Raw genomic sequence first — 144,179 nt, 5'->3', positions numbered from 1 at the left:
TGGGTGCGAGTGTGTCATGCAAGAAGATGGGGTGCTCCCGGATACCGGGTTCCCACGGGTCGACGGCATGGCAAACGAGGGGAGACGTGTAATGACAACTCAGACACGGTGCGAACGCGGGCATCACATACAACATGCATTTGTCCATGGTCGTTGGTCCGACAGTTATACCTTCCAAGGGTGCATTTCGAGGCGGAACGAGTCGGTGCAAAGTAGAGGAAGTAGACGTTCTCGCGACGGTAGAGGAAGTAGTGGTACACGTCTCGGAGAAGGACTTGACGCATTCGATGTTTCCGAGGGCGACGGTAGGGGAACTTGGTGTTAGTGCTACACGGGTCTTCGGTGACGGTCGATGTACATGGCAAACGTAGAGGTACTATGCTTCGGTCGTCGTGGTACTTGGCGATAGTAGTGGTACAAGGGTTGTAGCCGGCCTTGGCGGTTCATTGTGTAGTCGTAAACGTTCCGTAGATGTTCATGCCGTCGTAGCCGTTCGGATCTTGGAGCGATGGTAGTCGTTCGCTTGACGGTCTTGAAGGATTCGAAGGGGTACTTGGCGGTCTGTCATGGTACTTGGCGTTGTTCCCTGTTCAGTGGTCGTTGGACTTGGCGTCAATAGCAATGGCAATTTGAGGTGCATGCTGACAGCGGTGCGTCGTGGTTCGGCACGAGTGCAGGAGGCCGGGGCGGATGATGCAGATGGGCCTCGCTGGGGGTCCACAGCAGAGGCGAGCACTGGTGGTGGATCGACCCTCTGCCTGCTTGAAGCAGGAACACGGCGGCGCAGCAGCAGCTAGCGAGGCGTGGGGGAGGTCTAGCGCGGCACCGGAGACGGGGAACGGGTGCAGGAAGATGGACCCGGCCAGAACTGCTGCTAGTGGCGCTCGGCAAACCTGGGGAAGCGGCGGCCGTGGACTTGGCTGGAGAGGACGGCTCAGGCAGGAGCTGCATCGGACGGCGAGGTCGCCGGTAGGAGAGGCTGCGACGTGGCTGGTGGAAGACGGGTAGCAGCGGAGGTTGAAGGCTGGCGAAGGGCTCACCGGAGCATCCAGTGCTCGCGGAGGCCGAGGCATGGTGCAGGGGAGCGACGGAGGCGTCACATCGGACGACAGTGATGCACAGGAGGTGGCCATTGTTCTCCATACGAACTCGAGGAGGGATGACGCGTCGGGCAGCGCGCGGACATAGAGGAGAGGGAAGGCGCGGCGGCACTGAAGAGAAGCGATGAGGGGAGGAAGGGAGAGGCCATGGATCGGGCGAAGGAGCTCCTCTCCCTCGGCTCTATGCGTGCGGGCGACAGGAAGATGCAGGGGATCGAGGGAGAGAAGAGCGAGGGGTCGGGACGAAGGGTCTCTGGCGGTGCGAGGGAACGAGAGGGAGAGGTAGCGATCGGCTAGGGTTAGAGCAGTGGGCTGCGAGAGGCCTTGGACCAAATGGGCCAGCGCGGTGGAGGTCTACTGGTTGGCTGGCCTGGGCCTTAGGGAGGAAAGTGGGGAAGCAGGCCAGCCTGGCACTGAGGCCCAAGTGGCCAACTGGACCTCTCTCTCCCGCTCATATTTCTTTAGCAGAAAAGACAATAGAGAGAGGAAAAGAAAAGGAGGTTTAGGAAAAGATTTTGGACATGGGGATAATTTTCCCGAATTCACAAAAATACGCTTGTTCCGATAAAATAGAAAAGGCCAAGATTGGAAGATGTAAATTCAAACTCATTTGAATTTAATTCAAATGGGTTTGAACTAGGACTAGGTTTTAGGAGTATCCAACAATGTTGAGAATTTTGGTAGAGCTCCGGAAAATGATGAAAGAATAAATGGCAAGATCAGAGAGTCAACACTTGAAGAAGAAAAGGCTAAGGGATTTAATATGCAAGTGTGTTAAGGTGAATTCCAAATTAAAGAAATATTTACTATAGCTCCCTAATATCGGGAGGATATGTTATAAAGAGAAGTCACCCTTCCCTCGATTTAAATGGATCGAAGATCCATGCCATTTATTTAGTTGAGTTAAAAAATGACATGATGACATGATGCAATGCAAAAATAAAAGGGCAGGCACAAATGAAACACACGGCGAAACCCGGAACATATGGAAGTCTTCTTGAGCATCGGTCTCGGGGCGTCACAACACTCCACCACTACGAGAGGATCTCGTCCCGAGATCTAGGATGACACCGGATAGAAAATGGAAGAGGAAGAGGTAAAACAAAGTTGCTTCTTTGACAAACGAGTGAAACCAATGAACCTTGAGAGGTTAAACGATTGGAAAGAAGAATACAACGGAGATGAACGAAGTTGAAAACACTCCGTTAGAAAAGAGGAACAAGGAACATCACGAGAACCCTGTAGGTTGAAAGACATGAGAAAAGGGTTGCAATGGGAAAGAAGTACATGCAAGCACTCCGGTAGAACGAGATGTACAAGGAACGATAAGGATCAATTACGACAACACTCCGATTGAAAAGTGATAAGGAACTTGATAAGATGAAAAAGAACTTGAGCAGAGGGCACACCACTCTGGTTAAATGGATAAGCACGAAAAGAACACGATCCTGACAAAATAAGAAGATGGGTTGAAGAGAGCAACATCACAATGCCTCCGGAAGAAATGAGAGGATGGAATGGAATGAACAGAGGAGAAAACAATATCTTCTACCTCGAATGAGCTTGAAAGCATCTTTAGGAGAAGGGTCGAACGGAGTTGTTGGAAAAAAACAACAACGAGAGGATAAGCTTGATGTGGGCTTATGGAAGACATCTTAAAATTTGAGGTGAAATTCTGCCACTCACGGGAAAAAGATTTGATTGAGAGCTAGAAAAGATAGAAAGCTTCTCCCATCGAGGTGATAAGAGAACTTGGATCATAGGTAATCATCACAAAGAGCAACATTCCCAATGGAAGGCTTTAGGTGAAATATAACCCAAGATAACTCCAAGGAATAGAGTGATGGGTTGAAAAGATGTCCTAAATGAACTAAAAATTATGGATTTAAGATATGTCATTTCGAACAACTTGTCGATCATGAAACATGAAGGGAAATTGTCAAGAAATACATAACACCATCTCAAAAGATAAGTTAGAAAGAATTGCACTTTGAAATGCAAGATGCAGAATACTTGAGCTCCTCTGAAAAGAACCTCGATGAACAATTCAAGAAGGAATTAAATCCTTGCCGAACCATCATGTAGAACCTCCATGAATAACTCCGGTAACAAAATGATAATAAAAAGAAAGGAAATTTGAAAACACCAGGTGAAGCCTTGTAATGATTAGATGAAGCTTTGAAATGATATAACCGAGAAAACTTGGAACTCCGGAAAGAAGATAAAGCATCTCAAACCGAGAATGTGATATGATGAACCACTCCGGAAACAAGAAATTAGATCACTTGGATGAAACAAGAATAAGAATTATGTTATGCGTATCCTTCACCAATATAGATTGATGACAAGCAACAGATTTGGCATACTACTTATTCTCGTAGAAAGGATTAAGATAGATATGGCGCAAACTTGGGAAGATCTTCAACGAACCACCGGTAGAATTTGGAAAGCACGAATGCATCGATATGATAAACGAAGGAAGAAGAATCTTGGAAGAACCACCGTAAGAATTGAACAAGGAAATAGCAAAAGCACAAATCACCGGAAAGAATTGGAAAACGAATGAAGATACTTGAGGGAATTTGATACAAGTGAACGAAGAGATCGTGAACTGATTAGATAATACTTGAATGATGCACCGGTAAGATTTGGAGAACGAGAGCTGAAAGCTGGAATGAATAATTCTGAGATGATGGGCTCCGAAGAATCAAACTGAAAAGACTCCTGAATTGTTCCAGCTGGGTGAAAGAATTCTCACAATTTGAATACAATTATGAGAGGATGGCGGTAAGCTAGCATCATGAATCTTCAAGAGAACGGATAAGGATTTGAGAGGAACTCTTCTTCGGTCTTCAAATGTTGAGAATGACGATGAGAAACACCACCATGAATTGTTGAGACACTCCGGGATGACGAATAGAAAGGTTGAGCCAACGATGAAAAGAATTTGAAAATGATCTTGGAGAAAAGGCATTTGACTGATGATAACTCATTCTTACGTCAAACTTAGAAAGAATTTGAGAAGCTCTGGGAAAATTAGAAGAGTCATGTAAGATCCTGGGAAAAAGACCTGTGGGTTAGGGCCCACTCAAAAGAAACACCGTTGAAATGATTTAAAAGAGAGATTGCACCGGTTGAATTAAATAGCTTGAATGAGATAACATCCTCGAAAGAGCTTGAACGAAAGCAGAGTGGAAACACGAATCTTCTGAGATATCTTCCGCACTCCGGAACAATATAATAGCGAGAGGTGAAAGATTAAGAGGTGCAACGACATGAGTAAAAAAACATTTGAAAAGAGGAAAAAGGATGTGATCACCATCGAAAGATTGCATTGAAAACACCGGGGAAGATAAAATAACAAAGAATGATAAACTTGAAACTTCCTTTAGTATCTTCCTGATAATCACCGGATAAGGATATTGACGAAAAAGAATGGGGATACTTCCCATCAATAAGATGGATACTTGATTAAGAGATCTGAGTCCTTGAAGAAAAAAGGTGGGTGGGCGGGAAAACAAAGGCTACTTGGGATGAATGAAACAAACACCGTTGTGAAGAACTGATAATTGATCTTGCTGATGTTGAAATGATCGGATCCACTTGAATAGAAACACGCCGGTTGAAAAGGATTGACATGACAATCTCGATTATCATGAAGGATCAGTATTCCCATAGAAATATGAGAATATCGCTTAGGCAAGGTATGGAATCAACACTTGACCTTGAAGCAACTCGAATAGCACAAACCAAAACAAAACAAAGGATTGGCTTGCAGAATAAGTTGGAACAAACATATGATAGAGATTTCGTCCGAAGTTTTCATGGTGGGGCCCACACGGGCTCGATCGTACAGCACCATCATGTACAAGGCAGTGCACATGACATACGAAGTGTCCTCGAGTCAACATAGACAAGGACTCTTTAAGACACAACGAGACCATTGTAAAACCAACCGTGAATAGGCGGACCACTAGACGTCAAACCCCAATCTCATATCATACATCTGTCAAAAAGATATCCTAAGAGCTACTTGAATTCCCAGTTATAAACTCCCAAAACTTTCTGGTTATACAATCAGGTGTTGGGGATACAGGGGAAGCATAATATCTCACCCAAACTAGCAAATCCTACATCAAGCTGTATCCATCCTTCAACACATAACCAAAAAACCTTCGGAAATCATTTACCTCAACCTTCGAAAAGCATCCGTTATACGAGTTACGGCAATAATCCTGAACTCCCGAACTCCCGCCCCAGTACTGGGTGGCGTCGAGGTTATCTCACCAACAACTGCATAAAAGAGATTTTCGATGTCGGCGAAACTCAGGTATTCCAGAACTGCAACGATAAAATTGTGACGACAACACCTCGGAGCTCAACTCCCCGGGACACTGCCACAACCCGTAAATGTCAGGAGGCACCAAGAACAATGTTCTCGTCACAAAACCATTGGAACGATTCCAAGATACCCGCGTGATCCTAAATTTTTTTAGTGAAATTTGAGAAGAGAAGAGTCAAAACTCTACGTCAGGAGGCCTCACCAGAGCGAGGAAGGGACTAAGGAGTAAAAATAATCCTACTCTCCGATATATATAATCCTATAAGACTCAAAACATATTTCTAGACTCAACAACGCCAGCGATTCGATCAAGCAGGGGGGCTCCTAAGTTGAGGAAGGCTCTGATACCAACTTGTAACACCCACGATGCGGCTATATCTCCCACGTGTCGGAGCACGACTTAGAGGCATAACCGCATAGTAGGCATGTCGCAAGAGGGGAAATCTTCACACATCCCATGTACTGAATAATAAAGAGGTACAGAGTTGGCTTACAATCGCCACGTCACACAATACATGAATATAGCATTACATCATCCAGTTACAACCAAGGTCCGACTATGGAACCAAATAAAAAAGACCACCCCTAATGCAAAAGATCCCCGATCCCCCAACTGGGCTCCACTACTGATCGAAAGGAAAATGAAACAACACAACGCACACGATCTTCATCGAGCTCCTCCTTGAGCTCGGTTGCGTCACCTGGACGGTTATCATCGGCACCTGCAACTGTTTGAAGTAATCTGTGAGTCAAGGGGACTCAGCAATCTCACACCCTCGCGATCAAGACTATTTAAGCTCATGGGTAGGAAAAGGTAGTGAGGTGGAGCTGCAGCAAGCACTAGCATATATGGTGGCTAACTTACGCAAATGAGAGCGAGAAGAGAAGCAAAGCACGGTCGTGAACTAGAAGTGATCAAGAAGTGATCCTGAAACTATTCACGTTCAAACCTAACACAAGAACCGTGTTCACTTCCCGGACTCCACCGAGAAGAGACCATCATGGCTACACACGCGGGTGATGCATTTTAATTAAGTCAAGTGTCAAGTTCTCTACAACCGGACATTAACAAATTCCCATCTGCCCATAAGCGCGGGCACGACTTTTGAAAGTTGAAAACCCTGCAGGGGTGTCCCAACTTAGCCCATCACAAGCTCTCACGATCAACGAAGGATATTCCTTCTCCCAGGACGACCCGATCAGACTCGGAATCCCGTTTACAAGACATTTCGACAATGGTAAAACAAGACCAGCAAGACCACCCGTTGTGCCGACATATCCCGATAGGAGCTGCACATATCTCGTTCTCAGGGCACACCGAATAAGCTAAGCGTACAGGAGCCGACGTAACCCAAGTTGCCAAGGGATGGCCCTGCAGGGTGCTCTAGTTTGAACCAACACACAGAGGAGCACTGGCCCAGGGGTTTAAAATAAAGATGACCCTTGAGTCTGCAGAACCCAAGGAAAAAAAAGGCCAGGTGGCAAATGGTAAAACCAAGGTTGGGCCTTGCTGGAGGAGTTTTATTCAAGGCGAACTGTCAAGGGGTTCCCATTATAACGCAACCGCGTAAGGAACGCAAAATCAAGGAACATAACACCGGTATGACGGAAACTAGGGCGGCAAGAGTGGAACAAAACACCAGGGATAAGGCCGAGCCTTCCACCCTTTACCAAGTATATAGGTGCATTAATTAAATAAGAGATATTGTGATATCCCAACAAATCCATGTTCCAACATGGAACAAACTTCAGCTTCACCTGCAACTAACAATGCTATAAGAGGGGCTGAGCAAAAGCGGTAACATTGCCAAACAACGGTTTGCTAGGACAAGGTGGGTTAGAGGTTTGACATGGCAATATTGGAGGCATGATAAAGCATGTGGTAGGTATCGCGGCATAGGCATAGAAAAAGAGCGAGCAACTAGCAAGCAAAGATAGAAGTGATTTCGAGGGTATGGTCATCTTGCCTGAGATCCCGCGAGGAAGAAGAATGAGTCCATGAAGAAGACAAACAGACGAAGTCGAACAAATCCTCACAAACGCGACGTTGTCGGAACTAACCCGAAGAAGCAACACCTAAAAGAAGCAAACAACATAGTAAACAACCATCACATAAACATGGCATGATGCACAACCAAGTATGATGCATGTCCGGTTTAATGAAGCATGGCATGGCAAAGTGCACAAACAACACTACAAGTTAATTGGAGCTCAATATGCAACAAGTTGCATATTGACGGAACACCACAACAAGTTATTTAGTTCGATCTCGTTTATGTACTCAACAATATTAAATGTTGTTAAGCATGGCAAGAGGTGAAGCAAAAGTAAACTACACAATCTAAGCAATTTAAATGGGGCCGGATATAACAAACAACGAATCCGGTAAATCCCCATATGCATTTAGCAATTTAATGCAAACAACAATTTTAAACATTTTAATTGTTGTTATCATGATGCGGATGACATGTGCAAGTTTAATGCAATTTTTATTAAAAGTTGACATGAGCTTGATGAGAGCATTTGTGTCACCGTGGTAGAAAGAAAGTGGTGCCACGACGACGAAACGAAAATGATGCCGTGACAACATTTTGATGATCCGATAGCTCACGGGGATACTGGTGCAAAAGGAAGTGGGTGCGAGTGTGTCATGCAAGAAGATGGGGTGCTCCCGGATTCCGGTTTCCCACGGGTTGACGACATGGCAAACGAGGGGAGACGTGTAATGACAACTCAGACACGGTGCAAACGCGGGCATCACATACAACATGCATTTGTCCATGGTCGTTGGTCTGACAGTTATACCTTCCAAGGGTGCATTTCAAGGCGGAACAAGTCGGTGCAAAGTAGAGGAAGTAGACGTTCTCACGACGGTAGAGGAAGTAGTGGTACACGTTCGGAGAAGGACTTGACGCATTCGATGTTTCTGAGGGCGATGGTAGGGGAACTTGGCGTTAGTGCTACACGGGTCTTCGGTGACGGTCGATGTACATGGCAAACGTAGAGGTACTATGCTTCAGTCGTTGTGGTACTTGGCGATAGTTGTGGTACAAGGGTTGTAGCCGGCCTTGGCGGTTCATCGTGTAGTCTTAAACGTTCCGTAGATGTTCATGTCGTCGTAGCCGTTCGGATCTTGGAGCGATGGTAGTCGTTCGCTTGACGGTCTTGAAGGATTCGAAGGGGTACTTGGCGGTCTGTCGTGGTACTTGGCGGTCTGTCGTGGTACTTGGTGTTGTTCCCTGTTCAGTGGTCGTTGGACTTGGTGTCAATAGCAACGGCAATTTGAGGTGCATGATGACAGCGGTGCGTCATGGTCCGGCAGGAGTGCAGGAGGCGGGGTGGATGGCGCAGATGGGCCTCGGTGGGGGGTCCACGGCAGAGGCGAGCGCTGGTGGTGGATCGACCCTCTGCCTGCTTGAAGCAGGAACACGGCGGCGCAGCAGCAGCTAGCGAGGCATGGGGGAGGTCTAGCGCGGCGCCGAAGACGGGGAATGGGTGTAGGAAGATGGACCCGGCCAGAACTGCTACTGGTGGCGCTCGGCGTCCCTGGCGAAGCGGCGGCCGTGGACTTGGCTGAAGAGGACGGCTCGGGCAGGAGCTGCATCGGACGGCGAGGTCGCTGGTAGGAGAGGCTGCGACGTGGCTGGTGGAAGACGGGTAGCAGCGAAGGTTGAAGGCTGGCGAAGGGCTCGCTGGAGCATCCAGTGCTCGCGGAGGCCGAGGCATGGTGCAGGGGAGCGACGGAGGCGTCACATCGGACGACGGCGATGCACAAGAGGTGGCCGTTGTTCGCCATACGAACTCGAGGAGGGATGACGCGCCGGGCAGCGCACGGACACAGAGGAGAGGGAAGGCGCGGCGGCACTGAAGAGAAGCGATGAGGGGAGGAAGGGAGAGGCCATGGATCGGGCGAAGGAGCTCCTCTCCCTCGGCTCTATGCGTGCGGGCGACAGGAAGATGCAGGGGATAGAGGGAGAGAAGAGCAAGGGGTCGGGACAAAGGGTCTCTGGCGGCGCGAGGGAACGAGGAGGAGGGATCGAGAGCGAGAGGTAGCGATCGGCTAGGGTTAGAGCAGTGGGCTGCGGGAGGCCTTGGGCCAAATGCGCCAACACGGTGGAGGTCTACTGGTTGGCCGGCCTGGGCCTTAGGTCGGAAAGTGGGGAAGCAGGCCGGCCTGGCACTGAGGCCCAAGTGGCCAACTGGACCTCTCTCTCTCTCCCCTCATATTTCTTTAGAAGAAAAGACAATAGAGAGAGGAAGAAAAAAAGGTTTAGGAAAAGATTTTGGACATGGGGATAATTTTCCCGAACTCACAAAAATACGCTTGTTCCGAGAAAATAGAAAAGGCCAAGATTGGAAGATGTAAATTCAAACTCATTTGAATTTAATTCAAATGGGTTTGAACTAGGACTAGGTTTTAGGAGTATCCAAAAATGTTGAGAATTTTGGTAGAGCTTCGGAAAATGATGAAAGAATAAATGGCAAGATCAGAGAGTCAACACTTGAAGAAGAAAAGGCTAAGGGATTTAATATGCAAGTGTGTTAAGGTGAATTCCAAATTAAAGAAGTATTTACTATAGCTCCCTGATATCGGGAGGATATGTTATAAAGAGAAGTCACCCTTCCCTCGATTTAAATGGATCGAAGATCCATGCCATTTATTTAGTTGAGTTAAAAAAATGACATGATGGCATGGTGACATGATGCAATGCAAAAATAAAAGGGCAGGCACAAATGAAACACACGGCGAAACCCGGAACATATGGAAGTCTTCTCGAGCATCGGTCTCGGGGCGTCACATAGATTGTTGAGACTTTTTGGAATAGTATCTTGGGATGCCTTGAGCATCCCCAACCTTGAGCTCTCATGTCTCCTTAATTCCTCTAATACCACGGTTTCCCTAATTCTCAAAAACTTCATCCACATAAAACTCAACAAGAACTCGTGAGATAATTTAGTATAAATCAATGCAAAACCTTACCATTCTTGTCAGGACCCCAATCCTAAGTCACACCGATCTAGCATGTAACACATCATATCACTTTGCGGTCTCACACATGGTATTCCCACGGCTGCAGCCTTACCTTGGTCGGTTCTGTTTGCGCCTTTTAGCTCACGTATATGATTGTGTCGCTAGAATCCATATGACAGAGAACCTGAGCTGACATGACTAGTTGTAAACCCAAGGTGGCACAAACTTATAGGGACAGGCATACATGACCCAACAATGCACGTGTCGATCAACAGCGAGTGTGACCAGGCTGTAGCAAGCTATCAGGACTCTGGTAAACATCATGTGACATTTCCCCATAGGGACATACACAGGAGCAAAGAAGGAGATATGCCAGTCAGCCCATGTGTTCCGGAGCAGTAGCGAACTACCATGGCTTAGTGGAAGCGCTAGGAGACATTGCCCCATAAGGAAGGCTACCAAGAATAAACAACTAGGTGTCGAATCCCACACATACTGTTGGTGATATAACCCCTTAGTGCGACCCGCCCAGGAGGGGCCGTGTTACACTGTTGGTGACTCAAGGATGAAAGACTTAGATGGGCATGAGAAGACATGAAGACTAGAGGTGGCTTAAGCGGCGGGCATGTTGAAGGCCCGAGACCCGGAGGTGTGAGCCGCAGCATAGTGACTTGCCTAGCAAGGCAAGGCGACTTAGAAACCGAGTTGGTCACATTGTGTGATCCGACTTGGAATCTTGTAAGCCCAGGGCCTTGACCTGTGTATATAAAGGCGAGACCCCGCGGCGGGTTAACAAAGAAAAACAATTGACCGAGAGCTAGGTTAAGCGATTCCGCTCCCTTGTAATCGATATTCAAGCAATATTCAACAAAAGCAGGAGTAGGCTTTTACCTCATTGTGAGGGGCCGAACCTGGGTAAACCTTGTGCTCTTTGTCCCGTTCAACCCCTTCAAGCTAACCTACATAGTGATGGCTCCACACCTAAGTCCTTTCACAAGGGCATATGCCGTGACAAAACCACGAAAGTTGGCACCCACCGTGGGGCCTGCGCATGGTGGTTTCGAGTTCTTGCAGGGCTCCTTTCCAGGGATCGAGGGGTACGCCATTGGCAGGATGACCAAGAGTCACTGCAGCAAGCTCTACATCGACGACGCTGGCTGGGGCCTCGAGGCCGACTCAATCAAGCACGGGTACCGGGTCCTCTTCGGTGGAATACATGTCTTCATCGGCAAGATCGGTGAATCTGAGCCTGAGCCTGGCATTTGCACTGACATCGTCGAGCCGGTCGGCATGTGCAACGCACCAGGGTTCAACCCGGTCGGAAGCGTGTTTTCGCCGGGTGTGTGCATGGCACGGACCTTGCGGAGAATTCTGTGTCCGTAGGAGAGACTCTCATCTACTCAGGTGATGAGTCCTCGACCGGAGAAACCGAGTCAATCTATCAGCTTCAAGACGGATGGCTTGGGGGCTATTCCGATGGTGACAGTATTCCGAACCCTTATGAGCCGCCGAGCAGGGCCCCTATTTTTATGGCTGGTATGCAACCGGTTCTAAACACGTCAACAAAAGCTGCTATGACATCCGGTTCAACTGCTGCTGCGACAGCTGGGGTGAGCGGCTAAGCTCAGCCGCCGGCTCAAGTTGTATCTGAACTCTTGGGAAAGTTAACAACTTTGTTGGCAACAGAGGTTACCGCAGCGAATCAGGTACAACATAATGCAGAGGTGGCAAAGGTGCGAGATGAGGTGGCCAAGGCCCAGGAGGATTTTAATGCAGAGAATGCTAGGATGGTGACGGAGCGAGCTCTGATGGATGCCGAGTCACAGCAGATAAAGGCATAAGATTTTCTATTGAGTTTGGATCAGAACATGTCCAATGCTGTTCTTCGAAGGAGGCACCGGAGCCGCATGCCTTTGCAGTATGAGGGACTAAATCTTTTTAACACACATGGGGCAGGAACAAGTAACCTGCCCGGTGTAACCCGGGCTGTAGAGGCGCCAGGGAGCGGGGCGGCGACTCAGCCTCATTTGACGGACCCACCTTGTAGGGATCAGACCTCACCTCGACGGGTTCCAACACCCTCTGGCCATTATTCTAACCCACTGGATAATATGATAGCAGCAACAACATGACTGGTGGCTATCCTGATCAAGGGCGAGTCTCCGGCTGTAATGGAGACCCGGAACACCATGGAGCTTCTTCAGACGGCCGTAGCACAACAGGCGGCTTATTCGTACAGTCGTGAGCATGTTCATTCAACCCCTCGCCCAAGTCGAAGGTACATCCGGCGCATTGAGTCGCCGACGGTTTCCAACAGTGAATGGCATTGTAACCTGCTTCACAATGATGACCCGCCCCATGGGTATAACCCGTCCCGTGATGATAATCTACTGAACAATGCTCAGGCGGTTGTAGATCATGCTAGAGCCCGTCGTGATGCGGAATTGGCGGCACAATTGGGAGCTCATCAGCAGCTTCCAGTGAACCCTTCGACCTCCATTGAAGCTGGGACGACTTCCAGGATAGTTGGTGTGCCGTGTTTGGTACCAGCCCTGCGTAATGAACGTCTGCCCAAGGATTTTAAGGGCCCTCACAAGGTGCCTAATTATACAGCTGATCTCCCCCCTGAGGCTTGGATTGAGAGCTATCAATTGGCCATGGAGATGCTGCATGTTAATGATGCTATATGTGCCAAGTACTTTAGAATGATGTTGGATGGGCCGGCTCGAACCTGGTTAAAAGGATTGCCTGCCAATTCCAGCAATTCGCGGGCTGAGTTGAAATCACAGTTCATTCAGAATTTTAAAGGAACGTGTAAGCAGCCTCTGACGATTATCGATCTGGATAACTGTGTGCAACGGGAGGATGAGTCGGCCCACCATTGGGTCCGCCGGGTCTCAGCTATTATCCACTCATCTGATAGCATTGCGGTGGGTTCAGCGGTCCTGGTCCTGGAGAAGAATTGTCATTTTACCCCTCTTAAGCAAAAGCTTGGACAAGTTAAGCATCATTGTAATGACATGGGGGTGCTCATGGCGACTCTAATTAAGTATGCCAATTCTGATACCACCAAGGACCCTGGATCCGATGATGAGAGGTCCAATAAGGGCAAGAAGAGTAACAATGGTAAAAGTCAGCAGCAGAATATGGCGATGACCAATGGCAACTACCAAAGTAATGGTGGGAAATGCAGACACCCAGATGGCGGGTCAGATCTTGTGGCTAACACCAACACTGGATATAAGGGCCAACACCGCAACGGTAATGGTAAGCCGTCCTTTGGTGGGAAAAACTTTAATCTCGAGGCAATGTTCAATGAACCTTGACCAAAGCACAGTCTGCCTGACAAGCCTGTGAGTCACGCCTGGAAGGATTGTTTCATCATGCTCTCATGGATTCCATTTAAAATCAGAATCACGGTAACAATCATGGGCCACCCGGTGGGACAGGATCCAGTGCACAGGGGTGCAGCTTTGGTGGCGGTGGCTCTAATTCTGGTTATCAAGGCCAGAGCAATCAGGGTAGTTATCATCAACAGTCTGGTCAGGGCAACCAACAACAGGGTAATTAGTCTGGATACTAGAGTAATCCAAAGCAGCTCAATGGTGGCCAATACCATGTTTTTACCACCAGTCTTTGCAAACGAGATTAGAAGGATCATAAGTGTCCTGTCAATACTGTTGAGCCGGCCATACCTCAGTACTTGCGGTGGTTAGAATTTCCAATCACATGGATTCGGGAGGATCACCCGCCCCAGGTTGAAAATCCGGGTCATCTGGCTTTGGTGGTAGCTCCTCAGGTCGGGGGCTATAAATTTACTAAGGTGCTTATGGACCGAGGAAGCAGTATCTGAAAGCGCAATCATGCCCTTACATCATGTTTTGATGTTGATGACAATATACATGTAGGGGACTAACAGTGGTTGTCAAGTAAGTTTCAGGCATTAGTCCCCGGTTCATCGAAGTGTGTGGATCAAGAGCATACAAAGTGATTTTACTCAAGGATGAAGCATAAAAAATGATTTCATATTTGTTTTCTTGAGTATAGGATCCCGGACTATTAAGAGGGGATCGATAGGGTTAGTTAAAGGCTTGCTCTTGTCACAAACCTCCTTGCCATAGATGCACATGATAAAACCTTCATGTTTCTGCCTCTTGGCTGCCGGATGTCCGGGCTTCAAGCCGGATGTCTGGGCCTCACGCCGGATATCCGGCCTACCTGCCAGATATCCGAGCCTAGCCATCCAGAGAGTGCTTTTGTGCTGTGCTGCACGCTGAATGTCCGGGTTATACCCTGGATGCCCGGGCCTTCCTGATACGCCGGATGTTCGGGCCCCATCCCGGATGTTCGGCCTCTACTACCCGTGGAACAGCTGAGGTTCTATAACCTTTTAGTGATCGCGCCGGATGTCCGACCATCTACCGGATATCCAGGCCCTCCTGATATGCCGGATGTCCGGGCTTGGCCCCCGGATGTCCGGCCCCTTTGTTTTCTGTTCTGTTCTATTTGTGTTCCTCGTACATTGCCAGGCCGGATGTCCGGCCCCTTGCCCGGAAGTCTGGCCTGCTCATTCACTTACACTACACCAAGCATATTGTCGAGAATCCCAAAGATCATACCCACACCAAGCATATTGATATTAGGTATCACTTCTTGAGAGATCATGTGGAAAAGGGTGATATTGACATTGCTCATGTTGGCACAGATATGCAACTTGCATATATTTTCACCAAACCATTGGACGAGGCATGGTTTTGTCAACTTAGGCGTGAACTTGGTATCTTGGAGCTTGACAATATTATGTGAAATATAGTACCCATTCATGCATGAACTTAATGTCTTGTCTTGATGTAGGCATATATTTAGGGGGAGACATTCAATTCATGAGTATTCTCACCCTACATAATGCATAAATAGAACAAACAGTCTCAAAGTTATAGTGGCTCGAACTATGTTGCTTTAACATGATGGAGTCGAGAATATATGCCCAAAGTCTACATCTTTGCGGTACTATATTCCATATGCTCAAACATGGTGACCTCGGTCATCGCTTGTGCATTGCTCATGTGGACCTTTCATTACTTATTTTGGTTGGGTTGTTATTACATCTTAGTATGGCCTTAGATTACTCAGGTTTCCCCCCATAATTCTCTTAAAAACCCTTGGCAGAGTCTATATCAAATCATATTTGTTGTCTCCTTTCAAATCTGTACCCTGCATGGTCTTGTTGTCCAGTGGCCGGACATCCAGCTCCTAAGCCGGACATCCGGGCCCTGGAGCAAATCCTTCTGAGCTCAAACCACAAATCGTGCACTTTCAGTGGCCAGACATCCGGGCTCTAGCCGGACATCTGGGCTCTAGCCGAACATCCGGGCCCTGAACATATTGCTCTTTGACCCCCACACGCTGGATGTCCGGGCTTATCCCAGGATGTCCGGCCCGTTGGCCCCTGGTTCGCTGCTCTTTGACCTCCGCTCGCTGAATATCCGTGCCAGGCCCTAGATGTCCGGCCCGTAGCCCACATCCACATATAACAGGGGCTGGACCTGGGATTTGGGGGCAGTTCCTCACTCACCCTTTTCTCTCCCCATCTCGTTTGACAGCCGCCGCCGCTGGGCCGTGCTCCGGCGCTGCCCCGGCTATCTCCTCCGACCTCCGGCCCCGATCTCCTGCCCATGGATTCTCCTCCTCCCGATCTATGATTCTATCCAATCCATTTCTTGGGTTGTGGTGTGAATCTCTCGGGAGGGACCGGGGTACTGTGGGATTCATTACAGGAGTTCTTCATGGCACGTACCAAGAACGTCGGCCCCGAGTGCCCCGAGCCTTCTTCTAGGGGTATGGATGCTATCTTTCTTGCATCTTTATCTTGTTATGACCAAGGGTTTCATTATCTCATGAATATCTTGACATATATATCTCTCTAGTGTCTTGCTATTTCTTGCCTAAGCCTATACATCTCTTTATGTACTCGGCTAATCAACTTAATCATGGGAATGCCACATTTATTGATCTATCACTTGGCCTTGTCCTATGTTCATGATCGAAAATGTTCATTCCTCTGTTTAATTTGCTTTATCCTTGTTCAATACTCTTTGACTCCTCATCGGGACTTATTATTATCCATTTCAGTCGCTCGCTGACAAGGCTCAACCGACTCCGATGAACATGCTCGGCCTAAGAAGAAAAATACCACTACCAAGAAGAAGAAGCGAGCACCGTCCACAAGTCCGTCGGCCTTGGATCCGGATGATGCGGACTATGTTGGGGAGGAAGAGGATGACATTGCAATGTGACATTCCGTTGGGCAGCCCAAGCCTGGTACTAGGAGGGCGCCGGTGCCTCAAGTACGTGGTTCTGCCATGCCGTTGTCCATGGTCATTGCATCTCCATGGAGCTTCCTGACAGTGGGGATCGCCCCATTCACGACTTCACAACTGTGGGGGAGGGTCAATATCTTGTGTTCCGTCGGGATGTCAATCAATATGAGATGGTGGCTGATGCCGAGGATCCTCAGTTCCGTACTCATATGCAGCAAGATCTCTATTCCAGTTTCGTCCATGGGAGAGGACTTGCTCCTCACAAATTCGTGGACCTCAAATTCCTGCGTGACCATCCTACCATGTTCCCTAACAACCCGATCAAGATCATTGATGATATGACTCTAGGTCCTACAATGACCTTCACGTGTGATTGGAATGAAGCTGCCATTCTTCAGTTCTACGCCACCTGTTTCTTTGGTCCGGACAACACTCTCACATGGAGGACTGATAGAGGCAAAGGTGTCCCGATGTTTCGATGAGATGGTGGCTATCGTTTCTGTGGGAGTCGACCTTGACGATCCGACTACGAACGTGCGAGACGTCGCGCCTTAGCAATCGCTAAACCAACTTCCGAGGGTTATTGACCACGCCGGAGCACGATCAACCTGACCACGAGGGTCTGTTTCCTGCGAACAAATGAAGAACAAGCAAGAAACTGAGATTGCAATCAGGATATTGCGAATATAAGATGAAAGCTTTATTGATTAAGGTGGGGTTCTGTGACGTCTTGGTCTGGTCGTTGGACACAAACGAAGTACGCGAAGTTGCAGCTACGGCGAACTTTTAATCTAAACAAAACCCAAAGTCTAAACGATGCCCTAAGGGCTGTATATATGGAGGAAGAGGGGGGAATTTCATGGCCCTTGAGGGTGGGGTCCGAAACCAACCCTAACTCTTGTTTCCCCGCACATACGGACTCTAAAAATAGCCTATACTTAAGTATTTCGAAATTACATGGGCCTGGCCCATTAATAAGGTGACGCAGCACCTAGAATAGCCTATGGACGAATATTATGAAGTGGCATCTTGTATATTTCGTCCAATGCTTCATGCACTCCTTATGGCGGCTTCAAAGTCCTGAAATCATCACTTGTAACTCCGTTCTTGATCCCCTTGCGCATGCCATCAACTCCATGCATGTTCTTGCTCCAATGTTCATCCTTCTCCAAGCTAGGCCCTGGTAATTTAATTGGCGTGCGCGAGCTCTAGTAATTGGTCCAGTATATGTAACAGTAGGGGCTGTGGGTGTAACAATGGTATTGATGTCCTCATCAAGGACCGATGATGCTACACTGAGTATCACCTATGATCGGTTTGTTCAGATTTTGGGCCTCTCTGGAGTTGGACATTGCATTCACAATATGGATCCAGAGTATAAGCCCAAAGGGATTGATGCTTGCTTGCCTCTTGTGAAGCCTCCCTCTTAGCTCACCGATGAGGAACGTGGATATCCACTCAATGAGGTCTCCATCTTTTGTGCTCCTTACTACATCCTCTATCAGTGTGTGCTTCACACCCTCTATCCTAAGAAGGGAGATCGGTCAAGAGCTCGCAACTACTGTATTGATCTGATGGTACGTATGCATGATGCACCTATTGAGCCTCTTGACACCGCTCACTATATTTGGCATGAGATTCGTCTCGCTAGCTTCATTCAGACGCGTCAGTTTCCATATGCTCCATTCATTCAGGCCATCATTGATCACACTGCTCCGTTTGAGGTTGTGAAGACCATTGGGCATTCCATTTGGACGCCACCCGTTCACATGCGTGTGGCTGCTACTGTACCGGCTGCTGCATCTCGACTACCTAGGAAGCCTACTAGTGGGTCTAGGCCCGCTGCCTCCTCCGTGCCTTCTTCCTCGTCTGCTCCTCGGGGACGTCTTGCCTCCTTCTTCGGCAAGGCTCAGTATGCTATTATGAAGGCAATCACATTCAGTTGTCAGCAGAATCATGATGTTCAGAAGCGCCTCATCATCTCCAAGAATCAGCTCAAGCAGCGCCTTCGTGACCGTGGGAGTCCCGTGAGTGATGATGATCCTCTTCCCGCGGCTCCGTCCTCATCCACTTTTGGATTTCCATCTCGTGACGAGTACGCCGAGTTCTTTGATGATGATGACATCCGCCAGGAGTGATAGAGTCCGTTTAGTTCTTCACCCCTTTTTACTTGTTGCTGTTAAAGGGGGAGAAGTAGTATCTTAGGTCATGCTATGTTATGTCATCTAGTTGTGTTAACTACTACTTGTTATGTTGCTACCTATGGTACTTATTCGTGTGAGACTATGATCTTATCTTGTGGCTATGAAATGTTTGTTTCATATGTGCATGTCTCTCACATTTATATCTCTGACTATGATTTATCTTGTGGCTACGAGATGTTGGTTTCATATGTGCATGTCTCTCACATTTATATCTCTTTGAGGTACATATGCTACCATACGAAGATATGTTGTACATCCTAACATATACATCCCATGCACACATTGAGGGGGAGCTAAAAGCAAATAGAAACATATACTTATTTTGTACTTTTGCTCTCATGATTGTCAATGCTAAGATTATTTATTGCATCCATGATACTACATGTATGGTTGCCATCAACAAACAAAAAGGGGGAGATTGAAAGCGCAATCATGCCCTTACATCATGTTTTGATGTTGATGACAATATACATGTAGGGGATTAACAATGGTTGTCAAGTAAATTTTAGGCGTTAGTCCCCGGTTCATCGAAGTGTGTGGATCAAGAGCATACAAAGTGATTTTACTCAAGGATGAAGCATAAAAAATGATTTCATATTTGTTTTCTCGAGTATAGGATCCCGCACTATTAAGAGGGGATCGATAGGGTTAGTTAAAGGCTTGCTCTTGTCACAAACCTCCTTGCCATACATGCACATGATAAAACCTTCATGTTTCTGCCTCTTGGCTGCCGGATGTCCGGGCTTCAAGCCGGATGTCCGGGCCTCACACCGGATATCCGGCCTACCAGTCAGATACCCGGGCCTAGCCATCCAGAGAGTGCTTTTGTGCTGTGCTGCATGCTAGATGTCCGGGTTATACCCGGGATGTCCGGGCCTTCCTGATATGTCGGATGTCCGGCCTCTACTACCCGTGGAACAACTGAGGTTCTGTAACCTTTTAGTGATCGCGCCAGATGTCTGGCCATCTGCCAGATATCCGGGCCCTCCTGATATGCCGGATGTCCGGGCTTGGCCCCCGGATGTCCGGCCCCTCTGTTTTCTGTTTTGTCCTGTTTTTGTTCCTCGTACATTACCAGGCCGGATGTCCGGCCCCTTGGCCGGATGTCCGGCCTGCTCATTCACTTACACTACAATGACCATATTTGTGCTCACACTATATATAGCCCCTTTCCCCCACGGGATAAGGTTGACCATTCACTTTGAACAAACCCTAGAACACATTTCACTCTCTCCCTCACTTCTCCACACCAAATCTTAGATCCCCAAGGGATTTGAGAGCTTTTGAGAGGAGTTGTCCGGTCAAGTGATAGATCCACTCATTCCCCTTCTTTGCACCAAAGGAATTCGTGATTTGAGCAAGTCTTGAGCCTTTCCCCATCGTTCTTGTTACTCTTGGAGGTTGGAGACTCCTAGGCGGTAGGAGTCTTTCGGAGAGGAATGGACCCTTGTGATTACCCCCGGAAAAGTTTGTGAGGGTTTGGAAACCACCCCAAGGTCTACCACTAGTGGTTGAGAAACGCCTCCGTGGTGTTGTCTCAAAGGGAGAATAGGGTGAGCCTTCGTGGCGTTGGTGTGCCTTCGTGGTAACATCCAGCTCTCTAACGGTGACGTAGCTTCCCTCCAAGGAAGTGAACATCGGCATACATCCTCGTCTCCTAGAGTTGTGGTTATCCCTAACCCTAACTCTCTACTTGTGGTTACTTGTCTCTTAGCTCTTACTCGTTTCATATTGTGCTTGCTTACTTACATACTTGTGATACTTGTTATCTTGCTTAGCCCTTAGTACCACACTTGCAATTGTTAGGCTCACTTTTATATTCCGCATTATTGCCTAAAATTGCTAAGTAATAATTAAAATTTGTTATTGTACCTATTCACCCCCCTCTAGGTCCATTTCGATCCTTTCAGTATCAACATCCGATATTATGACACCTTTCGCCGGATGAATTCAATGGATAAGGATCTTAAGCCGTCCTCTACGGTATTCTATGGTGTGGTGCCTGGTAAGTCGGCGTATCTTGTTGGAAAGATTTCCTTGGAAGCCGCCTTTGGTAACGATTACGACTACAGAGCAGAGACACTATGGTTTGAAGTAGTTAAAATCAAAAGCCCGTATCATGCCTTGTTTGGATTGCCAAGTTTATGGCTCGACCTTGTTATGTTTATTTGCAGCTTAAGATACCAGGGCGTAAGGGCACAATTACGGTCCATGGTGACTGAAAAATCGCTTTGGAATGTGAGGAAGGTGATGCTGCTTATGCCGAGTCGACATGAGCCACAGAAGAGCTCAAGTTTTATAAGGACAATGTTGACCCGGCCGATATGACTCCTTTGAAGAAGCCCACTACTGAGTAGGACCCTCTATTGATGTTTCAGGCTGATGACACTAAGTAGATTGATTTTTTCCATGGCGATTCATCTCAGCAGTTCACAGTAGGGGCTAATATGGATCCTAAATAGGAAAGCACGCTCATCGAGTTCATCTGTGAGAATCGGGACATCCTTGCATGGAAACCTTACATGCCGGGTGTACCGAGAGAATTTGCTGAGCACACTCTTAATGTGGATCCTAAGTTTAAACTGGCTGAACAGTTCCTTTGTCATTTCAATGAAGAGAGACGTGAAGCTATTGGAGAAGAGGTGGCCTGACTCTTAGCTGCTGGGTTTATCATTGAAGTCTTTCACCCTGAGTGGTTGGCTAACCCGGTGCTTCTACTCAAGAAGAATGGCACCTGGCATATGTGTGTTGATTACACAGATCTTAACAAGGCTTGTCCAGCTGACCCGTTTGCTCTCCCTCGTATCGACCATATTATTGATGCTACGGCGAGTTGTGAGAGCTTATGTTTCCTGGATGCTTATTCTGGTTATCATGAGATCAAGATGGTAGTTAAAGACCAAGATAAGATGGCTTTCATCACGCCTTTTGGAGCTTTTTGCTATGTTTCTATGACTTTTTGGCTCAAGAGTGCCCAAGCGACTTATCAGTGTTGTGTCCAGAGTTGCTTGCACAGTCAGATTGGACGCAATGTTCATGCTTATGTGGATGACATTGTGGTTAAGTCTCGGAAGAAGGAGACTCTTCTTGATGATTTGAAGGAGACATTTGACAATCTCTGGGTTTATAAAATGATGCTTAACCCGGCCAAGTGTGTCTTTGGTGTGCCTGCAGGTAAACTATTGGGTTTTATGGTTTTAGAGAGAGTATTGAAACTAAACCAGAGAAGATCAAAGCCATTACTTCATTTGCTAAGCCGGCATGTGTAAATGACGTCCAACGTCTAGCGGGTCGTGTTGCGGCGTTGAGCTGGTTCATAAGTCGTCCGGGAGAGAAGGAAATCCCCTTACATCAGATGATGAAGAAGATAGATCATTTTTTCTGGAGTGATGCTGCCAATGAGGCATTTGAGACACTCAAGAAACAGCTAGTTGAGCCACCCATCCTTGCTTCTCCCATTGAGAAAGAACCCTTGCTCCTATATGTGGCAGCTAATAGTCGAGTTGTCAGTGTGGCGATAGTTGTGGAGCGTAAAGAGGCGGGTAAGGAGTACCCTGTTCAGCGTCTGACTTATTATGTCAGTGAGGTGTTGATTGAGTCCAAGCAATGTATCCACGTTGGCAGAAATTGGTGTATGGAGTGTTCATGGCGAGTCGTAAGCTGAAGCATTATTTTCTTGGTCACCATATTAGTGTGGTCATTTCTGCACCTTTGGGGGATATTATTCAGAACATAGAAGCTACAGGCCGGGTGGCCAAGTGTGCAATTGAACCTGGGCCTCATGGTTTGAAATATGTTCCAAGGACAGCCATCAAATCTCAGGCTTTGGTGGATTTCATAAATGACTGGACCGAGTTACAGACACCCGAGGAAAACCCGGACAACACGTATTGGACAATCCACTTTGATGGGTCCAGGAAATTAGAAGGCTCGGGGGCTGGAGTTATTTTGACTTCCCCACCAGGCGATAAATTTTGTTATGTGTTGAGGCTAATATTTCCTTGTACTAAGGGGCTGTTTGGTTCTAGGACTAGCATTGCCACACTTTGCCACACATTTTTGCCAAGCTTGCCTAAGGTTAGTTCATCAAAATGAGAGCCACAAGTTGGCAAGCCTAAGGGAATCTTGCCACACTTTTTGTGTGTATGCTATGTGGGGCCCAATTGTGGCTTGCCTAAGGTGTGGCTTGAACCAAACACTCACCTAAGTTGGTCAAACTTGCCTAACCTTAGTTGTGGCAATCTTTGGCTAAGTTAGTCACAAACCAAATAGCCCCTAATAATGCAGCTGAGTATGAAGCTCTACTCCATGGCCTTCGTATGGCCAAAGAGATGAATTTAAGCTGGGTCAGATGTCTAGGCGACTCAGATCTTGTGGCTCAGCAAGTCTCTGACAAGTGGGACTCTAAGGAGCCGCTCATGGCGGCTTATCACCGGGCGATTGATAACATTGCTGGTCATTTTAAGGGTTATCAGGTGGATCACCTTGACCGACGAAAAATGAGGCGGCTGATGCCTTAAACCGGCTTGGTTCTCAATGTAAGACGGTGCCTCCTAATGTATTCCTGGATGCACTACACAATCCCTATGTCAAGTTACCATCTGAAGAAGACCTTATTGTTCCTGACCTGGAGGCGCAATTAGTGGCGAATCTTCATGCTATTCCAGATTGGACTTTGCCGTATCTGACTTATATGACCCGAGGCGAGTTACCAGAGGATGAAACTTTGGCAAGGCAGATAACCCAGCGGTCTAAGTCTATGACTATCGTTAACGGCGAGTTACACCACTGCAGTGTGACAGCTGTATTCCAATGTTGCATTTCTCATGAAGAGGGTCATGAAATCTTATGAGAAATTCATGAGGGTGATTGTGTTCATCATGCCGACTCAAAATCTTTGGTGGCTAAGGCGTTTTGTCATGGGTTTTATTGGTTGACGGCTCATGCTGATGCGGAAGATATCATCAGTAAGTGTGATGGATGTCAGAAATATTTTCGATGAGCTCATGTGCCGGCTCAAGAATAATAGATGATTCCAATAACTTGGCCATTTGCAGTCTGGGGGCTTGATATGTTGGACCTTTCAAGAGGTCTAAGGATAAGAAGACCCACCTTTTGGTGGTGGTTGAAAAATTTACCAAGTGGGTAGAAGCAGAGCCAGTTAGCAAGTGTGATGCAGCGACTGCAGTTCAGTTTATTAAAAAGCTGATCTTCCGCTTTATAGTGTCATCACTGATAATGGCACTAATTTGTCTAAGGGTGCTATGAAGGAGTTCTGTCAAAGAGAGCATATTCGTCTTGATGTTTCTTCTGTGGCTCATCTAGAGTCCAATGGTCAGGCAGAAAGGGCTAACCCAGAAATTTTGAGAGGCATCAAGCCCCGGCTTATGGTTCCTTTGGAACGAACGTCAGGTTGTTGGGTTGAAGAATTACTCCCTCCGTCCGGAAAAAGTTGTCCACAGCGTAGTGTAATGTTAATTTTTCAAAAACACCCTTATAACTTCAAATTTGTTACAAACAGGTCACCATACAAGTCGCGTCTTCTTCCTTCTTCCTCCGCCCATCGCCGGCGCGTGTCGCCAGGGCCAGTCGTCAGCCCAAGACCTGCGCCGCCCAATTGCTTGCTCCGCCACCGTACTGGACGTGCTCCTCCGCGACCCAGGACCCGCGCCGCCCTGCTTGCTCCGTTGCCGCACAGGACGTGCTGCTCCGCGGCCCAGGACCCGCGCCGCCCTGCTTGCTCCTCCGCCGCCAAGGACCTGCACCGCCCTGCTTGCTCCGTCACCGCACAAGACGTGCTCCTTCGCCGCCCAGGACCTGCGTCAATGATATCCCCTCCTTCCTCGCAGGGCCTGCGCCGCCGCCGGCCAGGACCCGCGCGCGCCTGGGTCTCAAGCGCCTGGACCACGAGCTCCCACCACGCCTGGAGCACGAGCTCCCTCAAGCTCATCCTCAAGCTCTTTTGCGATCCTGGACCTCAAGCTGGAGCCCCTTCTGCTGCTTCTCTGCAACTTTCTGCTCCTCTCCTGCTCGTGCTGCCGCCCGGAGATCCCCTTCTCGTGTGCTGCCGCTTGAGGTCCCCTACTCGTGCTGCTGCTGGTGAGAACAAGTACAGGGTTCTGTAATTTGTTCATCTCCAGTGCCTTGCTTGCTTGCTCTGTAATTTAAAACATAACTGATCTGTGTACATTGCTTGCTTGCTCTGTAATTTGAAAAAATTCAGTTAATATTGATGTTGATTTCTGATGGACCAATCTTTAGTACTGCCAAAAATATGTTACAGAGGGGCAGAATCATTCATGGCAGTAAAAAATAAGTCATGGGCAGAATCATGAGATGATGAGAAAGGTTATAGAGGTCAGAATCATTGACAAAAGAAGGAAAAAATCATGTACTAAATTACAGCAAATTCAGGCCAGATTTAGCCAAATTGGAAACATTATTTGGAATTCTTCTTCTTCTACTCTTGCTAGCAGTGAGCAGTGAGATGGGAAGACAGATTATCTTCTTAGTTGAAAGCATTTTATTCACATAGTCCTAAAATTTATAAGCTGAAAATACAAGCTTCTTCTACTAATTCTTTGAACTTTGATTAGTCCTAGTCTGAACATGTCACAACATTTCTGTCAAAATCTCAGACTTGACAATAAATCTCAGATTATTTAGGAACACACTATTAACTGAATTTACACTAAGATTTCTTGTTAACCTAATTTACACTAAGATTTCTCGCTCCATTACATAATTCTGATTGTTAACTGAATTTATAGAATAATAATTTCATTTGCATAATTACAGTGAAGTTTCAGTAACTACAGTAACTGAATTTATAGTAAGATTTCTCACTCCATTACTCTACTATTAACTGTATTATTCTGCTGTTAACAATCAGAATTGACACTATATTATTCAGTCAAGTTGATGTTCAGATCCTGTCATTTTGTTCCAAAACCTGTCAATTTCTGTCAGGTTTTGATCTGTCAAGTTGATGTTCAGTCAAGTTGATGTCAAACTTGACACATAAATAAAATTTGACATCAATGAAATTTAGACAGTGAATACAGTTTGGACAGTACTCCACTGTCATATTTTCAGTGAGTAAAATTCAGTTTTGACAAATTGAAGCCTACTCTATTCTACAGAAAATGTTGTAGAGGATGTTATTAACTTTTCTGATGTTGTAGAGGGAGTAATAGATATTCATAGTTCTATAACTACTGCCATGGTCTACTAACAGAAGATAATTTCAATATTCAAAATGTGTACCTGCACTAGTTGTCAACAAGAAATACAGTAAAAGTTGAGATGTACTCATGGCCCCTGCTTTTGTTTGCTTTTTAATTCCTGCCCTGGTCCCTGCAAAAAAGAGAGATGTAGTAGGACCTGTAGTTGCTTATGAACAAGGAGTACTTTTAATATCTACTTTTCTCTTTCTTGGTTTCTTTGCTTTTTGTCTAGGATTCTTCATGGTTTTCTTGTTATGATTATATGCTCACCATTCATCTTTTGTATACTCTTGTTACGAGATCAGATAGGAGCACACAACTATGGATTTGAATTTGATGCTGGAAAAGGAGGACGAAGCTCAAGAAGAAGAACAAGCTCAGCAGGGTGATGCTATTGATTTGAACTTGATGCCGGAAGATGAGGACGAAGCTCAACAAGAAGAACAAGCTCAACAGGGTGATGCTATTGATTTGAACTTGATGCCGGAAGATGAGGATGAAGACATTGAATTGAATTGGTTTCCTGAAGAGGAAGAAGCTGAAGAGGCACAAGGAGATGCAGAATTGGAAGAAGCTCAAGAGGCACAAGGAGATGCAGAATTGGAAGAAGCTCAAGAGGCACAAGGAGATGCAGAATTGGAAGAAGCTCAAGAGGCACAAGAAGATGCAGAATTGGAAGAAGCTGATGCACATGGCAATCCAAGAGGCAAGGACTTGACAGACAAGGAGAGACATGGTGTTTACTTTGCTCTGCGAGTAATCGAGCTTAGCGATGGACAGGTTCACGTGTATGACAAGGTGCTCATTGCGACGATGCTGAATGTTCACCTGCGAACAATTACAAGAATATGGAATCTAGCCAAACGACAACTTGCAGCAGGCCAAGAAGTTGATGTTTCAAGCAAGAAGAACAAAAGTGGTAGGAAGAGAAAAGAACTAAATCTGTCGAGAACAGCCACAATCCCCTTGAAAAAAAGAAGAACAATCCGGTATCTAGCAAGGTGTTTAGGTGTGCCCCGATCAACCCTACATGACAGATTTCAATTGCAAGAGCTGAAACGCATCACAAGCACCACCAAACCCACCCTCAAGCCACAGAACAAGATAGCGAGAGTAAAGTTCTGCCTATCCATGATGGATGAAAGATGGATATCAAGTCCTTGGCCCAGTTTCAAGCCAATGACAAATATGGTCCACATCGACGAGAAATGGCATGACATGACCCGAGTGAAGAGTAGCTACTACGTACTGCCTGGAGAAGAAGAACCGAACCGAACTATGCACAATACTCATAGCATTGGGAAGGTAATGTTTCTAACAGCTGTAGCCAAACCTCGCTACAATGAAGATGGGGAGATGATATTTGATGGGAAACTTGGCATTTGGCCGTTCGTGGTACAGACCGAGGCACGACGAACAAGCCATAATAGAGATAGGGGGACAATAGAGTTGAAGCCGGTCAAAGTTACTAGACCTGTGTGCAGAGATTACTTGATCAATAAAGTAATCCCTGCCATTCAAGACAAACGGCCGGACGGTGACGATGACACAACGATCTTTATTCAACAAGATAATGCAACACCACATGTCCTCCCTAATGATGCTGGTTTTCTAGAAGCCGTGGCACAGACAGATCTGGATATTCGATTATTGCAACAACCACCAAACAGCCCTGAGCTCAATGTTCTGGATCTTTGTTTCCACTGCTCCCTCCAATCCCTAACCGACTGCAGAGCGCCTATGAATATACAGGAACTGGTACAGGGTGTAGAGGAGGAGTTTGAGAACTACGATCCCCATAAGCTGTTCAAAAGCTTTATGACGTTGCAAGCAGTCATGGTGGAAGTGATGAAAGATCAAGGAGGAAACAACTATAAGCTGCCGCATCTACACAAGGACCATCTACAAAATGCTGGAGAGGAAATAACCGGTGTATACTGCAGTCCGGAGCTAATTACTGACACCAAGGCCATTATTGAACAAGGAAATGAGTAGATAGAGAAAGCTCAAAAAGAAAGGGAAAGGGAAAAGGAAAAGAAAGGATAGGAGTATGTGATGTGTATGTCTTGTGTCATGTGTATGTCTTGTGTCATGTGTATGGCTTTGTGTCATGTGTATGTCTTGTGTCATGTGTATGGCTTTGTGTCATGTGTATGTATTGTGTCATGTGTTCAATGAGAAAGGATAGGAAAAGAAAGGATAGAAGTATTTGGATTTATTTGAATAATAGAAGTATTTGGTTGACGCCAGCTTACTGGTATAGAAACAACATACTGATGTACCTGAACCCATGCAAGATATGCCAAACTTGCAAATAGGCAAAAACCTACTACACCTACATTGTACCCATGGGAATTTTTCAAAAATTGTGATGTTTTCAAACATCAGAAATTTATTTGCAATAGTAATTCCGATCCTTTAATTTTGTATGGGAGCTACAACCAAGAGTAATTTGACGGAGTAAGAGAACTCAATACACTGTGTACTCCAAATTTTCTACTCCTGTTAGTCCAACAACGCAAAGTTTAATTTTCCTTGCAAAATTCAGTTAACATGTTAACAAGATCAGTTAACCGCGCAACCAAGAAAAGGCTTGCCAAAGAATAAGAAAATGCTACTGATACCCTGGACTTAGTAGACTAGTGAATACCCTTACCAATAAATCTCAGGTTCATCAAGAAAAATTCCTGGAAGTAGGATGATAAAATGTGTGGTTCTGAACTCGAAAATTATTCAGGTGTGGTTATGTCCCTTTTTTCAGTTATAGCAGAACTTGAATCTAGCAGTCTGAAGAATTTTGAAACAATGACAGAAGACTTGATTGCAGTCTGAAACAATGACTAAATTACTTGCCACATCATGAAACAAATGGCCTAGTGAGATTTTCTACCAGGTTTTGTTAACTGAAGAAACAAGTGTGATCCTCGCAGTCTTAAGCAAATGTCAGAAGCAGCAAATTTCAGTAAAAAAATCAGTTTTGACACATAAATCATGGAGGGGAATTGAAGGAGGGAGGCTTAACCTGCCAAGAAGACGCCACCACCGTCGTCGAGCTCGCAGTACAATATGTGCAGGGATGGTGGAGCTCGCAGTACAGAAGACGTCTCCGCCGACGTCGAGCTCGCCATCAAGCTTGCTGTCGTCGGGCTCGTCGGTTACGTCTCCTGCCATCTGGCCTCGCAGCCACCATATCAGCCTTGCCGACGCCGGATCTGAAGCAGCCGGAGCAGAGCACGGCGGTCACTAGGGAAGCTAGGGGAGGAAGACAAGCTGGAGCTGCGTGAGCAGGAGAGAGCCGCGGAGGAGGCAGTTACGGCGGCGGCAAGCTGTGGCGGTGGTGGAGCAGGGCAGGTGCGGCTTCTGTCGGAGGAGGTCAGAAAAATCGATGCTTCTCCTCGCCGGGGAAGCAACGCGGCGGAGGAGGAGGGGAGCAAGGAGGGGGAGCAGAGCAGGGATCTTCTTGCGCGAGGAATCTCCGACGACGCCAGCAACAGCTTCTTGGGGAGCCGAGCAGAGGGCTCCGGCAAGGGAGGAGACAAGCAGGGGAACCAGCGGGGAGAGGAGCGGAGGTGGGGGAGTGCATCGTTTGTCGGGAATACATTGAGGAGGTTTTCGTAAAATTGCCACGAAGACAACTTTTCCCGGACGGAGGGAGTACCTTCAGTACTTTGGAGTATCGATACTACCCCCAACAGGTCCACAATCTATATGCCTTTCTTCATGGTCTATGGTGCAGAGGTGGTTCTCCGAAGTGATATCCATCATGACACACCCCGAGTGGAGGCTTATGTTGAAACTGATAATGAGATAGCACGACAGAACGCACTTGACGCTTTCGATGAAGAACGTGACCTTGCGGTGTTAGTGCAACAAACCCTGGGTCTATTGCCCAAATTGTGCATAGGCACGAGAGAAAGATTGAAGCACCAACCCAAGACAGGATACAAGAAGTCAAGAGATACGAAGAACCAGCATGCAGCTCAGAGAGACTAAGGCCAAGCCAGAGAAGCAAGGTATCGCCAAGAGAAGGGCCTCCCTTGCTGGATAGGCGAGCTCGACAAGGGTGTCGGTGTCAAAACTGGTAGATCTCGGGTAGGGGGTCCCGAACTGTGCGTCTAAGGATCGAAGGTAACAGGGGGCAGGGGACACGATGTTTACCCAGGTTCGGGCCCTCTTGATGGAGGTAATACCCTACTTCCTGCTTGATTGACTTTGATTAGTATAAGGGTTACAAGAGTGGATCTACCACGAGATCGTAATGGCTAAACCCTAGATGTCTAGCCTGTATGATTATGACCACCTCTACGGGCTAAACCCTCTAGTTTATATAGACACCGGAGGGGCCTAGGGTTGTACAGAGTTGGTTTACAAAGAAAGGAATCTTCATATCCAAGCTCCAAGCTTGCCTTCCACGGCAAGGAGAGTCCCATCCAGACATAGGGGGGAAGGTCCTCGATCTTGTATCTTCATGGCCCATCAATTCGGCCCATGCCGCATAGCCCGACCATCCGAGGACCCCATAATCCAGGACTCCCTCAGTAGCCCCCGAACTCTCCTTCAATGATGATGTAGTCTTCGGTCTCACGTTTTCGGCTTTGAAAGGTGGGTTCTTCATTACAATCCAGACTGTCGATAATCCGGCGACAATCTTAACATTTTTTACAATTACCCCCGATGGCGCTGTGACTTTCGCGCGCAGGATGAATACGAACGGCCCATGTTCTTTTTGTAAATAAGGCCTTTACCACGTTCGGATGGCATCTATATAAGGTGATATAGACCTCCAAATGACATCCCCCATCGCGTAGAAAGGAAATCGCCAAATCCAGCCACGACCAAAGCCTTCGACCATGGCCAACACTCCAAGCTCCTCCTCACGTTCCCATGGCCCTCAAGAGGGCAATTGGCAGAGTTGCTCCGTGCCTCATCTTCAGTTAAGCCGGCCTTGTCCGAACAAGAATTCACCGCACTGAATTCGACGGATGCCTATATCCGGGCCGCTCGAGACGGCCTTGCCGGAATTATTCAGCTGTTCTCATAGAAAATATAGGTGAAATTTGACACAATTTTAGCATGGTCATATGCCCGTAGCCCCCAAGCCTTGAAGCAGTTGGCTCAATTGATTGAAGGATTGTTATATCGTCAGGTACTTATGGAGAAGAATAACACATTGTCCAAGGAGCTTGAAGGGTATCAGACCAAGCTAACTGTTGTCACCGCTGAACCGTGGAGAGTTTGAAGAATTCCAGAAAGGCATCCGATGGTAAGCACAACAGTGTCCGAGAAATACGATTCTGCGCCAACAATGATGTAAAATATGCATTGTTTTCTTTTCAGCGACAGGATCGACAGAGCAGTTGGAGGAAAGGCTAAAAGCTTCTTAGGCAGACAAAGAGCATGCCAAAGGGCATGAAGCCGCTAGTCAACGTATACTAACGCTGACCAGGGATGAAAAGAACAAGCTGCAAGATGCCAACAATAAGCAGGTTGAGTAGCTGAAGGACATACGAGCCCAACTGGCAGATGCCCTAAAGGAGAACATGAAGCTAAAAGGTGGCATATTCAGTATGCTTTGCAACCTTACTTCCATACAGTCCCCTAATGGGAAGTTTAACAAGTTTATTTCTGTAGGTGTGCTGACTGGGTGGCCCGAGGGAGAGATGTCCGGATTTCAAGGCGATCTGCTACAAGAGCTGTCCAAAGTGCATGATTGAGCCTAGAAGGCAATGAGGAACATTGCTAAAGCTTTATGGCCAGCTGATTCTCCTCCAGGAAGTATGGAGGAACTCGTGCATTTATTCAAGGGAGCTTGTCACTGCTTTGGACTATGGAAGATATCAGCATGCCGAGAAGGCACACGAGAGGCCTGGGCCATTGTGAAAACACGGTACACCGGACTTGATCCAAATCATATGGCCTGGGTCGGGCTTCGGGGACCAGGTGGACAGGAAATTCCTGTTAGCTTAGTATATGTAACGTCAATCACCACCCATTGAACAAGAAGACAATCAAGAATAAGTACCCACTTCCCAACATCAATGAGCTATTCGAGCAACTCAAAGGTGCGAAGGTGTTTTCCAAGCTTGACCTCTGAATGGGGTATCATTAGATTCACGTTCGTGAATGAATGTGCTGTTTGTCAAAGGGTGAAAGTAGAACATCAACGACGAGCTGGTGTCCTCCAACCTCTTGCTATTCCAGAATGGAAGTTTGATCATATCGAAATGGACTTTGTCACTGGATTTCCAAAGTCCAAGCATGGGAATGATGCTATCTTCATTGTCATTGACAAACTTACAAAAGTGGCTCATTTCCTTCCAATCAAAGAATCTATCACGGCAGCTTAGTTGGCAAAGCTATACACCTCCAGAATTGTCTCATTGCACAGAATTCCACAATTGATCTCTTCAAACCACAGAAGGATTTTCACTTCAAGTTCCGGGACTTCTTCCAGAAGGCCATGGGCACCAACATTCATTTCAGCACGGCTTTCATCCTCAAATAAGTGGCCAAGTCGAGAGAGTCAATCAAATCCTCAAAGACATGCTCAGATCTTGTGTCATCTCTTTCGGTATGAAGTGGGAAGATTGCCTCCCATATGCCGAGTTCTCCTACAACAACAGCTTCCAAGCAAGTTCGGGCAAGGCCCCATTTGAAATTCTTTATGGCAGAAAGTGCCATACTTCTCTCAACTGGTTCGATATTGCTGAATGCCAACTTCTTGGAAATGACTTGATCACAGAAGCTGAAGAAATGTGTAAAGTCATCCGTGAAAATCTCAAAGCCGCGCAATCGCGCCAGAAGAGTTACTATGATAGCAAGCACCGTGACTTGGCTTTCGAGACCGGAGACTATGTCTACCTCTGCGTCTCTCCAATGAAAGGCACTCGACGCTTCGGTATCAAAGTGAAGCTTGCCCCAAGATACGTGGGTCCTTTAGATCATTGGCAAAAGAGGCGACCTCGCCTATCAACTTGAGCTTCTATCCAACTTGTCAAATGTGAACAATGTGTTTCATGTGTCACAGCTTCGCAAGTGCTTCAAGACGCCCGAGTGCACTATCAACTTAGAAGAGATTGACCTCCAAGAAGACTTGTCTTATCATGAGCATCCCGTTGCCATTCTTGAAGAAACCAAGCTCAAGTGGGAGTTCGATGAAGACCTTGGCCGTTTCTATGTTTCCTTTCCAGATGATCAGTAGTGGTGCCCAGTAGGGACGATCGGGACTTAGCATTTGGGGTTGTCTTTTTTTCATTTGGATCCGTCCATAGTCGGACCTTATGTGTACTCTGATTGATGTATGAATTATTTGATTATTTTGTGACGTGGCGATTGTAGGCCAACTATTTACCTCCATGTTTATTACATGGGATTGTGTGAAGATGACCCTTCTTGCGACCATACCAAAATGCGGTTATGCCTCTAAGTCGTGCCTCAACACGTAGGAGATATAGCCGCATCTTGGGCGTTACAGTATATGACCAAGTAAGGATAGCCGCCAAGTTTTCGCAACAGGATTGTAAGCTAGACAACTTATTAGATGGTCTAGAGGAAGAGGAAGTTTTCAAGTCCAAGTAGTAATGTACTTTTATCGACAAACGTATCTCCAGCCGAATTATAAAATGTTTGTCATGGCAGACCTTCCACTTTAACCTCTGAAATCCAAAGTTTGGAGTGTTTCCAAATAGTGTACCGGTGGTAAACACCGAAGTATGTTCGGAGACCAGGCAGTCCGGTTATAGTTGCTTGAACAGACAAGTTGTATTCGGGGAGTTATGTCATATTACACTTGATCGTAAGAAACATCTTCCAGAGAGAATAGTTCCATTAAGAGTTCCCCTCCCTGGGCCAGCATGCGTTGTTGTGCATGCCTGAGCTGTGATGCCAAAAATCATACTACACATTGTATTTTGGGGGCTTGTTTCGCAATGAGGGCAGTTCATCTTTTGTTAACCGACCTATTATTCCCTTAAGAACGCTAGCTTTTGGCTTCACCCGTCTGAGGTACACGTCCAGATAACCCGGCTGTAACACTCGTAGAGGTGCTCCCTTTATGCTCTAGCCGAAAAAGCGGGAACGTAGGGCATAAGAACAGGAGCCAGGCAACCCAGCTTGGCAAAAACTTAAGTCATAAAGGTGCATATAATGGTGGATAAAAGACATATATGAGAAGATGACACATATATATGGTGAGCTTGATGCTCGATAAATAATAAGCTTTTGTGACTAGAAGCCCCCAGTTATTGGGGTGATGTACATTTAAAGATGTATACCCCTTAAGTGTGCGGTTTATCCGAACACAGGCTAGAAGTTGTATAAAAATGAAAAGAAGAAAGAGAAAAAAAGAGAAAAAGGTAACAAACAATGAGTCCGGGCTTAGGTGTAGAATCTTCGGAGTCTGGCAGCGTTCCTTGGGTTCGGCTCTAGGCGATTGTCTGATGCATTACGAAGGCGGTAGGCTCCTCCAGTGAGAACCTCATCTATAATGAAGGGACCCTCCCATTTGGGCTTGAGCTTGTCCTTTTTCTTCTCTGGTAGGCATAGAACGAGTTCACCAACATTATAAGTCTTGGCCCGCACTTCTCTGCTTTGGTATCTTTGAGCTTGTTGTTGGTAGAATGCTGAACGAGCTTTTGCGACATCGTGCTCTTCCTCCAGGCCATCTAAGTCATCTTGCCGATCGAGCTCGGCCTCTCTCTCTTCGTACATGCATACTCGAGGTGAGTCATGAATAATATCGCAGGGCAAGACGGCCTCTGTGCCGTACACCATAAAGAACGGTGTGTATCCGGTCGTGCGATTGGGCATGGTCCGCAACCCCCACATTACGGATTCGAGCTCCTCAACCCAGTGTTTATCTGACTCCTTTAAGGATCACACTAGTCTGGGTTTAATGCTGCTCATTATTAGGCCATTAGCCCGTTCGACTTGACCGTTTGTTTGAGGGTGATAAACGGAGGCATAATTGAGCTTGATGTCCAGATTAGCACACCAAGTTTTTACCTCATCTGCTGTGAAGTTAGAGCCGTTATCGGTAATGATGCGGTGTGGGACACCATAACGGTGTACGACACCGGATATGAAATCTATCACTGGTCTGGTTTCGGCCATTTTAACTGGTTTGTCCTCTATCCACTTAGTGAATTTATCCACCATGACCAGCAGGTATTTTTTTCTTATGGCTTCCCCCTTTAAGGGGTCCAACCATGTCAAGCCCCCAGACCGCAAAAGGCCAAGTAATGGGGATTGTTTGTAGGGTGATAGGCGGCATATGGCTTTGATTGGTGAAAAGCTGGCAGCCTACACAATGTAGGACGAGGTCTTGTGCATCTGCTCGGGCCGTAGGCCAGAAAAAACTGGTACGGAAGGTCTTACTTACAAGGGCCTGAGCTGCAATGTGATGACCGCCAAGACCAGCATGGATTTCGGCCAAAAGCTGCCGCCCCTCTTCTTCGGAGATACATCTTTGAAGGACCGCGGTGGTACTTTTCTTGTAGAGCTCACCTTCATGAACCTTGTAGGCTTTCGAGCGTCGAACGATACAGCGTGCCTCATTCTGGTACTCAGGGAGCTCTCGCCTATTAAGGTAGGCCAGGAAGGGTTCGTTCCATGGGGCGATCACTACCATGATTACATGGGCCGATGGTGTTATTTCGGTGGCCGAGCCCCCGATGATATCAGAATTATGTTCGGAATCTGGGGGTATGATCGGCTCCAGACTGGTGTTGCTGCTCTCGTCCTGCCATACCATGGATGGCTTGAAGAGCCTTTCCACAAATCTATTGGGTGGGGAGGGGTCACGCTTAGCGCCCATGCGAGCAAGGATGTTCGCTGCTTGTTTACTCTCTCGGGCCACATGATGAAACTCGAGCCTCATACCGAGCTGATATTTTAAGTACGACGTTGCGGTAAGCCGCCATCTTCGGATCTTTGGCATCAAATTCTCTGTTTATTTGGGATATTGCAAGGTTTGAATCCCTACGCACCTCGAGGCGTTGTATGCCCATGGAGACGGCCATCCGACGACCATGCAATAGGGCCTCATATTCGATTGCGTTATTAGAGTCTGTATACAGTATTTGGAGCACATAACGGACTATGTCTCCTGTGGGGGATGTGAGGATGACACCGGCCCCAAGTATGGCTAGCATTTTAGAGCAGTCAAAGTGCATCACCCAGTTGGAATATGTGTCATACTCTTTAGGGAGTTCGGCCTCTGTCCATTCGGCAACGAAGTCAGCCAACACCTGTGATTTAATGGCTCGGCGTGGCATATATGTTCTTTCAAACAGTAAGAGCTCAATGGCACATTAGGCAATCCGGCCGGTGGCGTCCCGGTTGTTTATGATATCATTAAGTGGTACTTCAGAAGCCACCGTGATCGAACACTGTTGAAAGTAGTGCCACAGCTTCCGGGATGCCATGAAGACCGCATACGCTATCTTTTGATAATGTGGGTATCGAGATTTGCATGGTGTGAGGACCGTCGATTGATACATCTCCAACATATCTTTAATTTTTGATTGTTCCATCCTATTATATTATCTGTTTTGGATGTTTAATGCGCTTTATTATACACTTTTATATTATTTTTGGGACTAACCTACTAACCCAAGGCCCAGTGCAAATTGCTGTTTTTTTGCCTATTTCAGTGTTTCACAGAAAAGGAATATCAAACGGAATGAAACCTTCGGGAGAGTTACTTTTGGAAAAAACGTGATCCAGGGGACTTGGAGTAGACGTCAAGAAAGGAGCGAGGAGGCCACGAGGCAGGGAGGCGCGCCTGCCCCCTGGGCACGCCCCCACCCTCGTGGGCCCCTCGCAGCTCCACCGACCTACTTCTTCCTCCTATATATATCCATATACCCCAAAAACATCCAGGAGCACCACGAAACCCTATTTCCACCACCGCAACCTGATGTACCCAAGAGATCCCATCTTGGGGCCTTTTCCGGAGCTCCGCCAGAGGGGGAATCAATCATGGAGGGCTTCTACATCAATACCATAGCCTCTCCGATGATGTGTGAGTAGTTTACCACAGACCTTCGGGTCCATAGTTATTAGCTAGTTGGCTTCTTCTCTCTTTGGATCTCAATACAAAGTTCTCCTCGATCTTCTTGGAGATCTATTCAATGTAATTCTTTTTGCGGTGTGTTTGTCGAGATCCGATGAATTGTGGGTTTATGATCAAGATTATCTATGAACAATATTTGATTCTTCTCTGAAATCTTTTATGTATGATTTTTTATCTTTGCAAGTGTCTTCGAATTGTTAGTTTGGTTTGTCCTACTAGACGGATCTTTCTTGCAATGGGAGAAGTGCTTAGCTTTGGGTTCAATCTTGCAGTGTCCTTTCCCAGTGACAGCAGGGGCAGCAAGGCACGTATTCTATTGTTGCCATCGAGGAAAAAAAGATGGGGTTTATATCATATTGCTTGAGTTTATCCCTCTACATCATGTCATCTTGCCTAATGTGTTACTCTGTTCTTATGAACTTAATACTCTAGATGCATGCTGGATAGAGGTCGATGTGTGGAGTAATAGTAGTAGATGCAGAATCGTTTCGGTCTACTTGTCGCGGACGTGATGCCTATATACATGATCATGCCTAGATATTCTCATAATTATGCACTTTTCTATCAATTGCTCGACAGTAATTTGTTCACCCACTGTAGAATTTGCTATCTTGAGATAAGTCAATAGTGAAACCTATGGCCCCCGGGTCTATTTTCCATCATATAAGTTTCCAATCTATTTTATTTTGCAATGTTTACTTTCAATCTATATCATAAAAATACCAAAAATATTTATCTTATTGTCTCTATCAGATCTCACTCTCATAAGTGACCGTGAAGGGATTGACAACCCCTTTATCGCGTTGGTTGCGAGGTTCTTATTTTTTTGTGTAGGTGCGAGGTGACTTGCGTGTAGTCTCTGAAAGTGCGTTATATCGACTAGAGGGGGGGTGAATAGGCGATTTTTATGAAAGTCTTCAAAACGTGGGAGTTATGAAGACAAACAGCAAAGATTATGCCTATTACTATGCAGCGGAAGTACACTAGGCAAGCCATGGTCAAGTATTCAATAGAGTGAAAGCACGAAGACAAACAGCTGCAGTGTAATAAGGATCAGGTAGGAAGAAGTTGTGAAGCCAAACAAATCATACATTCACGTTGTGAAGACAAAAGATATAGCAAGCATGCAATGGCTTCACAATGTGTAACAGTAAGAAAAGGAAGTGAAGATGAAACCAGTGACTCGTTGAAGACAATGATATGTTGGACCAGTTCCAGTTGCTGTGACAACTGTACGTCTGGTTGGAGCGGCTAGGTATTTAAACCTTAGGACACACAGTCCCGGACACCCAGTCCTGAACACACAGTTCAGGACACCAAGTCCTCACCGTATTCTCCTTGAGCTAAGGTCACTAGTCCTCGCCCAATCACTCTGGTAAGTCTTCAAGGTAGACTCCCAAACCTTCACAACTTCGTTCACTGGCAATCCACAATGTCTCTTGGATGCTCTGAACGCGACGCCTAACCGTCTGGAGGATTCACAGTCCTCAAGTGTAATAAGTCTTCAGATCACACAGACAAGAAGACTTAAGTGATGCCCAATTTACTCTGGCTCTGGGTGGTTAGGGGTTTTCTCCTCACTAGGAATTTTCTCTCAAAGGCTTCGAGGTGGGTTGCTCTCAAACGACAAAAGCCGTGCACTGAAATCTGAGCAGCCAACCGTTTATGGTTGTGGGGGTGGGCTATTTATAGCCACTTGGCAACCCGACCTGATTTGTCCGAAATGACCCTGGGTCACTAAGGAACTGACACGTGTCTCAACGGTCAGATTTCAAACTCTCATGGCAACTTTACTTGGGCTACAAGCAAAGCTGACTTGTCCGGCTCTGGACAAGATTCGCTCTCATTGTCTTCACTCGAAGACATAGGTTTTTGGATTTAGGCATCACTTCAGTCATTCTGACTGGTTCTCCTGGACCCCACTTAACAGTACGGTGGTTCCTATGACTCAACACAAAAGAAAAAGAACTACGAAAGATCTAAGTCTTCGAGCTCCATAGGCTTCATAACGTGTCTTCTTTTGTCATAGTCTTCAATGTGAATATCTTCATATACCACCTTTGTCTTCAATGTCTTCATACATTTTTAGGGGTCATCTCTGGTAGTAAAACCGAATCAATGAGGGACTTCTTCCTGTGTTTTCCTGCAATTCTCACAAACACATTAGTCCCTCAACTAGGTTTGTCGGCAATACTCCAAAACCAACTAGGGGTGGCACTAGATGCACTTACAGTCTCCTACTGGATTGATACCTTGGTTCTCAAAAACTGAGGGAAATACTTAAGCTACTTTGCTGCATCACCCTTTCCTCTTCAAGGGAAAACCAAGGCAGTGCTCAAGAGGTAGCAAGAAGGATTGCTGGCGCCGTTACCGGGGAGATCTAGGCACAAGTCAAGACATACTAAGTACCCATCACAAACTCTTATCCCTCGCATTACATTATTTGCCATTTGCCTCTCGTTTCCTCTCCCCCACTTGACCCTTGCCGTTTTATTCGCCCTCTTTTTTCCGTTCGCCTCTTTTTCGTGTCTTCTTTTTGTCATAGTCTTCAATGTGAATATCTTCATATACCACCTTTGTCTTCAATGTCTTCATACATTTTTAGGGGTCATCTCTGGTAGTAAAACCGAATCAATGAGGGACTTCTTCCTGTGTTTTCCTGCAATTCTCACAAACACATTAGTCCCTCAACTAGGTTTGTCGTCAATACTCCAAAACCAACTAGGGGTGGCACTAGATGCACTTACAATCTCCCCCTTTTTGGTGATTGATGACAAACTAGTTGAAGTTTTCAACGGGGAATATAATGTGTGAAATTTGTAAAGGATAGGGAATTGTCTTCATAAGTTGCAAGGGCTCCCCCTGAAGATGTGCATATAAGTTGATACGCTTTTGGAATGCAAATGCACATGGCAGTTTGTACTTGTGGAGATCCACTTCAGCTTATGATGACAATCCACTACGCATGTGCAAGTATATGAAGATAATGACATGCATAATGGAAAATGGACGTCTGCAGAATGAGATAAGTGCGGAATTTATCATCGCACATGCGGAATTTATCTTCGCAAACAGGGTGGCAAACGACCATCGAGTCTTAGTGTTACAACTCAAAGAACCAAATGAAGCAAAAACGAGAGTTGTAAGCACGAAGCAAAATGTAGCAAAAATATAGCACCCGCCCATATGGACCCGCTTGAAGACTATCAACCCATATGCTTCTCCCCCTTTTGTCAGCAAGGACTAAAAAGGTTTGAAGACATAGGGTATCTACTCGTTTCCAGAAGCAGCAGGGTCGTTGGAAGTGTTTGGCGGTGCAGACGAGCTTGGAGGTGCTGAAGCAGGTGGCGGTGATGTAGCATCATCGTCTTCATCAATGATCCTTGCAGTAACTGTGGCAGCAGATGAAGAAAACTCAGAGTCTTCAAGTGATGGTGTGTTGCGCATCACAGCCCTTCTGGGGGGTGTGGTGTCAAACTTGAAGCGCTCAGTGAAGCCATCCTCTTCAAGTTCAGCTTCAGTACATATCATTGAGAGCCCTTTCCATGTACGACGGCAGGTTTCATGTGTAACGAAGGCATTCTTGGTGGCAAGGTTTCGAAGACGATATAGATCCACCAAGAGGCTTTTCATCTGAGCTTTAGCCAGTCGTGATGCCTATCTTGTTTTTGGTGAAGGGCCACAAGAAGCTCTCGGTCAGTGAGGGCACGAGCGCGCTTCTTGGGTCTTTGAGCATTTGTGCTGTCTGTGGCTCCAGTAGATGCTGGGCGTGGTGCACGTGTAGTGCCAGCCAATGGATATACCCTGGATATGGCTTCAACACCTTCAACATTCTGTGTGAAGCTCTGGTGTTCTGCATTCTGAAGATTTAAAGGTTGCTTGGCAGGTTCAGGATATATGGCTTCAGCAGAGGTATCCACATCTGGCAAGAAGATCCGATGGTTTCGGGCTGAGGGTTGATACAAGATCGCAGAGTGCAGTTTGATCAGCCTCATCACCCAAGGAGCATAGAACTTCAAACCAAATAATTCTGAGCCTGACGCTGCAAGTTGGCGTATGAAGAAATCCTGTGCGTTGAACCATTTGCCATGAAGGATACAAAATATCATAGTCTTCATTGCACCTTCGACCTTGGCATTTGGAGAGTGCCCTTTAATAGGCCAGAGAGTCCATCGGATGATGTGATATATGGTCCTGGGCAGGAACTCAAAGTCTTCAATGAAGAATTCTGTTGGATAAGGAGCATCATGGGGCAATGGCTTCATCATTGAGAGCATCTGACTCATATTTGGTTCAGGCCTCTGGAATATGCTCTCAATAGCTTCAACATGTAGTTGACAGCCTTCCTCGTAGTATTCTCCAGGAGTGGGCAGGCCAGTGAGCTCAATGATATCAAATGCATTGGCTTCATGATGGACATTTCCGGTCATCCACTCTAGTACCCAAGTCTTCGGATCTCTGTTGTATCCTTTAATGTGGAGGGTGGCATAGAACTGAAGCAGAAGCTCTTCATTCCAGTGCTCTTCATCAGTCACAAACGGCAGCAGACCCACTTGCCTAAAGCAATCCAAAGCTTCCTCAAGACAGGGCAGACCAGCAATGGCTTCAACCTCAAGGCGCTTGTGCGGGAAGATGCGACCTTGGTTGTATAGGATGCTTGAGTAGTAGCTGCGCTGAGGATAGCTCCAGAACCTATCTGATACAATCCTTTCCCTTGAAATAGGGGTTCTTGGAGCTGTTGAAAAATGTATTGTCTGCCTTGAAGCTATTTATGTCAAAGGAGCCAGGTGCTGATGCAGGACCTGGGAACCTTGGAAGCCTTGGGACTGGCTTCTGGACATGAGGCCTGTGCTCAACATGATAATCAAATTGAGGACCTGCAGCAGACTCAGGAACAGAAGTGTCTGGCTCAGTAGCTTCGCTGTCTGCTGAAGCATTTGGTGGGGCGGGCTCCTCATTGGCTTCAGTGTTTGTGGTGGCAGCCTCAACATTTTCTTCCTCCGCTTGTGTAGTTGGAGGGACAACCTCAGGCACGTTCTCCTGGAGAACTGCATCTTGATCTAGCGGGGAAGTGGGTTCTGGTGGTGCTTCTTCATTGGCTTCGGCTGATGCAGCCGGAATTTCTTCAGTATGGACTTGAGGCCTTGGACCTTTGCGAAGCCTACGGAACGCAGACGACGCTTGTGGGGTCGGAGTGGGCTGGGCCTCAAAGTCTTCTTCCTCCTGAGGGCGATCCGCCCATGACTCATCTTGTGCCATTGGCGTCAGAGGACGACCAATGCTGATGAGTTCGCTTGTTTCAAGCTGAGGAAGGGCTGCATCATCTTGTACATTGTCTTGGTGACCAATGTCTTCAGCAGCTATGGGGTCGGCTGCTGGAATATCTTCAGCTTCAGGAGCCTCTGTGGGAGCAGGCTCATGAACTGTCAGTCGTCTTTCTGCGTTGGGGTGAATGACAGAGAGGGGTTCAACCATCAAGGGCTCTGTGGGAGCAGCCCGAGCTTTCTTGATCTTGCGCTTCTTCTTGGTGGGGTCAGAAGGAGAGGCTTCAGAGTGTTTCCTCTTCCTAGCTTCAGCCTCTGCATTCCGTGTCTTCTTAAGCTCTGAGGCGGTTGACCGGCTCTTTCGCTTCGAGCCAGTCGTGGCGGTTGGGAAGACAATCGGAATAGCTTCTTGTCTTGGTGCCTCTGGTTCATTCACAGCAGGCTGCTTCTTCTTCTTCGCGGCCATCTTGGGGTCGATGCCAGGACGCCCAAGTGCCTTGCGCTTCTCGGCCTCATTGTAGGCCTGCACACATCGTTCTGCCAGTGACTTCATCCGCTCTAGAGCGTCATCTCCAAGATCTTCATCGCTAGATAGATCAATGGCTTCGCTGCGCAGAATGGCAGCGGCAGTGAGCTCTTTGCCGGTTTGTTGCTGGGGCTCCTTTTCTTTCTGTGGCTTGGAGACGCGGGATACGTCTTTAGACTGCACACTGACTTCAGGAGGTGCAGTTTTCAATGGCTTCGCCCTTGAGATTTTTGAGGCAGGGGCTGGCTTTGAAGCTTTTGGCTTCTTTGACTGCTTTGGCTTCGGCACAGCAGGAGCTTCATCAGACTCAGAGTCAGCTGGAGGGTCATTCACGGCAGTCCCTTGGACTAAGATGCGGGTGATGAGGCCCTCAAGATTGGCATACGGAGCGATGATGTTGGGTTCTGCGTAGCGTGTGCCATCCGCCCTTGGTGCGGAGGGACCAGGGTTGAAGTCTAACCCAAATTTCTTCTTGTTCAGCTTCGCTGATTGTTGGGCAAACTGGTAGTTGCGCTTGAACAGATTGTCGTCACGACACCAGAGGAGTGACGACGGATGCGCATCATCAGGCTGTGGTCCTCGGACCATGCATGGGTAGAAGCCTTGAGCAATGGCTTCATCTCTGGTCCTGGGTATGAGATTCTTGAAACGGATGTCCCCCCATGGTCTCCTGATGGCATTTTTCTCAGCATACTCCTCGGTGACGAAGCGGTATTTGAACCATTGTTCTGCCCAATAGCGTCGAATCCATTGGATTCGAGTCTTGCGCTGCCCATAGTTCTCTTCAGGATCTGTTTTGTACATTTCTGCCAGGTCTTCAGGCAGATCTTTGGAAGTTCCTTCACGTCTCTGTCTGCCCCCCTTCCTTGCTGCTGCTTCTGAAGCCATAAACTTTAACTTGAAAGGCTTCAAAGCTTTCAAAGGCTTTCTTTTGCTGGACCAACAGGAACTGGCTTCAGGAGAGTTTATGTGATGCTGTAGGAATTCTGCAAATGAATGCAGACTATGAGAACCGAAGGATTCTCCCACGGACATGTACCTGTGACAGCATTAAGGTGCGAGGGAAGGGGAAGAGGTCATATGCATTCTCAGAAGTTTTTGAAGATTAATCAGTTTAGAAGACATTGACCTCATCGTGCGAAGACATTCACTCATAGATAAGAAGTTGGTTCCAGATTTGTACGAACCCACAGATCAGTACAAGTGAGGCATCTAACTACTTCATGAAGCACAAGTGAATATACTAGGCATGTTATGAGATGTAGATTGAGAGATCTATCTTATGTGAAGAGAAACTTCTTATGGTAGAAAGTGACAGAACCATGAGATCAAAAGAGGCAGTAAAAAGAAGTTTTATTTACCACACTTGGAACTGCTAGACGGAAAGGAGTTGATGCCGAGCAGTTCAGTCCTCCGTGCCCTAACTTGGCGACGGAAAACACCTACGGCGACGGCGGAGAGGACGATGTCCGCGGTCGGCGTGAGGACGGCGTTGGAGAGGTTGCGGCAGCGAAGCGCTTCGTCTCCGGCGTCGTCGAGAGCTAGCGGTGGCGCTAGGGTTCTTGCGAGGGTGGAAGAAGGAGATAATGACCGCGGTAAGTGTGAACTTATAGGCGCAGGGGCGGCACTGTGCTATTACTCAGGTGCCCCTGGCGATTCGCATTTGAGTAGTACGTGGCCATCATGCGGTATTTTGGGGGCAGTTCCACATCCCACGCATGCCTGGATTGTCGGGCGGTCGTTCCTACTTCTCCGGATTTTATGTGGAGGAATGAGCATTGAAAACGGACTTTATGGTTGTCTCTTTATCTTCTGCTGACAAGGACGCAGTGAAGACATTCGACAGTTTCAATAGAATGCATATGACTTGGAGAGATAGAGTTTAAGATAGAAAGCATAGAGAAGTTTGCGGTCCGATCACATTCACTTAGTTCAAAAGATTCAACACGAAGACATAGCTATAAGTGAATGCTGTAGAGGACAGAACACTAGCATATATATATATCTATACAATCAACGTAGTGAAGATAATCATGATGAAATATTCGAAGCCAAACCAAATGTGAAGATATTGCAAGGTAACGCCATGAGTGAAACACTTCAAAATAGAACGTTTGGTGGTGGCGTTACCCACCGTATAGGAAGTATTAGACCCAGACACGGCGCACAATTATCGTGGCGCTCCAAAGTCAAATTCCACATTAATGTATTCACACTTAGAGTGTATGTCTTCATTGAATGAAGATATACTTTACTTTGTGTGTTGCACATCTAAGTCATCAATATGCATAAGTGTTAGGATGTGTGCCTGATCACAGGACATTTGAGGATTCCAAGATATTTAGCTCACACCGTAACTTGCAAAATCTCTTCTCATCCAAGGGCTTGGTGAAGATATCTGCCAATTGCTCTTCAGTGTTGACGTGTATGATATCAATGTCTTCCTTCACAACATGATCTCTGAGAAAGTGATGACGAATTTCAATGTGCTTTGTCTTCGAGTGCTGAACTGGGTTGTTGGCAATCTTGATGGCGCTTTCGTTGTCGCAGTAAAGTGGCACTTGCTTCAGATGAATGCCATAGTCCTTGAGTGTTTTCTTCATCCACAGAAGCTGAGCGCAGCAAGATCCAGCAGCAATGTATTCAGATTCAGCAGTGGAGAGAGATACACAGTTCTGCTTCTTTGAAGACCAACATACAAGTGATCGTCCCAGAAAATGACATGTGCCTGATGTAGACTTGCGATCAACTTTGTCACCAGCATAATCAGCATCCGAAAATCCAACTAAATCAAACTCTGAGCCCTTGGGATACCATAATCCTAGAGTTGGGGTGTGAGCCAAATATCGAAGAATTCGCTTCACAGCTAAGTGATGCGACTCCTTTGGTGCCGCTTGAAATCGAGCACACATGCAAACACTAAGCATAATATCTGGCCTAGATGCACATAAATAAAGCAAAGAACCAATCATGGAGCGGTATACCTTTTGATCGAACTCTTTACCATTGTCGTCAGGACCTAGATGATGTTTGGCTGGCATTGGTGTTGTGAATCCTTTGCAGTCTTGCATACCGAACTTCTTCAGGCAATCTTTGAGATACTTCTCTTGAGATATGAAGATGCCATTGCGTTGTTGTCGTATTTGAAGACCAAGGAAGAACTTCAGTTCCCCCATCATGGACATCTGATATTGCTCTTGCATCATATATCCAAACTCTTCACTGTACTTCTGATTGGTGCAGCCGAAGATAATGTCATCCACATATATTTGGCACACAAACAGTTCACCATCATATGTCTTCATGAAAAGAGTGGGATCCAGGGAACCAGGTATGAAGCCTTTGCTCTTCAGGAAGTATTTGAGTGTGTCATACCAGGCCCTAGGGGCTTGTTTGAGGCCATACAGAGCCTTGTTGAGCTTGTATACCATGTCAGGATGTTTTGGATTTTCAAAGCTAGGTGGTTGTGCAACATACACTTCTTCTTCAATCTTGCCATTGAGAAAGGCACTTTTCACATCCATTTGATATAGAAGTATGTTATGATGATTTGCATATGCCAGCAGTATGCGTATGGCTTCAAGCCTTGCCACATGAGCAAATGTTTCATCGAAGTCAATGCCCTCCACTTGAGTATATCCTTGAGCAACGAGACGAGCTTTGTTTTTGACAACTTGACCATGCTCATCTTGCTTGTTGCGGTATATCCATTTGGTGCCTATTATATTGTGCTTCCGTGGATCAGGACGCTTAACCAGTTCCCATACATTATTCAGCTCAAACTGTTGAAGCTCTTCTTGCATAGCTTGAATCCATTCAGGTTCCATGAAGGCTTCTTCAACTTTCTTGGGTTCTGATATGGAGACGAATGCGAAGTGCCCACAGAAATTTGCTAGCTGAGTTGCCCTTGAATGAGTGAGTGTACAGGGCGAAGACTTTGCTCTTGCTGATCTGTGTTGTTGTTGGGAGGAATGTCTTCAGGCTGAGCATTGTCTTCATGTTGATCAGGTGCTGAGATGATAAGTTCTTCTTCAGGATGAGCTTCAGAAGGTATAATCTCTCCAGTTCCCATAAGCTTGATTGATTCACTAGCTGGAACTTCATCTAGCACATTTGGCAGTTGCTCTCTTTGTGAACCATTTGTCTCATCAAACCGCACATCCACTGTTTCAACCACTTTGTAATGGAAGAGATTGAAGACAATGTAGGGGTGTGAATCCTTTCCATATCCAAGCATAAAGCCCTCATGTGCTTTTGGTGCAAACTTTGAGGTGTGGTGTGGGTCCTTGATCCAGCACCTTGCGCCAAATACTCTGAAGTAACTGACATTTGGCTTCTTGCCAGTTAGGAGTTCATAAGATGTCTTGTTTAGAAGCTTGTGAAGATAAACACGATTGATTGTATGGCATGCAGTGTCAATGGCTTCTGTCCAGAATTTTCTTGGAGTCTTGTATTCATCTAGCATTGTTCTGGCCATCTCAATGAGTGTTCTATTCTTGCGTTCGATGATGCCATTCTGCTGTGGCGTGTACGGAGCTGAGAATTCATGTGTGATGCCCAAGGTATCAAGATATGTATCAAGGCCAGTGTTCTTGAATTCAGTGCCATTGTCACTTCTGATGTGCTTTATCTTGGCGCCAAAATTGTTCATTACTCGATTGGCGAAGCGTCTGAAGACATCCTGCACTTCAGTCTTGTAAAGGATTATGTGCACCCAAGTATATCTAGAGTAATCATCAACAATCACGAAGCCATAGAGGCAAGCAGTAGTAGTAAAAGTTGAGTAGTGAGTGGGACCGAAAAGATCCATGTGGAGCAGTTCGAAGGGTTGAGTAGTAGTCATGATTGTCTTCGAAGGATGTTTTGCCCTTGTCATCTTCCCTGCTTCACAGGCACCGCATAAGTGATCTTTCTTGAACTTGACTCCCTCGATGCCTATGACATGCTTCTTCTTCGCAAGGGTGTGGAGGTTCCTCATGCCAGCATGCCCAAGCCTCCGATGTGAAAGCCAGCATTCTGAAGCTTTTGCAAGAAGACATACTGCAAGTTGTGGCCCTGCTGAGAAATCTACCACATACAAATCACCTTTCCGATACCCTTCAAACACTAGAGACTTGTCAGATTCCATTAGTACCAGGCACCGATATTTTCCAAACATTACGATCATATTCAAATCGCAAAGCATTGATACAGACATTAAGTTGAAGCCAAGGGATTCAACAAGCATGACTTTATTCATGTGTTGATCTTTTGAGATTGCAACTCTACCTAGACCCAATACCTTACTTTTACCAGTGTCAGCAAATGTGATGTGGCTCTTGTCAGATGGACGTAAGGTTGAGTCCATAAGAAGGCTTCTTTTGCCAGTCATGTGATTTGTACACCCACTGTCAATAATCCATTCTGAAGACTTTGAAGTCGTTGGTGTCGTACCCTACAGTGCAGTTAGGGGGATAGGCTTCACGAAGAGAATTGTGAAGCAAAAACATTTGATGAACCAGTGGGTTATGAAAACTTAGATCCAGATTAGGACTAATAGGGAGAGTAGCATGCGATTCAGGAATGAGGTACATAATGATGCCATTCGGGCATTTTATCTTGCGCCCTACAAGATTTTAAGGTCCCCAGCAATAGCGTCAGAAGATTTTGTTTTTCTGCTGGAGACCTTTCCCTGCAAAAGAGAGTTAAGCTTTCTTAACCACCCACATTTTCAAGGGTGGCTTAGAAGCAATAAGTCTAAGTGCAGCATCTGAGAATTTTGGCTTTGAAGCCTTAGCAAACAGTCTAGCAGGTGGACAATAATACTCATAGGAATAAGCAGAATAATTTTTGGTCATATGAACATGACGATTCGAAGAACCGCTCTCATATTCATATGCCTGAGTATGGTTTCCCTGAAAAACATTTGCGTTAGTGTGACTCAGGTGAGTCTTCTGTTTGTATGAAGCCTTTGGACCGTATGAAGCCTTTGGTCTGAGGTTTGTCTTCTTCAAGTGAGGTGTCATGAAGACATTCACAGGAAGATTTTCCAGACACTTTTTCGGAACCCAGATCTTCTTCATAGGCGGTCCATTCCTGCAGTTAGTACCAATGTACCTAGCAAACACTTCACCATTCTGATTCTTAAACAGTTTATAGTTTGCATCAAAGGATTCATCAATGATAATGGGGTTAGCACAAGTGAAGCCGGATAAATTGGATGGATCTGCTGAAAGTTCCTTTGCATCAACCCATGTGGTTTTGGGGTACTGCTCAGGTTTCCAGTAAGAGCCATCTGCATTTATTTTCCTCACGAACCCAACACCCTCTTTCCTAGGGTTTTGGTTCAGAATCTGCTTCTTGAGGACATCACATAATGTCTGATGCCCTTTAAGACTTTTGTACATCCCTGTTTCAAGCAATGTCTTCAACCTAGCATTCTCATCAGCAATAACAGTGGTATCCTCAGCAGAGGGGTTAGTTACCACATCAACAGTTGAAGACATTGCAACAGCAGTAGCAGTGGAACATTCAGCAAGAGAAGTAGCATTATCACGCTCAATGCATTTAAGACATGGTGGTTCAAATCCTTCCTGAGCGGAACTGATCTGTTCGGCGTGAAGTGACTCGTTTTCCTTTTGAAGATCTTCATGAGCCGCTCTCAATTTCTCAAGTTCTTGCTTCCTTTGAAGATAATCATAGGAAAGCTTTTCATGAGTTGTTGAGAGAGTATCAAGACGATCTTCAAGTTCCTGATACTTAACGTGAAGATTTTTTATGTCTTCAATTAAGGATTCAGATCGAGACATTTCAGCACCCAACAGATCATCTCTTCTATCTAACAGTTTTTGAATATGTTCCATAGCTTTCTGTTGTTCAGTTGCAATTTTAGCAAGTGTTTTGTAGCTGGGTTTTGAATCACAGTCAGAGTCATCGTCACTAGATGTTTGATAGTGAGTAGTGCGTGTGTTTACCTTGGCACCGCGTGCCATGAAGCAGTAGGTAGGAGTGGAGTCGTTCCTGTCATTTGCGTCGGTGTTGGTGATGCAGTCATTGTCTTCAGTGTTGAAGATGGACTTGGCAACGTATGCTGTTGCCAGACTCGCAATGCCAGAATCAGACTCCTCCTCAGACTCCACCTCTGCCTCCTCAGAAGTAGACTCCTCCTCTGAATCCATTTCCTTGCCAACAAACGCACGTGCCTTGCCAGATGAGCTCTTCTTGTGTGATGAAGACTTTGAGGAAGACTTGGAAGAAGACTTTGAGTATTTTTTCTTCTTCTTGTCACCGGAATCATATTCCTTGCTCTTCTTCTTCCTTCTATTCTCATTGTCCCATTGTGGACACTCAGAGATGAAGTGTCCAGTTTTCTTGCACTTGTGACATGTTTTCTTCTTGTAGTCATGAGCAGAAGCTTCATCATTCCTTGAGCTTGATCGTGAAGATTTTCTGAAGCCTTTCTTCTTGGTGAATTTTTGGAACTTCTTCACTAGCATTGCAAGTTCTCTTCCAATGTCTTCAGGATCATCAGAACAGCTGTCAGATTCTTCTTCAGATGAGGAAACAGCTTTTGCCTTCAAGGCACGAGTTCGCCCATAGTTTGGACCGTAGATATCTCTTTTCTCAGAAAGCTGAAACTCATGTGTGTTGAGCCTCTCAAGTATGTCAGACGGATCGATTGTCTTGAAATCAGGACGTTCTTGAATCATCAGGGCTAGGATGTCAAACGAACTATCAAGTGATCTCAGGAGCGTCTTGACGATTTCATGTTTGGTGATCTCAGTGGCGCCGAGGGCTTGAAGCTCATTTGTGATGTCAGTGAGCCGATCAAATGTGTGCTGGACATTCTCATTGTCATTTCGCTTGAAGCGGTTGAAGAGGTTGCGAAGAACACTGATTCATTGATCTCTCTGGGTTGAGACGCCTTCATTGACCTTGGAGAGCCAGTCCCAGACCAGCTTGGATGTCTTCAAGGCACTCACACGGCCATACTGTCCTTTTGTCAGATGGCCACAGATGATATTTTTGGCAGTAGAGTCCAGTTGGTGAACTTCTTGACATCAGCAGCAGTGACACCTTCTCCAGCCTTGGGAACGCCGTTCTCGACGACATACCATAGGTCGACGTCAATGGCTTCAAGATGCATGCGCATCTTATTCTTCCAGTAGGGATATTCAGTTCCATCGAAGACGGGGCACGCAGTGGAGACTTTGATTATCCCTGCAGTCGACATAGCTAAAACTCCAGGTGGTTAAACCGAATCACACAGAACAAGGGAGCACCTTGCTCTGATACCAATTGAAAGTGCGTTATATCGACTAGAGGGGGGGGTGAATAGGTGATTTTTATGAAAGTCTTCAAAACGTGGGAGTTATGAAGACAAACAGCAAAGATTATGCCTATTACTATGCAGCGGAAGTACACTAGGCAAGCCATGGTCAAGTATTCAATAGAGTGAAAGCACGAAGACAAACAGCTGCAGTGTAATAAGGATCAAGTAGGAAGAAGTTGTGAAGCCAAACAAATCATACATTCACGTTGTGAAGACAAAAGATATAGCAAGCATGCAATGGCTTCACAATGTGTAACAGTAAGAAAAGGAAGTGAAGATGAAACCAGTGACTCGTTGAAGACAATGATATGTTGGACCAGTTCCAGTTGCTGTGACAACTGTACGTCTGGTTGGAGCGGCTAGGTATTTAAACCTTAGGACACACAGTCCCGGACACCCAGTCCTGAACACACAGTTCAGGACACCAAGTCCTCACCGTATTCTCCTTGAGCTAAGGTCACTTAGTCCTCGCCCAATCACTCTGGTAAGTCTTCAAGGTAGACTCCCAAACCTTCACAAACTTCATTCACTGGCAATCCACAATGTCTCTTGGATGCTCTAAATGCGACGCCTAACCGTCTGGAGGATTCACAGTCCTCAAGTGTAATAAGTCTTCAGATCACACAGACAAGAAGACTTAAGTGATGCCCAATTTACTCTGGCTCTGGGTGGTTAGGGCTTTTCTCCTCACTAGAAATTTTCTCTCAAAGGCTTCGAGGTGGGTTGCTCTCAAACGACAAAAGCCGTGCACTGAAATCTGAGCAGCCAACCGTTTATGGTTGTGGGGGTGGGCTATTTATAGCCACTTGGCAACCCGACCTGATTTGTCCGAAATGACCCTGGGTCACTAAGGAACTGACACGTGTCTCAACGGTCAGATTTCAAACTCTCATGGCAACTTTACTTGGGCTATAAGCAAAGCTGACTTGTCCGGCTCTGGACAAGATTCGCTCTCATTGTCTTCACTCGAAGACATAGGTTTTTGATTTAGGCATCACTTCAGTCATTCTGACTGGTTCTCCTGGACCCCACTTAACAGTACGGTGGTTCCTATGACTCAACACAAAAGAAAAAGAACTACGAAAGATCTAAGTCTTCGAGCTCCATAAGCTTCATAACGTGTCTTCTTTTGTCATAGTCTTCAATGTGAATATCTTCATATACCACCTTTGTCTTCAATGTCTTCATACATTTTTAGGGGTCATCTCTGGTAGTAAAACCGAATCAATGAGGGACTTCTTCCTGTGTTTTCCTGCAATTCTCACAAACACATTAGTCCCTCAACTAGGTTTGTCGGCAATACTCCAAAACCAACTAGGGGTGGCACTAGATGCACTTACAGTCTCCTACTGGATTGATACCTTGGTTCTCAAAAACTGAGGGAAATACTTAAGCTACTTTGCTGCATCACCCTTTCCTCTTCAAGGGAAAACCAAGGCAGTGCTCAAGAGGTAGCAAGAAGGATTGCTGGCGCCGTTACCGGGGAGATCTAGGCACAAGTCAAGACATACTAAGTACCCATCACAAACTCTTATCCCTCGCATTACATTATTTGCCATTTGCCTCTCGTTTCCTCTCCCCCACTTGACCCTTGCCGTTTTATTCGCCCTCTTTTTTCCGTTCGCCTCTTTTTCGTGTCTTCTTTTGTCATAGTCTTCAATGTGAATATCTTCATATACCACCTTTGTCTTCAATGTCTTCATACATTTTTAGGGGTCATCTCTGGTAGTAAAACCGAATCAATGAGGGACTTCTTCCTGTGTTTTCCTGCAATTCTCACAAACACATTAGTCCCTCAACTAGGTTTGTCGGCAATACTCCAAAACCAACTAGGGGTGGCACTAGATGCACTTACAGTCTCCTACTGGATTGATACCTTGGTTCTCAAAAACTGAGGGAAATACTTAAGCTACTTTGCTGCATCACCCTTTCCTCTTCAAGGGAAAACCAAGGCAGTGCTCAAGAGGTAGCAAGAAGGATTGCTGGCACCGTTACCGGGGAGATCTAGGCACAAGTCAAGACATACTAAGTACCCATCACAAACTCTTATCCCTCGCATTACATTATTTGCCATTTGCCTCTCGTTTCCTCTCCCCCACTTGACCCTTGCCGTTTTATTCGCCCTCTTTTTTCCGTTCGCCTCTTTTTCGCTCGCTTCTTGTGTGCTTGTGTGTTGGATTGTTTGCCGCGATGGCTTTACCAAAAAGTGTTGATCCTCACCTTAGAAGGTTGGAAGAAATTGAAAACAACATTAGAAGTTTTATGTCCTTGCAGTTTGAGCATAATAATTTCGTCAGAAACGAGCTTAAAGAACAAAAAAGTTTTATGGGGTACATCAATAAAGAGCTCGATGATATGTCTAAGAATTTTATGGTCTGAAATATTAGTTCGTTCATCTTGAAAACTTAATAGCCCAAATTTCGGATAAGCAGGACACCTTAGTTAATAAGATGGCCGCCAAACCGGAAGAACTTGATGATAATAAGGATGAAGATCTAAAAGTGATTGATGTGTCTCCTATTAAATCTTTGTTTTGCAATATGAATCTTGATAATGATGGGACTGGAGATGAGTCAACTTTAGTTAAAAGGCGTCCCAATGATTCAGAGTTTTTAGATCTTGATGCAAAAATTAATAAAGGTGGGATTGAAGAGGTCAAAACTTTACTTAGCAATGAACCCACTATTTTGGATTTCAAGAGATTTAATTAGGATAATTTCTCTTTGATAGATTATATTTCCTTGTTACAATCCGTGCTAAATTCTCCGCATGCTTATAGTCAAAATAAAGCTTTTACCAAACATATCGTTGATGCTTTAATGCAATCTTATGAAGATAAGCTTGAATTAGAAGTTTATATATTTAGAAAACTTCATGATGAGTGGGAACCTACTATTAAAATTAAAATTAAAGATCATGAATGCTATGCTTTATGTGATTTGGGTGCTAGCGTCTCCACGATTCCAAAAACTTTGTGTGATGTGTTAGGTTTCCGTGAATTTGATGATTGTTCTTTAAATTTGCACCTCGCGGATTCCACTATTAAGAAACCTATGGGAATGATTAATGATGTTATTATTGTTGCAAATAGGAATTATGTGCCCGTAGATTTCATTGTTCTTGATATTGATTGCAATCCTACATGTCCCATTATTCTTGGTAGACCTTTCCTTAGAGCGATTGGTGCAATTATTGATATGAAAGAAGGGAATATTAGATTCCAATTTCTGTTAAGGAAAGGCATGTAACACTTTCCTAGAAAGAAAATTAAATTACCTTATGAATCTATTTTGAGAGCCACTTATGGATTGCATACCAAAGATGCTAATACCTAGATCTATTCTTGCTTTTATGCCTAGCTAGGGGCGTTAAACGATAGCGCTTGTTGGGAGGCAACCCAATTTTATTTTTGCTTCTTGATTTTTGGTTCTGTTTAGTAATAAATAATTCATCTAGGCTCTGTTTATATGTGGTTTTATGCTTTTAATTAGTGTTTTTTTCCAAGTAGAACCTTTGGGAAGACTTGGGGGAAGTTTTTGCGATCTTGCTGTAAAAAACAGAAACTTTAGCGCTCACGAGATTTGCTGCCATGTTTTACTGGAGAATGAGATTAGGTTGATTATTTTCGCAGATGATTAATAGACAGATTCATCACGTCCACCAATTTATTTCAGAATTTTGGGGGTTGCATAAGTATTCGAAACCTACAAATTACTACAGACTGTTCTGTTTTTGACATATTCTGTTTTTCGTGTGTTGTTTGCTTATTTTGATGAATCTATGGCTAGTATCGGAGGGTATGAACCATAGAGAAGTTGGAATTACAGTAGGTTTAACACAAATACAAATAAAGAATGAGTTCATTACAGTACCTTAAGTGGTGGTTTGTTTTCTTATACTAACAGAGCTCATGAGATTTTCTGTTGGGTTTTATGTTGTGAAGTTTTCAAGTTTTGGGTAAGGATTTGATGGATTATGGAATAAGGAGTGGCAAGAGCCTAAGATTTGGGATTCCCAGGGCACCCCAAGGTAAAATTCAAGAACAACCAAAAGCCTAAGATTGGGGATGCCCCGGAAGGCATCCCCTATTTCGTCTTCGTCCATCGGTAACTTTACTTGAGGCTATATTTTCATTCACCATGTGATATGTGTTTTGCTTGGAGCGTCTTGTATGATTTGAGTATTTACTTTTTAGTTTACCACAATCATTCTTGCTATACACACCTTTTGGGAGAGACACACATGAATCAAAATTTATTAGAATACTCTATGTGCTTCACTTATATCTTTTGAGCTAGATAATTTTACTCTAGTGCTTCACTTACATCTTTTAGAGCACGGTGGTGGTTTTATTTTATAGAAATTATTGACCTCTAATGCTTCACTTATATTATTTTAATACTCCTTTAGAACAACATGGTAATTTGCTTTGGCTATAAAATTGGTCCTAATATGATAGGCATCCAATATTGGTATAATAAAAACTTTCATAAAAAGGTGCATTGAATACTATGAGAAGTTTGATACTTGATAGTTGTTTTGAGATATAAAGATGGTGATATTAGAGTTGTGACAGTTGAGTAGTTGTGAATTTGGGAAATACTTGTGTTGAATATTGCAAATCCCGTAACATGCACGTATGGTAACCATTGTGTAACAAATTTGAAACATGAGGTGTTCTTTGATTGTCTTCCTTATGAGTGGCAGTCGGGGATGAGCAATGGTATTTTCCTACCAATCTATCCCCCTAGGAGCATGCGCGTAATGCTTGGTTTTTGATGACTTGTAGATTTTTGCAATAAGTATGTGAGTTCTTTATGACTAATGTTGAGTCCATGGATTATACGCACTCTCACCTTTCCATCATTGCTAGCCTCTTCGGTACCATGCATTGCCCTTTCTCACCTTGAGAGTTGGTGCAAACTTCGCCGGTGCATCCAAACCCCGTGATATGATATGCTCTATCACACATAAACATCCTTATATCTTCCTCAAAACAGCCACCATACCTACCTATTATGGCATTTCCATAGCCATTCCGAGATATATTGCCATGCAACTTCCCACCGTTTCATTTATGACATGCTTCATCATTGTCATATTGCCTTGCATGATCATGTAGTTGACATCGTATTTATGGCAAAGCCACCATGCATAATTTATGATACATGTCACTCTTGATTCATTGCCCTTCCCGGCACACCGCCGGAGGCATTCATATAGAGTCATATTTTGTTCCAGTATCGAGTTGTAATCATTGAGTCGTAAATAAATAGAAGTGTGATGATCATCATTAATAGAGCATTGTCCCCCCAAAAAAGGGGAAGGCCAAAAAAAGAAAGGCCCAAAAAAAGAGAAATAAAAAGGGACAATGCTACTATCCTTTTTTTCCACACTTCTGCTTCAAAGTAGCACCATGATCTTTATGATAGAGAGTCCCTTGTTTTGTCACTTTCATATACTAGTGGGAATTTTTCATTATAGAACTTGGCTTGTATATTCCAACAATGGGCTTCCTCAAATGCCCTAGGTCTTCGTGAGCAAGCAAGTTGGATTCACACCCACTTAGTTTCTTTTGTTGATCTTTCATACATTTATAGCTCTAGTGCATCCGTTGCATGGCAATCCCTACTCCTTGCATTGACATCAATTGATGGGCATCTCCCTAGCCCGTTGATTAGCTGCGTTGATGTGAGACTTTCTCCTTTTTTGTCTTTTCCAGATAACCCCCCATCATTATATTCTATTCCACCCATAGTGCTAGCTCCATGGCTCACGCTCATGTATTGCGTCAAAATTGAAAAAAGTTTGAGATTGCTAAAGTATGAAACAATTGCTTGGCTTGTCATCGGGGTTGTGCATGATGAGAGCATTCTTGTGTGGCGAAAATAGAGCAGGACCAAACTATATGATTTGTAGGGATGAACTTTCTTTGGCCATGTTATTTTGAGAAGACATGATTGCTTAGTTAGTATGCTTGAAGTATTATTATTTTTATATCAATATTAAACTTTTGTCTTGAATCTATCGGATCTGAATATTCATGCCACCATAAAGGAAAATTACATTGAGAATTATGCTAGGTAGCATTCCACATCAAAAATTCTGTTTTTATCATTTACCTACTCGAGGACGAGCAGGAATTAAGCTTGGGGATGCTTGATACGTCTCCAATGTATCTATAATTTTTGATTGTTCCATGCTATTATATTATCTGTTTTGGATGTTTAATGGGCTTTATTATACACTTTTATATTATTTTTGGGACTAACCTACTAACCCAAGGCCCAGTGCAAATTGCTGTTTTTTTGCCTATTTCAGTGTTTCGCAGAAAGGGAATATCAAACGGAATGAAACCTTCAGGAGAGTTATTTTTGGAACAAATGTGATCCAGGGGACTTGGACTAGACGTCAAGAAAGGAGCGAGGAGGCCACGAGGCAGGGAGGCGCGCCTACCCCCAGGGCACGCCCCCACCCTCGTGGGCCCCTCGCAGCTCAACTGACCTACTTCTTCCTCCTATATATATCCATATACCCCAAAAACATCCAGGAGCACCACGAAACCCTATTTCCACTGCCGCAACCTTATGTACCCAAGAGATCCTATCTTGGGGCCTTTTTCGGAGCTCCGCCAGAGGGGGAATCAATCACGGAGGGCTTCTACATCAACACCATAGCCTCTCCGATGATGTGTGAATAGTTTACCACAGACCTTCGGGTCCATAGTTATTAGCTAGTTGGCTTCTTCTCTCTCTTTGGATCTCAATACAAAGTTCTCCTCGATCTTCTTGGAGATCTATTCGATGTAATTCTTTTTGCGGTGTGTTTGTCGAGATCCGATGAATTGTGGGTTTATGATCAAGATTATCTATGAACAATATTTGATTCTTCTCTGAAATCTTTTATGTATGATTTTTTTATCTTTGCAAGTGTCTTTGAATTGTTAGTTTGGTTTGGCCTACTAGATGGATCTTTCTTGCAATGGGAGAAGTGCTTAGCTTTGGGTTCAATCTTGCGGTGTCCTTTCCCAGTGACAGCAGGGGCAGCAAGGCACGTATTGTATTGTTGCCATCGAGGATAAAAATATGGGGTTCATATCATATTGCTTGAGTTTATCCCTCTACATCATGTCATCTTGCCTAATGCGTTACTCTATTCTTATGAACTTAATACTCTAGATGCATGCTGGATTGCAGTTGATGTGTGGAGTAATAGTAGTAGATGCAAAATTGTTTCGGTCTACTTGTCGCGGACGTGATGCCTATATACATGATCATGCCTAGATATTCTCATAATTATGCACTTTTCTATCAATTGCTCGACAGTAATTTGTTCACCCACCGTAGAATTTGCTATCTTGAGAGAAGCCACTAGTGAAACCTATGGCCCCCGAGTCTATTTTCCATCATATAAGTTTCCAATCTATTTTATTTTGCAATCTTTACTTTCAAGCTATATCATAAAAATACCAAAAATATTTATATTATTATCTCTATCAGATCTCACTCTCATAAGTGACCATGAAGGGATTGACAACCCCTTTATCGCGTTGTTGCGAGGTTCTTATTTGTTTGTGTAGGTGCGAGGTGACTTGCGTGTAGTCTCCTACTAGATTGATACCTTGGTTCTCAAAAACTGAGGGAAATACTTAAGCTACTTTGCTGCATCACCCTTTCCTCTTCAAGGGAAAACCAAGGCAGTGCTCAAGAGGTAGCATCGCTACATACTATACTGGTTTTTGAAGTGGGAATTTATGTCCCTCTTCTTCTCGTTCGACGATGAGCACCGCACTCACCGCCTGGTGTGTTGTAGATATGTATAGTGACATGGGTTCACTGACATTTGGCGCGGCCAGGATTGGGTTGCTTGCTAACAAAGCTTTTATATCTTCCAGTCAGGCTGTTGCATCATCCGTCCATGCAAATTGGTTGGTGCGTCGGAGCGGGCGATACAGTGGCAGTGCCTTTTCTCCTAATCTGGAGATAAAGCGGCTCAAAGTTGCCACGCACCCGACTAGTTTTTGGACCTGCTTGAGGTCTGTTGGTGTAGCCAACTGTGACATGGCTTGGATTTTGGCTATGTTTGCCTCGATTCCCCTATTGGAAACAATGAACCCAAGCAGTTTTCCGGCGGGAACGCCGAAAACGCACTTTTCCGGATTGAGCCGTATATCATATCTTCGGAGGTTGTCGAATGTGAGGCATAAGTCATCCACCAAGGACTCGACATGCTTAGTTTTGATGACTACATCATCTACATATGCCTCAACTGTCATGTTGATTTGTTTTTCCAGGCACGTTTGAATCATGCGTTGGTATGTGGCGCTGACATTTTTGAGCCCGAAGGGCATGGTGTTGAAGCAGTAGGGCCCGTATGGGGTGATGAATGCCGTTGCATCTTGGTCGGATTCCTTCATTTTGATTTGATGGTATACAGAGTATGTGTCGAGGAAACACAGTGAATCATGTACTGCGGTTGCATCAATAATCTGGTCGATGCGAGGTAGTGGGAAGGGATCCTTAGGCAAGCTTTATTAAGGTCCTTGAAGTCGACACACAAGCGCCAGGATTTATCCTTCTTCGGAACCATGACCAGGTTTGCTAGCCAGTCCGGATGTTTGATCTCTCTGATCAACCCGGCTTCGAGTAGCTTGGCTAGCTCCTCCCCCATAGCCTGTCGTTTGGGTTTGGAAAATCACCGGAGCGTTTTCTTGACTAGTTTGTATCCCTTCAGTATATTGAGACTATGTTCGGCCAGCGCGCGTGGGATTCCTGGCATATCCGAGGGGTGCCAGGCGAAGATGTCCCAATTCTCGCGCAATAATGCGTGCAATGCGGTGTTGACCGTCAGATCCAGCTGTGCCCCAATGGAATCTGTCTTCTTGGGGTCCGTCGGGTGAACTTGAAATTTGACTATCTCGTCTGCTGGCTTGAAAGAGGTGGATTTAGGCCTTTTATCAAGAATTGCATCGTCTCTATCCATTATGGAACGCAGAGCGGTGAGCTCCTCGGCCGCTAGGGCTTCAGACAGTGCCTCAAGGGCCAAGGATGTGGTTTCGTTTTCGGCGCGGAGTGCTATGTCCGGATCACTGGCGATAGTGATCACACCGTTGGGCCCGGGCATTTTGAGCTTCATGTACTCGTAATGAGGTATGGCTTGAAAGTGTGTGAATGCGTATTACCCTAACAGGGCATGACATCCGCTGTTGAACGGGACCACCTAGAAGATTATCTCTTCGAACCTATAGTTCTTTGGCATGCCGAATACCACGTCGAGTTTAATTTTCCCCAAGCATCTTGCTTCCCAACTAGGGACAATTCCTCGAAAGGTTGTATTACTCTACTCAATGCGACTCCCGTCCATTTGCATTTTATTGAGCGTATCTTCATAGATGAGGTTCAATCCGCTGCCGCCGTCCATGAGCACTTTAGTGAGGTGAAAGCCGTCTACAATTGGGTTTAGAACCAAAGTGGCTGGTGCTCGAATTGATCGGGCCCTTGGCTCGTCACTGGCGTTAAAGGTTATCGCCATATCGTTCCAAGGATTTATTGCGGCTACGTGATTGACTTCGGCGAGGTCGCAGAGCGTCCTTTTACGTCAGTTGTTTGAAGAAAATGTCTCGAAGACCATAAACACGTTGAGGTCGTTATCCTCGGGGGAATGCCTTGCTAGAGTAGTGTTGTTGAGAATAGCCTCCCCGCTTTTATCCACCTGCCGGAGTATCCAACATGCCCAAAGGCTATGAGTTGGTTCGGAATTCGGCATCGTGTGTATCTAACAGGGCTTGTCGAGCCATTCATCAAGGACAGTTCTGTGTCCTAGTAAGGGCTTAATTTTTCTTTCCGTGAAGTAATGATCAGGTGCCCCGTAGGGGTGCATCTGTTTTGTCCGGCCGGTGGGTGGCTTAAAGGCCGGTGGTTCCCACCGAGCTGTCTGGGCTTTCCAGGCGCTTTCCATTGCGCAATATTTCTGTACTATGTGTGCCAAATCTGCAAACTGCAGTATGTGGCGCTGATTGAGGGCATTGAGGATGCCCTCGTTCGTACAGTTGTGGCGAAATACTGATACCGCGTCGTCGTCGCATCAATCTTTAATCTTGTTTTTAACAAGTAGGAATCTAGCCCAAAAGTGATGGACTGTTTTCCTGAGGTTGCTGTCGTATATACATTAAATCGCATATGTCTGCGGGACCGGAATTGCTTGGAGAATATTGATTGTGGTGGGTGGGTTTAAATCCGAACCCTGACCCGTTGTGGAATCCGGATTTTGAAAAATTTCTGAGGTCATTGACCCAGGATCCGAAGTGTCCTGGGGCTTTTTAGACTCATCACTTGATTCTATGTTCAGAGGATGGATGATCCTTTCTCGAAGATGAGTGTCCGGCTCGGAGATCTGAACATAGTTTGTTTTTAGCATAGGAGGAGCAGTATCCTCAACTTGTTCTTCCACGACAGTCACCAGGTAGGTGATAGGTGGAGACCTGATTTCTCTCTGATCGGGTTTAAGCCCAATCAGATCGTAATCTGTTGCAACCCCCAGGGCGGCGATGCGATCTAGAAGTTTGTTTAAAGACGAGACATCTGCCGTATTCATCTTATCGATGCTTTCGGGGTTGATGCGGAGATGATTATTGGCAATCTGGGGGACCGCCTTGGGCTTAATGGCCGGACGGGCGCCTACGGTGAAATTGCCGATCTGGAGGATCTGCCCAGGAACTAGGGCTTTTCCAGAGGTGATTTTGTCATTGATGACGAGGTGAGCCATCAATCCTTTTATCGACAACACGAAGGAACTCTCAATGAAAGCACAAATGTCCGTGTCAAAACCGGCAGATCTTGGGTAGGGGGTCCCGAACTGTGCGTCTAAGGATCGAAGGTAACAGGAGGTAGGGGACACGATGTTTACCCAGGTTCGGGACCTCTTGATGGAGGTAATACCCTACTTCCTGCTTGATTTACTTTGATGAGTATAAGGGTTACAAGAGTGGATCTACCACGAGATCATAATGGCTAAACCCTAGATGTCTAGCTTGTATGATTATGACCGCCTCTATAGACTACACCCTCCGGTTTATATAGACACCGAAGGGGCCTAGGGTTGTATAGAGTCGGTTTACAGAGAAAGAAATATTCATATCCGAGTGCCAAGCTTGCCTTCCACGCCAAGGAGAGTCCCATCCGGACACGGGGGAAGGTCCTTGATCTTGTATGTTCACGGCCCATCAATTTGGCCCATGCCGCATAGCCCGGCCATCCGAGGACCCCATAATCTAGGACTCCCTCAAAGGGGCCAGGCCACCCCCAAAAGTAGATGACCAAGACACCGCCACAGGGCCCTGCTGGGGGTCGCAGAGGCAAAACCACCTCACCAACCACTCTAGCATGACCCAAGTCGTCTATCAGTGCAGTGTCAAACCGCAAGGTGATTAAGTGGCAGCCATTCGCCGCATGGCAACCATTTCCTATAGAAGAAACCCACAGGTGACACCCGTCCTGCGACCTGTCAAGAGAACAGGTGCGGAGCTGGCGAAATAGCCCCACAAGCCTTGCTAGGCAACCAGTGATGTCACACTAAGCAGTGCATTTAATGCGCCCTGTTAGCCCGCAGAGTTAGGTACGATAGCACTATTTGCTATCATATCAATGCATAATGACTACTTTGCTATTGTGGTGACCCCTTAATCTATAAAAGGAGGCCCGTAGCAACTGTATAAAGGGTTGGAAAGTTGATGAACCCACACCCCCATACGCGCGTAGTCGCTGCTGCCCTTAGGCGACCCCTGCCGGGCAAGTGTACTATGCTTCACCATCTCCATTCCACCATCAATCCACCAAAGCAGGAGTAGGGTTTTACGCCTCACAGTGGCCCGAACCTGGGTAAATTGCTTGTGTGTTCTCTGCCGTGCTGCCGTGCGCTTGTCCGCTCTTTGTGCAACATGATGTCCCCCTGCCGAACCAGCAAGGGGCCTCCTGGTCCCATGGGTGGCCATTGAGGGATTCCTGGGCTAAGGGGTCCTCGGGCGTCCGGCCTGTTAGCCATGGGCCGGACTGATGGGCTGTGAAGATATGAAGACCGAGGACTGCACCCGTGTCCAGATGGGACTTTTCTTGGCGTGGAAGGCAAGCTTGGCGGCCAACTATGTAGATTCCTTTCTCTGTAACCGACCTTGTGTAACCCTAGATCCCTCCTGTGTCTATATAAACCGGAGGGCTAGGTTCGTAGATGGCCGAATCCTCATAATCATAGCCAGACTAGACCTCTAGGGTTTAGCCATTACGATTTTGTGGTAGATCAACTCTTGTAATACTCATATTCATCAAGATCAATCAAGCAGGACGTAGGGTATTACCTCCATAGAGAGGGCCCAAACTTGGGTAAACATCGTGTCCCCTGTCTCCAGTTACCATTGACCTTAGACGCACAGTTCGGGACCCCTTACCCGAGATCCACTGGTTTTGACACCGACATTGGTGCTTTCATTGAGAGTCCCACTGTGACGTTGACGATAGAATCGATGTCTCGCCTTGTTCTCAAGGATAATATCACCACTGGAGGAACGCTGGCTCCAGGCGAAACCCTCCGGCTGGGCGACTTTACCATGACCGCCCATTCGGTCATTAAGCCGACGATGACCTCTTGGGTCATCGAAAACCCCCTTCGTATTGACTCCGAACACTCCAAGCAGATGGATCCAGCAGAGCTTTCATACTTAAACGAGCTCCTAGATCGCATCGCCGCCCTGGGGGTCGCTACAGACTACGATCGAATTGGGCTTGAACCCGATCAGAGAGAAATCAAATCTCCACCGATCACCCACCGGATAGCGGTAGTCGAGGAGCGAGTCAACAACTCTTCCTCCATACTAAGGACGGATTATGTCCGGATCTCCAGTCTCGAAGAGCCGGACACCTACCTGTGAGGAGATGCATCCTTCCTTGCGAACATAGAATCGGACGACAGGCCTAAGAAATCAGTGGATATCCCGGAGCCCGATCTGTTAAGTTCGGAAGACCTTCAGTCTCTGGATCCAAAACCGGGTCAGGGTTCAGATTTAAATCCACCCACCCACCCGAATACAAGCGCTCTCATGAGCATACAACAGCAGTCTCAGGAAACGGTCCACCACTTCTGGGCCAGATTCCTTCTTGTCAAAAACAAGATTAAAGATTGCCGCGACGAGGAAGCGATCTCAGTGTTCCGCAACAATTGGAGGGACGAAGGAATCCTCAACACCATCAACCGCCGTCGCATCCTACACTTCGCTGACTTGGCAACTATCGTACAAAAGTACAGCACAATGGAAAGCGCCTGGAAAACTCAAGCAGCCCATTGGGAATCATCGGTCCCCACTCAACCCCTCATTCAGGCGAAAAGGGCGCACCCTTGCAACACGCCCGGTTCAATAGTAAAGAAATATAAGTCCAATACGAGGCGCGAAACCGTTCTGGAAGGATGGCTTGATGGTCCATGCAAAATACACGCAACACTGGATAACATACCAACACATAGCCTTAGAGCATGTTGGATACTCCAGCAAGTGGCCAAGGGTGGCGAGGATATCCTCACCAAGAATAACATAGAACAACACCCCCCCAGAGGACAACGACCCCAAAGTACTGACGGTCTTCGAGACATTCGCCTCAAACAATAGGCCCAAAAGAGCACTATGCAGACTCACCGAAGTCTGTCAAATAGCAGCAATAAACCCTTGGAATGACATGGCTATAACTTTTAATGCCAGTGACAAACCAAAATACAGGACAGTCCGAGCACCAGCCGCCTTGGTCCTCAGTCCAATCGTGGACGGCTTTCGGCCACCAAGGTCCTCATGGACGGCGGCATCGGACTAAACCTCATCTACAAAGATACACTCCACAAAATGGAAATAGACAGGAGCCGCCTTGAGTAAAGCAGCACGACCTTCCAAGGAATTATTCCCAGTCAGGAGGCGCAGTGTGCGAGAAAAATAACACTCGACGTGGTATTCGGCACGCCGGAGAATTATCGGTCCGAAGAAATAACCTTCCAAGTGGCCCCTTTCAACAGCGGATATCACGCCCTTTTGGGGCGGGAGGCATTTACACGCTTCCAAGCTGTACCTCATTATGGGTACATGAAGCTTAAGATGCCCGGTCCCAAAGGCATAATCACTCTCGCCAGTGATCCGGACATAGCACTCCACGCCAAAAATAAAACCGCATCCCTGGCCCTTGAGGCATTATCTGAAGCCCTAACGGCTGAAGAATTAACCGCACTGCGCTCCACGGTGGACAGGGACGATGTGATCTTAGACAAACGCCCCAAGTCCCTTCAAGCCAGCAGAAGAAATAGTCAAATTCCAGGTCCATCCAATGGACCCCAAAAAGACAACATCTATTGGAGCACAACTAGACCCAACGGTCGACGCCGCGCTAAGGGATTTTCTTCGCGAAAACTGGGATATATTCGCCTGGCACCCTTCTGACATGCCAGGTATCCCGTGCAAACTGGCCAAGGACAGCCTCAACATATTAAAGGGATATAAACTGGTCAAACAAACACTGCGGCGCTTTTCCGAACCCAAACGTCAAGCCGTGGGAGAGGAGCTAGACAAGCTAATCGAGGCCAGATTCTTTAGAGAAATAAGACATCCGGACTGGCTGGCAAACCTAGTGATGGTACCAAAGAAGGATAAATCTTGGCACTTGTGCGTCAATTTTAAAGACCTCAATAAGGCTTGCCCTAAGGATCCCTTCCCCCTCCCCCGCATTGATCAAATCATTGATGCTACCGCAGGACACGACTCAACGTGTTTCCTCGATGCATATTCCGGATACCACCTAATCAAAATGAAGGAGTCGACCAGGCTGCAACAACATTCATCACCCCATATGGGCCAGTCTGCTTCAACACCATGCCCTTCGGGCTCAAGAACGCCGGCGCCACCTACCAATGCATGATCCAAACATGCTTGGAGAAACAGATCGGAAAGACAGTTGAAGCTTATGTGGATAACGTCGTAATCAAGACAAGGCACGTCGAAACACTAATAGACGACCTACGCCTCACATTTGACAACCTCCATGCATATGACATTAAGATCATTCCGGAAAAGTGTGTTTTTGGCGTCCCCGCAGGAAAGTTGCTGGGCTTCATCGTCTCCAATAGAGGAATTGAAGCAAATCCAGCCAAAATCCGAGCTCTGTCACAGTCTCTGGTAGAAAAAGAGCCTGTTGTCCCGGTTCGTAAGGGCCTTTAGTCCCGGTTCCTGAACCGGGACTAAAGGGTCGGTACTAATGCCCTGACCCTTTAGTCCCGGTTCAAACCAGAACCGGGACTAAAGGCCCTCCACGTGGCCGGTCCACCTTTAGTCCCGGTTGGTAACACCAACCGGTACTAAAGGAAATTTTCTGATTTTTTTTTTGAATTTTTTGTTGAAATTTTTTTTTGAATTTTTTTTATTTTCAAATTTCTGAATTATTTTAACCTCTAATCTCTAATCACCCCTCATCACTGCTCAATTTAATCTCTAATCACCCCTCATCATTCCAAATCATCTAACTTCCCAGAAGGTCACCCATTCTCCCACTCCCCCAGCCTGAGCACGCTTAACTTCCGGGTTCTGTTCTGCCTCGTTTCCAAGTCTGCACTCGTTGTTTTCCTGACAATAGTAAGATGTCAATCCTATTAACCCTCAGGAGTTTAGCTTGAGCATGAAGTCACACATTTCACTGTTTGAGTTTGAAACTATTGTTCTAAAAAACAATAATTTTTTAGTAACACTAATATTTCTTGAATAAGTAGTTTGACCATTGTTTGACCACAGTTTGACCATAGTTTGACCAGATTTGACCAAAATTCAAAAAAACTGAAATAATTATTTAATAACACTAATATTCTTGAATAATTATTTAGTAACACTAATACTTCTTGAATAAGTAGTTTGACCATAGTTTGACCAGATTTAATGAAAATTTAAAAAAACTAAAATTTGAGCATAACTTTTTTTCCTTTTGGAATTTGAGGATTCTACAAATTTGCAAACAGGCCGTAGGCGGTCTCCATCGGATGTAACTTTTCGAGTAGATGATTTTTCATATAAAAAACTTTTTAATCCGAGTTCGTATGCAAAAGTTATGCCCATTTTACAAATTCCAGAGAGATTTTGTAAATAAAGTCGAAATTCATATTTGTAAATTTTCCCAACAACTAGACCACATATCACATGGGAAACTTATTTTATTTTTTTGACATTTACATCATTTTCTTTTGTTTTTTCTAAAACTGAAAAGGCGGTCCACAGGGGGGGTTGAAAATGGGACTTTAGTACCGGTTCGTGCCATGAACCGGTACTAATGCCTCAAAGCCCATTAGTCCCGGTTGGTGGCACCAACCGGGACTAAAGGTCTAACCTTTAGTACCGATTGGTGCCACCAACTGGGACTAATGGGCATCGCACCCTTTAGTCCCGGTTCGTGGCACAAACCTGGACTAAAGGGCCCAGGTGAACCGGGACTAATGCCTTAGCCGCATGAACCGGGATAAATGCACCCATTGGTCCCGGTTCTGGACTGAACCGGGACTAATGGGCTTACCCGGCCTGGACCAAAGCCCCCTTTTCTACTAGTGAGTTGGCTACGCCAATAGACCTTAAACAAGTCGAAAAACTCACGGGTTGCATGGCAGCTCTAAGCCGCTTTATCTCCAGATTGGGAGAAAAGGCACTGCCACTCTATCGCCTTCTACAGCAAACTGATCACTTTGAGTAGACAGACGCGGCAACAGCCGGACTGGAAGAAATAAGAACACTCCTAGCGAGCAACCTAATCCTGGCCGCGCCAAACGTCTACGAACCCATGCTGCTATACATATCGGCAACACATCAAGTGGTGAGCGCTGTGCTCGTCATTGAACGAGAATAGGACAGACATAAATTCCCGCTTCAGAAGCCAGGATACTACGTACCCACTGTCCTTACACCATGCAAATCCCGGTACCCCCATTATCAAAAGATAGCATACGCGGTCTTCATGGCATCCCGAAAGCTACGACACTACTTCCAGGAGTGTTCGATCATGGTGGCTTCCGAAGTACCACTCAATGACATAATAAACAACCGCGATGCCACGGGCTGGATTGCCAAATGGGCCATTGAGCTCCTTCCATTTGATATTACATACAAACCACGTCGAGCTATTAAATCCCAAGTACTGGCTGACTTCATCGCCGAATGGACAGAGGCCGAGCTCCCTAAAGAGTACGACACATATTCCAACTAGGTCATGTACTTCGATGGCTCCAAAGTGTTGGCAGGGCTGGGAGCGGGCGTCGTTTTGATGTCCCCCACGCGAGACGTCGTTCAATACATACTCCAAATACTATCCACAGACTCCAATAATGCAGCCGAATACGAGGCCTTATTGCATGGTCTCCGGATGGCTGTCTCTATGGGCATACATCGCTTGGAAGTGCGCGGGGACTCAAACCTTGCAATATCTCAAATAAATGGAGACTTCGATGCCAAAGATCTGAATATGGCGGCTTATCGTAATGCTGTCCTAAAAATGCCGGCTTGGTTCGAGGGACTCGAGTTTCATCACGTGGCCCGAGAAAGTAATCAAGCGGCGGACGTTCTTGCTCGTATCAGCGCCAAGCGCGACGCAGTCCCACCTAACATCTTTCTGGAAAGTCTTTTAAGCCATCCGTGGTGTGGCAAGGGGAAAGCGGCAACACTAGTCCGGATCCGAACACAACCCCAGATTCCGAACACACCGATCTCATCGTCGGCTCAGCCATCGAAATAACACCGTCAACCCATCTCATTATGGCAGTCATTGCCCCATGGACCGGATCCTTCTTGGCCTACCTTAATAGAAGGAACTTCCTAAGGATCAGAATGAGGCCCGCCGCATTGTCCAGCGTTCAAAGGCCTGCAAGGTTCACGACGGAGAACTCTATAAGAAAAGTGCTACCGGAGTCCTTCAAAGATGCATCTCCGAGGAGGAGGGCTGACAGCTCCTGGTTGAGATTCATGCCGGTCTCGACAGGCACCACGCCGTAGCTCGGGCCCTTGTTAGCAAGGGCTTTCGTACAGGGTTTTATTGGCCGACGGCCCAAGCAGATGCACATGACCTTGTCCAATGTTGCGTCGGATGCCAACTCTTCGCCAATCAAAGCCACATGCCCCCACTACCCTACTAACAATCCCCATCACTTGGCCTTTTGCGGTCTGGGGACTGGACATCGTTGGACGCCTTAAAGGAGGAAGCCATAAGAAAAAATATCTGCTAGTCATGGTGGATAAATTCACTAAGTGGATAGAGGCCAAACCAGTTAAAACGGTCGAGTCCGGGCCGGTGATAAAATTTATATCCGGCGTCGTACACCGTTATGGTGTCCCACACATCATCATCACTGATAACGTCTCTAATTTCATAGCCGACGAAGTGAAAACCTGGTGCACTAATTTGGGCATCGAGCTCGATTACGCCTCTGTCTATCATTCATAGACAAACGGTCAAGTCGAATGGGCCAACACTCTTATAATGAGCGGCATCAAACCCAGGCTAGTGCGGTCTTTGAAGGAATCAGACACACACTGGGTTGAGGAGCTTGACTCCGTACACTAGGGGCTGCGGACCACGCCCAACCGAACTACCGGATACAAACCTTTTTTCATGGTGTACGGCGCAGAGGTTGTGCTACCCTGAGACATTATACATGACTCACCTCGGGTGTGCATGTACGAAGAGAGAGAGAGAGAGAGTCCGAGCTTGATCGGTAGGACAGCCTAGACGCCCTGGAGGAGGAGCGTGACATCGCAAAAGCCCGTTCCGCATTTTATCAACAATAGGCCCGCAGATATCAAAGCAGAGAAGTACAGACCAAGACTTATAACGTTGGCGAACTCGTTCTACGCTTGCCGGAGAAGAAAAAGGACAAACTCAAGCCCAAATGGGAGGGTCCCTTCATCATTGACGAAGTCCTCACCGGAGGAGCGTATCGCCTGCATGATGCGTCAGACAATCGCCTCGAGCCGAACCCCTGGAACACGGCCAGACTCCGAAGATTCTATGCCTAAGCGTTGAACTCTTTGTTCATCTCCTTCTCCCTGCTGTTTCCATAATACTTTTTTTCTTTCTTTCTCTCTCCTTTAGTTTTTCTCTTTAGCCTTAAAGCTTTCGTGCGGTTAGACCGCGCACCCTGGACACACACATATGCCTTCAAATATGTATGTCCATTATACCTGGGGGCTTCTTGTACAAAAGCTTGGTATTATTCTCCGGGCATCAAGCTCATCACATATGCGTTTTTCCCCATATGTACCTTTTCTTCGCCATTATATGCATCGGTATGGCTTAAGTTTTGGCTAAGCTGGGTTGCCTGGCTCCTGTTCTTATGCCCTACGTTCCCATTAGTTTGGCTAGGGCATAAAGGGAGCACCTCTGTGATTGTTACTGCCGGGTCATATGGATGTGTACCTCAGACTGGGTGAAGCCGAAAGCTAGCGTTCTTAAGGGAATATTCGGTCAGTGAATTAAAGATGTTTTTTGCATTCGCTCCATTTGCGAATGCCCAGAAGATATATGTATATATATACTGTGATTTTTTTCAATCATAGTTTGGACATGCGCTCTAACGCATGCACACCTAGGGAAAGGAACCCTTAACGGAACTATTCTCTTTGGAAGATCTTTCTTACATAATGTAATATAACATAACTAGCCGGATACAACTTGTCTGTTCAAGCAACTATGACCCCTACACCTGGTTTCCACGCATACCCCGGTCTATTCGGCCGCACGGGTTTTCGGAAACACTCCGCGCCTTCGGGTCCAGAGGGCAAAGCGAAAAGGTCTGCCATGACAATCGTTTTACAATTCAGCTAGACGGAAAAATACACAATCATTTCGACTCAAAAATTTCCTCCTCTATACCCTGCAGCAGGCTATCTAACTTACAATCCTGCTGGGAATATCTATCGGCCACCTCTACTTGGTCATATACTAAAGTAGCAAGAATTTCTTCCCCATTTGACCCTAGCGGTCTGACCCGGGCCATGTGATTTGGATTCAGCTTCGTATATCGCGTTTTCACCATGGCCCAGGGCTCTCGCGCACCCTCTCGGCAGGCTGATATCTTCCATAGTCGGATACGCCGCCGCGCTCCCTTGAACAGCTCTACAAGCTCCTCCATATTCCCTGGAGGGGAGGCGGATGGCCATAAGGCCTTGGCTACACTCCACACTGCCTGTCGAGCTTGCTCGTGCAATTGCAACAGCCCTTGCAGAAGATCACTTGATGATCCGGACACCTCCTCTTCGGGACGGCCCGTCAACATACCTGCAATCATAGCTATATCAGATACTTTTTACCTCCAAACTGTTATAAGGTAAATTCGACCACGTACTGAATATGCCGCCTCGCAGCTTTTTATTCTCCTTCATGGAGTCGGCCAGCTGGGCTTGCACATCTTTCAGTTCTTCGCCCAGTTTGGTGTTTGAATCCCGGAGTTTGTTCTTCTCCTCTCTAACTCGGGTCAGAACGCGCTCGCCTACGACATGTTGTCTCTTCGCCTCTTTTTCGCTCGTTTGAGCAGCCTTTAGTTTCTCTTCCAGTTGGTCTGACGACCCTGTTATAAGACAAAGTAGCAGTTTCAACACAGCCGACATATCATTTTTTTCTCGATGGAGGGAAATATTACCAGAGGATGCCTTCTTGAGTTGTTCCTATTCGGCGGTAGCAGCAGATAGCTGTGCCCGACACTTTTCCAGCTCTTGGGCTAGCAGGTCGTTCTTCTCCGTAAGAACCTGGTTACACAATGATCGATAAATCATTTGTACCAACTGCTTCAAGTCTCGGGGGGCTACTGGCATATGGTTATCATAGTCAGACAAAGTAAACTTACCTGCACATCTTTTAAATGCTGCTTTGTGGCTCTATTAAGCCCATCTCGAGCAGCTCGGATATATGCATCAACCAAGCTGAAGGCGTTAAATGCCTCTTTTGAAAAACCAGGGTCTTGTAAAACGGCCCTGCGGCACCGATGATTCATGGCGCTCTCCACTTCTGAGTTGGTGACGGATACATCATCCAAATCCTCGGCTGGAGGATAGTCCGGCATCACCCCCGCATCAGCCCTCGTCTTCACGGCAGGATCTGGATCCTGGCTACGGGAAGTATGACCGGCCGGACCCCCGGATATAGTCCGGCGCACCTTTTTCCTGATCCAGGGTAAACGGAAAGGTCACAGTTGGATGTGACTGCCAAGGTGCATATTTGCAAATTCATACCTCTTTGATGAAGGCTCGGCCATATCTTCGTTTGCCTTCCTGAGGGAGTCTGGGATTAGGGGTCTCCGGACAGCCGGACTATATCCTTTGGCCGGACTGTTGGACTATGAAGATACAAGATTGAAGACTTCGTCTCGTGTCCGGATGGGACTCTACTTGGCGTGGAAGGAAAGCTAGGCAGTACGGATATGGATATCTCCTCCTTTGTACCGACCTTGTGTAACCCTAACCCTCTCCGGTGTCTATATAAACCGGAGGGTTTTAGTCCGTTGGACAACATACAATCAGACCATAGGATAATTTCTAGCGTTTAGCCTCTCCGATCTCGTGGTAGATCTACTCTTGTACTACCCATATCATCAAGAATAAATCAAGCAGGACGTAGGGTTTTACCTCCATCAAGAGGGCCCGAGCCTGGGTAAAACATCGTGTCCCCTGCCTCCTGTTACCATCCGCCTTAGACGCATAGTTCGGGACCCCCTACCCGAGATCCGCCGGTTTTCACACTGATATTGGTGCTTTCATTGAGAGTTCCTCTGTGTCGTCGCCGTTAGGCTTGATGGATCCTTCTATCATCTATAGCAATGCAGTCCAAGGTGAGACTTTTCTCCCCAGAAAGATCTTTGTGTTCGACGGCTTTGCACTGTGGGCCAATTTGCTTGGCCACCTAGAGCAGATTGAAAGCTACGCCCCTGGCCATCAGGTCAGGTTTGGAAACTTAAACTACACGATCAATGTCCGCGGAGACTTGATCTTCAACGGATTCAAGCCCCTGCCGTGTGCGCCACACGGTCACGATGAGTATGATTTAGCTCTACCATTGGGCCGTATTCAGGAGATCGCACCGGCAGCCGCTCCGAGCCTCAATTCGGAGCCAGTTGTGCCATCCATGGACGGGTGGATAGACCCCGTCATGGAGGCCGTATCCTCAGCGGCGATCGAGCCGAATATCGACCTTACCCTTCACGAGAGCCGTATTGCCAAACTGCCGGATCCTTCCCCGGCCACGGACTCCTAACCGCCTGCGCCCGTGCCTATCAAATCTGACTGGGCGCCAATCATGGAGTTCACCTCTGCGGATATCTTTCAGCACTCGCCCTTCGGTGACATACTGAATTCATTAAAGTCTCTCTCCTTGTCAGGAGAGTCCTGGCCGAACTATGTCCGGCAGGATTGGGATGCGGATGACGAAGAAATTCGCCGCCCACCCACCACCCACTTAGTAGGCACTGTCGATGACTTAACCGACATGATCGACTTCGACTCCGAAGACATCGACGGTATGGACGATGATGCAGGAGACGAACAGGAACCACTTCCCACAGGGCACTGGACGCCCACTTCATCACATGACATATACATGGTGGACACACCAAAAGAAAACGACAACGAGGAACGAAAGGACGCAATGAAGGGTTGTCCCCTCGAGAAGAAGTCAAAGCGGCGGCGTAAGCTCCGCTCCAAATCCTGCCTCGGCAGAAACAACAATCATATAGACCCAACGTTAGAGCAGGGTGAACCATCGTCGGATCACGGCAACACGGAGAATCAAACCGAACAACCCGACTCTGTCAAAGATAATAGTCCGGACGACATCACACCAGACAGACACCCGGAGCAACAGAATGCCCATCAAAGGCTTGTTGCCACCGCGAGGAGTCTAAAAAAGCAGAAGCAAAGGCTCAAGGTTGCGCAAGACACAGTCAGAATCAGATGGAGTAAAGTACTCAACACAGCAGTAAAGTACGGCAGTAATCGCCCCACCAAGAGCTACCCAAAGCGGAAGTTGCTACCTGAATTCGATGAGGAGGCCTTAGACCCCCCGCAACCAAAAATTAAAACGGCCATCTGGCCGGATAGACGACCCCACGGCCAACATAGAGCGGCAAACATCACCGCACATGAGCTAATACGCGATCCACGCAAGGGCTCGCATCAAAAGGACGACGCAACCAGATCCATTTATGGACCACGCAAGCATGCTCCAGCATACGATGCAACACAACAAACATCCGAACATCATGGTACACCCAGATACAGGGGTGCCGCACACCCCCTATATTTCACCGACGAAGTGCTGGACCACGTGTTCCAGAGGGATTCAAACCCGTAAATATAGAGGCATACGACGGAACAACCGACCCTGGGGTTTGGATTGAGGACTATATCCTCCATATCCATATGGCTCGAGGAGATGATCTCCATGCCATCAAGTACTTACCCCTCAAGCTCAAAGGGCCAGCTCGGCACTGGCTCAAAAGCCTCCCTGAAAGCTCCATTGGAAGCTGGGAAGAGCTTGAAGACGCTTTTCGGGCAAATTTTCAAGGGACTTATATCCGACCTTCGGATGCAGACGATTTAAGTCATATAACTCAACAGCCCGGAGAGTCAGGCCGAAAGCTTTGGAACATGTTTCTTACTAAAAAGAACCAAATAGGCGACTGTCTGGACGCCGAAGCCTTGGCAGCTTTTAAACACAGCGTCCGAGACGAATGGCTTGCCAGACACCTCGGCCAAGAAAAGCCGAGAACAATGGCAGCATTAACAAGCCTCATGACCCGCTTTTGCGCGGGCGAGGACAGCTGGCTAGCCCGATGCAGCACCAGCGACCCAAGTACATCCGAAGTTAGAGATGGAAACGGGAAATCACGACGCAGCAAAAATAATAAGCGCCGGAATAAAGAAGATAGCACGAAGAGCATGGCGGTAAACGCCGGATTCAGAAGCTCTCGGCCAGGTCAGCAAAAGCCGCCCTCTAAAGGCGCCAGAGATGAACTGTCCAGCCTAAACAAAATTCTGGACCAAATATGTCAAATCCATAGCACCCCTGATAAACCTGCAAATCATACCCATAGAGAATGTTGGGTCTTCAAGCAGTCCGGCAAGCTCAATGCCGTACACAAGGGGGAGGATACAGCAAGCAAAGACGAGGATGAGCCTCTCAAGTAAGACACTGGGGAACAAAAGAAATTTCCACCAGAAGTCAAAACAGTACATGTGTTACACGTGATCAAGGGGAGAAACAAAGCGGCACTCCCAGAGAAATATGCCCAAGGGCCTATCACCGCGGAGTCCTGCCACTGGTCGTCTCAACCGATCACCTTCGATCATTAGGATTACTCGGCAAGTATCCGGCGCGCAGGATGGTCTGCCTTGGTATTAGATCCAATAATTAACGGATACCACTTCACACGAGTCCTGATGGACTGTGGCAGCAGTCTAAACCTGATATATCAGGACACAATCCGCAAAATGGGGATAGACCCAACGAAAATTTGCCGCAGCAATACTACCTTTAAAGGAGTAATGCCAGGCCCGGGGGCTCATTGCACGGGCTCCCTGCTACTAGAGGTTATAATCGGCTTCCCCGATAACTTCCGTAGTGAAAATTTAACCTTCCACATTGCTCCGTTCCAAAGTGGCTATCAAGCACTACTTGGACGCGAAGCTTTCACTCGCTTTAATGTAATACCACATTACGCTTCCCTCACGCTTAAGATGCCTGGTCCACGTGGCATCATTACACTAAATGGAAATATTGAGCGATCCCTGCGCGCCGAAGAGAGTCCAGCTGCCTTGGCAGCCGCACACTAAAACGGCCTCACCAACTAAAGCATTCGATAGGTCATCAAGACCATGGACACGGTTAGACGAGTCCGACGTAGCTATATGTACTTCACACAGGTTTGATGGCCACACCCCTATTACAAATACAAGGGGTTCTACGCGCGCAGACAAGTGGCAATTTTTACTCATCTTGAATTGTACATGGTTCTTTAAACCTACCTTTTTGCACGACAACTTTTCACCTAAGTTCCTCTCTCTTACAGATGACCATCATGCTACACCCGTCCAGGATACGCCACAACGGAGACACAGGCGCAGACGTGCAGCAGGGACCCGTTCCAAGGATTCTTTTTAGATTAAGACCCTGCGTCAACCTTTTTTTACTGTCTCTTGTTGATACACATCCCTCGGATTCTCAGTACAATTGAGAAGGATGCTGACGTCTTGGCATGTGGCCACGTCAGAGTAATGCACGTACCTGGACACCAGGGGCTTCTTACAAAGGGCACTGTTCAGGCCCACAATAAAGAGCGAATACCTTAGGGAGTGTTCGGCGTCGCGAGTTTGGCCTTATATGCATCAGCTCCGAATCATGTCTTTGGTCAAATGTTGGGTTTGCCCGGCTCCTCTGTTTTGCTGCCTCACGTTCCGCTCTATCGGCTAAGGCGGCACCAGGAGAACTACTGCGATTGTGCCCTGGTTCATCCGGACGAGCACCTCAGTAGAGAAAGCCGAAAACTGACTGTCATGATATAGCGTGAGACTGGTCAACCACTCGATGACCTATCGGAATGTTAGAATTCCTCCGCCTTAACGAAGGGCCGTTTTCGGGCTCGGCATGTATGCACCCAGAATTCGGGAGAGTGTGGAGCCACCAGGGGCTATATAGTAGCCCCACCGTCAAACTCCTATGGCTAAGTGAAAGTGTTAAAGCATTATAGTCCGGTTGCCTCGTTCGTTGCGCTATCACCTCCTTATTAGGACCAAGACATTGGATTAAGTGTGAACATGCGTCTTGTGCGAACACCCCCGCATTATATGTGTGGGGGATGAAGCCGACGACTGCAATCTTTCAGGTTATATACATATATACATAAACGGCCGCACAGGAGGCATCATATTACATTCAGGCAAAAGTATAAATACAGCCTTAATAAATTTGAAAAACATTGTTTTTACAATGGGAATACATGTCACTCAAATATAATATTCTTCGAGCACCGGGCCTCTATCAAACGAGCACCCTCAAGAACTTCTTCAAAATAGTGCTCGGAAGCCACTCGGCCTATGGCTGAACCCTGCGCTGCAACAGTGGTAGCATCCATCTCGGTCCAGTATGCTTTGACACGGGCAAGGGCCATCCGCGAGCCTTCTATGCATGCCGACCTCTTCATCGCATTGATGCGCGGCACCGCACCAAGGAACTGCTGCACTAAGCTGAAATAGCTGTTCGGCTTCGGCTTTTCCGGCCACAGATGATCTACGACGGACCTCATGGCGAGTCCGGACAATCTATTGAGTTTGGCCCATTCGGCAAGCTGATCAGTCAGTGGAAGAGCATGCTCTGGAACGTTAAACTACAACCAGAATAGCTTGTCCACTTCACGATCTGTTTGATCTTGGAAGTATTCGGCCGCATCGACAGCACTCGTCGTCAAATCCAGATATGCGTCTGCCGAACTCCACAGCCGATCCAGAGGGGCATACCGCGGATCTCCGAACTTTCTCTGCAGCAAAAAGGGCTTCCCAGCCACAATATCACCAGCTTCACGCAGCTCTTCCTTCTTTGCCCTCATGGCAGAGCGGGTGTCTTTGGCCGCCATAGTGGCCTTTTCGAGGTCCGTCGCCTTCGCTCAGTTTTCTTCTTCAAGGAACCGGCAACGGTCGGCAGTGTCTTTTAACTTTACAGCCATCTTGGCCATCTTTTCTTTTCTCTTGCAATGCGCGGCCTTCTCGGCTCTTAACTCTTCGACCGCCTTTAAAGCGGCCGCATTACTAATCTTTGTTTGTTCTTTGGCTCGGGCAAGTTCCGCCCGAAGGGTCTCCACGGCGGCAGCTCCATCTGCAGTCACAACATATTAAAGATACTGGCATCACGCTGCTCTTACTATGTGACATTAACCGGAAAAACATTACTTACCCTATGCCTCGTCAAGCCGCTTGTTAACAAGCTTGATGTCGGCATCTGCCGCATCCAGTTGCCGCTTTAGTTCGGCAAACTCATTAGTCCGACCAGCCACCGGAGCTTCCATCACCTGCACATAAAGCGGTATGGTTATTACCTGGGACTATGATCCTCTGTTTGCCGCCATTCTCGGCGACAACCAGAGTCTCAGGGGCTACTATCTACACAGGGCACACCTAAAAATGAGCGGTACCATCACAAATGTACATCATTTTACGTACCTCAAAGCACGTCAGTAGACTCATAAAGGCGTCATGCAACCCGCTTTCGGCGGATGAAATCCTTTCCATCACCATACCCATCAATGTATGGTGTTCTTCCGAGATGGTCGCCCGCCTTAGCAGATCCCTCAGTGCATCCGACCGCATACTAGACGGCGCCGGACTCTTTTGTTTGCTCTCTTCAAGAGCCGAATGCTGGGGATTTCGGGTGACTATAGGATTATCTTCTGGCCTCACCGGATCCCGAGAGGCCCTCCATGACGACACTTCAAGGTCGCCCGCTTCTTGAGCAGGGGAGTCTGGGGGAGGCGTTTCGCTCTCCATCATCTCCGGAAGAAGGTCCCCTGAAGACGAGCTCCGTTGAGAAGGGCTAAGATCCGAACTGCGAGATAAACGCTTCGGTTATTTTCCTCGGAAGTAAGGTAGAATATCTTTACTATTAAGTTTTTTTTGATCACTTACGGCTCGTTAGAGGGCTGATCCCCATGCGGACTTTGTGCGGCAAAAGCACCCTTCAAGGCAGGACCCTCTGGTGGAGAATTTTTCTCCCGTTTGGAAGCCTTGGTTTCCGGATCTTCAGAGGTAGTCCTCTTCCTTCCCCGAAGCGAGAGAAGGTCAGATTCTTCCCCTTGGTTATTCTCCTTCACGGAGGCGCTCATTCCCTCGGTTGGAATTGGTAGCGATGGGGGCCCGCTTTCGCCCTCATTATTCCCCCTTTATCTTCCTTTGAGGGCTCCGGGCAAGGTGCTAGCTTGAGCATCTTTTCCAGCACCGGATTGTCCAAACCCTCAGGAAGGGGGGCCAAACACCGAATCATATTTGCCTTTGTTAGCCAGTCCGGGTCAAAGAGCGATTTCTCAGAATGACGTCATGATAAATGAAAGACGGTGTGTTCGGCTAGAGGATTACTTACTTGGTCGGCGATACGGTTGCTGCTCAGGCCCACGTCCTCGATAGTATCCGGACACTCTATTTGGGGTCCGAAGAATGATTTATACATCTCCTCGTGCGTCAGGCCAAGGAAATTTTGAATAGTGCGCGACCCTTCTGGGTTGAACTCCCACATGCGGAGGGGCCGGCGTTTGCAAGGCTGGACTCGACGAACCAGCATGACTTGCACCACCGTAACCAGATTGAAATCTCCGTCGAAGAAATCTTGAATGCGGCTTTGCAGTATAGGCACGTCCTTGGCTGGACCCCAGCTCAGCCCTCTGCTAATCCATGACATCAGTTGTGGTGGAGGGCCCGAGCGGAAAGCAGGGGCGGCCACCCACTTGGCACTTCTGGGAGCTGTGATGTAAAACCACTCCCGTTGCCATAATCCGGACACCTCTGGAAAGGAACCCTTTGGCCATGGAGCTCCAGCAATTTTGCTTATTAATGCGCCTTCGCACGCTACGTGCTGCCCCTCGACCATCTTCGGCTTCACGTCAAAGGTCTTGAGCCACAGGCCGAAGTGAGGGGTAATGCGGAGGAAGGCCTCACATACGACAATAAATGCCGAGATGTGGAGAAAGGAGTCCGGGGCTAGATCGTGGAAATCTAGCCCGTAATAGAACATCAAACCCCTAACAAAGGGATCCAGAGTGAGGCCTAGACCTCGGAGGAAGTGGGAGATGAACACAACGTTCTCGTTGGGTTCGGGAGTAGGGACGACCTGCCCTCGGGCAGGCAGCCGATGCAAAACCTCGATGGTCTGGTATCTGGCCTCCCTCAACTTCTTGATATCCTCTTACGTAACGGAGGAGGGCATCCACCGGCCTTGAAGGCTAGATTCGTACATGATTGAAGGTCCGAAGCACCCGACCTGGGCTTTGGGTGTTAGAACTTGAGGCGGGGGAAGGATTCGATTGAGTACGGGAGGGAAAAAAGTAATAGCCTTGTCCCTTTATAAAGAGGGTGAATATCAAGCGTCCTCCTAGTGGCCGTTTGGGACTTGCCTAAAATCTAGGACTCCTAGGCACGGTTGGGTTACCCACGACCGTATTGATGAGAATCCCGTAATTAGGGGAACACGATCTCTGCTTTGACAAGACGTGTCAAGAAACCGCCTCGCGTTATGTGTAGAGCTGGTTGAAGAAAAACGGTCCGAATAATCACCGAGCCATGGCCTGATGTCATGTTGCCAAAGCGTGTTAGCAGATTAAGATTTGTGGAAATATTATTCTCTCTACGGTGGTATGTGGAATTTATTTTGCAGGGTCGGACACTATCTAGGTATTCAAACTCTTCTGTGATGTGTTCGGAGGAGGAACCCGCCTTGCAATGCCGAAGACAACACTGCGCGCCGGACTCAGCATCATTGAAGCCTAGTTCAGGGGCTACTGAGGGAGTCTGGGGTTAGGGGTCTCCGGATAGCCAGACTATATCCTTTGGCCGGACTGTTGGACTATGAAGATACAAGATTGAACACTTCGTCTCGTGTCCGGATGGGACTCTACTTGGCATGGAAGGCAAGCTAGGAAGTACGGATATGGATATCTCCTCCTTTGTAACCGACCTTGTGTGACCCTAACCCTCTCCGATGTCTATATAAATCGGAGGGTTTTAGTCCGTAGGACAACATACAATCAGACCATAGGCTAGCTTCTAGGGTTTAGCCTCTCCGATCTCGTGGTAGATCTACTCTTGTACTACCCATATCATCAAGAATAAATCAAGCAGGACGTAGGGTTATACCTCCATCAAGAGGGCCCGAACCTGGGTAAAACATCGTGTCCCCTGCCTCCTGTTACCATCTGCCTTAGACGCACAGTTCGGGACCCCCTACCTGAGATCCGCCGGTTTTGACACCGACACTTCCTCTTCAAAGGCTTGCCTGGTGTGGGGGACGCTCTCTTCGGAGATGCCCCCTGGGCAGCATGGCGCGCCGAACGCCTCCCCTTTTGAGCACAGGACAGTGCGGCGGGTGAGGAGGAATAAGAAAAACTCTCTTGGACAAGGTATCTCTGGATTACTTACATGTGAAGCAGGAAGGAGACCGGGGTAATCGGCGATGATGGGTACATCTGTACCGTCATAGCTCATCTGATAGAATATTCCATCCTCGAGCTCCACAAATATGTCCGGATCTTGATAGTGGCGAAGGTGTCCCGATGTTTCGATGAGATAAATATCTCTTTCTGTGGGAGTCGACTTTGACGATCTGACTACGAACGTGTGAAGACGTCGTGCCTTAGCAATCGCTAAACCAACTTCCGAGGGTTATCGACCACGCCGGAGCACGATCAACCTGATCACGAGGGTCTATTTCCTGCGAGCAAATGAAGAACAAGCAAGAAAATGAGATTGCAATCTGGATATTGCGAATAAAACAGGAAAGCTTTATTAATGAAGGTGGGGTTCTGGGACGTCTTGGTCTGGTCGTTGGACACAAACTAAGTTCGCGAAGTTGCAGCTATGGCGAACTTTTAGTCTAAACAAAACCCAAAGTCTAAACGACGCCCTAAGTGCTGTATATATGGAGGAAGAGGGGGGAATTTCATGGCCCCTAGAGGAGGGGTCCAAAACCAACCCTAACTCTTGTTTCCCCACACATACGAACTCTAAAAACAGCCTATACTTAAGTATTTCGAAAATACATGGGCCTGGCCCAATAATAAGGTGACGCAACACCTATAATAGCCTCTGGACGAAATTTATGAAGTGGCATCTTGTATATTTCGTACAAGGCTTCATGCACTCCTTATGGTGGCTTCAAAGTCCTGAAATCATCATTTGTAACTCCGTTCTTGATCCCCTTGCGCTTGCCATCATCTTCATGCTTGAGCTTGCTCCAAGGTTCATCTTGTGCAAACTAGGCCCTTCATTTGTAAGCAAAACAAATGTATCCAATTTAGGCAGCATCATATTGTCATGAACATTAGAATCGTTACCAAGAAACGAACGTACCTGATAATTCAATTGTCGTGCGCGAGCTCTAGTAATTGGTCGAGTATGTATAGCGACAGGGGCTGTGGGTGCAACAATGGTATTGATGTCCTCATAATCCTCCCCTTCTTGAAATGAAATCGTCCTCGACGAAAGCTCATCCTCCTCACCCAAATAAGGCTTCAAATCTGCAATGTTAAAAGTGGGACTAACCCCAAAATCTGTAGGCAGCTCAAGTTTATATGCATTATCATTTATTTTCTCTAACACCTTAAAAGGACCAGTAGCACGTGGCATTAGCTTTGATTTGCGAAAATTAGGAAATCTATCCTTACGCAAATGTAACCAAACAAGATCTCCTGGTGCAAACACAACATGTTTTCTACCCTTATCTCCAGCAAGTTTATATTTAGCATTCATACGCTCAATGTTTTCCTTAGTTAACTCATGCATTTTTAAAATCAATTCAGCATGTTCTTTAGCATCAAAATTAACCTTCTCCGACAATGGAAGAGGAAACAAATCAATAGGTGCACGAAGTGGGAAACCATACACAATTTCAAAAGGGCACATCTTAGTAGTAGAATGCAATGAACGATTATAAGCAAATTCAATATGAGGCAAGCATTCTTCCCACATTTTCTTATTATTCTTCAAAACAGCCCTAAGCATAATAGACAATGTTCTATTGACTACTTCAGTTTGTCCATCAGTTTGGGGGTAACAAGTAGTACTAAAAAACAGTTTAGTCCCCAACTTAGCCCATAAACATCTCCAAAAGTGGCTAAGAAATTTAGTATCACGATATGAAACAATAGTATTTGGCACACCATGCAAGCAAATAATTTCACGAAAGAACAAATCAGCAACATTAACAACATCATCGCTTTTATGACATGGTATAAAGTGTGCCATTTTCGAGAACCTATCCACGACAACAAATATGCTATCACTCCCCTTCTTTGTTCGAGGTAAACCTAAAACAAAGTCCATAGATATATCCTCCCAAGTAACACTAGGTACATGCAAAGGCATATATAAACCATGAGGATTGAGTCGTGACTTAGCTTTTTGACATGTAGTGCAGCGAGCAACAAAACGCTCAACATCCCGTCTCATCTTTGGCCAAAAGAAATGTGTAAGTACGTCCTCCGTCTTCTTCACGCCAAAGTGTCCCATTAGTCCTCCTCCATGTGCCTCCTGCAACAACAAAAGACGAACGGAGCTAGCTGGAATGCATAGCTTGTTAGCACGGAACACAAATCCATCATTAACAACGAACTTGTTCCAGGTTCGTCCTTCTTAAAAATTCTGCATTACATCTTTAAGATCATCATCAAGCACATATTGATCTTTGATGGTCTCCAAACCAAATATTTTGAAGTCATGTTGTGAAAGCATAGTATAGCGACGAGACAATGCATCAACAATAAAATTTTCTTTACCCTTCTTGTGCTTAATAACATAAGGGAAAGTCTCAATGAATTCAACCCATTTAGCATGTCTACGATTCAGTTTAGCTTGACTTTTAATATGTTTCAAAGATTCATGATCAGAATGTATAACAAATTCTTTGGGCCATAAATAATGTTGCCATGTCTCTAAAGTTTGAATAAGAGCATATAATTCTTTATCATAAGTAGAATAATTCAGACTAGGCCCACTCATTTTTTCAGAAAAGTATGCAATAGGTTTGCCATCTTGTAATAACACACCTCCTAATCGAATACCACTAGCATCACATTCAAGCTCAAAAGTCTTATTAAAATCAGGAAGTTGGAGTAAAGGAGCATGTCTCAACTTATCTTTCAATACCGTGAAGGCTTCTTCCTGTGCGGTACTCCAAACAAAAGGCACATCCTTCTTTGTAAGCTCATTGAGAGGTGCAGCAATGGTGCTGAAATCTCTCACAAAACGCCTATAGAATCCAGCGAGGCCAAGAAAACTCCTCACTTGTGTGACCGTTTTGGGCTGCGGCCAACTCTCAATAGCTTCAATCTTGGCTTTATCAACTTCAATTCCCTGTGGATTAACAACATAGCCAAGAAAAGATACTCAGTCGGTGCAGAAGGTGCACTTCCCTAGGTTACCAAACAAATGTGCATCATGTAGAGCAATAAAAACAGCACATAAATGTTCCAAATGTTCCTTTGAAGATTTGCTATAAATCAGTATATCATCAAAATAGACTACCATAAATCGTCCAATGAAAGCACGTAAAACTTCGTTCATTAGTCTCATGAAAGTACTAGGTGCATTAGTTAACCCAAAAGGCATGACTAACCACTCATATAAACCAAACTTAGTTTTAAATGCCGTTTTCCATTCATCTCCCAATTTCATACGAATTTGATGGTATCGACTATGCAAATCAACTTTGGAGAAAATTGTAGAGCCACTCAATTCATCGAGCATATCATCTAGCCTAGGAAAAGGATGACGATAATGAATAGTAATATTATTAATGCCTCTACAATCAACACACATACGCGATGTACCATCCTTTTTAGGCACTAGTATAATAGGAACAACACAAGGACTAAGAGATTCACGTATGTAACCTTTGTCGAGTAGCTCCTCTACTTGACGCATAATCTCCTTCGTCTCCTCTGGATTGGTACAGTATGGTGCACGGTTGGTAGCGATGCACCTGGAATTAAGTCAATTTGATGCTCAATCCCTCGAATAGGTGGTAATCCCGGTGGCACGTCTTGTGGGAAGACGTCAGCGAACTCCTGCAAAATGTTAGTGACAGCAGGGGGCAAAGAGGAAGGCACGTCCTCGAATGAAAATAATGCCTCTTTGCACACAAAAGCATAGCAAACAGATTTGCTGAAATCTTGCTCATCAATATCAAATTTTGTGGCAAGTAAACATGCACTTTTCGATTTAATTTCAGAAGCAATGCTAAATGGTTTATTATTAGGTTTCATTTGTTGCTCAAATTCTTTTGCCACAATCTGATTTTCACTCTTATTTTGCTCCTGTTTTACTTTATTAGCTCTATTAATATCATCTTTCAAAATGGAATCAGGAGTCATAGGAAGCAAAGTAATATTTTTGTCCTTATGAACAAGAGTATACTGATTGTTTCTACCATGGTGTACATAATTTTTATCAAATTTCCATGGTCTACCAAGTAATAAGGAACATGCTTGCATAGGTACCACATCACAATCAACATAATCAGCATATGTAGAGATACTAAAATGCACACGAACAGTACATGTTACCTTAACCTTGCCGCTATTGTTGAACCATTGGATGTAGTAAGGATGTGGATGTGGTCTTGTGGTGAGAGATAGCTTCTCCACCATCTCCATGCTAGCCAAGTTGTTGCAGCTCCCTCCATCTATGATGACGCGAACATAACGTTCCTTCACAACTCCCTTTGTATGGAATAAATTGTGCCTCTGATTTTGCTCAGCTTGTGTAACATGCACACTCAAAACACGTTGAGCAACTAAACATTCATACCTGTCAGCATCTTCAGCAGCCATATATTGCGTCTCATGATCAGAATCATCTCCACCGTGTTCTTCATGTGTAATAAGAGCCAAAGTCTCCTCATCATAGTCACTAGCGGACTCATACCCACCATCCTCAGTAGCAATCATGACACGCTAAGATTTGCATTCTCTCGCAAAATGTCCTCTTCCCTTAGAACGATGACAAATAATATCACTTTTGTGCCCTGTTGATGCCATGGAAGAAGAAGAGCTTTCCGTAGGCCCGACAGGTGTACTCTTGGTAGATAGTGGTGGTTGTGCCTGCTTTCTTGTATCACGGCTGGAGGTGGCACCTAATGGAGGTGCTAGTGTACTGGAATTAGAGGATGCACGTGGTGTCCATGATGAAGATCGACCTGAAGAAAAGTTAGTTCGTGCCAATGCCTGTCGATCCTGCACTTCACGTTCAGCTTTACAAGCAAGATGGAATAAATGAGTGATATTAGTATACTCCTTATACTCTAGAATGGTCTGAATCTCTCTATTTAATCCACCCATAAAACGTGCAAGCATAGCTTCATTCTCCTCAACAATACCACATCTAATCATGCCAGTTTGTAATTCCTGATAATATTCTTCTACAAATTTTTTTCCTTGTCTTAAACGCTGCAATTTTTGAAGTAATTTACGTTGACAATATGGTGGAACCCAACGAGTACGGATAGCAGTTTTCAAAGCAACCCAAGTAGTTGGAATAGGATATAATCTACAATGTTCAGACCACCAAACACATGCGAAGCTAGTGAAAGCACAAACAGCAGCAGGAACACGTCTCTCTTCAGGATATTGTAAACATGTAAAACGTTGTTCAGTTTCTAACTCCCAAGTAAGATATATATCTGGAACATATCTACCCTCAAATGGTGGAATATTCAATTTCAGTTTAGGAAGATGGTCATGATCACGTACCTCATATGGTGGTGCGGCCCTACTGTTGCGATGATATACTTGAGGACGGCCTGGTGGTGGTGGTGCTGGTGGTTGCACGTAGTTCTGATTTCGATCAACCTCATCCTCGTAATGGTCCTCCACCTCTGCAGTAGCAGTAGGAGTGACAAAAGCATCAACAGCGGCACCAGAATTTTGCCCAGGGTCAATGGGAACGCGCTGTGCTCGTCCCACTTGATTTGGAAAGCGACGTTGTTGTTGTTGTTGTTGTTATTGTAGAGGTGCGTTAGGGGCAGCCGGTGGTGGTGGTGGTGGAAGACGTGCGAGCAATTCATTAAACTTGTTATCGAGCTTTGTTTCAAATGTCTTCTCCATGCCATCTATCTTCTCCATGGCCTCTTCAAATCTGTTTAGCACATCTTGCACCCGTCCACTCATCATTTGCTGAAAATTATCATGCAACTCCTAATTTGTCATGTTCTCCTAGTCAGTCTCGTCGGCTTGTGATCCTGCCATGGTTAGCAGCAATAGAAACACACAAGAATATGATCCTACAGACTACTAACAAGAGGTGGTGGTGGGTGTCACAAATCCGTCAAGCAAATCTCAAATTCTTACTAGTTCTTACCCAGCAGCAGGTGGTGATCGGAAACCGTCGTAGTCAAAACTCTCAAAACTTGGATAGAGCGATTACTAGGGAAACTCAAACGCACGACGTAGATGTATGTGGAGCTGGGAAGGCTTATACTATGGTAGCAAAAAGGGTCAGGAATAATCAATTCAGAGATGCAAAGTTGAATAAACGCTCAATGATGGTACTGTGCTGGTCCTAGGCTAGACCGTGCTAGAGACGCGAGCCTAGAACACTAACAAAATCACGACGCTGCACGTAAACAAGGGAAAAGCACACTCTGGAACTCTTTTTTTTGCTTTGTTTTTTTGGCGCTCCTCTTTTTTTGGTGCTCCTCTTTTTTGCGAAAAATCACTATAATGGCGAGTGTCTCAAAACTCTTCCATCGTCAAACTGACAGGATGGGCATGCAATTTTTTTTGACTTTTTTTTTTCAGAAATGAGGGCAGCGACGACGGAAAAGTGCGACAAAAAATCACTATGATGGCACGTGGCTCAAAAGACTCAGAAATGCCTAAAAATAGGATAGGGAAAAAATTTTGCCTATGAAAATTTTGGCCTAAAAACTGCCCGGGGGTCTCCAGACTCTTTTTTTTCTTCCAAAACCTACTCAGGCAAGGAAACACGAATCAGAAATTAGACAGACCTCGAAAACAAACCTAATATGAAAGGAACTCGGATTGGTGGTGGATATATATGGTGGTAGGATATGGCAGCGGTGGTGGTATATGGATTCAGATTGGTGGTGGTATATGGATACAGATTGGTGGTGGTATATGGATACGGATTGGTGATGGTATATGGAGACGGATCGATGGCGGATAAGCGGTGGTGGTAGATGGCAGGGGCGATGATGATGGTGCGGCGGCGGCGTGACAACTTATGACCAGAACTCAAAAATCTAAAAGATAATACTCTAAGACTAGCAACTAGACACGACGATGCAACTGCAAATTCAACAAAGCAAAATACTGAAAAGACTATGCAAAGGCTCAGATTGGTTCGGATATGATGAACTAACCCTAATTTTTTGTTTGGCTATTTTCGTGGACTATAGGTATGAAGAACAGACTCAATCGAAACTACGAAAAACTGTAAAATCTCACCGAGCAACCTGGAAATCTGATACCACTTGATAGAGGCGAAGGTGTCCCGATGTTTTGATGAGATAAATACCGTTTTTTGTGGGAGTCGACTTTGACGATCTGACTACGAACGTGCGAAGACATCGCGCCTTAGCAATCGCTAAACCAACTTCCGAGGGTTATTGACCACGCCGGAGCACGATCAACCTGACCACGAGGGTCTATTTCCTGCGAGCAAATGAAGAACAAGCAAGAAAATGAGATTGCAATCTGGATATTGCGAATAAAAGAGGAAAGCTTTATTAATGAAGGTGGGGTTCTGGGACGTCTTGGTCTGGTTGTTGGACACAAACGAAGTACGCGAAGTTGCAGCTATGGCAAACTTTTAGTCTAAACAAAACCCAAAGTCTAAACGATGCCCTAAGGGATGTATATATGGAGGAAGAGGGGGGGAATTTCGTGGCCCCTAGAGGAGGGGTCCGAAACCAACCCTAACTCTTGTTTGCCCACACATACGGACTCTAAAAACAACCTATACTTAAGTATTTCGAAAATACATGGGCCTGGCCCAATAATAAGGTGATGCAGCACCTAGAATAGCCTCTGGACGAAATTTATGAAGTGGATCTTGTATATTTCGTACAAGGCTTCATGCACTCCTTATGGTGGCTTCAAAGTCCTGAAATAATCACTTGTAACTCCGTTCTTGATCCCCTTGCGCATGCCATCATCTCCATGCTTGAACTTGCTCCAAGGTTCATCTTTCTTGTCCAAACTAGGCCCTTCATTTGTAAGCAAAACAAATGTATCCAATTTAGGCAGCATCATATTCTCATGAACATTAGAATCGTTACCAAGAAACGAAAGTACCTAATAATTCAATTGGCGTGCGCGAGCTCTAGTAATTGGTCCAGTATGTATAGCAGCATGGGCTGTGGGTGTAACAATGGTATTGATGTCCTCATCAGATCTTCCTCATATCCGGGGTCAAGTTCCCAGTTGCGATTCTCCGGCTGAGGAGCAGGGTCATGTTTCCCCTTGACAACTTTTCGCCATTCCTGTTATAAGCGGATAAGATACTGCCTGTCAAGAATGATTCAGGGACAGGAGTAAAATAGTGGAGCTGAAGCTTACCCAGCTGGGAGGATTATACATGGAAAATCGGTCTCGATATTGGAGACGGGTGAACTCCTCCTTCTCCCCTTTATACAGCTCAGCCAGTATTTTGGCCAGGGCGGCGGGGGTCTTCGGGCCCTTCCGACCATAGCATGAGGCGTCGTCCTCCCCGTTATAATGCCACATGGGCAGCCCTCTGTATTGGAGTGGCTGGACCCCCCGCGCTATAGAGACTGCCATTACCTTGACTATGGACAATCCGGACTGGGCAAGCATCTTAATCTTGCCTAGCAGCAGGCTGATCTCTGCACTATCCTCTTCCTCGAGGCTCCGAGGACGCCAACTATGGCGTTTCTTCAGCGGAGCACTTGAAAACTCGAGGAGGCCCATACAGACGGGGTCGGGTAGAACGACGTCGTTGATGTAGAACCATTTGAAAGGCCACTGTTTGGAAGCTTTCTTCGGCGTGCCGGACAGGTACCCGGTCCCGGCGATGCGCCACACTTCGGCTCCTCCCACTTCAAAAATTGACCCACCTTGATTACGAGGGACGAGGCAGAACAATCTTCTCCATAAATCGAAATGGGCCTCGCAGCCCAGGAATAGCTCGCATAGAGCGACATAACCCGCAATATGAAGGATAGAGGCGGGAGTGAGACTGTGTAGTTGGAGGCCGTAATACTCCAGCAGACCTCGGAGGAAGGGATGGATCAGAAATCTGACACCTCTTAACAAGAAGGGGACAAAGCATACTCGTTCTCCCTTGGATGGATTGGGGAAGTTCTCCGTTTGAGCCCCGCCCTTGAAGGACGTCATCCCTGCTCGTACAGGGACCAAGTCCGCGGCTCAATTCCAGGCAGCTTTGGTGTCGGTGGTATAGCTGCCAGGTCATCGAAGGGATGTCGTGCTGCAGCGGGATGATTCACCAGACAGGGTTGGCTGCATTGGCCGTGGCATGCGCATGTCCTGGCAAACGGGGCCAGATGAGAGCTCGGCCAGGGCGGAGTCCCAAACTTGCAACACGCCATGCCAACGTGGGCTCGAACGGGCGGCTCGTGCAGATTCGACAAGCTCTGGTTGGTCCATTTTCACCAAAGCAGCTGACTAAGAGGGAGTATAATTTTTTGGAGAATGAAAGTGAATGTATTTCATAACAATTGGCTGCCAACACATCTATATATAGGCACAACTTAGTGCTAGCATTCTGGGCGAAGGCACGACATCAGAAAGTTAAGTATCTATGGTGTGTTTATAAATCACACGATGATAATATACTACAACTGGTCACGACAACTGGGCCCACATAGTAGTGGCATAGGATGTATTGCCAGCGTCAGCAATAGCAACTTATAACTGGCGTACCTATTTGGCGGACGCCAGCACTATTTAGAAAAAATAGTGCTGGCGTTGATGAAAAATGCCGCGCCACAAACGGAAGTTGTGGCTAGCCATTTTTCCGCTAGTGAAAGTTGACACTTATTTTGGAATAGAGACAAGTAAAGAAAAAAATGATCCATGCAATCCCTAGGCCTTGAACCCTAAACCCTAACCATGCTCTAATTTGCTGGCAACGCCGAACCTTTCGAAGAAATGAAGTTTGCAACCCTTTGACCATCGGATCATTTTGTGCAGTTTCACTAAAATCGAGCTGAGCATCCTTGTGGCGGAGAAATTGAAGAAGTGCGATTAGAATAAGACTAGTGGGACTAGTTGATGAGACATAAGCTCATCACAAATACAATAGAAGCCAGTAGAGGTACGTGTAGAGCCAAGAAGTAGAGAAATATCCATATGGAGCGATGTGGGCAGCTGGGGCAGTGGTGCAAGCCGGCTGTAAAGCAAGTTGTACCCGAGGGATGTCGGGATGTAGCTAGAGGAGGGTGGCTGGAGGCAGCAACTGCCCATGTCGCGACAGTGAGCAAGCAATGAAGGCAACCACACCAGCTTTGTGAGAGAGAATGGCAGGGACCCCAGATCGGGACGCGCCGATAGTGGGTTTTTGTTGTCGGCAACGGCGACCGCATCTACAAAAAGCATCCACCCCTTCCCCTGGCAGACGTGATCCGCCCGGATGGGTGACTAGAGATGTGGCCACTGTCGTTTTGTGCGAGAGAGTGCAAAGAGAGCAACCCCAACAAGCTACCATGTAGACACTTGGCTATGTACATAGTTGAGCGGTTTCTTTCTCTCTCCATATGAACCTATTTATATTGCGTACATGCCACTTAAGAAAAAAAAACTACTCTACCACGCGGTTATTATGTGGGAAAAGAGTATAGGCAGTAATAATGATTAATGAGCCGTGAAATCATGAGGCCCACCTTTCTCTATGTTTGACCGAGGAAGCAGCCATCATTTCACACCTCGTTGAATATCCATCCACTGCTACCTCCACAAATAAATAAAAATCTGCTACTACCTCCACAACATGGTTTATAATATAGCCATGTCAATCACGACGTAGAAATATAATTCTCTGATACAATTGGGCTGGCTCTAAGGCTGGTGATTTTTTTACTTTGTCTTTTTGTCTCATTTAGTCATTTTACATAGGAGCACGTGTAGAGGATGGCTATTCCTTTCGATGGAACTCCCAGTTGATGTAGTCGAACTTCTTCGCGATCCAACCGATCAAGTACCAAACGTACGACACCTCCAAGTTCAGCACATGTTCAACTCGATGACATCCCTCGATCTCTTGATCCAATAGAGGGTCGAGGGAGAGTTCCGTCAGCACGACAGCATGGTGACGGTGATGGTGATGTGATCTGCGAAAGGCTTCGCCTAAGCACTACGACGCTATGAGCGGAGGAGTAAACTGTGGAGGGGGCCCCGCACACGGCTAAGAGAAGAATTGATCTGCTATGGGGTGCCCCCTGCCCCCATATATAAAGGAGGGGAGGAGGAGGCGGCCGTCCAGGAGGCGCACTCCATAGGGGGGGTTCCTACTAGGACTCCATGCCTAGTAGGATTCGGCCCCCCTTTTTCCTTTCTTCACCGGAGGGGAAAAGGAAGGAGGAGGAGAGGGAGAGGGAAAGGGGGTGGGGGGGAGACCGCCCCCTCCCCTAGTCCAATGCGGACTACCATGGGGGGGCACCCCTTGCGGCCCTCCTATCTCTCCACTAAGGCCCATCTAGGCCCAATACTTCTCCCGGGGGGTTCTGGTAACCCCCCGTACTCCGGTAAAATACACAAACAACTTGGGACCATTCCGATGAACGAATACTACCTTCCAATAAATGAATCTTGACCTCTCAACCATTTCGAGACTCCTCATCATGTCCGTGATCTCATACGGGACTCCAAACAAACTTCGGTCACCAATACACATAACTCATAATACAAATCGTCATTGAACGTTAAGCGTGCGGACCCTACGGGTTCGAGAACTATGTAGACATGACCGAGAGACATCTCCGGTCAATAACCAATAGCAGAACCTGGATGCTCATATTGGTTCCTACATATTGTACGGAGATCTTTATCGGTCAAACCACAATAACAACATACATTATTCCCTTTGTCATCGGTATGTTACTTGCCCGAGATTCGATCGTCGGTATCATCATACCTAGTTCAATCTCGTTACCGGCAAGTCTCTTTACTCGTTTGTAGTGCATCATCCCGTAACTAACTCATTAATCACATTGCTTGCAAGGATTATAGTAATGTGCATTACCGAGAGGGCCCAGAGATACCTCTCTGATACTCGGAGTGACAAATCCTAATCTTGATCTATGCGAAGCCAACAAACACCTCCGGAGACACCTATAGAGCATCTTTACAATCACCCAGTTATGTTGTGACATTTGATAGCACATAAGGTGATGAGGACATCAATACCATTGTTACACCCACAACCCCTACTACTACATATACTGGACCAATTACTAGAGCTCGCGCATGCCAGTTAAATTATCAGGTACTTACGTTTCTTGGTAATGATTCTAATGTTCATGAGAATATGATGCTGCCTAAATTGGATACATTTGTTTTGCTTACAAATGAAGGGTCTGGCATGGATAAGAGGGATGAACACTAGAGGAAGACCAAGCATGGAGATGATGGCATGTGATGATTTCAGGACTATGAAGACACCATAAGAAGTGCATGAAGCCTTGGACGAAATATACAAGATTCCACTTAATAAATTTCGTCGAGATGCTATTCTAGGTGCCACGTCACCTTATTATTGGGCCAGGCCCATGGCATTTCGAAATACTTAAGTATAGGCTGTTTTTAGAGTCCGTATGTGTGGGGAAACAAGAGTTAGGGTTGTTTTGGACCCCTCCTCCAAGGGCCACGAAATTCCCCCGCTTCCTCTGTGGGGACCCCGACTCATGAGTCGTGATCAACTAATGCACATGTATAGTGATCCCAGAGAACAATGCTCACTAAACACACAGAAGCTGAATAACAAGAGTCTTACATCCATACATATCGTCTTACACAAATTATGACCATTATGGTTAAGTCTTACATGGATAAAGCCACAAGGGCCGAATACCAAATAAACTTAAGCAGCGGAAACCTTCGTCGATAAGTAGAACCCATGCCATCTGCCTTAACCCTACAGGCATTCTGACTGGGAAACGTCCTAGTTCGCATGTTCGTCTCCAAAGAACTCTTCTTCGAACTCCTGTTCTTCCATGCCTGGCCAATTAAATAACCAGTGGCAAGCCAATGCGTACTTTGAATGTACTCGCAAGCAACCCACGTTTTGGCTCAAGATACAACAGTGCATGACATAGGTAAATTTTTGCAGAAAGCTAATTTTATTGTTATGACATGTTCAACAACTGGTATATCATGCATAATATGATTTCAAGTAACCATAGGGACTGGTTACAGATATCAACATAAAGGGAGTGGGCTTCAACCCAACTCAATCATGTCAAGTCCTTGACTTGAACCAATTAGTTCTTCCCACTTATCCGAACACGAACACACACACACACACACACACACACACACACTGGTTTGTAAACAAGTGGACGTAGCCCAAGAGCGGTTATCCAACTATCCTTGACTGTGGACACGGCTATTCGAATAGTTTTACATTCTGCAGAGGTTGCACACTTTACCCACAAGATTCGGGGAACTTTTGTGTCATCCATGACCCGCGGTACCTCAAGTACCCGGGGTAAGCACCCGATCACTATCTTTCCCTAGACGACACTAACATAGAGTCCACTCAATTGGTAGTAACCCCCGTGCCCAACATTTCACATCTTAAAATTGTGGAGCCTCGCTCCCATATTCATCACATACCACAAGCACGGGGTACCAACGGTGTGTCCGGTGCCCTGTGAAAACAGTCATGGCCGCCCTACCTGGCACGACCCCATCCCGAGAGAGCGCAACAACGACTCTCCCATCACTAGTAATGCGGGCTCCAAGATAGTATCTGCCTAGGTAATCAATAATGCCCTTTCCCATATAAGGGTAGAGTGGTTGCGCATGTAAGGCTGGAATAACGGTCGCAACTTAAACCAATCCGTTTTGAAAACAACACACACACTTGCCTCGGTACACCACTTCGTCATCAAGTGGTTACCCAACTCATTATCTCGTCCGGGCATAAGTGGCACCCGACAGGGTTTTCAAAAAGTCTTTTGAAAACAATCTTGCTTCTATCACCATGCATACGCCCAACCCATTTGCATAGCAGTTACTAGAATCCTAACTACTCCCACTCGCATAACCCTCATAGAAAGGTAGGGTCATGCATCATGCAAGTGTCAAGAAGAAAAGCAACGGAGGCAAACCACCTCAAGTGGTCACCATTTTATCATGACTTCGATGCAAGCAATGAAAGTGCCATATGACATGCATAAAAGGATTTCTTAGACATGGTCAAAGGGCTGCTTGACTGGCTCAGCAAAGTCTTCTGGGCCTTCAAAGTCTTCTGGTCCAACTCCTTCGTCAGCAACGCAATCTATCGTCGCAAAATAATAATGAGAAAAAAATAAGGCAATAATAAAATAGAAAAACGAAAGTGCTGAGAAAAATGTAAACTCATTTTTGTTAAATACTAGGGTGAATACTAAGAAGGGGAAAATTCCTAGTTTTGGATTTGGAGTGGCAGAATAGGAGAAATGGATTTTCAGAGTAGTTTAAATATATTCAAATTTTAATTTGAATATGAACAGTACATAAAAGTTGGTTGGACATGAATGAAAGTTATACCATTAAATGTGTGATTTTTACAAGATTTTAGGAACTGGAATTATTGCATTTGGATTAATATTTAATCCTGTGGAATTTTTGGGAAGGTGACAGAAAAAGAAAAGGAAAAAGGCTACTGTGCAACTGGGCCAGAACAGCTTGAGTGCACAGGCCTAGAGGCGATTTGGCCCAGGCGAGCCAAGCGGCGCGCGCGCGCGCCAGGTTTGAACCTGACGGGCGGGGCCCAGGCGCCAGTGACAGAGAGGGAGGCGAGGGAGAGGAGAGGCTGACAGGCAGGGCTCGCCTGTCATCTCCAACCTCGCGACCAGAGGGGTAGGCAAGCTCACTGGCGACGCTACAGCGCACGGCAGGTCGAGCGGGTGGAACCGTTGGACTCAGGGGGATGTCGCCGTTCGGGTGGTTGTGGAGGTGGTCGCCAGAGCAGCCTGGTTAGTCGGCGACAATGTCACGTGGTGGAGGAGCATCAGCGTCGATGGTTTCGGCCGTTTCCGGCTGGAAAAGAAGCGGGGAGGAAAGGGGAAATGATAAGTGAGCCACGGCGGTTCCAGAATGAGGAAGAGGAGCGGCGGAGAGGACTTGTACCCTGAGATCGACGGTGACCCGAGGCGGCAGAGCTCGAGCTCGATCTCGGGTGTTTCTAGAGAGGAGTGGGTGGTTCAGGGGGGGGGTGTTTTGGAGCTGCAGAGGTCGAGTGGTGAGGAGAGGAGGGCTCGGGGAGGTCTTATATAGCCAGGCCAGGACTTGCCGTGGACCCATGCACCAGCGAGGTCGTTGTCGTTGCTGTGGGTCACGAGGGCACGCGTGGGCATGTCTGGGGTGCTCGTGGGGTTGGTCTAGGGCAAGGGGAGAGAAGAGAGAGAGAGCAGGGAAGGGCAGAGGCGCACCGCGTTTGAGGCCGCTCACTGGAGCTCTCGGGAGGCCGGTGCGCATGAGAGCAGTGGCAGTAGAGAGAGAGAGAGGAAGGAGGGGCCGACCAGCTGCCGTCTCTCGGACGCCGAGGCGGATCGTCGGGCGTGGTGGGGAGGCCCGAGGAGGCCAGAGGTGGTAGGCAGGGGGCGGCTACAGTGCCTGTCCGAACTGTAGCACGCTTTGGAGCATGCAAATAGCATGCCATGGCATTTTATATGCCTTGTGGGCACGGCCACTGATGTCTGGCTGCCCTAGGGGGCAGTAAAGAAAAGGGGAGGGGCATTGGGTGCCTTGGAGAGCCAGTAGGAGAGGAGTGGGGTTGAGAGAGAGAGGGAAATGGGCTATCCAGAGAGAGAGAAAGTGGGGTTTTACCCTTGCAATAATTGAGCTGTGGATTTGACATTGTTACTGGAGGTGCAAGGGGACTAGGAGGGGCTGTGGTAAAACTTTGAGCCCATGGAGATTAGTGGAAGGGGTCAGAATGGTGTTTTTGGAAATGTGGCAGAATGGTATTTGGGTAAGCAAATGAACTCTATTTGGCATAAGACTCCACAGGGTGAAATGGCACCTATAATTAGGGCCTTCCACCAATTTTGAGCTCATTTGAGCAAAGTTGCCGATGCAACTTTTGTGAACCCTAGAAATCAACAGAAGTGCATTCACCAAGATCTAGTCATGCAAAACCATTCCCCTTGATGCACCACTTGGTGAAGTGTCATCATTTGGGCTTTTGAGCATGACCACAAAGTTTGGGGGCATTTGGAATAAGTTGGCAATGTAAAGTTGTTCAAACTTGAATTTGGACAGAGATGGTTTTGGGGCACTTTGGTGAACCAAAATAGTCTGGATTGAGCTAAAACTTTGCAAGGTCATCATATTATGCATATGTGACTTGCTCGAATTTTCCTGGATTTATTGGAAAATATTTCTTGTAGAAATATTTGAAATACTTGAAATGGACATAAATGGTTGTGGAGGGTTTTGCCCAATATTTTGAACATGACCATGTGTTGAAACTCTTATACTCCCTCCATTTTTATATACCAGGCCACAAACTCAAATTACAGGTACCAAGATAAAAATTAATGTGTGCTTTACATGCCAATTTGTGTTCTCGATTACCGGGTTAATTAATAGGATGCATGCACATTAGAGGAAACTGAGTGGCTAGGAGGGAGGAAGTAGTTGAGCGTGTCATTATCATCCACTACATGCATGCTAGTAATTAAACCATGGGTTACTAGTACGAGAAAACATCATTAATATTTGTCTTGATTACTGTTGGTGGCCTTATATAGATGCAAAATATGTTTTTCGTAGTGGCCTTGTATACAAAAATGGAGGATGTATATGGAAAATATATGTCCACTAAGTTTCCCTGATTTTTCTCAAATATTTTTGAAGCTTTAAAGTAATTTTAACCTATTAAAGACCATTTCTAGCCTTGATAAAAAGCCTTTAAGTAAAATAGGAAAATTACTTTTAAAATTATATTTTTGTGGTTTATGGGAGTCCTATATCTAATAGGTTTCAAATATACTCTTTGAAATAATTTTCATACCCCAAATCAAGTACTTGCAGTGCAAACCTCAATTTAGGGTTTTTTTGGAAAAACTAATTTTTGAAAATACTATTTGGCCAAATTATTTTGTAAGAAAATACTATATTGCTCTATACACATGTCATGATTATTGGGCAGAAGTTTGGGGCAAGGAGATGAAGTATAGAAGGTGGAACTGTGTTGACTTTAAAGAGCACTTGAAAAAAACACAGAGAGAAAACCAACTCCAAATAAAAGCCAAATAATTCAAAAGTTTTTGTCAAACCACACTTTATCATGATTTATTAGCTTAAGTGTGGTGGCATGAAAATCATGGTGTGACAGACCTATCCCCTTGCAAGAATCGCGTCCCCGATATTCCCAAACTAGGCGTGGGAAGGAATACGAGAACTAGACCTAGGGTAGTCTTCACGTCCTCATACTGCTTGTGCTTCCGAGTGGTGCTTCATTGAACCTTGAAGTACTCAATAGCGTGGCTTCGTGTATGATGTCCTGCTTGTTCTAAGTTCCAATTGGGGTCTCTCGCGTAGGTCATATTGGGCTGGAGGTCGATGGCTCGGTGATCGATGTCCTTGTAGAGACCAGACTAGTTAGGAAGTTGGGAATATTTTCGGAGTGGTGTTGTGTGGAAAAATGTTGTGCACAGTGGGTGACTCAGGTGGTAACTCTAGCTGGTAGCCGTCCATTCTTCGTCTTGCAGTGATCTTGGAGATGGCCGATAAATCTTGGTGTGAGCTTCCCTTTGACATGGAAATGCTTGGTTCCTTTGAGAGAAGTGGCTTGCAGATACACCTGGCCTTAGATGAGGAAGTTCACTCCTTGACGATGGTGGTTGGTATAGTTCTTTCTCCTTGGCATGGCGGTCTTCAAATGTTCCTTGACCAGCTGAACGTCTCTTCTTCCATCTTTGGGTAGACAAATAGGTCACCAAGTAATGATGACAACTATCTTGTCTAAGTACTCCATGGAGACTTTGTTCACGGGGTACATAAAGTAGGCTGGGGATTGGTGGTGGTAACGGTTGAGTGTTGGTCAGGGTCTACTTGACCTAGAGCCAAAGCCCATGGTCATGATCCGACCATGTTGTGGCTTGGTAGGGCTTAAGGGTTTCAAGGGTTCTAGTGTGCGAGTGAACATTTATCATCTTATCTTTAAGCATGGCTTCTGAGATGCCAATAGTCTATCTAGTCCCTCAAACAAATAACCTTATACCACCGAAAGCATTATTTCGTATAGGTCAAATCCAATCATCACTCATGTGATCCATATTCTCGTGACTCCCGAGAGGAGGTCTAACAAAAATCATATATTTCTACGATCCCCAAACTCATATGTATGGCTACCCCTAAAAATCCGTGGGTAGAACATACAAGCTTCCAAGCGGGAATAAAACACGACAATCCAAGTGCTCATCCTATTCTTCCAAGGTCCATGTTAGTGTATCTCTATCCTAAGGAAACACGTCGTATGCCACTCCAAAATCTTGTTTCCTTCCTATGAATCAACTCCAACAACCCGTTAACTTCCATTAATCACTACATAATCCTTTAATTCTACAAATCCAATGTCTATGGTGTTCCACATGATCTCCTAAAGTCCCTATAATCCCGAAATACTTGAAAGGGTTGTCTCTACTATATTAAGTCCACCAATTCCCATTATCATGGTCAAGTAAACTCCAAGGTCAAGCTTATATAGAACCCTAAATCAACTCCAACAATTAATCCAATCTCCTAGTTTATCGTCCACCGAGAAACATGGTATCATGATCGAGATCATCAGTCTAAATCCAATTTACTCCGAACCATGTAGACTTACTCACCACCTATACTCCACTAGAATCACCTATTTAAATCCAAACCTCATGTCCAATGAGAACTCCTACATGCTTCCCCAAAGTCATTACCGTAATGTCAACTATCTCCTATCAATATCCCCTAGTTAAGTCAAATCCTCATACTTCCAAGAATTCATCTTGCGATTTTAATTGTCCCACTAAATCCAATTTATCCAGGGGTAATGAAAGTTATGCTACTCCATCAACATGATCCCACCAAGTTCATCTACCAATATTAAAGGCTCATAATCCATCAAATAGTCTCATATGATTCCTCAAAGTCATTGATATAAACTCATCATGTCATTTGTCCTCTATTCCTATATCCTCAAACTGGTCTTCCCTATGGCATCGTCAGTTCTGGTGCTATATTAGGATGATAATGTACTATGTCCGCTAGTTCCATAATGAACCCAGTGATGTGCAAGGTTTACAGAGGCTTAACTGGTTCTCTTGCAATTCTATGCATTAAACACATGGTTAAGGACTCGATCTGGGGTATCTCGTGAAGTCTTGAAGGGTCTAGGGATGGGTTTCTAGTCTTGAGGGGTACACCTAACTCTACGGGGTTTCACTTGGTCGAGGAGGCTGCAGAAAAGTTCTTCAGTGCTTGTTGGTCACCGGAGTAGAATCCTTGGTGCATCTTGTCTTGCTGGTCTTCAGAGATGAGAGGGAGAAGTAGCATAGAAGGGGGATGCCTAAAGGGGTTTTTATGGTGCAAGTGTAAACAAACAAGTGTCGTAAAGGCCACACACAATTCCATTAAGACATGATAGGTGATATAGTCACGTACAAGCTGCCTAGGGCAAATGTGCGACTTATATCAAAACACAAACAAATAAAAACAAGCAACACAGAACGTGGTTCCATTCGAACCATCACACGAACTCAACTACGCATATGGGGGTACACAACTCATCCTTCCCTAGGGGTTCTTAGACTCGGTAGTCATGTTTGCTCAGAGAGAAGGGCATTCAGTCTTCAGTTTCTGGGTTCCCCTTGTGGTGCCAATGGGTATGCGACAGTCGGCCGCCTGTTGGGACACATCCTTTTAATGTGCCCAAGTTCACCACACCCGTGAAAAGTGACGGAAGCAAAAAGGTTGTCATTCAGTCTTGGGTTATGTCGTCGGTGGCCTGATGACGATCTTCTACGAGGTGGATATGGAAATTCATTCCTATGCCTCCTGCATGGGGTTTGGTTGTGGGTTTTCCGAAGTTCCTCGATTTGTTGCTCCTGATTGGTAATGTGGGCTTGTAAGGAAGTGATTTGTTGTTCTTGCTGGACCACCTTCTTCTTCTCGAGGCAGTGGAGGCGCAGAAGTGAAGGGAGGTCTTGGCGAGCCTTGAGGAATGCTTTAGTAAGGTGATGTACAAGGTAGTCTCCTGCATTGATGAAACGGATCTGGTACTTGAGAGTTGGATCCTCATCTTCTGGGGAAATCATCACTTGAGTTGGGGCTCCAAAGCCACTCTTGCCAGGTAGGTAGCGGGTGGCGTGTTCTTCTTTTATTTCTGGGAGGAGGTCTCGAAGACGGAGGAGCGCTTCATATGCCACTTGCTGAATGGCCAGGTCTCTTGTTGGCATGGGTGGTCCAATGAAGAACCACCCCTGGGGTGAGGTCTTAGCAGGCACAAAAACCTTGGCGTAGAACTCCTTCTCGAACACATCATTTTCTAGTTCATGCAGGGTTTACATGGGCAGCAAGGGATAGTGGCATTGTTGGAGGCAATCTCTTAGGAGTGATGGAAATCCTGTCGTAAGAAGTCTCAAGGGGGCGACGACCATCTACAAAAGTTGAATAGGAGAGGTCACTAAGGAGAAATATCCCTTAGGTTTGAGAAATCTCAGCAAAGAAGAGGAGTATAGAGGGTCTTGCAAACGGGTTTTGTCCTATCTAACGTCCATGCTAACTAAGGCTTCCTACAGTCAGGATGGCTCTGATACCAGCTCTGTGGGGACCCCGACTCATGAGTCGTGATCACCTGATGCACGTGTATAGTGATCGTAGAGATCAATGCTCACTGAACACACAGAAGCTGAATAACAAGAGTCTTACATCCATACATACCGTCTTACACAAATTATGACCATTACGGTCAAGTCTTACATAGATAAAGCCACAAGGGCCGAATACCAAATAAACTTAAGCAGCGGAAATCTTCGTCGATAAGTAGAACCCATGCCATCTGCCTTGACCCTACAGGCATTCTGACTGGGAAACGTCCTAGTTCGCATGTTCATCTCCAAATAACTCTTCTTCGAACTCCTGTTCTTCCATGCCTGGCCAATTAAATGACTAGTGGCTAGCCAATGAGTACTTTGAATGTACTCGCAAGCAACCCATGTTTTGGCTCAAGATACAACAGTGCATGACATAGGTAAATTTTTGTAGAAAGCTAATTTTATTGCGATGACATGTTCAACAACTGGTAAATCATGCATCATATGATTTCAAGTAACCATAGGGACTGGTTACAGATATCAACATAAATGGAGTGGGCTTCAACCCAACTCAATCATGTCAAGTCCTTGACTTGACCCAATTAGTTCTTCGCACTTATCCGAACACACACACTGGTTTGTAAATAGGTGGACGTAGTCCAAGAGCGGTTACCCAACTATCCTTGACCGTGGACACGACTATTCGAATAGTTTTACACTCTGCAGAGGTTGCACACTTTACCCACAAGATTCGGGGAACTTCCATGTCATCCACGACCCGCGGTACCTCAAGTACCCGAGGTAAGCACCCGATCACTATCTTTCCCTAGACAACATTAACATAGAGTCCACTCGATTCGTAGTAACCCCCGTGCCCAACATTTCACATCTTAAAATTGTGGAGCCTCGCTCCCATATTCATCACATACCACAAGCACGGGTACCAATGGTGTGTCTGGTGCCCTGTGAAAACAGTCATGGCCGCCTACCTAGCACGACCCCGTCCCGAGAGAGCACAACAATGACTCTCCCATCACTAGTAATGCGGGCTCCAAGATAGTATCGGCCTAGGTAATCAATAATGCCCTTTCCCATATAAGGATAGAGTGGTTGCACATGTGAGGTTGGAATAACGGTCGCAACTTAAACCAACCCGTTTTGAAAACAACACACACACTTGCCTCGGTACACCACTTCGTCATCAAGTGGTTACCCAACTCATTATCTCCTTCGGGCATAGGTGGCACCCGATAGGGTTGTCGAAAAGTAATTTGGAAACAATCTTTCTTCTATCACCATGCATATGCCCAACCCATTTACATATCTGTTACTAGCATCCTAACTACTCCCACTCGCATAACCCTCATAGAAAGGTAGGGTCATGCATAATGCCAGTGTCAACGACAAAAGCAACGGAGGCAAACCACCTCAAGTGGTCAGCATTTTATCATGACTTGGATGCAAGCAATGATAGTGCCATATGACATGCATAAAAGGGTTTCCTAGACATGGTCAAAGGGATGCTTTCCTGGCTCAGCAAAGTCTTCTTGGTCTTTAATGTCTTCTAGTCCAACTCCTTCGTCAGCAACGCAATCTATCGTCGCAAAATAATAACGAGAAAAAATAAGGCAATAATAAAACAGAAAAACAAAGTGCACAGAAAAATGTAAACTCATTTTTGTTAAATACTAGGGTGAATACTAAGAAGAGCAAATTCCTAGTTTTGGATTTGGAGTGGCAGAATAGGAGAAATGGATTTTTAGAGTAGTTTAAATATATTCAAATTTGAATTTGAATATGAACAGTACGTAAAAGTTGGTTGGACATGACTGAAAGTTATACCATTAAATAGGTGGGATTTTTACTAGATTTTAGGAACTGGAATTATTGCATTTGGATTAATATTTAATCCCGTGGAATTTTTGGGAAGGTGACAGAAAAAGAAAAAGAAAAAGGCTACCGTGCAACTGGGCCAGAACAGCCGCAATGCACAGGCCTAGAGGCGATTCGGCCCAGGCGAGCCGAGCGGCGCGCACGTGCCAGGTTTGAACCTGACGGGCGGGGCCCAGGCGCCAGTGAGAGAGAGGGAGGCGAGGGAGAGGAGAGGCTGATAGGACGGGCCCGTCTGTCATCTCCAACTTCGCGACCAGAGGGGTCGGCGAGCTCACCGGCGACGCTACAGGGCACGGTAGGTCGAGCGGGTGGAACCGTTGGACTCAGGGGGATGTCGTCGTTCGGGTGGTGGTGGAGGTGGTCGACGGAGCTGCTTGGTTCGCCGTCAACAATGTCACGCGGTGGAGGAGCGTCGGCGTCGATGGTTTTGGCCGTTTCCGGCTGCAAAAGAAGCAGGGAGGAAAGGGGAAATGATAAGTGAGCCATGACGGTTCCAGAACGAGGAAGAGGAGCGGCGAAGAGGGCATGTACCCTGAGATCGACGGCGACCTGAGGCGGTGGAGCTCGAGCTCGATCTCGAGCTCGGGTGCTTCTGGAGAGGAGTGGGTGGTTCAGGGGGGTGTTTTTGAGCTTCAGAGGTCGAGTGGTGAGGAGAGGAGGGCTCGGGGAGGTCTTATATAGCTGGGCCAGGGCTTGCCGTGGACCCATGCACTGATGAGGTCGTTGCCATTCCTGTGGGTCACGGGGGCGCGCGTGGGCCTATCTGGGGTGCTCGTGGGGTTGGTCTAGGGCGAGGGGAGAGAAGAGAGAGAGAGAGAGAGAGCAGAGGGAGGGCAGAGGCACCGCGCGCGTGAGGCCGCTCACCGGACCTCTCAGGCGGCCGGTACGCGTGCGAGTAGGGACATGAGAGAGAGGAAGGAGGGGGCCGACCAGCTGTCGTGTCTCGGACGCTGAGGCGCATCGTCGGATGTGCTGGGGAGGCCCGAGGTGGCCGGAGGTGGTTGGCAGGGGGCGGCTACAGTGCCTGGCCGCACTGTAGCGCACTCTGGAGCGTGCAAATGGCATGCAATGGCATTTTATATGCCTTGTGGGCACGACCACTGATGTCTGGCTGCCCTAGGGGCAGCAAAGAAGAGGGGAGGGGCATTGGGTGCCCTGGAGAGCCAGTAGGAGAGGAGTGGGGTTGAGAGAGAGAGAGGGAAATGGGCTGTCCAGAGAGAGAAAGCGGGGTTTTACACCTCCAATAATTGAGCTATGGATTTGACATTGTTACTGGAGGTGCAAGGGGACTAGGAGGGGCTGTGGTAAAACTTTGAGCCCATGGAGATTAGTCGAAGGGTCAGAATGGTGTTTTTGGAAATGTGGCAGAAGGAGTTTGTTGCTTGTTTGGGTAAGCAAATAAACTCCATTTGTCATAAGACTCTACAGGGTGAAATGACACATATAATTAGGGCCTTCCACCAATTTTGAGCCCATTTGAGCAAAGTTGCCAATGCAACTTTTGTAAACCCTAGAAATCAACAGAAATGCATTCACCAAGATCTAGTCATGCAAAACCATTCCCCTTGATGCACCACTTGGTGTAGTGTCATCATTTGGACTTTTGAGCATGACCACAAAGTTTGGGGGCATTTGGAATAAGTTGGCAATGTAAAGTTGTTCAAACTTGAATCTAGACGGAGAAGGTTTTGCGGCACTTTGGTGAACCAAAATAGTCTGGATTGAGCTGAAACTTTGCAAGGTCATCATATTATGCATATGTGACTTTCTAGAATTTTCCTGGATTTATTGGAAAATATTTCTTGTAGAAATATTTCAAATACTTGAAATGGACAGAAATGGTTTTGGAGGGTTTTGCCCAATATTTTGAACATGACCATATGTTCAAACTCTTATATATGGAAAATATATGTCCACTGAGTTTCCAGGATGTTTCTCAAATATTTTTGAAGCTTTAAAATAATTTTAACCTATTAAAGACCATTTCCGGCCTTAAGAAAAGGCCTTTAAATAAAATAGGAAAATTACTTTTAAAATTATATTTTTGTGGTTTATGGGAGTCCTATATCTAATAGGTTTCAAATATACTCTTTGAAATATTTTTCATACCCCAAATCAAGTACTTGCAATGCAAACCTCAATTCAAGTTTTTTTTGGAAAAACTAATTTTTGAAAATACTATTTGGCCAAATTATTTTTGTAAGAAAATACTATATTGCTCTACACACATGTCATGATTATTGGGCAGAAGTTTGGGGGCAAGGAGATGAAGTATAGAATGTGGAGTTGTGTTGACTTTAAAGAGCACTTGATAAAAAACACAGAGAGAAAACCAACTCCAAATAAAAGCCAAATAATGCAAAAGTTTTTGTCAAACCACACTTTATCATGATTTATTAGCTTAAGTGTGGTGGCATGAAAATTAGGGTGTGACATCCTCCATATATACAACCCTTAGGGCGTCGTTTAGACTTTGGGTTTTGGTTAGATTAAAAGTTCGCCATAGCTGCAACTTCGCATACTTCGTTTGTGTTCAACGACCAGACTAAGACATCACAGAACCCCACCTTGATCAATAAAGCTTTCATCTTATATTCGCAATATCCATATTGCAATCCAAGTTTCTTGCTTGTTCTTTGTTTCCTTGCAGGAAATAGACCATCGTGGTCAGGTTGATTGTGCTCTGGCGTGTTCAATAACCTCTCGGAGTTGGTTTAGCGATTTCTATGGCGCGACGTCCTCGCACGTTCGTAGTCGGGTCGTCAAAGTCTACTCCACCGAAACGATAATCACATTCTCATTGAAAGATGGGACACCTTTGCCTCTATCAAGTGGTATCAGATTTCCAGGTTGCTCAGTGAGATTTTACAGTCTTTTGTAGTTTAGATCGAGTCTGTTCTTCATACCTACAGTCCATGAAAAATCCAAAAAATATTAGGGTTAGTTCATCATATCTGAACCAATCTGAGCCTTTGCATAATCTTTTAGGGTTTTGCATTGTTGAATTTGCGGTTGCATCGTCGTGTCTAGTTGCTGGTCTTAGTGTCTAGTCCTTTAGAGTTTCGAGTTCTGTTCACAAGTTGTCACACCGCCGCCACATCATCGTCATCACCGCTGCCATATACCACCATCATCGTCACCGCTGCCATATACCACCATCGTCATCAGCGCTACCATATACCACCATCGTCATCACTGCTGCCATATACCACATATCCACCGCTGTCATGATAATCCGAGTCCACCTCCATCACAGATTCACCACCAGTTTGTGTTCCACCGCCCTACATATATCTGCCATCGGTCCGAGTTTCCACCAGATTCATCTCCGCCACAAGTCCGAGTCCAGGATTTGGTCTTTTGTTTTTGATTTCCAGATCACGCCATACTCCGAGTCGTGACCAAGTCGGACTCCCCAACTTTCGTGCTCCCCGCAGTAGAAAAACAGTTCTAGTTTCAAAATAAAACTAAGTCTGGAAAATTCTGGCTAGGCAGTTTTTAGACCATTTGTAGACTTTTTCGAAAAAAATTGTTGCGGAGAAAAAAAGAGGAAAAAAGTGCAAAGAAAAGTGAAAAAAAGAAAAAAAATCAGAGTGTGCTCCCCCCTTGTTTACGTGCAGCGCCGTGATTTTGTTAGTGTTCTAGGCTCGCCTCTAGTACAGTCTAGCCTAGGACCAATACAGTACCGTCGTTGAGCGTTTATTCAACTTTGCATCTCTGAATTGATTATTGCTGACCTTTTTGCTACCATATTATAAGCCTTCCTAGGTCCACATTCATCTACGTCGTGCGTTTGACTCTCCCAGGTAATCGCTCTATCCAAGCTTTGAGAGTTTTGACTACAACGATTGCCAATCACCACCTGCCGCTTCGTAAGAAATGGTAAGAATTTGAGATTTTCTTGACGGATTCGTGGCACACTACCACTTCCTAGTAGTTTGTAGGATCATATTCTTGTGTGTTTCTATTGCTGCTGACCATGGCAGGACCACAAGCCGACGAGATTGACTGGGAGAACATGACGAAGAAGGATCTTCATGATAAATTACAACAAATGTTGAGTCAACAGGTGGAAGACGTCATGGCCACTTTTGAAAAGGCACTGGAGAGGATTGATGACGTTGAGAAGACAATTGACACCAAGTTGGACGCCAAGTTCGATGAAGTACTCGAGCGTCTTCCACAACCACCGCCCGCTGCACCTATCACACCTCTACATCAACAACAACAACAACAACAACAACATCGCCTTCCAAATCAAGTGGGACGAGCATTGCGTGTTCCTCTTGAGCCCGGTCAAACTTCTGGTGCCGCTGTACCTACTGTTGATGCTTCTGTTGCTCCTCCTGCTACTACAGAGGTGGAGGAACATTACGAGGATGAGGTTGATCAAAATCAGAACTACGTGCAACCACCAGCACCACCAACACCACCAGGTCATCCTCATGCATATCATCGTAGCAGTAGGGCTGCACCATCTTCCTAAACTAAAATTGAATATTCCACCATTTGAGGGTAGATATGTTCCTGATATATTTCTTACTTGAGAGTTAGACACTGAACAACATTTTACATGTTTACAATATCCTAAGGAGAGACGTGTTCCTGCTGCTGTTTGTGCTTTCACAAGTTTTGCATGTATTTGGTGGTCTGAACATTGTAGATTATATCCTATTCTAGCTACTTGGGCTGCTTTGAAAAATGTTATGCGTACTCGCTAGGTTCGACCATATTATCAACGTGAATTGCGTCAAAAATTGTTGCACCTCTCAATGAGCTTACAAAGAAGGAAGTGCCTTTTGTTTGCGGTACCACACAAGAAGAAGCCTTCACGGATTGAAAGATAAGTTGACACATGCTCCTTTACTCCAACTTCCTAATTTTAATAAGACTTTTGAGCTTGAATGTGATGCTAGTGGAATTGGATTAGGAGGTGTGTTATTACAAGATGGCAAACCTGTTGCATACTTTTCTGAAAAATTGAGTGGGCCTAGTCTGAATTATTCTACTTATGATAAAGAATTATATGCTCTTATTCAAACTTTAGAGACATGGCAACATTATTTACGGCCCAAAGAATTTGTTATACATTCTGATCATGAATCTTTGAAACATATTAAAAGTCAAGCTAACGTGAATCATAGACATGCTAAATGGGTTGAATTCATCAAGACTTCCCCTTATGTCATTAAACACAAGAAGGGTAAAGAAAATGTTATTGCTGATGCATTGTCTCGTCGCTATACTATGCTTTCACAACTTGACTTCAAAATATTTGGTTTGGAGACCATCAAAGATCAATATGTGCATGATGCTGATTTTAAAGATGTAATGCAGAATTGTAAAGAAGGAAGAATGCAGAACAAGTTTGTTGTTAATGATGGATTTGTGTTCCGTGCTAACAAGCTATGCATTCCAGCTAGCTCCATTCGTCTTTTGTTGTTGCAGGAGGCGCATGGAGGAGGATTAATGGGACACTTTGGCATGAAGAAGTAAGAGGACGTACTTGCTACACATTTCTTTTGGCCAAAGATGAGATGGGATGTTGACCATTTTGTTGCTCGCTGCACTACATGTCAAAAAGCTAAGTCACGACTCAATCCTCATGGTTTATATATGCCTTTGCCTATACCTAGTGTTCCTTGGGAGGATATATCTATGGACTTTGCTTTAGGTTTAACTCGAACAAAGAAGGGGAGGTATAGCATATTTGTTATCGTGGATAGATTCTCGAAAATGGCATACTTTATACCATGTCATAAAAGCGATGATGTTGTTAATGTTTCAGATTGTCATACTAAATTTCTTAGCCACTTTTGGAGATGTCTATAGGCTAAGTTGGGGACTAAACTGTTTTTTAGTACTACTTGTCACCCCCAAACTGATGGACAAACTGAATTAGTTAATAGAACATTGTCTACTATGCTTAGGGCAGTTTTGAAGAATAATAAGAAAATGTGAGAAGAATGCTTGCCTCATATTGAATTTTCTTATAATCGTTCATTGAATTCTACTACTAAGATGTGCCCTTTTGAAATTGTGTATGGTTTCCTACCTCGTGCACCTATTGATTTGTTGCCTCTTCCATCTTCGGAGAAGGTTAATTTTGATGCTAAACAACATGTTGAATTGACTTTAAAAATGCATGAGTTAACTAAGGAAAACATTGAGCGTATGAATGCTAAATATAAACTTGCTGGAGATAAGGGTAGAAAACATGTTGTGTTTGCACCTAGAGATCTTGTTTGGTTACATTTGCATAAGGATAGATTTCCTAATTTGCGCAAATCAAAGCTAATGCCACGTGTTGATGGTCCTTTTAAGGTGTTAGAGAAAATAAATGATAATGCATATAAACTTGAGCTTCCTGCAGATTTTGGGGTTAGTCCCACTTTTAACATTGCAGATTTGAAGCCTTATTTGGGTGAGGAAGATGAGCTTCCGTCGAGGACGACTTCATTTGAAGAAGGGGAGGATGATGAGGACATCAATACCATTGTTACACCCACAACCCCTACTGCTACATATACTGGACCAATTACTAGAGCTCGCGCACGTCAATTAAATTATCAAGTACTTTCATTTCTAGGTAATGATTCTAATGTTCGTGAGATTATGATGCTGCCTAAATAAGAACAAGAACGGAGTTGGACGTGATGATTTCAGGACTTTGAAGCCACCATAAGGAGTGCATGAAGCCTTGGATGAAATATACAAGATGTCATTTCATAAATTTCGTCCAGAGCCTATTCTAGGTGCTGCGTCACCTTATTATTGGGCCAGGCCCATGTAATTTCGAAATACTTAAGTATAGGTTGTTTTTAGAGTCCGTATGTGTGGGGAAACAAGAGTTAGGGTTGGTTTCGGACCCCTCCTCCAAGGGCCACGAAATTCCCCCCTCTTCCTCCATATATACAGCCTTTAGGGCATCGTTTAGACTTTGGGTTTTGTTTACATTAAAATTTCACCATAGCTGCAACTTCGCGTACTTCATTTGTGTTCAATGACCAGACCAAGACGTCATAGAACCCCACTTTGATCAATAAAGCTTTCATCTTATATTGCAATATCCAGATTGTAATCTCAGTTTCTTGCTTGTTCTTCATTTGTTTGTAGGAAATAGACCGTCGTGGTCAGGTTGATCATGCTCCGGCGTGGTAAATAACCTCTCGGAGTTGGTTTAGCGATTGCTAAGGCGCGACGTCCTCTCATGTTCGTAGTCGGGTCATCAAAGTCTACTCCACCGAAATGATAATCACCTTCTCATCGTAAGATGGGACACCTTTGCCTCTATCACAAGAGGAATATGTATAAGTCATGAAGAAAGCAATATCAATATAACTTAATGATCATTATGTTAAGCTAACAGATGGGTCTTGTCCATCACATCATTCTCTAATGATGTGATCCCGTTCCTTAAATGACAACACATGTCTATGATCAGGAAACTCAACCATCTTTGATTAACGAGCTAGTCAAGTAGAGGTATACTAGGGACACTCTGTTTTGTCTATGTATTCACACATGTACTAAGTTTCTGGTTAATACAATTCTAGCATGAATAATAAACATTTATCATGATATAAGGAAATACAAATAACAACTTTATTATTAACTGTAGGGCATATTTCCTTCAGTCTCCCACTTGCAGTAGAGTCAATAATCTGGTACATAGTAATGATTCTAACACCCATGGAGTCTTGGTGTTGATCATGTTTTGCTCGTGGAAGAGGCTTAATCAACGGGTCTGCAACATTCAGATCTGTATGTATCTTGCAAATCTCTATGTCTCCTTCCTTGACTTGATCGCGGATGGAATTGAAGCATCTCTTGATGTGTTTGGTTCTCTTGTGAAATCTGGATTCCTTCGCTAAGGCAATTGCTCCAGTATTGTCACAAAAGATTTTCATTGGACCCGATGCACTAGGTATTACACCTAGATCGGATATGAACTCCTTCATCCAGACTCCTTCATTTGCTGCTTCCGAAGCAGCTATGTACTCCGCTTCAACGTAGATCCTGCCACGACACTCTGCTTGGAACTGCATCAACTTACAGCTCCACCATTCAATATAAATATGTATCTGGTTTGTGACTTTGTGTCATGCGGATCAGTGTCAAAGCTTGCATGGACTTAACCATTTACGACAAGCTCTTTGTCACCTCCATAAATGAGAAACATATCTGTAGTCCTTTTCAGGTATTTCAGGATGTTCTTGACCACTGTCCAGTGATCCACTCCTGGATTACTTTGGCACCTCCCTACTAAACTTATAGCAAGGCACATATCAGGTCTGGTACACATCATTGCATACATGATAGAACCTATGGCTGAGGCATAGGGAATGACTTTCATTTTCTATCTATCTTCTGTAGTTGTCGGGCATTGAGTCTGACTCAACTTCACACCTTGTAACACCGGCAAGAACCCTTTCTTTGACTGATCCATTTTGAACTTCTTCAAAACTTTATCAAGGTATATGCTTTGTGAAAGTACAATTAAGCGTCTTGATCTATATCTATAGATCTTGATGCCCAATATATAAGCAGCTTCACCAAGGTCTTTCATTGAAAAATTCTTATTCAAGTATCCTTTTATGCTATCCAGAAATTCTGTATTATTTCCAAGAAACAATATATCATCCACATATAATATTAGAAATGCTACAGAGCTCCCACTCACTTCTTGTAAATATAGGCTTCTCCAAAAGTTTGTATAAAACCATATGCTTTGATCACACTATCAAAGCGTATATTCCAACTCCGAGATGCTTCCACCATTCCATAAATGGACCGCTGGAGCTTGCACACTTTGTTAGCACCTTTAGGATCGACAAAACCTTCTGGTTGCATCATATACAACTCTTGTTTAAGAAATCCATTAAGGAATGCGGTTTTGACATCCATTTGCCAAAGTTCATAATCATAAAATGCGGCAATTGCTAACATGATTTAGATAGACTTAAGCATCGCTATGGGTGAGAAAGTGTCATCGTAGTCAACTCCTTGAACTTATCGAAAACCTTTCGCAACAAGTTGAGCTTTGTAGACAGTAACATTATCGTCAGCGTCAGTCTTCTTCTTGAAGATCCATTTATTCTCTATGGCTTGCCGATCATCTGGCAAGTCAACCAAAGTCCACACTTTGTTCTCATACATGGATACGATCTCAGATTTCATGGACTCAAGCCATTCCGCAGAATCTGGGCTCATCATCGCTTCCTCATAGTTTGTAGGTTCATCATGTTCTAGTGACATGACTTCCAGAACAGGATTACCGTCCCACTCTGGTGCAGAGCGGACTCTAGTTGACCTACGAGGTTCGGTAGTAACTTGATCTAAAGTTTCATGATCATCATCATTAGCTTCCTCACTAATTGGTGTAGGAATCACTGGAACTGATTTCTGTGATGAACTACTTTCCAATTCGGGAGAAGGTACAATTACCTCATCAAGTTCTACTTGCCTCCCACTCACTTCTTTTGAGAGAAACTCCTTCTTTAGAAAGGATCCATTCTTAGCAATGAATATCTTGCCTTCGGATCTTTGATAGAAGGTGTACCCAACAGTTTCCTTTGGGTACCCTATGAAGACGCATTTCTATGATTTGAGTTCGAGCTTATCAGGTTGAAGCTTTTTCACATAAGCATCGCAGCCCCAATCTTTAAGAAACTATAGCTTAGGTTTCTTGCCAAACCACAGTTCATATGGTGTTGTCTCAACGGATTTAGATGGTGCCCTATTTAACGTGAATGCAACTGTCTCTAAAGCATAACCCCAAAACGATAGTGGTAAATCGATAAGAGACATCATAGATTGCACCATATCTGTCTGTGCAACAAACCCTGGGTCTGTTGACCAACCCATAGGCACAAGATCAAGATTGAAGTACTAGCTTAAGTCTGAGATTGAAGAACCAACATGCAGCTCAGAAGTACCAGGATTGAGCCTAAGAAGCAAGATATCAACAAGAGAAGGGCCTCCCATGCCGGGCAGGCGAGCCCGGCAAGGGGCGAGGCCACCACCAGAAGCGAGCAACCGAGGCTCCCTGGCAGAGACTACCGGGGTCCGCGGGGGTAGAACCGCCCCGCCAACCACTCTAGCACGAGTCACGTCGTCAATCAGTGCGGTGTCAAGCCACAAGATGATTAAGTGGCACCTATTCGCCACATGGCAGCCATTTCCTACAGAGAAGCCTACAAATGACGCCCGTCATGCGACGTGTCAAGAGAGCAGATGCGGAGCTGGCAAGATAGCCCGACGGGCCTTCCTGGGCGCCTAGTGATGTGACACTAAGCGGTGCATTTAATGCACCATGTCAGCCCGTAGAAGTTATGTATGATAACACTTTTTGCTATCATATCAGTGGATAATGACCACTTTGCCACTATGGTGACCCCTTAATCTATAAAAGGAAGCCCATGGCACTCGTAGGAGGGGTTAGAAGGTTGGAAAGTTGACAACCCCAAGCCACCACATACACGTAGTCGCCGTAGGCAAACCCTGCCGGGCAAGTGTACTACGCTCCATCACATCCATTCCTCCATCAATCCACTAAAGTAGGAGTAGGGTCTTACGCCTCACGGCGGCCCAAACCTAGGTAAATCGCTTGTGTGCTCTCTGCCGCGTGGGTGTACGCTGGTCTGCTCTTTGTCCAACGCGCCGTCCCCCTGCTGAACCAACAAGGGGCCACCTGGTCCCATAGGTGGCCGCGGAAATCCCGCGACATCTTTGGCGCGCCAGGTAGGGGGAGCGCTTGCGCGAACCTGAAAGTGTATGCCATGCGTCATCTTCATCGACATTTTCATCCTCGATGGCGCCACCGACCATGGCGCCCAAGAAGTATTCTGGCATCTCAGCTCATCCAGCCACCTCGAAGGCTCCTCCGCCCGCGGCCTCCTATGCCGTGGGGGACACGAGGGCTCACGAGGATATTGATGCCGCTGGGGGCATGGTTGGAGCGGGTGGCACCGTTACCGCCTCCCCCACGGCCGACACGGGGGCCAGAGCTACCAGAGGAGGATGGCATGAGTAGCATCCCGACGGTCAAGATCCGCAAGATGCGGGCGAGGGGGTCGCACCGTCCGCGCCCCCTCCTCTCGCGGACAAACACAACCGTAGTAACGGTGCTCGGTCCGGGGCGAGCCATCACCCTCCGGCCGCCCCCATCACGGGAGAAGTTGCGGCGCATGCGCCTCCTCCCGGACGAGCCAACCAGGCTGTTGTGCTCAACGGAGCCGCTGATCTTAGAGCACCACCGCCGCATGACCCCGCTGCCCCGGTGGTCGTCCCACAGCAGAGTGGGCGGGGCGCCGCCTCCTCCGCCGCCGTTGGCACCATTCGGAGCCAGGCGACGGTGCGGTCGACGTCATTGACATCCATGCCAAGCATGGCCACAGAGGCCATGGTGCGAGCTCGGCTATACTGAGGTTCCCGCTAGTAGCCGAGCAGATGGATGAGTGGTGTGCCACCATCCAAATCCTTCTCGGTTTCGCTAAAGCTGGGGGCTCACGATGAGCCCGCCCACTACAACCTCCCCAAGCAACAACTACCACCCGACCCGCTAGCCGTATGAAGGGCGCCGTCCTCACGGTTTAGTCCCCGCCACGGCAGCCGGCGAGGACGCAGCAGAATCAAGACCCCGACGACGTCTCAATGGCCTCTTCTGACCCTCGAGCATGTCCAGGCCAACATCGAACCCCGGAAGACAGGCAACAGGGGGACGTGCGCACCGTCGCTGAACGGCGCCGCAACGATCTCCGCCAGACTGATGGGTGCGACGGCCTCAACATCGACGAGCCCGCGCTCGGTGTTGCCGGGTTCCTATCCTTCGAGGTTGGCTTCCCTGCCTTTACTCGAGAGCTGCGGCAAGTCCGTTCGCCATCCGTTCACACGTTCAAGCTAGAGATACCTGAGAAGTACGACGGGAGGCTTAACCCGGCAGAGTTCCCGAGCATCTACACCATCGTTGTTCAGGCTGCCGGGGGAAGAGATGAGAAGGTGTTCGCCAACTACTTCCCTTTGGCCCTCAAGTCCAATGTGAGGTCTTGGCTGATGCTGTTAGTAGCAATCTTGGTTAGTTGAGTGCATGCAGTATTAGCTAGCTAGTTAGGTGTGCTGGCCGAGTCATGTGGCTGAGATGGCGTGGGGATTGCATGGCTGAGTTAGTTAGCAAGCTAGCTGGGTTTGTTAGCTGCATGCATGTGATTATGGCCGAGTCCTCAGTCGTTGAGGCTACGATAGGCTGCGTAAGTGGTGGACGTGGGCATAATTATAGCTAGTGGTTAGTTTGGTTAGTGGCTGGGCATGGCGGCTGGCTTGTGTGCGTGAGGCTTGCCTCCGCTGTATAAGTACTATTACTTGAGTTAATGAGAAAAGTGAGCCGAGAGGGCTGAAGAAAAATGTAGCCATCGTGTGTACACCAAGGGGCAGGGCCTCTACACAAAGCTCTTGTGCTCTTCCTTGGTGTGTGTGTGTGTGTGTGTGTGTGTAGAGTTTCTCCATGGTGTGTGTTCATGCGAGATGAGAGGAAGAAGAAGAGCAGCGCTGCGCGGAGGCAGAAACAATAGATGCACCTGCCGGAGAACTCCATTTCTTCAAGGGCAGACCTATGCCACGAGTTCATCAGTGCCTTCACCGGTGGCAACCAAGAGCCCGGCAGGCCCAGGGACCTACAGCTTCTCTAGCAGAAGGAAGGAGAAAACCTCCGTAAGTATTTGTATAGATTCAATAAAGTTCATAGAAATATTACAAATATCCATCCGGCAGTTGTTATAGCATCTTTCCAGTCCAATGTGCGCAACCGCTGCACTCGTTCCAAAATGAACGCGTGGTTGCCCAAGACTGTGAAAGAACTATATACACCAGTGGATAAATGTGCCTAGATGGAAGAAGGAAGGAAGTTGCCCAGAGAGGAAGATTGCATTAATGTTGATTCAGAGGATGAGGATGAATCAACCAGTCAGAGGAAGGGCAAGAAGCGCAGTAAGAAGCCAAGAGACAAGGCAGTGATGACTGTGGAAGGTTCGGGCATGCCTAGTACCGGCAAGAAGGCCAAGGCTGAGGCCCCCAGCAAGGAAGGTGCCGGGAGGCCATGAACTTCATGAGTGTGATCAAGTTGAGCTGCTTGTCAAGAGACAGAGAGCAGAGTATGATAAGCGTGATAAGGAGAAAGGTCAGAATGCTGTTGGCGGTAAGGGCCCAGGCGGTGAAGCTAATCGCCTCGGCAAGCCCTTTCGGAACCAAGGAAAGGCTGCCAGGGGCCAAGAAAAGGAAACCTGTGATGATGCCAGTGATGGAGGGGATGAAGAGGAAACTAGTGAGCAGGAACTTCAGAAGGCCACTAACGCCCTATGCATTGATGGATGTGCATATTTGCACACCTCTCATCACCAACTCAAGCGATGGGCACGAGTGGTCAATGCTGTGGAACCAGCTCCAGAGGCCCGGAAGCCGCTCAAGTGGTCTCGCATGCCCATCATCTTTGATGAGGAGGATCACCCTTGCCGCACCACGGCAGTGGGGTGTTTGCCGTTGTTGGTCTCGCCAACAATTCGCAACCGCAAGGTCACAAAGATGTTAGTGGATGGCGGGGACGGGTTGAATCTGATTGTCCCCGCAGTTATCAGCAAGCTTCATATAGGAGAAGATCACGTTGCCAGTGACGTTTGGGGGAGCTGAACTTTCGGACTAAGAAGATTGTGTTTGATGTGGTTGATCTCCCCCCTGCCGTACAATGGGATTCTTGGACGACCAGCCCTGGCCAAGTTCATGGCAGCATCCCACTATGCTTACAACACCCTGAAAATGCCTCGGCCATTAGGAGTCCTCACTATCCCGTCAGATGAGAAGGATGCGATTATCTGTGTGGACAAGATGTATTAGGATGCAATCGAAGCAGGGGCTGCGGCGGTAGCAGTTCCCGCCGAGGAAAGCAAAGGAAAGAAGAGGGATTGTAGGACCTCCGGTAAGGAGTCTGGGAAGCATGCCCCTCCGAGTGCACGACACCCGTTGACGACGTGCCGGAGTGTTCCAATAGCAAGAGATCCATGGTTGCTGCACCCCAAGTGAAGAAGGTCCCGGTAGGGCTGGCTGGCGTTGATGGTACTTTCACTATCATTGCCACCCTCGATGACAAATAGGAAAGCGCGCTCGTTGCCTTCCTGTGGGAGAATATCGATGTGTTGGCTTGGCAACCATCTGATATCCCCCGTGTTTCTAGGGAGGTAATTGAGCACCACCTTGTTGTCTGCCCACATGCCCGACCCGTCAAGTAGAAAGTACGGAAGCAGTCTTTGGAGAGGCATCAGTTCATTGCCGAAGAGATCAAGAAGTTGGAAGCAACTGGTTTGGTCAGAGGAGTACTGCATCCTACATGGTTGGCAAATCCAGTAGTGGTCCGGAAAGCTAATGGTAAGTGGAGGCTTTGCATTGACTTCATAGACCTCAACAAAGCTTGCCCAAAGGACCCATTTCCCTTGCCGCGCATCGACCACATCATGGATTCTACTTCGAGATGTGATTTGCTCTCCTTTTTGGATGCATACTCAGGATATCATCAGATCTTCATGTCTAAGGAAGATGAAGAGAAGACGTCATTCATCACTCCATGTGGTACGTATTGCTTTGTCCGTATGCCGTTCGGATTAAAGAGTGTCGGGTCCACTTTTGCAAGGGCAGTCTAGATTGGTTTTGAGCCACAGTTGCACAGAAATATAGAAGCCTACATGGATGATATTGTGGTCAAAACGAAGGATAAGGCCACCCTTAGCCAGGATTTGGAAGAGACATTTGCTAATTAGCCTTCCTGTGGGAGAAATGAGTGTTGGTGTTCCCTCCGGCAAGCTACTTGGGTTCTTCGTGTCCCATCGAGGGATCAAAGCCAACCCCACCAAGATCAAGGCCATTGAGAAGACCCAAGCGCCAAGGACAGTTAAGGATGTGAGGTGCTTGACGGGATGCGTTGCTGCGCTGAGCAGATTTGTCTCCAAGTCTGCCAAGCGTGCCCTCTCGTTCTTCAAGGTTTTGAAGAAGGCGAGACCTATGAAGTGGGCCCTGAAAATAGATGTGGCTCTGTAAGAGTTGAAAGCCTACCTATCATCTATGCCTACCTTGGTTGCACCCAAACCACAAGAACCATTGTTGCTATACTTGGCGGCAACAAACCAAGTGGTCAGTGCAGCTTTGCTAGCGCAGCGAGAGGTGGATGAGGTAGAAAGCGGCCAGATCATGGCAGAGTCAGAAAAGGATCAGGATAGTAGTGACACGACAACGAGAGCATCCCCAAGGACGCGGCAAGGAAGAAAGTGGTGTAGCGCCCGGTGTACTTTGTCAGCTCCTTATTACAGGGGGCTAGATTGAGGTATTCTGGCATGCAAAAGTTGATCTTTGGTCTCATTATGGTCTCAAGGAAACTGCGCCACTACTTCCAAGCCCATGAGATCACGGTTGTCACTCGTTTCCCGTTGCAAAGGATACTCCGAAACCATGAGGCAACTGGCAGAATAGTGCAATGGGCTTTGGAGTTATCCAGCTTTGGTTTGAAGTTTGAGAGCACTTCAACCATTCAGAGCAGGGCATTGGCAGAGTTTATTGCAGAATTGACGCCAACCCCTGATGAGGAAAGGACAGAGACAGCTCTCCCCGTCAAGGAATCCCCCCAAGAATGGATTATGTATTTTGATGGTGGTTTTTCCCTACAAGGCGCAGGGGCTGGTATGCTTCTTCTTGCCCCCTCCTGGGAGAACTTGAAGTACGTCGTCCAGATGCACTTTGCCCGGGAAGAAGCCACCAATAATACATCAGAGTATGAAGGGCTCCTTGCTGGGCTCAGGATTGCAACAGAATTGGGAATTAATAAGATGATCACTCGAGGAGATTCACATCTCGTGGTGAGACAAGTCAACAAGGATTACCAAAGCCCATTGATGGAAGCATACGTTGAGGAAGTAAGGAGATGGGAGGAGCACTTTGATGGGTTGCAAACGAGCACGTACCCCGTGCGGAAAACAACATAGCTGATCACTTGTCAAAGTGTGCTACGCAGAAGCTTCCTATGGAACCATGAACTTTTGTTCTCCATCTCTCTCAACCCTCCGAATCACCAACCACAATGGCCCGGAAAGGAGAAAGATGGACTACGGTAAGCCTCTTCTGGCAGAGCCATCCGCTCCCAGCAGAGACCCTACCGGAAACAACTCCACACAGCCTGCCAGACCACCCCCTCCAGCCGGGCCTATGGACCCCGCGAACGAGGCTGGTGCTCCCGCGGTCGTGGAGGTGCTGCTCGTCCTTGTTGCCGAGCCTCATGCTCTAACTTGGGCAAGGCACATTGTCCACTTCCTCCAAACCGGAGAACTCCCTGGCAATCATCATGAAGCTGAAAGAGTAGCCCGGAGGGCCAGTATGTATCAGTTTGTCGATGACACTCTGTATAGAAGGAGGCCCAACGGTGTGGAATTGAAGTGTGTTTGCCGGGGGCATGGAAAGGAACTATTGCCTGAGATTTACAAAAGAATGTGCGGTTCACACATTGTATCAAGGGCATTAGTTGGGAAAGCATTCTGACAAGGATTCTATTGGCCCACAGTCCTCCAAGATGCAGTTGAGCTCGTCACAAAATGTGAAGCCTGTCAGTTCCATTCCAAGAGAACACACCTGCCCGCCCAAGCCCTTCAGACAATCCCTTTATCATGGCCATTTTCAGTCTGGGGGCTCGATATCCTCAGCCCCTTCCCCTGAGCAATCGAGGGCTTTGAATTCTTGTTCGTTGCCATCGACAAGTTTACAAAGTGGCTGGAAGTGATTGCCGTGAGAAAGGTGTCTGCTCAGTAAGCTATCAAGTTCTTGAAAGAATTGTTGTGTCGTTTCAGAGTTCCGGCAAGGATCATCACAGACAATGGCACGTAGTTCACGAGCCACGCCTTCATGCAATATGTTCACACCCTCGGATGCAAAGTCTCATTCGCTTCTGTGGCACACCCCCGGAGCAATGGACAAGCTGAGAGGGCGAACGCTAAAGTGCTCCGTGGACTCAATACAAGAACTTTCGATACGCTACAGAAGCACGACAGGCGGTGGATCGAGGAGCTGTCGGTAGTTATCTGGTCCCTCAGAACGACACCTAACCGAGCTACCGGGTAGACTCCCTTCTCCCTGGTCTACGGGGCAGAAGCAGTTATCCCGAAGGAACTCATTTATAGGTCCCCTCGATTGCTTGCCTACGATGAAGTAGCGCAAGGTCAGCACCGGCGTGACGACGCTGTGCTACTTGTGTTGCATGCTACCAGCAAGCCCTACGTCACTATCATAGCCGCATGGCTCATGCCCCGTGTTTTGAGGAAGGCGACCTTGTCCTTAGGCGTGTTCAGTCCGCCAAGGGTACAAACAAGTTATCACCGAAGTGGGAAGGCCCTTACCGGGTGGTACGAGTCACCAGACCTAACGCAGTCCGTCTGGAGACTGGAGATGGCACACAGTTGCAAAACTCATGGAATATTGAGCATCTCCGTAAGTACTACCCATAAGGCGCGAGGCTGCCAGGCACCGCCCAGCAGCCACCCTTTTGTACAGGCCTTGCCTCAATTGCATGTAACCCCTTGTACAAAGCCGGGGCGATGACCCCATGCAAGATAAAATAAAGAAGCACTGTGGGGGGCCCCGGTCGAGATCGCATGCATGCACAAGGACATCCAGATCACTGCATAAGCATTCCATGGTCATTTGCATATGCATATAGATAGGACTACATCCTGCATTCATTCTCATCTACATGGAGTTGCAGGTTCCTGCCATGAACTTGACTCCAACAAGGGACGAGAAGATTGCACGACACCGCATTTCCCGGCAATCCAAACAGATAAGTTTACCTCTTGTCCATTAGTGTTCTGTAATCTATAATTTGTGCATAGAGAAACCTCGCCGCTCTGTTGAAACTAGGGTGCTCCCATCCTTAGCTTGAATGTTGCTTCGGCCTGGATGGTCGCAGTGGTCCTTGGTGAAAGGGGGTTGAGAGGGGGGTTGGCACCTCGGTTTGTTCCCCGGCAGACATGGTTCTCCGGCAGACGAAAAGGTTGCCGGCAGGATATCCTGCCGGGAAATCTCATTTAACTACAGTAAAGAGGAACTCCACCTCTACATGGACGTATACATGCACGAGTTCTCGGCAAGGTCTATTTCTTTCATTGACATGCGAATACAAGTACATGCATTACAGAACACAGAGATCTACTCGAGAGATTATATTATTTCAATTAAAATTTGGTGATTGCCTACAAGTTTAAGATTGAAAAAAGATAAGTGGCACGTTATGCCTTTGCCCCTGTCCATCTCCTGCAGGGAGAGGTCAAAGGGGCCGGAGGCGCGCACAGCTAGGATGCGGCGCCTCCCCAGGATCAGTGCGGCACCACTCCCCGGCAGGGAGGAAGAAATCGAAGCGCGGGCGTGGATGGTGACGCTGCCGGAGGACCAGATGGGTGGCACGGAGTCACCGGCAAACACGACTTGTCGGAACGGTCGTCCTCGTTCCTGGCGCATCGTGGGTTGCCGGTGCCGTCTGCATCACTACCACCCGAATACCTCGGCGTGGTCGCCACGCCGAGCACCATGCTCTACAGAGAGCATGGTCATCTATAGGATCGAAAGTATGTCTAGAGGGGGGGGGGGTGATTAGACTACTTGACAAAATAAAAACCTAACCTTTTCCCAATTTTAGTTCTTGGCAGATTTTAGCTATTTTAGGACAAGTCAAGCAATCATCACACAATTCAAGCAAGCATGCAAAGAGTATATTGGCAGCGGAAAGTAAAGCATGCAACTTGCAAGAATGTAAAGGGAAGGGTTTGGAGAATTCAAACGCAATTGGAGACACGGATGTTTTTCCCGTGGTTCGGATAGGTGGTGCTATCCTACATCCACGTTGATGGAGACTTCAACCCACGAAGGGTAACGGTTGCGCGAGTCCACATAGGGCTCCACCCAAGGGTAACGGTTGCGCGAGTCCATACAGGGCTCCACCCACGAAGGGTCCATGAAGAAGCAACCACCCACAAAGGGTCCACGAAGAAGCAACCTTGTCTATCCCACCATGGCCATCGCCCACACAGGACTTGCCTCACTAGCGGTAGATCTTCACAAAGTAGGCGATCTCCTTGCCCTTACAAACTCCTTGGTTCAACTCCACAATCTTGTCGAAGGCTCCCAAGTGACACCTAGCCAATCTAGGAGACACCACTCTCCAAGAAGTAACAAATGGTGTGTAGGTAATGAACTCCTTGCTCTTGTGCTTCAAATGATAGTCTCCCCAACACTCAACTCTCTCTCATAGGATTTGGATTTGGTGGAAAGAAGATTTGAGTGGAAAGCAACTTGGGAAGGCTAGGGATCAAGATTCATATGGTAGGAATGGAATATCTTGGTCTCAACACATGAGTAGGTGGTTCTCTCTCAGAACATATGAGTTGGAATGGTGTTGTGTTCTGATGGCTCTCTCATCTGATGGCTCCACGGTCATACTCATCGTTTAAGCTCAAGTGGGGTTACCACTTTTACATAAAGCATTGTTTTGTTCACATCTTTAGAGTTGCTTTAGCTCAAGTCTTATAGTAAAGCTCCCCCTAGATGTGATATCCCCCCTAAGAGGGATGAACTAACCTTGGGTTTTGTCGATGATGACTTCATGTAGATATTGAAGATGTGGATGCTCAATGTTGATGTAGATCTCTTGGAGCTATCCATTTGAGTGAATTGCACTTTCAATACCTACATGGGTTAGTCCCACAAGGAACAAACAAGGATATCCATAGACATAGAGTGATGCACACAAAGATGATGTCCATGAAAACTTTTAGGTTACCTTGTCCCTTGTCTTACCAACAAGAGGGTTTGTGACTCCTTGAACTAGTGCAAGATGTGGAAGTTGATTGCACTTGTTCTTGCCAAAATGATAAGAGTGAAGTATGTTGGCGGAGTCACCCTCCAGAACTATCTAGTTCTTCTTCTTTTGGATCCACATCATCTTGATGGGAATCCTTGGAGTTGTAGTCGTACTTGATGAAGTGGAACTTGAAGTAGTCTTGGGAATCCACTTGACTAAGGTCTTTGGAGCTTCTTCAAATGCATCAATTTCCTCTTGAAGCTTGTCCTTGCCTTTTTGCTTGTAGTCTTGTGGTGGAAGATCATCTTGAGCTTGTGTCCCCTTGAAAGAAGTATCATACTTCTCTTGTTGAGGAATAAACTTTGTCTTGGGGTATTGATCTTCTTCCCACTCAACTCCATTGGCATTGAACTTTCGTTCAAAACCAACACCTTGATTCTTCCGGTGCATTCCTTGCTTGCGCACAATTTCCTCGAATTGCTTACTCCCGGCAAGGCTTTTGAACACTCCTTTCTCTATAATTCCCTTCAATAAGCTATTTTCTTGCTCAAGTGTAACTTGGCTAAGAGAATCATTAGTGGAATCAAGAGAACTACTAGAAGCAACAATATTGGATTTAACATGATCATTGTTACTGCTAGAGGAAGAATCTTTCTTGTTCTTGTTACTAGACTTGACTTGAGGCATGTAAGTGGATAAGAGTAAACGCTTGGCAATGTAAGAAGAGCTTTTCTTGCGGAGATCATCATTGATTGCTTTTAAGAACTCATGCTCTTGCTCAAGATTGAGCTTCTCAAAGTGTAATTTCTCATGAGCTCTTAAAAGTTCTCGATGATCTTCGAAGATAATTTCATGAGCTAACTTAAGAGTGTTTAGTTCTTTAGTTAGAGCCTCAATCTTCTCCTTATCATTGTCATTCGTTTTATCTTGATTAGCATGTTTAATTGACGTTTCATCATAGTATTCATCACCAGAGTTGTCAACAAGCAAATCATCACCTAACAAGTCATATTCATCACTACTGAAATCAACATACTCGGGGTGTGTTACCTTAGGACCTTTGGCCATGAAGCATCTTCCAATTCCTTCATTTGGTGAGTCAAATATGTCGTAGGAGTTGGTTAACACAAGTGCTAGACCGGCAACACCTTCATCTTGAGTATCTTCGGAGTCGGAGTGATAACTTCTCTCGGAGTGGCTGTCGGAGTCGGAGCCGGATACCCATTCACCAACATGAGCTTGATGTCTTTGTCTTGTGTAGCTCCTTGATGATTTTTCCTTTCCTTTCCGAATCCTTGCTTCTCCGTGAGTATCTTCGTTCATAACGATCATCTCTACTCCTCCTCTCTCTTGGTGGTGATTCTTTGCTTCTTCTTCTTGGAGAATCTTCTCTTCTCTTGTAGGGAGCCGTACACTCATTGGAATAGTGTCCGGGTCTTCCACAATTGTAGCAGTTTCACTCTCGACTAGAAGATCTTTTGTCATTGTAGGACCTTGACTTGAAGCTTCTATCTTTGCTTCTACTCTTGTAGAACTTGTTGAAGTTCTTCACCATTAAGCTCAATTCTTCATTGAAGTCTTGTTTCTCACTTGATGATGTAGGGGCTTCACATGAGGCTTTATAGGCACCACTTGATTTGTTGTGAAGTTCCTCTTTATCCTTAAGTGACATCTCATGAGCAACAATTCTTCCAATCACCTCCGTTGGCTTGAGATCTTTGTAATTGGGCATCATTTGGATCAATGTGCACACGGTATCATATTTTCCATCCAAGGCTCTTAGAATCTTCTTGATGATGAATCTATCGGTCATCTCTTCACTTCCTAAGCCGGCAATCTCATTTGTGATGAGAGCAAACCTAGAGTACATTTCGGCGACACCTTCACCATCCTTCATCTTGAACTTGTCAAGTTGGCTTTGAAGCACATCCAACTTGGATTCCTTGACGGAGTCGGTACCTTCGTGCATATCAATCAAAGTGTCCCAAATTTCCTTTGCATTCTCAAGACGGCTGATTTTGTTGAATTCTTCAGGGCACAATCCGTTGAAGAGAATATCACAAGCTTGAGCATTGTATTGCAACATCTTCAACTCATCCGCGGTAGCTTCATGGTTTGGTTCTCTCCCATCAAAGAAGTCACCTTGCAAACCAACACACACGATAGCCCAATCGGCGGGGTTATGTCAAAGAATATGCATTTTCATTTTATGCTTCCAACTAGCAAAATTAGTACCATCAAAGTAAGGACCTCTACGGTGATAATTTCCCTCGCTAGACGCCATACTCTCCTAGGTTGTGAAACCAAGGCTATGACCACCAAAAGCTATGGAGATCAAGTAAATGGAGACCAAAGCTCTGATACCACTTGTAGGATCGAAAGTATGTCTAGAGGGGGGGTGATTAGACTACTTGACAAAATAAAAACTTAACCTTTTCCCAATTTTAGTTCTTGGCAGATTTTAGCTATTTTAAGACAAGTCAAGCAATCATCACACAATTCAAGCAAGCATGCAAAGAGTATATTGGCAGCGGAAAGTAAAGCATGCAACTTGCAAGAATGTAAAGGGAAGGGTTTGGAGAATTCAAACGCAATTGGAGACACGGATGTTTTTCCCGTGGTTCGGATAGGTGGTGCTATCCTACATCCACGTTGATGGAGACTTCAACCCACGAAGGGTAACGGTTGCGCGAGTCCACACAGGGCTCCACCCAAGGGTAACGGTTGCGCGAGTCCACACAGGGCTCCACCCACGAAGGGTCCATGAAGAAGCAACCACCCACAAAGGGTCCACGAAGAAGCAACCTTGTCTATCCCACCATGGCCATCGCCCACACAGGACTTGCCTCACTAGCGGTAGATCTTCACGAAGTAGGCGATCTCCTTGCCCTTACAAACTCCTTGGTTCAACTCCACAATCTTGTCGGAGGCTCCCAAGTGACACCTAGCCAATCTAGGAGACACCACTCTCCAAGAAGTAACAAATGGTGTGTAGGTAATGAACTCCTTGCTCTTGTGCTTCAAATGATAGTCTCCCCAACACTCAACTCTCTCTCATAGGATTTGGATTTGGTGGAAAGAAGATTTGAGTGGAAAGCAACTTGGGAAGGCTAGAGATCAAGATTCATATGGTAGGAATGGAATATCTTGGTCTCAACACATGAGTAGGTGGTTCTCTCTCAGAACATATGAGTTGGAATGGTGTATGTGTTCTGATGGCTCTCTCATCGAATGAAGAAGGAGGTGGAGGGGTATATATAGCCTCCACACAAAATCCAACCGTTACACAGTTTTCCAATCTCGGTGGGACCGAATCAATAAGCTCGGTCGGACCGAAAATGTAAACCTAGTGACCGTTAGAGATTTTCGGTGGGACTGACTTGCAACTCGGTAGGACCGATATGGTTAGGGTTTGGGCATAACGTAATCTCGGTGAGACCGATTACACAAACTCGGTGAGACCGAATTTGGTAATTAGCTAACCAGAGAGTTGGTCAGGCAAACTCGGTGGGACCGATTTGCTCTTTCGGTGAGACCGAGTGGAACTCGGTGAGACCGAAAAGTTACAAAGGGGAAACACTGAGTTTACATTGCAATCTCGGTGGGACCGATTCGCTCTTTCGGTGAGACCGAAAAGTTATGAAAGGGAAACAGAGAGTTTGCAACCCCATCTCGGTGAGACCGAGATCCCTATCGGTAGGACCGAATTGCTAGGGTTTGGCAGTGGCTAATGACAAGTGAAACTTGGTGGCGCCGGATAGGAAGAATCGGTAGGACCGAGTTTGGCTTAGGGTTTAGGTCATATGTGGATATGGGAAAGTAGTTGAGGGTTTTGGAGCATATCACTAAGCACATGAAGCAAGAGGCTCATTAAGCAACACCTCATCCCTCCTTGATAGTATTGGCTTTTCCTAAAGACTCAATGTGATCTTGGATCACTAAAATATAAAATGAAGAGTCTTGAGCTTTTGAGCTTGAGCCAATCCTTTGTCCTTAGCATTTTGAGGGTTCCACTTTCACATCCATGCCATGCCAATCATTGAGCTTTCCTGAAATAATCATCTTGGAATAGCATTAGCTCAATGAGCTATATGTTGTTATGAATTACCAAAACCACCTAGGGATAGTTGCACTTTCATCATCCCTAGGAGACCTGACGTTAGAAGTCACTGCACATCTCGAAGATGTGTGAGAAAGCAAGGAGCCTTCGTGGCCGACGAAGAAAACCACATCTAGGAGGAGCCAGATTCGCCCCCGTTGGCGGCGAATCTCTTCTACGGCTCCTCCCCGACACCGCGAAGGGAAGAAGAATGGGGATCAGTCGACTACGACACGTCGTGCCCACCTCGAGCCGCGACATGGTGTTGATTGCATCCCCTCCCACTAAAGTCAAGGGCACGGGTGAACTAGCGGGAAGCGCTCCGGGGTTGCCACTCCTGGCGTCAGTGCCACGCCGCCCGAACCCCAGGCTTCCTTCTCAAGCATGACTAGCAGAAACAGAAGATGAGGAGAGGAGGACCACGGAAATGGATGACTACGCCCTCCTCCACTCCTCTGTTTTATAGGCCGGGCGGGGAGGGGCACCGGCTCCATCCACGGGTGGTCAGCGCCCTCCTCCGCCAATTCAAGATACGCGGGCCCTCCCCAAGGTACTCTTCCATGACATGTGCCTCTGTTACCTACACCGCGCGATGCATGCTGCATACGTGGCTAAGGATAAGGGCGCGCCGCGGGAAGAGTCAATTGGCAGTTTCTACCCTGTGCTTTAAAGTCATTCATGGGACATTACTGGAGCAACCCCACCACAATTGGCTTTATGCTGCACGCGGGAAAACCGGAAACTGGCCCAATCGAGGCTGATGAAGCAGCAATGGAAAACTTAAGGGTTCAACCCCTTCAGCAACTTTGCCTATGCACTTATTAGGCCCTACCCCGACGACACTCAACAACGCATTTAGGGCAAGCCCGGGGGTTTCTGTCGGTGCAACAAACCCTGGGTCTGTTGACCAACGGTGCACAGGCACAAGATCAAGATTGAAGCACCAGCTTAAGTCTGAGATTCAAGAACCAAGAGATTTGAAGAACCAACATGCAGCTTAGAAGGACCAAGATTGAGCCTAAGGAGCAAGATATCGGCAAGCGAAGGGCCTCCCTTGCCGGGCAGGCAATCCCGGCAAGGGGCGAGGTCACCACCAAAAAGAGCAACCGAGGCTCCCGGGTAGAGACTGCCGGGGTCCGCGGGGGCAGAACCGTCCCGCCAACCACTCAAGCACGGCTCACGTCATCAATCAGTGCGGTGTCAAGCCGCAAGATGATTAAGTGGCAGCCATTCACCACATGACAGCCATTTCCTACAGAGAAGCCTACAGATGACACCCGTCCTGCGGCGTGTCAAGAGAGCAGAGGCGGAGCTGGAAAGATAGCCCAGCAGGCCTTGACGGGCGCCCAGTGATGTGACAATAAGCGGTGCATTTAATGCACCCTGTCAGCCCACAAAGGTAGGTATGATAGCATTGTTTGCTATCATATCAGTGGATAATGACCACTTTGCCACTGTGGAGACCCCTTAATCTACAAAAGGAGGCCCATGGCACTCGTTGGAGGGGTTAGAAGGTTGGAAAGTTGACAACCCCAAGCCACCACATACACGTAGTCATCGCAGGAAAACCCTGCTGGGCAAGTGTTCGACGCTCCACCACATCCATTCCTCCATCAATCTAGTAAAGCAGGAGTAGGGTATTACGCCTCGCGGCGGCCCGAACCTGGGTAAATCGCTTGTGTGCTCTATGTCACGCGGCCGCACGCCGGTCTGCTCTTTGTGCAACGCGCTGCCCCCCTGCCGAACCAACTGCTCATCAGGAAAGCTATCATCAGTAGGTAGTGGGTCATGAGGCAAAATTTTGTGCCTAGATAAATTATCAGCTATAGGGTTCTCAGCTCCTTTTCTATCAATGATATTTAAATCAAATTCTTGTAACAAGAGAACCCATCGAATAAGTCTAGGTTTAGCATTTTTCTTTTCCATTAGATATTTAATAGCAACATGGTTTGTGTGAACAGTTACTTTGGAATCAACAATATAAGGTGTAAATTTGTCACAAGCAAACACCACTGCTAAGAATTCCTTTTCAGTAGTAGCATAATTTCTTTGAGAACACTCTAGAGTTTTACTAGCATAATGAATAACATTGAGTTTCTTATCAACTCTTTGTCCTAGAACAACACCAACAACATAATCACTAGCATCACACAAAATTTCAAAAGGCAAGTTCCAATTAGGTGGTTGAACAATAGGTGCAGAAATTAAGGCTTTCTTGAGTGTTTCAAGGACTTCTAAACAATCATCATAAAAAAAGGAATATCCTTTTTCAAAAGATCCGTAAGAGGCCTAGAAATTTTAGAGAAGTCTTTAATAAATCTCTTATAGAAACCATCATGACCTAAGAAACTAAGAATACCATATATATCTTTAGGACATGACATTTTCTCAATTGCATCAACCTTAGCTTTGTCCACTTCAATACCTCTTTCAGAAATTTTATGACCCAAGACAATGCCTTATTAACCATAAAGTGGCACTTCTCCCAATTCAAGACAAGATTTGTTTGTTCACATCTCTGCAAAACTTGATCAAGATTTCTTAAACAATCATCAAAAGACTTCCCATAAACAGAGAAGCCATCCATGAAAACCTCAACAATCTTTTCACAAAAGCCAGAGAATATAGCAGTCATACATCTTTGAAAGGTAGTAGGTGCATTACATAAACCGGAAGGCATACATCTATAAGCATAAGTTCCAAAGGGACAAGTAAAAGTGAACTTTTCTTGATCAGGTTGAGAAACAGGTATTTGTGAAAAACCAGAATATCCATCAAGGAAGCAAAAGTGTGTGTGCTTAGATAATCTTTCAAACATTTGATCAATAAAAGGCAGAGGGTAATGATCTTTTCTAGTTGCTTTGTTTAATTTTCTAAATTCAATTACCATTCTATAACCTGTAACAATTATTTGTGGAATAAGTTCATTTTTATCATTAGGAACAATAGTTATACCTCCTTTCTTAGGGACACAATAAACATGACTTACCCATCTACTATCAGCTATAGGATAAATTATACCTGCTTCCAAAAGTTTTAGTATCTCTGTTCTTACCACTTCTTTCATCTTCGGATTTAACCGACGTTGGTGATCAACAATGGGTTTAGCATCAGGTTCCATATTAATTTTGTGCTGACATAGAGTGGGACTAATGCCCTTTAAATCATCAAGAGTATATCCAATAGCAGCTTGGTGCTTCCTTATAAATTTCAATAATCTTTCTTCTTCATGTTCTGAAAGGTTAGCACTAATAATAGGATACATCTTCTTTTCATCAAGATAATCATATTTCAAAGTGTCTGGCAATTGTTTTAATTCAAACACAGGATCACCTTTAGGTGGAGGAGGACCTCCTAGAGTTTCAATAGGCAAATTGTGTTTAAGCAGAGGACGTTGTTCAAAGAAAATCTTGTCTATTTCATTTCTTTCATGCATATGTAAATCATTTTCATGGTCTAGCAAATATTGTTCTAAAGGATCAGTAGGTGGTACAACAATAGAAGAAAGACCAATTAATTCATCCTTACTAGGAAATTCTTTTTCATGAAGCTTTCTACTAAACTTGGAAAAAATAAACTCATGAGACTCATCACTAAAACTAACACCGACAGTTTGTTTCTCACAAGATATCTTAGCATTAACGATGCTCAAGAAAGGTCTACCAAAGATAATGGGACAAAACTCATCCTGTGGGAACCAAGAACAAGAAAATTAGTAGAGTATTTTATTTTCCCACACAAGACTTCAACATCTCTAACAATCCCAATTGGTGAAATAGTGTCTCTATTAGCAAGTTTAATAGTAACTTCTATGTCTTCTATCTCTGTGGGTGCTATGTCATTCATAATTTCTTGATATAAGGTGTAAGGAATAACACTCTCACTAGCACCTATGTCACATAAACCATGATAACGGTGATCTCCTATTTTAACTGAGACAACGGGCATGCCAACAACAAGTCTATGTTTATCCTTTTTATCAGGTTTGGCAATTCTAGCAGCTTCTTCACAAAAGTAAATAACATGCCCATCCATATCTTCTTCCAAGAGATCTTTAACCATAGCAATACTAGGTTCTACTTTGATTTGTTCATTAGGTTTAGGTGTTCTAATATAGCTTTTGTTAACCACAGTTGAAAATTTAGCATGTTCCTTTATCCTAACAGGGAAAGGTGGTTTCTCAATATAAGCAGAAGGAACAATTGGATCAACAATATAAAGTATAGTTTCTTCTTTAACTGGTAGATGTTCTTTAATTTCATCTTTAACAGGCGGGTGATATTTAAACCACTTCTCCTTAGGTAGATCAACATGGGTAGCAAATGATTCACAAAAGGAGGTTACTATCTCAGAGTCAAGTCCATATTTAGTGCTAAACTTTTGAAAAGCATCGGTATCCATAAAAGATTTAACACAATCATACTTAAGTTTAATACCTGACTCTTTACCTTCGTCGAGTTCCCAATCTTCAGAGTTGCATTTTATTCTTTCCAAAAGATCCCACCAGAATTCAATAGTCTTCTTCATAAAAGAGCCAGCACAAGAAGTATCAAGCATGGTTTGATCATTACGAGAAAGCCGAGCATAAAAGTTCTGGATAATAATTTCTCTTGAGAGCTCATGATTGGGGCATGAATATAACATTGACTTAAGCCTCCCCCAAGCTAGAGCGATACTTTCTCCTTCACGAGGCCAAAAATTATATATATAATTCCGATCACGATGAACTAGATGCATAGGATAATTTTTTTTGGTGGAACTCCAATTTCAAACGATTCCCATTCCAAGGTCCAATATAATCGCATAGCCTATACCATACCAATGCTTTTCCCTTCAAAGATAAAGGTAAAACCTTTTTCATCACTTCATTTCCGGGTAAACCTGCAAGCTTGAACAATCCACAAATTTGTTCTACATATATCAAGTGCATATCAGGATGTTCGGTTCCATCTCCTACATAAGGATTAGCTAGTAGTTATTCTATCATACCCAAAGGAATTCATATTCAATATTTTAAGTAGGTGCAGTAGGTTGAGGGGTAGCTAATTGTGGTTCCGTTCGAGGTGAAGATACCCCAAACAAACCCCTCCAAGGATTGTTTTCCATGGTAACAAGTGACAATAAATTTCAGCACACTATATAAATGTTTCCTTACAAAATTCCACTTACCAAAGGCGCTTCACTCCCCGGCAACGGCGCCAGAAAATAGCCTTCATGACCCACAAGTATAGGGGATCAATTGTTGCTCTTTTTGATAAGTAAGAGTGTCCAACCCAACAAGGAGCAGAAGGAAATGACAAGTGGTTTTCAGCAAGGTAATGTCTGCAAGTGCTGAAATTGTAAGTAGCAGAGTTGTTTGATAGCAAGGTAATTTGTAATGAGCAAGTAAGATAGTAGTAACAAAAGTGCAGAAAGGTTGCCCAATCCTTTTGAGGCAAAGGACAGGCCAAAACAGTCTCTTATTATAAGCAAAGCGTTCTTGAGGGTACACGTGATTTTCATCTAGTCACTTTCATCATGTTGGCTTAATTCGTGTTCGCTACTTTGATAATTTGATATGTGGGTGGACCGGTGCTTAGGTGATTTTCTTACTTGAAAAAACCTCCTACTTATGATTAAGCCCCCCGCAAGCATCCGCAACTACGAGAAAAGTATTAAGAATAAATTCTAACCATAGCATTAAACTTTTGGATCCAATCGGTCCCTTACGGAATAGCGCATAAACTGGGGTTTAAGATTCTGTCACTCTCGCAACCCATCATCTAATTGATACTCCACAATGCATTCCCTTAGGCCCAAATATGGTGAAGTGTCATGTAGTCGACGTTCACATGACACCGCTAAGGGAATCACAACATACATACTATCAAAATATTGAACACATATCAAGTTCACATGATTACTTGCAACATGATTTCTCCCGTGACCTCAAGAACAAAAGTAACTACCCACAAATGATAATCATGCTCTAGATCAGAGGGGTATTAAATAGCATGTTGGATTTGAAAATATAATCTTCCACCAAATAAACCATATAGTAATCAACTACAAGATGTAATCAACACTACTAGTCACCCACAAGCACCAATCTATAGTTCCGGTAACAAGATTGAACACAAGAGATGAACTAGGATTTGAGATGAGATGGTGCTGGTGAAGAGGTTGATGGATATTTCCCTCCCCAAGATGGGAGAGTTGTTGGTGATGATGATGACGATGATTTCCCCCTCCGGGAGGGAAGTTCCCCCGACGGAATCGCTCCGCCGAAGGGAAAAAGTGCTCCTGCCGAAGTTCCGCCTCAAGACGGCGGGGCTCCTTCCCGAAAGTCCTATCCTTATTTTTTTCTAGGTCAAAATGACTTATATACCAGAGGATGCGCACCGGAAGTGGGCCTGGGTGAGTACAACCCACCAGCGCACGCCTGGGCTCCCTGGCGTGCCCAGGTGAGTTGTGCCCACCTGGTGGGCCCCCTCTGGTAGTTATTTTCTCCAATATTCCTCAAATAATCCATAAAAAATCTCCATGAAGTTTCAGCTTGTTTGGAGTTGTGCAGAATAGGTGGCCTCATGTAGCTTTTCCAGGTCTAGATATCTAGCTGCCGCAATTCTCCCTCTTTGTGTATACCTTGCATATTATGAGAGAAAAGGCATTAGAATTACTCCAAAAAGCATTATTATGGATATAAACATTATAAATAACAGTAAGAAAACATGACACAAAATGGACGTATCAGTGGTCAGTCAACCTTGGTAGCGCAGCGAGAGGTGGATGAGGCGGAGAGTGAGCAGGAACCGGCAGAGTCACAGAAGGATCAGGACAGCAATGGGCACGACAATGAGAGCAACCCCAAGGACACAGCAAGGAAGAAAGTGGTGCATCGCCTAGTGTACTTCGTCAGCTCCCTGTTATAGGGGGCTAGATCAAGGTACTCTGGCATGTAGATGTTGATCTTTTGTCTCATCATGGCCTCAAGGAAACTGCGCCACTACTTCCAAGCCCATGAGATCACGGTTGTCACTCGTTTCCCACTGCAAGGATACTCCGAAACCCTGAGGCTACTAGCAGAATAGTGGAGTGAGCTTTGTAGTTATCCAGTTTTGGTTTGAAGTTTGAGAGTACATCAACTATTCTGAGTAGGGAATTGGCAGACTTTATTGCAGAATGGATGCCAACCCCTGATGAGGAAGTGATAGAGGGAGTTATTCCCGGCAAGGAATCGCCCCAAGAATGGATTATGTATTTTGATGGTGCTTTTTTCCCTACAAGGTGGAGGAGCTGACGTGCTTCTTGTCGCCCCCTCCAGGGAGCACTTGAAGTACGTCGTCCAAATGCATTTTGCCCGGGAAGAACCAACCAATAATACAACTGAGTATGAAGGGCTCCTTGCCGGGCCCAGGATTGCAGCCGAATTTGGAATTAAGAAGCTGGTCATTCGAGGAGATTCACAACTTGTGGTGAGACAAGTTAACAAGGATTACCAAAGTCCATTGATGGAGGCATACGTCAAGGATGTGAGGATATTGGAGGTGTGCTTTGACGGATTGCAAACAGAGCACGTACCCCATGCGGAAAATAGCATAGCTGATCATCTATTAAAGTGTGCTACGCAGAAGCTTCATGTGGAACCAGGGACTTTTGTTCTCCATCTCTCTCAACCCTCCGTGTCACCATCCACAATGGCCCGAAAAAGGAGAAAGATGGACTACGGTAAGCCTCTCCGGCAACAATGTCCCGGAAAAGGAGAAAGTTTGACTCCGGTAAGCCTCTCCCGGTAGAGCCGTCTGCTCCTGGCAGAGACCCTGCTGGACACAACTCCTCATAGCCTGCCGGACCACACCCTCCAGCTTGGCCCATGGACCCCGCGAACGAGGCATGTGTTCCCGCAGTAGAGGAGGTGCCGCTAGTCCTCGTTGTTGAGCCCCAGGCTCCAACTTGGGCAAGGCACATTGTCCACTTCCTCCAAACCAGAGAGCTTCCCGACGACCAAGATGAAGCTGAAAAAGTAGCCCAGAGGGCCAGTATGTATTAGTTTGTTGATGACACTCTGTATAGAAGGTGGCCCAACGGTGTGAAATTGAGGTGCGTCTGCCGGGAAGAAGGAAAGGAACTGTTGGTTGAGATACACAAAGGCATGTGCGGCTCCCACATTGGATCAAGGGCATTAGTTGGGAAAGCATTCTGGCAAGGATTCTATTGGCCCACAACCTTCCAAGATGCGGTCGAGCTAGTCGCCCAATGTGAAGCCTGCCAGTTCCATTCCAAGAAAACCCACCTACCTGCCCAAGCTCTTCAAACAACCCCTCTATCATGGCCATTTTTCGTCTGGGGGTTCAATATCCTCGGCCCCTTCCCCCGAGCAATCGGGGGATTTGAATTCTTGTTCGTTGGTATCGACGTGTTTACAAAGTGACTGGAAGTGACTACCATGAGAAAGGTGACTGCTCAGTCAGCTTTCAAGTTCTTTAAAGAGTTGGTGTGTCGTTTTGGAGTTCTAACAAGGATCATTACTGACAACGGCTCCCAGTTCACGAGCAGCGCCTTCATGCAATATGTTCATGCCCTCGGATGCAAGATCTCATTTGCCTTTATGGCACACCCCCGGGGCCAATGAACAAGCTGAGAGGGGGAACGCTGAAGTGTTGCGCGAACTCAACACGAGAACCATTGACACGCTACAGAAGCATGGCAGGCGGTGGATCGAGGAGCTGCCGGTAGCTCTATGGACCCTTAGAACGACACCAAACCGAGCTACTAGGAAGACTCCCTTCTCCCTAGTTTACGGGGCATAAGAAGTTATCCCCACGGAACTCATTTACGGGTCGCCTCGAGTGCTTGCCTACGATGAAGTACCGCAAGATCAGCACTGTCGTGACGACGCTGTGCTACTCGTGGAGAACTGTCTCTGGGCTGCTATGCATGCTGCATGCTATCAGCAAGTCCTGCATCGCTATCATAGCGGCAGGATTCATGCCTGGTGTTTTGAGGAAGGTGACCTTGTCCTTAGGCGTGTTCAGTCCGCCAAGGGTACAACCAAGTTGTCACCGAAGTGGGAAGGCCCTTACCGGGTAGTATGAGTCACCAGACCTGGCATAGTCCATTTGGAGACCGGAGATGGCATTCAGTTGCAAAACTCATGGAACATTGAACATCTCCGCAAGTTCTACCCTTAAGGCACGGTTGTTGGGCCCTACCCGGAAGCCACCCTTTTGTACAGGCCTTGCCTCAGCTGCATGTAACCCCTTGTACAAAGCCAGGGCGATGATCCTGTGCAAGAGAAAATAAAGAAGCGCTAGGGGGGGGGCGACCAAGATTGCATGCATGCATGAGCATTCCAAGATTACTACATAAGCATTTCATGAGCATTTGCATATGCATATAGATAGGATCGCATCCTGCATTCATTCTCATATGCATGAAATTGCAGGTTCCTGCCATGAACTTGGCCTTGACAAGGAGTTGAGAAGATTGCCCGGCACTGCGTTCCCCGACAAGCCAAACAGATAAGTTCTACCTCATGTCTGTTAGTGTTCTGTAAGCTCTAACTTATGCATGAGAAAATCTCACCACTCTTTGAGACTCAGGTGCTCCCATCCTTGACTTGAACGTTGCTTCGGGCAGGATGGTCACAGTGGCCTTTGGTAAGAAGAAGTTGGCGGGGGCCTGGCCCCTTTGTCTGTCACCCGGTAGACGTAGCTCTCCGATAGATAAAAAGGGTGCCGACAAGATAGCCTGCTAGGGAAAACTCGTTTATTTACATTAAATAGGCGTCTCACCTCTGCATGGACATACACATGCACGGGTTCCCGGCAAGGTTCATCTTTTTCATTAATATGCTGATAACAAGCACAAGCATTACATGACACAAACAACGACACGATAGATTACATTATTTAAACTAAAATTTGGCTAGTGCCTATAGATTTAAGATTGAAAAAAGATAAGTGCCCCGTAATGCCTTTGCCCCTGTCCATCTCCTATAGGATGGTGTCGAAGAGGCCGGCGGCGGACCCAGCTGGGATTCGGCCCCTCCCTTGGATCAAGGTGGTGCCGCTCCCCAGCAGGGAGGAAAAAACCAGAGGGTAGGCATGGATCGTGACGCTGTCGGAGGACCAGATGGGGGACACAGAATCACTAGAAACACGACTTGTCGGAACGGCCGTCTGCGTTCTTGACGCGTCGTGGGTTGCCGCTGTCGTCCGCATCACTACCACCCGAAGACCTTGGCGCGACCACCAGTCGGACACCATGCTCTCTCGGTCTTCCCACAGAGAGCATGGTTATCCCCAGGAGCCCTGGCATTAGAAGTCATTGCACGTCCCGGAGACGTGTATGAGAGCAAGGAGCCCTCCCGCACGGCAATAGAACGGCGCCCAGGAGGATTCGGGGTCACCTTCACCAATGGCGACTTCCTTCCATGACCCCTCCTTGATGTCGCGAAGTGAAGAAGAATGAGGAGCGATCGACTACCACGTGCCATGCCAGCCTCGAGCTTCGACATGGTGTCGTTCGCATCTCCTCCCACTGGAGACAAGGCCACGGGCGGCCCGACGGCGAGCACGCGGGGTTGCCACTCCCGGCGTTGTTGGCGCAGCACCCGAGTCCCCCTTTCAGATCTAGGGAAGGCTTCAAGACGAAGCCCGAGGCACAACCCCATGCTATTTTTATCAGCATAACCCGAAGAAGACAGAAGGGGAAGACTGTGAGGATGAGTGGCTCCGCCCTCCTCCGCCCCTCCCTTTTATAGGTGAGCGGAGGAGGGGAGCCGCTCCCTCAACAGGCGGCCACCATCCTCCTCCTCCAATTCAAGGTGACTGAGCGCTCTCTTCAATGCTCTCCCACGCCACGCGCCTCCATTACCTACCCCGTGCGATGCATGCAGCATACGTGGCTAAGCACTAGTAGAAAACGGGCCGTTTGTCCCGGTTCCAGAGGCCCAGTAGTCCCGGTTCTGGAACCGGGACTAGAGGGTCGGGACTAAAGCCCAACACCTTTAGTGCCGGTTCGATTATGAACCGGGACAGATGGTGCTCCACGTGGCCGCTGCGGGGCACCCAGACAAGAGGGCCTTTAGTCCCGGTTGGTAACACAAACCGGGACCAAAAGGCATCCACGCGTCAGCAGCTCAGGAGCTGGGGTTTTTGTTTTTTTAGGGGGGGGGGCTTAGGGGGTTTTGAAGGGTTAATTTAGGGGTTTCATATATTGTGTTAGCTAGATAATAGAGAGAAGTGACCTCTCTTATCTCCGTGCTTGGTCGACGCTAGCTACTATACATATAGAGAGAACTCGACATGCTAGCTAGTAAGAAAATGAAGGAACCATTAACTACACAAGATCGTCGTGAACATATACAGAGAGGAGTGATCGACCTCTCTTTCACCGAGAGATTTGTCAAACAACAAGTTTTCGTATATCTATCCGACGTTACATATATACAATATAAGATCTCTTACAATCCCTAACATCTCATGTCTATATCAATTTCCACATGGTATTCTCCTACTTTATTAATGACGTGGTCAAGAAAGAATCCCGCCAATTCCTCTTGAATTGCTCGTATGCGATCTTGTGGTAGGAGTTCATCCCACATCTTCTAGATCTAAATTGAAGAAGGGGGTCAATACATGTATATGAATGAAAGTCAACACAAATGATGGTAATAAATATTTTTGCTTACGCACTTCATATTGTTTTTCAGAGAAGCCCCACTTATTAGAGGCCGTCGCATTGTAGGTGAACTCGCAAACGTAGTATCCACAAAAATCATTTCTGCATTCCTGCCACAAGCACTTTACAAGAAATAGAGGTCAATCAAATTTATAAGCAAAAGCATTCTAAGTGGTATTGATGAAACTAGCTAGAATCAATGGGAGATGCGCGAAACTAGGCAGTAGTACTTACTTAGGGGTGTACAAATCGCAGCTGGCTTGGCAGTCCCGGAGAAATTACGGTGAACTCTCTCCAAACCCCGCCAGACAAAGAAAATAATTACTTGATATCAGGAAATGAACAAAGTTGCTTATATGGTGCGATAATGATCGATTGAAATTACTTCTGGAGCATTTGAGTCATGTCCACATAGTCCTCGGGATCTTTTTGTCTCGAGTCTAAGATGGTCACTACTCCCTGCTCAAGCTTAATCTCTGTGAGAATAAAGTGGAAGTTGTGCATGCATGCATAACTCATCAATTACATTACTATAACCTTGAGTAATAAGGGAAACCAAATATGCACAAGACAGTAACACACAATTGAAGTTGTAAGGAAATAGTATTTTATCTTTGCTTTGATTTTTGAGCAACGATTGTAGCAAGTTGTACTCGGTTTCTGTGACATTGTGTTTAACCATCCATTCATGTATGATATTTGCGTTAATGAACCCAATGTCATATATTTGTTCTTTTCTGCATTTGACGATCTTCAATCTGCATAATATAGTGAGGATAATTATATATACACATGCAATGAAAGAGCTGAGCTATATACAGAGACTTAATTATAGAAGCAGTACTTACAGAAAGTAGCAAGTCACGAGTGTTTTGTCGAGGGCCTTTTGATTGTAGAACTGGAATAACTCATCAAATTCAACAGAGAACACACCAGTTCCAACGAGGTCGTGCTCCTCTTTAATTCTCATTGTCAAGACATCCTTCCTAGACTCGCTGCAGGTTTTCATGTACCAATCATGGAATCTTCGCATCATCGTTGTTAGAGGAGGACTTCCATCTTTGATGAGAGGCTTCTCGTAATGGTATCTAAATGTGTCCACCTCCATTGAATCAAACACTACATCATCGCCCAGGTAATCAACAGGATTAGTAGCAGGCACCATCCCCGGCAGAGTAGCAACGATATCGCTAGACACCTTGAGCGGGGGGCACGATTGGTTCGCCTGTTCGCCGAGGATGCAGTCATTAGGGCATGCATGTATCTTATACACCTCCAATCCTAGAGGGCATACAACCTTCATTGCTCCATACGTATCGTCGGGCAATTCGTTATCCTTTGGAAGCTTATTCTTTAATATTTTCAGTAGCTTCTCAAATCCTTTGTCAGGTATGCCATGCTCTGCCTTCCACTGCAGCAATTCCAGTGCGGTACCGAGCTTTGTGTTGCCATATTTGCAATTGGGGTATAACCCTTTTTTGTGATCCTCTAACATGCGATCGAACATCAGCTTCTCCTTTTCACTTTCGCACTGTGTCTTTGCATCAACAATGACCCGACGAAGATCATCATCGGGCACATCGTATGGTTCCTCTTGATCTTCAGTTTTCCCCATTGAAGCATCACCGTCAGGGGGCACATAGTTGTCATCATCCTATTCTTCTTCATTGTCTTCCATCATAACCCCTCTTTCTCCGTGCTTGGTCCAAACATTATTGTGTGGCATGAAACCCTTATAAAGCAGGTGGGTGTGAAGGGTTTTCGAGTCAGAGTAAGACCTCATATTCCCACATATAGGGCATGGACAACACATAAAACCATTCTGCTTGTTTGCCTCAGCCACCGCGAGAAAATTATGCATGCCCTCAATGTACTCGGAGGTGTGTCTGTTACCGTACATCCATTGTTGGTTCATTTGCGTGCATTATATATAATTAAGTGTGTCAAAAACCATTACAGAACATCATGAATAGATAAGTGACCAAATTAATAGAAGTTCATCATCACATTAAAACCAAAGTACATACATAGTTCTCGTTGGACAACATATAGCTCTCTAGAGCATCTAATTAAACCATACATTGAAACTATCTAAAACATTTCGATGCAACAACAAATGCGATCATCATCGCAACTAAGGTAAAAATTGATCCAACAGCGTAATGATACTAAGCCTTGGTATGAATGGCATATTTTCTAATCTTCAAGCACATTGCATCCATCTTGATCTTGTGAACATCGACGACATCCGCAACATGCAACTCCAATATCATCTTCTCCTCCTCAATTTTTTTTCAATTTTTCCTTCAAGTAATTGTTTTCTTCTTCAACTAAATTTAACCTCTCAACAATAGGGTGGGTTGGAATTTCTGGTTCACATACCTCCTAGATAAAAAATTCTATGTCACGTTGGTCAACATAATTGTCATAAACCCTAAATGAACCAAATAGTCATAAAAGATAATATATACCACATCCGAATCATAGACAGGACAAGGGCCTACGGAGGCGGATACCAAAACCTTCGCGCTATATAATAAAAAACAATAATAAGAGTAAGAAAATTACACAAGTATCTATCTAAATCATGCAAGTAAGAACTTTTTTCTTTTAGAAAGAATATAAGATCAAGAAGCCCACCACGGTGCTGCCAGCGACGAGATCAGCGTGGGCGATCGACGGGGGTGAGGACGGGGACGGGACAGGACAGACTGCCAAACCTAGACAAATCTCGAGGAAAATGGAGCTTGGACAAGGAGCTTCGAGAGGAGAAAGCTTAAGTGTGGCTCGGGCACTTCATCGAACACCTCATGTGCATAGGAGCTAAGCTAATGAAGAAGCAAAGAAGACCTCAAGAGACCAACCTCTTCAGCAACCCCACCCGTGCACTTATTAGGCCCTACCCCGACGACGCTTGGCAGCATGTTCGGGGCAGGACCAGGGGCTTCTGTTGGTGCAACAAACCCTAGGTCTGTTGCCCAGACTATGCACGGGCACGGGAACAAGATTGAAGCACCAGCCCAAGTCAGAGTTCAAAGTACTAGGAGATTCGAAGAATCAACACGTAGATCACATGGACCAGAATCGAACCAGAGAAGCAAGATACCACCAAGAGAAAGGCCTCCTTTGCCGGGCAGGTGAGCCTGGCAAAGCGCAAGGCCACGCCCAGAAGAAGACAACCAAGGCGTCCCGGTAGGGCCTGCCGGGACTCATGAAGACGAGGCCACCTCACCAACCACTCCGCCATGACCCACGTCGTCATTCAATGCGGTGTCAAGCCACAAAGTGACTAAGTGGCAGCCATTCGCCACATGGCAGCCTCTTTCTATAGGTGACACTCGTCCTGCGACGTGTCAAGTGAGCAGGCGTGGAGCTGGCAAGATGGTCCGGCAAGCCTTGTTGGGCAACCAATGATGTGACGTTGAGCGGTGTATTTAATGCGCCCTGTCAGCCCATAGAGTTAGGTATGATAGCACTGTTTGCTATCTTATCAGTGCATAATGACTACTTTGCCATTGTGGTAAACCCTTGATCCATAAAAGGATGCCCATGGAAACCGTAGACAGGGTTAGAAGGTTGGATAACTCACACTCTCAAATGCGCGTAGCCACTACCGCCCTGAAGCAACCCCTGCCGGGCAAGTGTACTGCGCTCCACCACCACCTTTCCACCATCAATCCATGAAAGCAGGAGTAGGGTTTTACTCCTCGCGGTGGCCCAAACATGGGTAAAATTTCCAGCGTGATCTTTGCCGTGCTGCTCCATGCTCGTCTGCTCTTTGTGCAACGCGACGTCCCCCTGCCGAACCAGCAAGGGTACCTCTGGTCCCATAGGTGGCCATGGTTTCCCGCGACAATGATGTGTAAACTAAGCTAATGGCAGTGCAACAACGTAGAAGCAATGCAAAGCCTCAGTTGCAAGATATGTGCGACCAATATAACCTTCGAAAGTTAGAGCAAGCACCTTGATGGGTGAATAAGATAGGGCATCTGCCTCTGACTCCTCCACTAGGGAGCTACATTGACTTAGGTCTCCATCTAGCTCAGAATCACTATTAGGATCATGTTCTGAGCATGAATCTGTAGGTGGAGAGTGTTTGCATTGCATTACATCCAGACTTGATTTCAGTCCCTTAATGCCTAGTTTGACAACCATGGCATTGTTCTGCTTTATTATTTTCATGCGTGCAAGCTCATAATCATTATGATGTTGTTCAGTATCTGAGATTCATGAAAAAATAAAAAGTAGTCAGATTATCAATGGAATGCATTGTGGATTCAACTCCAAGAGTGTCTCCCTATAAACCCCTTCATATGCAAAGTTCACCCCCAACTGTGCTGACCAGACCACACACATAAATACAAACCTCTTATGTCTCTATAATAGGCAGACAAACATTTCAAAACTGAAGTAGGACGATTAGAATCATATCAAATTCATATTTGAACAAATAAACTAAGGAATTATGAGTGACATAATGTTTAGCTTCAAGGGTCGAGTGCTGGTAGTGCGACACAAAGCAAGTAGG

Source organism: Triticum urartu, chromosome 6, assembly GCF_003073215.2.
Source record: "Triticum urartu cultivar G1812 chromosome 6, Tu2.1, whole genome shotgun sequence".
Taxonomy (NCBI): Eukaryota; Viridiplantae; Streptophyta; class Magnoliopsida; order Poales; family Poaceae; genus Triticum; species Triticum urartu.
The sequence above is the reverse complement of the archived record's forward strand: the minus strand, read 5'-3'. Positions refer to the sequence as shown.